Source organism: Mercenaria mercenaria, chromosome 16 (genome assembly GCF_021730395.1).
Source record: "Mercenaria mercenaria strain notata chromosome 16, MADL_Memer_1, whole genome shotgun sequence".
Classification (NCBI taxonomy): domain Eukaryota; kingdom Metazoa; phylum Mollusca; class Bivalvia; order Venerida; family Veneridae; genus Mercenaria; species Mercenaria mercenaria.
In genome coordinates this window covers 69688501-69832679 of record NC_069376.1, presented here as the reverse complement: position 1 = coordinate 69832679, position 144179 = coordinate 69688501, and the positions used below count along the sequence as shown (strand labels likewise).

Below are 144179 nucleotides of genomic sequence, written 5' to 3'. Positions count from 1 at the left end.
TTTAATTTAATTTGGTCATCCATCTGCAACAGATATAAGCTTGACCACTTCAGTTGTTTGTGTTTTCAATGTAAATGATTTGTTGTACTGATAAAGCAGTAACAAGTGCTATTTATACAAAGTACATATAATGCAAGAGTTACCAGGCAACTAAATAATTGCATGTCTAGGAATACCAGCTTAACAGATAAAGACATATTGAATTGGAATTTTGAGCGTCAATATTAACTTTTTTACAAGTTCTACAGTCAAAACAGTATGTGCAGAAAACCAAGGTGAACTTTGTCTACATAAACAATTACGGCAATACTGTATGTCTGATCTGTAAGGAAATGTTTATCACATCTATCAAACATTAAGAGCAATAACTTATGTCTATACTGATAGTGCAATTCGTGTTTGTTTGTTTGTTTTGGGTTTAACGTTGTATTTCAATTATGTATCAACTGGCAGTGAACTTAACCAGTGTTTCTGGATTTTGTACCAGTACAAAAAAAAAAAAAAAAAAAAAAAAAAAAAAAAAATATCAAACAGGGAATGCCACGCACCAAAAACGTAGCCTCCTCAAAACCAAACCAGTTTTCCTCAAGTAACTGCCAACTTCCCCTAATGGATTAGACAGAGGTGGACTAATGATTTCAGGCACAATGTCGTTTATCAAATTATCACGGAGAACATATGCCCTGCTTGAGGATCAAACTTAGGACCCTGCGATTCGTAGAGCAACGCTCTTGCCTACTGAGCTAATGAAGTGGACTGGCTGATAGTACAAGTCTAAGGAAATGTTTTTACCAATCATTTAGAGTAATAGGGAATGTCTATCAGGGTTGCCATTTAGTTAAGAAAAAGAAATCCATAGACTTTTCCTGGCTGAAAAACCTAACTTTTCACTGACAAATATCACCATATTTTTAGACTCTCCCTTCTCTTAAAGTTGTTCAATCCACCCGTTTGTATGTATTTTGTTTCTGATATAACAAACTTGCATTAGCAAACCAAAAATATAAGAGCGAAAATTTATGATGATGGTATTAGTCAGAAGCAATAACTGATTTGAGTTGCTCCAAATAGACTCCTGTCAATTTTTATACTGCTTAAAGATTAATTGCCATAGCCACTGAACATTTCAAACATCAGTCTGGAATTGCTTTTTGTACCCCCCGACAACAAAGTTGTAAGGGGGAGTATACTGGTTTAAGGTTGTCTGTCTGTCTGTCCGTCTGGTCGTCTGTCCGTAGACGCAATCTTGTGCGCACCATCTCTCCTTATCCCCTCGACAGAATTTAATGAAACTTCACACAAGTGATCAGTACCAACAGTAGTTGTGCATGGGGCATGTTAGGTTCTTTAAGAAAAAAAAATTGCAGAGTTATGGGACTTTGTTTTTTTGTTACTATACTATATACATAGACACAATCTTGTGCGCACCATCTCTCCTCATCCCCTTGACACAATTTAATGAAACTTCACACAAGTGATCAGTAACAACAGTAGTTGTGCATTGGGCATGTTAGGTTCTTTTAGAAAAAAAAAATTGCAGAGTTATGGGACTTTGTTTTTTTGTTACTATACTATATACATAGACACAATCTTGTGCGCACCATCTCTCCTCATCCCCTTGACACAATTTAATGAAACTTCACACAACTGATCAGTAACAACAGTAGTTGTGCATGGGGCATGTTAGGTTCTTTCAGAAAAAAATTTGCAGAGTTATGGGACTTTGTTTTTTTGTTACTATACTATATACATAGACACAATCTTGTGTGCACCATCTCTCCTCATCCCCTTGACACAATTTAATGAAACTTCACACAAGTGATCAGAAACAACAGTAGTTGTGCATGGGGCATGTTAGGTTCTTTCAGCGACAAAAATTGCAGAGTTATGGGACTTTGTTTCTTGTTAACATACTATGTACATACAGCCTGCATATGCAATCTTGTGCGTGCCTAATCTACCAAACCCTTGCACACAATTTAATGAAACTTCACACAAGTGATCAGTACCAACCCTAGTTGTGCATGGTGCATGTTACATTCTTTTAGATAAATATTCTGCATAGTTATGGGACTTTGTTTTTTGTTACTATACTGTATACATACAGTCCACATAATTATGCAGTCTTGTGTGTGTCAAATTCAATGTACTGTGTCAGTGCATGCGGGGGGGGGGGGGGGGGGGGGGGGGGTACATTCATCACCTTTAGTGATAGCTCTAGTTCTTTTTGACTGACTTTTCTAAAATTTCATTTTATAACTGACCATTAGCAAGATTCCCCTCTCAATTAACTAACCTTGAAGAAAAAGCATTTTTCTCGACATTTTCACAGTAAGTGGCAACCCAGTCTATACTGATAGTGCAAGTCTAAGGAAATGTTTCTTACATGTACCAAACATTTAGGGTAATAGGGTATGTGTCACATACCAAACTGACCTACTGACCTCAAAATCAATCGGGGTCATCTGCTGGTCATTCTTTCAATAGTTCAGCCAATAAAATTGGAAACAAGGACAGGTAGTTAAAAGGGTGATTCTGATACATCTCTACACACTATCTTGGCTGGGGTATAAAAAGAAACAATATTGGTATAACATCTCTCATAAGTCTATATACCATGTATAAAATCGTTGTACAATTAAAAGATAATATCATAAACCTTACAGACTAAATAGTTTGAAAGTAAATATATATACGCATGAGATTCTTCCATCACATTTTGCTAAAATGTACAGGTTCCTTAGACAGGTAACTCTACTCAAAGCAACATAACCTTGAACTTTCTGAAATAATGTACCACCGACAGCCACTGCAGCTTCATCAAGAGTAAGACCTTGAACTTTGTTCCAGTTGGTGCACACAAACATACTGGGTCAACACCACTGGCTGTAGATGTACACATACGTAGCCACTTAACAATACACAGTGTCAAGAAGCTCTTCCCCGTATCAGCACCACCAGTAACAAACAACAAAAACTATTTTGTATGAGTAGGTTCTCCAACTGTAAAATGAGACTCGACATATGCTAACACCCGTCTTTGATCATAGTTGAGGTTATCAATAGTTTTCCTTTAAGCACTAGCACTTTCTCCTAATATTAGAGACTGCCACTCAACATCAGCACTGTATCAGTCATCTGGAGAAACTGATTCTAAAGAATTGTTATTATTGCACATGTGATCCAGCACAGCTTGTATAAACATTATGACCTTGATTAACATCAGTTGCTTCATAATCAGAAACATTACCTAATGGAAAACAATCTAACTGTTGAAAAGATTCCATTTTTACAGCATTTAAGGTATTCTCAATACTAGGCGTCATATAGGTAGCAGCAAGGCCTAATTTATCAAAATGTCGTTCTTTTGATACAAATACTGTCCTTGCATCAGACCCATTCAGAAGATCATTCCAAGATATATGTCTACAAAATTGTTTCAAAATTCAAAATTTCATAAAGTGCATGTTTTCCAAAATGATCTCATTTTCAGCACAAGAGTTTCTGTCTACAATAGTTAAAATATTCACTTATTTTCTTTTTATTACATCTTCATATTAAACACATGTACATACACTATTTTTTATGAGAAATAACTTTATTCTGATGCGTTTTGATTGCCTAGATTGGTATGAGTAAAATCAGTGTTAGAAAATGGCAGTGATATTTATTATCCCCCGACGAAAGTCGGAGGGATATAGTTTTGGCGTTGTCCGACCGTCCGGAGCCATATCTAGGAAATTGTTGGAAATATTTATATATTACTTCATATACATGTTCACCACTTTGAGTTTTTGCGGCCCGCCAAGTTTCAGTCAGATTGCCCAAGTAACACCAGAGTTGTGGCCCTTAGAAGTTTCTAGTGTTAACTATATAGGGTACTGTAAATATGGCAATTTCTGCATCATAACTTTTGATATAATTGACCTAGAACTATGAAACTTAAAAACGGACTTTAGATCACCATAATGTTGTTGTGTACACACAATTTCGTTCAGATTTATTTTGTAAATTAAGAGTTATTGCCCTATAATTGTATAAAAATCCACATATTTGTACATGACAAACTTACCATTTGGTAGAATTTCATTAAATTTCTTTAATTCTTTTCCATGAACATTTATTGTAAACATGTGAAGTTGTGTACCCACACCTGGTCACCCCCTTACCTTGATCACACCCCCTCTCCCCCCCGATCCCCCCCCCCCCCCCCCCGCACACACACACACACCATAAAAAAATCCTTTTAGATTTTCAAACAGACGTCATATACATGTTCACCACTATGAGGGTATGGGGTCCATCAAGTTTCCGTCAGATTGCCCAAGTAACTCCAAAGTTATGGCCCTTAGAAGTTTCTAGTGTTAACTATATAGGGTACTATAAATATGGCAATTTCTTCATCGTAACTTTCGATATATTTGACCTAGAGCTATGAAACTTAAACAGAATTTAGAGCACTATAATATGGTTGTGCACACACAGTTCCGTAGGGATTTCTTTTGAGACCAGAGTTATTGCCCTTTAATTGTCTAAAAATCCACATATTTCTACATAACAAACTTACCGTTTGGCAGAATTTCATTAAATTTCTTTCATTTCTTTTCCCTGAACATTTATTATTAACATGTGAAGTTGTTCACCCACACGTGGTCACCAACTTGCCTTGGTCACACCCCCTCCCCACACTAAAAAAAAATTTCGTGCCTTATTTTAGATTTTTTTCAAACCTTCCATGAATACTTATCAACATGCAAGTTGTACCATTCCCCCACCTCGCATTTCAATTAACTGCATTTAATTTTAAAAGCTAAGCTTATTACGGTAAGCATATCCCATTCAAAATAAATTCTTTAGTCAGGATCAAAGTATCGTACATTTATTATGTACTCTTTAATTAAACATTTGTTTTCTGTTAAATTGATTTTGACTAATGAAATTATTTGCTTCTTATTAACATCCTTAACTTTTTGCCAGATATATTTTTTGCCATTCCTCACCACAGACCCTTTCGGCGGGGAATACCAGTTCATCGAATTTGCTTCTTGAAAATTATTTTTAAGAATTCTTCTTCTTTGTTGTTTAAATCTGTGCATGATAAAATGTAGCATTTTATAAATGTTGATAGCCAAAACAAAAGCTGATGAGAGAATATGGTCATTTGTTATGTGTCTTTAATTCTAAAGTCAAAAATGAAACTGTATTTTGTATTAGAATACCTTTTTATACGCCCGTTTGAAAAACGGGACGTATTATGGGAACGCCCCTGGCGGTGGGCGGGCGGGCGGCGTCCACAGACTTTGTCCGGAGCATATCTTCTTTATACATGGAGGGATTTTGATGAAACTTGGCACAGTTGTTCACCATCATGAGACAGAGTGTCATGTGCAAGAACCAGGTCCCTAGGTCTAAGGTCAAGTTCACACTTAGAGATTAAAGGCCAAATTCAAGAATGACTTTGTCCGGAGCACATCTTCTTCATGCATGGAGGGATTTTGATGAAACTTGGCACAATTGTTCACCACCATGAGACAGAGTGTCATGCGCAAGAACCAGGTCCCTGGGTCTAAGGTCGAGGTCCCACTTTGTGGTCAAAGTTCAAATTCAAGAATGAATTTGTCCGGAGCATATCTTCTTCATGCATGGAAGGATTTTGATGAAACTTGGCATAATTGTTCACCATCATGAGACAGAGTGTCATGCGCAAGAACCAGGTCCCTAGGTCAAAGGTCAAGGTCACACTTAGGGATCAAAGGTCAAATTCAAGAATGACTGTCCGGAGCATATCTTCTTCATGCATGGAGGGATTTTGATGTAACTTGGCACAATTGTTCACCATCATGAGACAGAGTGTCATGCGCAAGAACCAGGTTCCTAGGTCAAAGGTCAAGGTCACACTTAAGAGGTCAAAGGATACAAGAATGAAAACTTTATCCGGAGCATTTCTTCTTCATGCATGGAGGGATTTTGATATAACTGGGCACAAATGTTTACCACCACGAGATGTAGTGTCTTGCGCAAAAATCAGGTCCCTAGGTCTAAGGTCAAGGTCACACTTAGAGGCCAAATGTCAGATACAAGAATGACTTTGTCTGAAGCATTTCTTCTTCATGCATGGAGGGATTTTGAAGTAACTTGGCACAATTGTACACCATCATGAGACGAAGTGTCATGCCCAGGTCCCTTCTTTAGAAATACTTCCCTTTGTTTTTACTATAAATAGCTTGTATTGTAACTTTCTGTAGTACAACATGCATCTTACATCCAATTCTGAGGTGTATTTTGACTATCTCTACCTGGTTAAGATTTATTTTTTTTTTTGGGGGGGGGGGAGGATTTTTCTTTAAAAATTAACTTCCCTTAGTTGTTACTATAAATAACTTATATTGTAACTTTTTTTATAATTGATCGTAGGGAAAAACCAAGAACACTTTTCTGTGGTACAACATAGATGTTATTTTCAAATTTTAGGTGTATTTTAAGGTATCTCTACCTAGTAAGGTGTTTTTATGTGGATTTAGAAAAACAAAAGAATTACAATAATTACTACCACAAAATCAAAATTCCATTTGCAAATACAGGTGCTAGTGTAAAGAAATTTGCTGTGACGGGCGTATATTGTGACATTCTGGCACTCTTGTTTAAAATCCATCATTTCACAACTGATAAAATTTCAATTTTCACAGAATTATAGTCAATAAATATTATGGACTTGTACATGTAAATTTAAAGACAGAATCCAAATGCACCTCCTATTTTTAGCTCACCTGTCACATAGTGACAAGGTGAGCTTTTGTGATCACCCTTCGTCCGTCATCAGTCCTTGCGTCCGTCCGTCCGTGCGTGCATGCGTGCGTCAACAATTTCGTGTCTGCACGATAGTGGTTTCATTTATGATTTAATTTTAACCAAACTTGCACACAACTTGTATCACCATAAGATCTCGGTTCGTTACTTCAACTGGCTAGATCCCATTATGGGTTCTAGAGTTATGGCCCCTGAAAGGGCCAAAATTAGCTATTTTGACCTTGTCTGCACAATAGCAGCTTCATTTATGATTTGATTTTAACCAAACTTGCACACAACATGTATTACCACAAGATCTTGGTTCCTTCCTTGAACTGGCCAGATTCCATCATGTGTCCTAGACATATGGCCCCTTAAAGGTCCAAAATTGCCTATTTTGGGTTTTGCAGTCATATAGATACTTCATTTATGGTTTTATTTGATACAAACTTCCAAAATATCTTCAACAACAATAAATCTTGGATTCCATGACAAATCAGATCCAATCGTAGGTTCCAGAGTTATTTTATATCTGATTACCTCCCCTGATTGTAATCAAAATGGATTTATATCAGTAAGTACTTATAGGACTTATGTAAAATTTCATTATTGTCATTAGTTGGACTGAGCCAATCAGGGTAGATAACTATGGACTGATTTTATGTCAAATTACCTCCCTTTATTTCAAATTAAACGGGTATATCTTCGTAACTAATGAAGATACTGATCTGAAATTTCATTTATGTCAACAGATTTATTTGGCAGATCCTTCTTTTGTTCACTTACAATAATTTTTTTTATTTTTTAATTACCTCCCTTTTACGTTACTATAAATAGCTTATTTTAGTAACTTTTTTATTATTGCCCGTAGGGAAAAACCGAGACCACTTTTCTGTGATACAACATGGATGATACCTCCAATTTTTAGGTGTATTTTGACATATCTGTACCATGTCAGAATTTTTTTTTCTTTTTGGTTAAATTTCTTCCCTTTGTTGTTCCTGTCCTTTGGACTTAGATATTTTTTCTGAGGACCTTCTTGTCCACAAGTGCAATGATAACAGGTGAGCGATATAGGGCCATCATGGCCGTCTTGTTTTAGTCTTGGCAGACTTTTCTCAGAGCTCCAGATCAGCAGCATATTTACACAAATTTAAGTTGCAAAAAAAATTATAATAATTCATAGTTTACAGTGTGCACAACCAACTGCAATTCAGAAGAACACTCAAAATCTAAGAGAAAAAAGGACAGACAACGTACCTTGAACTTTGAAAACTGGGTTGCGTCATAGCATACCAGTCTTGCCACCTTTTCTCCATCGCTTACACACAAAGTCAAAGATTTTTTCAACGAGCCATCTTTGCCCGTGTACTGTCTGGGCTCAGCCTCCACTGCAACAGTTTTAACTTTCACCACCTCGCTGTAAGGCCCTGCACCTTTACTTGCTGCACTGGATGTAGACATCTGAAATGTACATGAAAAATAACTTTTCCAGAGCAAAAAAATACCATTTCCATTTTCCAATGGATGAAAGTTAAGATTTAAAACCATGAACAAAGATGTTCTCTGAACAGACTTGACATACTGGTTTTCTCTCAACCTTTCAAATAAAATTGCAAATGTGTCAGCAGTATTCACTTGATATTAGAGAACATGGAAAATGCACTTAAAGCCATAAGAAATACAATCAGAAGTAAAAAAAAAATCAGCATAATAGGGAAAGTACAGCATTACAGGAGTGAACAAATTCAAAATACAAATTAAAATAATTTGGATCTAAGACATACTAAATACGACATAACATGTGACTGCAACTACAGCATCTTACAAACTAACAGATAACTGGTGTTACATTCACTAACTATACTGTACAGTTAATTTCATGTATTTTATACATGTAGTTAATTGTATTTAATTAAATCTGTTTTTTACTTAACAGAAAACTAAGTCGTTATCTAATAGGCCTTTCACCAGTGCGAGGACATAGACTTTTCCGAGATTAAAAAAACACACAGTTCAGAGTTGATACTTGTGCAATGTAATAATCTGGCTTCAGCAAGTAACAAGCATCAGAGTACATTAACACAGAAACAGAATTTTTTATAGTTAGTAACACATTCAGAAGAGTCAATACTATTTGGTCGAGCTTATGGCAAACACAAAACAAAATGCAACAATCCACACAAAAACTTTCATCATCTCCAAAGTTAAAGCCCCTTCTGCAAACATTTTTTTTTCTGGTATGATCAACATAAACTTAATTTCCTTATGTCATGTATGCTGTTATCCAAAGGCTAAAGTTTAGAAACTGATTAACTACACTGATTGAAGTGCATTTTGCCCCCAGTTTTCAGCAAGCAAGTAATTGAGAAACTGAAAATGTTAAATACAACGTTTTGTGATCAGAGTAATATGACTCCAATGTTCCAAAGGAATTCAAGCATCTGTCAGGAATGTTTGTATAAATATGATCAGGGCACGAGTTGAAGTCTGTTGTAACAGAATTTACAAGCTGTCTAACACTAAGCACATCTGAAAATTGTTGTGAAAGAGACACATTTTCTGTAAACTCATAATTAAAATCCCCAGTCAATACAAGTTTCATCTGCCCAGAACTGCAAGGTACAATAGCAGACAAGAACTTGGAGTAATTAGCTAGGGTGGCACATTTTGGCGGACAGTAAACAGAACCAACAATAATGGAGTTGCTTAAGTACATTAGAGCACATTCAATACCGAAATACGTATTGAACGAAAATTTGTGAATATTTACAGTCTCTTTGTAATAAATTGCAATTCCATGTGTTGACTGGTCAGGGTTGGAACCCAAAACATTGAAGCCATCAATACTGTATTCAGATAAAATACCTTCAAGTCTTGTTTCTACAAAACCTATCAGATCATTACTGAGGATGTTATGCTCCTGTCTGATATGATCAATATGCTTCCTCAGGGTTCTACAATTCTGAAAACATACTTTGAAATTGTCAGGATCTGAATTTTCCAAGGTTGGCAAAAGTTCCCTCATCTGTCTTTGTAATCTAAGTCTTTCCATTTCTACCTCAACTTCTATAGACACACTTATCTTGTCTGAATTAAGTTCAAGAATATGAACTCAGAGAGATTGGTTACTCTGCTTTATCAACATAGTGTACATGGTCTTTCTTGTCCCAAAATGCAGTACAGCACTTTTAAGAGTTGATCCTTGAGCCTTGTGAATTGTTTAACAAGCAGACAAGTAAATTGGAAATTGACGTCAAACTATTAGGTATGTTTTATAATACTGAATGTAAACTTTCTACAAGTCTCCATAATTGGCGTCCAAGACCTACATATTTCCTTTTGATACAAATGTCTGTACTTGTCGCGCCAGCTCTTCCCATTGATTTGTCTTCAAACTCCACCCAAACAATACTACACCTGCTTGAGTTCATTACTCTAAAATGAAATTTCCGAACAAAAAATAAAGCACCGTTTGTTAGACCATCAGTGGTATCAACATTTAAACATTTAAACACAGCTCACATGCCATACCTATTCCAAGTACAAGTTTGTTTTGTAAGCCCATTGTTTTATTTGGATCTTGTGGGATCTTTGACAAAATCTTCTCATGTAATGATTCACTTAGATTACCAGACACACTATCAATGGCTTCTATTTCAGTTACATCTGACATAGGTATATCTGAAAGTACTGCTGAATTGTGAAGGTTTGCATCAACTCTTCTGCAGTACAGATGAGGAAAATGTTTAATGATGTCCCTGCTTACTTCAGAATTCCGAACAACTCTCTTATTCAGTATCTCGAGATCCTCATCTGTGTGTTTCCCTTCCCTCAATCTATTCAGCAGCATAGTAAATGCATGGTCATCTTTCTGCCTCATTACTTTTTGTAATTCAAAGAAATCAAACAAATCTACCCATAAATTCATGCCAATACTCTGAAGTTGTGGCGATTTGTACATCTGTGAATACACCCATGAATCTAGAACAGGCTTCAGCTGATATAGATCACCAACTGCCAGTATACTGACATCTCCAAATGGCTTAGTGCAACCCTTTGCTTCCTGCAACCTCAAGTTAATGAAATTAAACATTCGTCTACCCATCATAGATATTTCATCAATTATGACAACTTTCAAATCATGCAAACGTGCTCGCATTGTGTTCAACTGCTGCATATCAAGAGGTTTAAACTGAAAACCTTGACTTGCTGGAATGCAAAAGGCAGAGTGAATTGTGCTTCCCCCAACTTTATGGGCAGCTTTCCCAGTGGGGGCTCACAACAATAACTTTAGAGTTCCCGAGTCTTCATATGGCACATGGTTAAAATATTGCAAAAGTGCTTGATAGACCGCTCTTATAAGCACAGACTTTCCACAACCTGCACCTCCGGATAGGAAAGTATAAAATGGTAGGGATTTTGTCTTCACCTTGTGAAGAACATGGTAAAAGAAGCGTTTCTGCTCACGATTCAAATTTCTCACATTCCTCAAATATTGCTCATTGTTTATTTCTCGATAAGGTAAAATCTCATTGCAAACACGCCTTTTACTTACCCCAGATCATCTCCAAGGTCATAGTCTTCCTGTTCATTTGCACCTAAACCAGGATCAAAACATTCAAGCGCAGCTGATCTAGATGAACCGATCTAGATGCTCCTTGTGTTGTGCTTCTGGATGAATGGCCATCTCGATCTGTTCTTCAGTGAGTTCTGTTAAAATGCTTTCATAAAAATCTGCATTGTTTTTTTTTTTTTTTGTTTTTTTCATACTGAGTTATGTTTGAACAGATCTCACTTTCTTTCGCTAAATAACTTTCCTTAAAGGTAACGAATCCTTCAATCAAATCCTTTGTATCGTCCCGTCAATGAGTGTGCAGCATAATCTTTTCACGATAATGCTCTTCCCTGTCATGATTTATTGGTGTCACATGACTATAAATGACTTTTTGCTGGTAATTTACTAACGTAGGTATTGTATCATCTTTATAACATGTGACATATTTATCGACAAAGGCAGCAATTGAAGCATCAGAAGAAACTCTATGGACAGGCGCATCTTTAACCCATATTACCATATGGATGTGTGGAGACCCATGTTGCTGAAACTCGACACGATAGAAATAATCCAGTATCTCACCAGCTGGCTGAGAGTGGTGTTTCAGAACATGCTTAATAAAAATTTGAACGCGACGATCAAAGTACCGAGCACATGTCACAGGGTCAGATTTTATCAAGTGGCATTTGTCTAGCCAAGAAATATTGTTTATTTCATTTATCGACATTTCATGACCATGGACAAGTTTAGCAAGTGATTTTAACAAAGGTACCCACTTGGTTTCTACGGCTGAAAATGAACAAAACCATGTAGGGATTCCAAGCTGACAGATCATGGAAAATTCGTTTCGCAGATTCCCAGTATGGTGGTGAACCACGTAGTGTCCGAAGGACTTTATAACCACCATACTGCATAGTCAATTTGTCAACAAAACCAGGTGTAAGAATCTCACCACCATCTGCTTGATCTGAAGCCTTTTCAATTTAAAAAATATATTAGGCAGGCACATAGCAACACGTCTGTCAACACAGCATAATTCCCACTTGCAAATATCACTAATACAATGGAACAACACGTTCGGAATTTTCTACACGTCTCTGAACCCAAAACACCTCTCTGACCACAAAATACAGTTGGGAAAGAAAGATCCTCTGAGTGAAAGTCCTGGAAAAGGCCAATTGGTGAATTTTTCTCACCTGGCACAACAGATAATACCTGATTAAATTCTCGGAAATCAACATATTGTAAACAGTAATCAAGATTACCTGTAGGTCTGTCTAGAAAACTGTCACCTTCAGTCCAGTTATCACTTGAATTATTTATCCCCCGCCACAAGTGGTTGGGGGTTATAGAAATGGTCTCCGTCCGTCCCTCCGTCTGTCTGTCCGTAACACTTTCGTGTCCGCTCCGTATCTCCTAAACCCCTTAAAGGAATTTTCATAAAACTTGGGTCAAATGATCACCTCATCAAGACGATGTGCAGAACCTATGAGTCAGCCTTGTCGGCTCAAGGTCAAGGTCACAACTCAAGGTCAAAGGTTTGAGCCTGCCATTTTGTGTCCGCTCTATTTCTCCTAAACCCCTTGAAGGAATTTTATAAAATGGGTCAAATTATCACCTCATCAAGACGATGTGCAGAACCCATGAGCCAGCCATGCCGGCTCAAAGTCAAGGTCACAACTTAGGGTCAAAGGTTTTAGCCTTCCATTTTGTGTCCGCTCTATATCTCCTAAACCCCTTGAAGGATTTTCATGAAACTTTGGTCAAATGATCACCTCATCAAGACGATGTGCAGAACCAGTGAGTCAGCCTTGTCGGCTCAAGGTCAAGGTCACAACTCAGCGATTTTTTTTGCCATTTTGGGAAAGCGTCCGCGTCCGGACGATTTGGGAAAAATAGCGTCGTTTTCATCCTAATTGGGAATTTTGTGTAACATACAAAATTACAATAACCCCTTTCCTGGATCTAATTGAGTTACACTAGAGCTAGTGTTCTGATCATCACAACATGATACAGTGGCCTGACTCTGAGATAACAATGGTTGTTCTAAAGGCACACACTCTGGCACAAATTCAACCGGAGTTACACAAGAGTTCTCCTGACTCTGACATGAAAACGACACCGGTGTCGACGATTCAACGGACGTTTCCTCAGTCAGAACAGGCTGTGAAGATGCCCGTGAGAATCTGAACTCCACAAGGCATTTGCAGCCAGCAAGCTTGGATTTTGTTAGCCTTTGAACATTATATTTGCTGTTGTGACTCATTGTTCGCACAGTTTGTCACTGGTTCTACAGAAAAAGATCGTGGAAACCGATTACGAAAACAATACATGGTGCGATTGATTAAATTCGCGCTTGTGATGACAGAGAACATGTTCTGAATTTTAATCGGGTATTTGCCCTTTGGTCAAAATTAGCAAACACTCGATTAAAATTCGGAACATATTTTCTATAATCGGCGAATTTTACGATGTCGGGACAGCAGCCGTTTCAAAAATGTTTGTAGGTCATTTTTGGGAATAATTTGGTCTGAAATTGGGAAAAATGGTCATTATTTTCAATTGGGAAAGGGTCCGTTTTACGGACCCTATTAAAGAAGGAAAAAAATCGCTGCAACTCAAGGTCAAAGGTTTGACCCTTCTATTTCGTGTCCGCTCTATATCTCCTAAACCCCTTGAAGGAATTTTATAAAACTTGGGTCAAATGATCACCTCATCAAGACGATGTGCAGAACCCATGAGTCAGTCATGCTGGCTCTAGGTCAAGGTCACAACTTAGGGTCAAAGGTTTGAGCCTTTCATTTTGTGTCGGCTCTATATCTCCTAAACTCCTTGAAGGATTTTCATCAAACTTGGGTCAAATGATCACCTCATCAAGGCGATGTGCAGAACCCATGAGTCAGCCATGTCGGCTCAAGGCCAAGGTCACAACTGAAGGTCAAAGATTTGAGCCTTCCATTTCGTGTCTGCTCTATATCTCCTAAACCCCTTGAAGGAATTTTATAAAACTTGGGTCAAATGATTACCTCATCAAAACGATGTGCAGAAATTATGAGTCAACCATACCAGCTCAAGGTCAAGGTCACAACTAAGGGTCGAAGGTTTGAGCCTTCCATTTTGTGTCCACTCTGTATCTCCTAAACCCCTTGAAGGATTTTCATCAAACTTGGGTCAAATGATCACCTTATCAAGAATTCATGAGTCAGCCATTTCAACTCAAGGTCAAGGTCACAACTGAAGGTCAAAGGTTTCAGCTCTGTATCTCCTAAACCCCTTGAAGGATTTTCATGAAACTTGGGTCAAATGATCACCGCATCAAGACGTTGTGCAGAATTCATGAGTCAATTCAAGGTCAAGGTCACAGCTAAAATCAAAGGTTTACCCTTTCACTATCCATAGCAGTGGCAGGGGATTTAGCTGTCTTTCAGACTGCCTTGTTATCACCTGTATCATGTTCATCAATTATCTGATCTGAAATGCTTGGTACAACCTGCGGGTGTTGAAGCCATGTTTCATTTATAACAATTCCTTAATTTTTAAACAAGGAACTATTACATACCAACCATTTAGCTGCTTCAAAGACTTCGTTTGGTGTGTTATTTTCAAATGCAACATGGTGTTTATATGACAACTTGCGCTTTAATTTTAAAATTATTGTTTCATTTTCATCTATCATTCTTGGAAGTGATTTGATAGTCCCGTTTACATCTGCAGGAACATTAACAATATTGCCCTTTAGATTAATCTGCCCATCCCTGGGCATTTCTCGCAACTGCATAGAAGGTAATCTTGGGGAAACTAATCTTTCTTCAAGATTTGAAAGTTCAAGTTTTTTCGGTTTTGTTGGAAACTGAATTCCATTCTTTACCCAGAACTTTGGAATTTTCCCAAGATATGCAGATCCAAAACAAGTTTGGCATATTCATTTAATACAACAAACACTTTTCATACTAGTCAAAAAGTTTGACACTAAGGTTTTCTATATCTCAGTCTTTGAAGAAATGTTGATCGAAAATTCCACACAAACATAATATTCTAATTCTACATTAAGATTAAACAATGTAAAAACATCTGTCACTATCTTTGGCTTCAATTAAATCTACATGTTTCAGTTCTCATTTTTGCAAGTTTTTCATTTGTGAGTTAATATAATTATAATCTATCTTTTTTCAAAAATAGAAATTCTTGATAGAAATCTTTAATCTACACTGGAACATATTTAGTGTTTGAAATTATTGTTGGTCCAATGGCTTTGCAGTACTTTTCAAATTTTCAGGAAATTTATTTAAGTAAATCAGCACTAATTGATTAATCAGGTTATTCCTGTATATAGAAGGGACAGGTGGTGTGTTTGATTCGATTCGCTGTAACATCATCAAGAAACAAATTATAATTTTAAACACTAAATACGTTAGTGTTTATTAATGTGCATTTACAAAATAAATCTGCACTGCAGGCAGCTACGCTGCTTGTAGCTGATTAGCCTTAGTAAACACACATTAATAAACACTAACCTACACTTAAACATCTCATACAAAAATCATTTACAATCAATCACTAACAAGAAATGAATATTGTGTTGCATATTCAAAAGGTTATAGTTAGAAAGTGTACAAATACTTAGCAAATGACAGTTGTGGTAAATCATACAGAGATCATTAAAAAACATAGTAGGGACGGACCATACTTGGTTGGCACTTACATAACAAGAGCACGGCCTTGCAGGTGCAGATGCTCATCTGATTTCTTTGTCTCTGTACAATAGAAATATTTACATACCTATGATTTTCTAAGTCCAAAAGGGGCCATAATTCTTGTAAAAAAGCAATGTACAATTACTGTATTTGCTGTGCAGAGTCAACTTTTAATGGCAAATAACTGCTCAAAGTTTTAAAGGAATAGCTTTGACTGTTAAAGAGAAAAATTTACCTAAACAGAAAACTTAAACAAGAAATCTGAGATTTTCTAAGTTCAAAAGGGGCATAATTCTTACAAAAGCAGGATGAAGTTTTGCTTTTTTGCTGTACAGAGTCAGCTTTTGATGTCGAAAAAGTGTTGACAGTTTTAAAACAGTTTGACACATTTCTGTATAATTTAGTTTTTAGTTTCACTGATTCCTTCTGCTGCATTGACCTCTACCCCGAATGTAGTCTTTGCTCGTTTTTTTCCTACCACCTCCCTATCTCGTGCACCCCCGAGCCATTTTGTAATGCCTTCTTCCAAATTTTTCCTACAAGCTTGTCTTGGGTACGGATTCCTCTGCAGGCATCCTGTCAATGAATATATGTTGTTTCATTACTGCTGGTGAATTATAACATAAGCTGTCACAGGAGACAGTGTGGTCGACTATTTCGATGCTGGATAGTGAAACTGGGCACATCTTAGGACGCTGGAGCTGTCACTGGAGTGTTTAATGACTCCAATATGTATGAAGATATTTGACAATAGCTTAAATCTGTATCAAAAGTATTAAGTGATAAGAGATATAAAGTGTATAAAACATTAAATAAGGATAATTCTAAGCAAAATGGGGCATAATTTATAAAATATTGGTGCTAGAGTTACGGACCTTGTGTCATATGATGTGGGAAATGATGTTGAACAACCATTGTAAGTTTGAAACAAATCCATCAAGTAATTACAGAGATAAGGAGAAAAAGTGAAAGTCTAAAGAATTTAAACAAGGTTGGGACGCTATTATTTGAAGGAGGCTGACGCCGGGTTGAGTAGGCTAGTTCTCCATGTACTTCGTACAGTCAGGCTAAAAATGATATTTTTAAAAAACACAAGAAATCCATTTGGTTAGGGGCAATTGTTCTGCTTGAATGTTTACTGCTATTTAACATTATAAAAGATGTCTAAATAACAGATAAAGCCAGTTTAACTTCAGTCCCTCAGAGTTTTCATGAGGAGCAAAACAGCTCAAATGTATTTTTGTCTGCTGCTGTTACGAATCAAACTAATATACTTACTGAACTTAACAGTAAGGAGGCGGAGTTTGCCAAACGGCAACTTTCCCTTTTGTCCTTTCAAGTTGTATTTTAAAGCAAGGGTAGTGGTCAGAACTTCTGTTAACATTCTGTTAACACTATCTTTAACGTTTTGACCTCCAAATTCTGCTAAATACCTGACTTGTAAGATAAATTGAATATATATATATTAATTGACCATGTACATGTAGAATTATTTCTATAACAAAATCTAATTAGACTGGAAAGCAGCTTTAAGCTTAAATGGTAATCAGTTACAAACATGAAACAAATTCTTTAGCTAAATATGTTTCATACTTGGTTTTAATATCAAATGCTTATCTGTCGCAACAATTTAGGTAACTGTGTTTTTTTTTACAAAATCAACAACAGTTTTTTTCATTACCAATGAAGCCGCCACTTGCGAGTCTCCAAGCACCTCCTCCAAATTTTCCATGTCCTCGACTGACCGCAGTGGAAAATTAACATTTTCTGGCAGCTTATTTTCTTCTATCGTATCCATCCTTGACTTCGATAGAATTAATTTCAGGTCACGTTTATGGTCTTGCATCTCTTCTTTAAGCTTCTCCAATGCAGTGAATATTCTGATATCACGAGCTGCAAAAATATGCCATATATAAATGCTTAAAATTTTTGAAGGTATAAATTTAGGTCTTCCTTATAAACTGACTTGTTTGCTTTTCAAATACCAGCCTGACATACAGTTTTTTATTCAAACAACCTAATCTCTTTTATTAATGTTCCTCTACTACACCACAGCGATTTACTTTTAAAATCATGCAGATTGTCTGAATTTATTACCATTACAAAAAATTTCATTATTGTCATTGTAATACCATTGCATTGTCAGTGTATCATCAGTTTGTTACCAGTATAATGTCAGTCTATTGGCATATTATTGGATTGCTATTACCAGTTACTGATAACTGAAACCAGTGTATTACCCACTCAATGCAGAATCTGACAACAGAATGGTAATAATCCTTACACAGAGTAAAAATAATCTGATATTTATTTGAGGTCAAGCGCAACAGTATTTCATGGTGTGAGCTCTGTCAGAAAGGACTTTCCCATGGCACGAACCATCTTTCAACAGGAAATCCAACATCTGTGTGACTAAAGGATATGTCGGTAAATGGTAGCTTGGACTGCTAATGGGCCACACATCCGGAGGTCAGCTGTACTTCTTTTCCAATAGTTAGTTCCCTTACCTGAATTGGATGCTCTTTTGTCAATTTAACAAATTCATTGACAGCTGCCGCATAGGGTATTTTATCATCAGATACAAATACAAGGTGTTCAGTGTGACAATATCTTCACAACTCTCTTCTTGGCATCTGTTGTACGCTACTGTTAGTGTATAGTGACTTGATTCTGTGACCAATGTGCACTCTGAACTTCATGCTGTGCCACACAGGTATAATTTTTGGCGAAGTCCAAGTTGAATACTACCAATGACTTGAGGACATTCTTCTGAAGCAAGATGAATTGATTTATTTGCCGAACAGCAACAAAGAAATGCTCTGCAAGTTTTCCAAGCTCTTTTGTAAGCTTCACAATAGCCTCTGAATTCCTTCCTGTATTTGACACTGCGTGACTGTTGTGATCAGGTGACTTCTGTAGCTTTGTACAGTTTCTTCACATTATAATTCAAAAACAAATCCAGAAAAATCCAAAAATAAATTTAAAAAGTCACTGTAATTTCCATTTTCCTATTGTGTTAAAAAGGTCACTGCTGTAATTTTTATACGCCCGTCTCTGAAAGAGCGGGGCGTATTATGTAAACACCCGTGGCAGCGGGCGGGGGGTCAGCGTCCAAAAGCATGTCCGCTCTCTAAGGCAAAAAGTTTTCATCCAATCTTCATCAAACTTGGTGACAATGTTTGTGGACATAATATCTTGACCAAGTTCGATAACCAGCAAAATCCCCCCAAGCACTCTGAGTTATGGCCCTTGAATTACTTGATCTGCAAATATAGCCTAGTCCGCCCTCTAAGTCAAACAGTTTTCATCTGCTCTTCACCAAACTTGGTGACAATGTTTATGGGTATAATATCTCGGCCTAGTTCGATAACCAGCAAAATCACCACAGGCACTCTTATCTGGATTATGTAGAGATGGTACCTAAAAATTCAAATTGCATGTGATACTACTTTCTTTTGAAAACTTAATACCAGAGTACCTCAATTATACAATGGTTTAACTTTCATACTTCATTTTTCATGCTGAAAGACAATATTTAATCCGAAAAATTTGGTCCTACTTGGAAAAGTGAAGCCAGTGACAGATAACTCTTCTATGACTATTTAATTATCTGAATAAAGTATGCATAGATTCGGATATGTTTCCGAAAAATATAGTTTACTTCAAGATCTATGAACAATCCTTCAAACAAAAAAGTTGAGCATTATCTTTCATTTTCAAACAAACTAATTCAAAGACAATTTGTTTTAGGTATGGTATGATCATAAGAAAGAAAACATTATTCGTGAGAAAAAATATAAACAGACATTTACGACATCGAATTCCTCAACATTTTACAAAATTCGTTTTCCAAGAATAATCAAGGCCTCAGAATGTATGAGTTAAAACAGAGCGATATAAAAATGTATATTCTATCTAATGGTCACACCAAAACCATACCAAAAACTGTGCCGAAAGAAGTTATTTCACTTTTTATGACACGCACCTTGTGTTTACAAATGTACCTAATTTGCATATTGACCGAGGCGTGCGGAAATGCATTTACCTTGCTGAATCTACCGTTACAGAAACTTCTGTTAATATACTGCAGACGTTCTTTAGTATAAATAAAATGGTTATGCTAGTTAAAAAGACATGTCAATCGCCTTTCTTTAGCTTATTCACCAAAACAACAAAGCCGATGTCGCTGTCAAAAGTTCCTGTATTTATTGCAAGGTGCTATGTTAAAATATTGCTAGAGTGAGATAAGCGATATGCACTTCATTTTTGCTCTTGATTTGTTGTTGTCGTTGAATACGTAGCCTTAGGTACCATCTCTAGATAATGGCCCTTGAATTACTTGAAATGTTGTGAATTTAGCCTTGTCCGCTCTCTAAGTCAAACAATTTTCATCTGATCTTCCACAAACTTGCAGGCAATGTTTGTTGGCATAATATCTCAGCCAAGTTCGATAACCAGCCAAACCGACTCAGGCACTCGTGGATTATGGCCCTTAAATCACTCAAAATCTATGAAGTTAGTCTTGTTCGCTCTGTAAGTCGAACAGTTTTCATCCGATCGTCACCAAACTTGCTGACAATTATTTTTGGCAAAATATCTCGGCCAAGTTTGATAACCAGCCACTCTTGAATTATGGCCCTTAAATTAGGCCAAATTTGCTTCACCTGTTTTCTTGCACAACCATCCTCTCAGTACAAGCACTGTTCAGTTCAGAGTCATTTGGTTCTGGCAATTTGTTGGCCTTGCACTATGCTGTCACTAAGTCTAAATATAAAAGTAACAAGCATTGCACTAAATTCATGATACATACTGATATATAGAGGTTATTTGTTAGTTATGAGCAAATATGAAATATATATCACCAACTGGACAATTCTTATGTTTTTACAGATGTCACCGTCACAGTACTGCGAGACAAAATTGTTCCTCACTTGATGTGGTATTCCATTTTGTGACCAATTTTATTCCTTGCGCAGGAAACAGATGTGTATATACAAAAATGATGTCAAACATCTTGTGACATTAGAAGACACAAATATGTCTTAACTTTCCATTTTATAATTTGATATTTGCAAGCATACATATAAACAATATGAAATTCTACTCAGTGAGGATAAAATGAAGTAAGAGATTTCTTATTAACATTAAGTGGTGACTATTTTCATCCAGTTGTACACGAAAAATTTAAATTAATACACAATTTACAAGACTTATTAATTCGACAAATTGATTATCGCTTTACGTTTGTATCTCACTGATAAAGCACAGTATTTCATCAATTAGCATAAATGAAAATATTAAATATCAACATGTCAGTCTGTGTATTTACCAGGAAGTGGACTAGAGTCTTATTCAAATGAGCTTCAAGCTTAATTTTTTAACAACAAATCTAAAATAAATTTGGGTATAAACAAAAAACACGGTGACTTCGTTAGTCAGCCTTGTTTTTAGCTCACCTGAGCACGAAGTGCTCAAAGGTGAGCTTTTGTGATCGCCCTGTGTCCGTTGTCCGTCCGTCCGTCTGTCGTCCGATGTCAACAGTTTGACTGTTAACACTCTAGAGGTCACAATTTTGGCCCAATCTTGATGAAACTTGGTCAGAATGTTACTCGCAATAAAATCTTGGCCAGTTCGATATTGGGTAATCTGGGGTCAAAAATAAGGTCACCAGGTCAGATCAAAGGAAAAGCTGGTAACACTCTAGAGGTCACAATTTTGGCCCAATCTTAATGAAACTTGGTCAGAATGTTACCCGCAATGAAATCTTGTACGAGTTTAGTGAAACTTCGGCATAATGTTACCCCCAATGAAATCTTGGACGAGTACGATATTGGGTCATCTGGGGTCAAAAACTAGGTCACCAGGTCAAATCAAAGGAAAAAGCTTGCTAACACTGTAGAGGCCACATTTATGATGCATCTTCTTGAATCTTGGACATAATGTTAATCTTGATGGTCTCAAGGTCCAGTTTGAATCTAGGTCATGTAGGATCAAAAACTAGGTCACCAAGTCAAATCAAAGGAAAATCTAGTTAACACTGTAGAGAAGAGATGGTACCTAAAATATCAAATTGCATCTGATATCATTTTCTGTTGAAAACTTAATACCGTAGTATCTCAATTATATAATGGTTTAACTATCATACTTCATTTTTCATGCTGAAAGGCAATATTTAATCCAAAACATTTGGCCCTACTTTGAAAAGTGAAGCCTATGACAGATAACTCTTCTAGGACTATTTAGTTATGTGAACAAAGTACGCATAGATTCGGATGTGTTTCCCAAAAATATAGTTTATTTCAAGATCTATGAATAATCATTCAAACAAAAAAGTTGAGCATTTTCTTTCATTTTCGAAAGAAATTATTCAAAGACAATTATTTCTATTCGTTATTTTCGATAAGTTACAGGTACTGTATGATCATGGGAAAGAAAACATTATTCGTAAGAAAAAATATAAACATAATATACAAAAGGTATGAGTTAAAAACAGAGCGATATAAAAATGTATATTCTATCTGATGGTCACACCAAAACCATACCAAAAACTGTGCCGAAAGAAGTTATTTCACTTTTAATGACATGCACCATGTGTTTACAAATGTACCTAACTTGCATATTGACTGAGGCATGCGGAATCGCATTTACCTTGCGGAATTTACCGTTGCAGAAACTTGTGTTAATATAATACAGACGTTCTTTAGTATAAATGAAATGGTTGTGTTAGTTAAAAGGAAATGACAATCACCTTTCTTTAGCTAATCCATCAAAAGAACGAAGCTGGTTTCGCTGTCAAAAGTTCCTGTATTTACTGTAAGGTGCTATGTTAAAATATTGCTAGCGTGAGATAAGCGATATGCGCTTCAATTTTGCACTTGATTTGTCGTTGTCATTGAATACGTAGCCTTAGGTACCATCTCTATGTAGAGGCCACATTTATGACCATAGCTTAATGAAACTTGGTCAGAATGTTATTCTTGATGCTTTATATCAAATGAGATTGGTTTTAAATGTTATTTAAGTCTTCCAGGGTAAGGAATAGTCAAGTTAGTACAAAAATGCAGCATTTTAGCCTAGGACCCTCAAACTTGGTATGGAAATTGGCCTTGACTAGGTCAAAAGGGACTGTTACAAGACTGATGATATTTAATGTGTATGCCTACGTGCTCAATGTCAAAACTTGATCATATCATTTTGAGCAATGGTACTCAGGTGAGCGATATCGGACCATCATGGCCCTCTTGTTTAATTTACTAGTTCTTTTTTACTTTTTTAAATACATGCAGTTATTTCCAAATAAATGAATATGTATTGAGTACATTTTCAAAAATGAAATGACTTATTCTCCTATTGATATAATTCTCCTATTGATATTCTTAGAGTGAATCCGAACTAAAGCACAAAGGAAATGTATTTATAATGAATTATCCCGCCAAAACGCAAAAGCACAAGTAAAGTGTAAAAATCATGAAACACGTGAAATTTTCCCGCCTTATGAATACATGTATAATCATTTGAGGAGCAAAGAAATACAGTAAAACTTATTTAATATGAGGAGCAAATAGTATTGAAGAATGTTCTGAGAAGCAAAAGAATTACTTTTATAAACATTTAAGTATAGCTGTTATTAGTTTTCTGTTACTAAGATTCACATGTTTATTTTATCAAAATAATGTTTTCTTAAACAAATATACAATTACTGCCTTTTAGTGAGGTCGTTTGTGTGGATTTATCGACCTGATAAAAGTGATATCGACCGAGGGCGCAGCGCCCATGGTTGATATCGCTTTTATCAGGTCGATAAATCCTGATAAAAGTGATATCGACCGAGGGCGCAGCGCCCATGGTTGATATCGCTTTTATCAGATCGATAAATCCACATATCGACCGAACTTAAAAGGCAACAATTGTTTTATTATTCAAAATCCAGCCTAGTCATAAGTACGAACATTAAGACCAATTCTCTGTAAGAACCAAAAAATTAAAGAAGGGGTCGGAAACTTATAGTCTCAGAATTACTTCATACTTGCACCCTTTTTAGTATTCAAGCCATATATGAAGAATCAAGGGTGAAAAGATATGAATCAGCTCTGGTTACCATGGAAACGGGAACATTATACTTTTTGCGAAAAATAGCAATTTCTGAGAGTCAAATTTTACTAAAATGTTACAATTTTCTTTACACATAGTGGTCTCTATGTCTGTAATAGAGCACTAATTTTCATATTTGCCTGAAATACATACCTGAAGTAATTATTACAAACAAATATTGTCTTTCAACATTTTCACAGTTTTAGCAGCAACACTTTTATAAATACCCCCTTTTAAGATTTTACATTATCTTTAAAAATTGGTCTGCATGTATATTTTTCAACTTCTAATAGAAAAAAAAGTGCACGCATCTGAACATAATACTTGTATGGATTCAGCAGAGCTATGATACCCATTTCAATTTAAGGAGGGATTTTAGTGGGTCATTCATATTTGAGCTTTTTACAGAAATTTGAAAATTGACAAAAAATGAGTTTTCAGCAAACTCATTTATGCCTAAATTACAGAATAACCTGAAATAATATTACATTGCCAGATACAGAATTGTAGCAAAACATAAGTATTTCATGTAAAATCAGTTTACAAGGTTATACTCTCCAACACTTTGTCTAAAAATTAAGGAGAATGTTCCGTTACCATGGCAACGTACAAGAAAATTATAATTCAGACCTTTTTAAAGCACTTTCTGTCTGTTTGTATTCTATGAAACAAGAAAAGTTCATCTGCAAACTGTCAATGCATCTAACGCACCTGAAGCATATTCTGGGCAGAATTAAGAAGGATACAACCATAATCATGATCTATGAAACTTAAAGCATTGTCACAAGGTCAGTTCTCAACAACCTTGTATGCACTTTTCTTTCTTTTGGGTAAACTAATTTTGAATTTCAAAGCAGTTGGAAATACTCATAACCAACTGACACCGGCATTTAAGGTATTGTATGGTTACTAATCATGACTGTCCAATTTTTTTTCAAGTTGCCATGGTTACAGCATTCATTTTGCATTAAAAAACAGGGATCATCCTAGGTCAAAATTTTAGGGAGAAGTGACTTCTCCCTCCACAGAATTTAGGGAGAAATCGAGGAATTTAAGAAGAATCGGCATAAAAATATCTATGTGTGTTTGTGTAAAGACAGTGTCCTTTCACCTTTGGAAATCATTTTGTTGCCATTGAAACAAATAGTAGTAAAAGCAAAATCATGTCTACTTCGCCATTTGATTTAATGTATACATTTTAAATAAAATTCAAAAGTATGAACAAATAACAGTGTAATCCAAGACTGAAAAATATGATATTTAAAAATAATACAGTATGTTCATGTAATAACATTAGAGAGTTTGAGATTTCAAACTTCGCCTTCCCCTTCAACGTCTCTCATATATATTTTGGGTAAAACGTCACCGATACGCGTGTATTTTATTTATATCACACGTTGCTACTAAAGTTTTCCATGTAATATCACGTAAGCCTAAGACTTCCCTTAATTACTATGCGAAATAAAAAGCTTTGTTTCAGGATTTCTGCTTATTAAGTTATTTGATTATCCATATATATTATAGACTAAATTTGATGCGAAACACTATCAATAGGTATAAGAATAATGGAGTTTTGTATGGCTAATGAGTTTAACTAAATACATTGAATTGAACCTGGAAGTATGAAGTTATCAACTGATTTTGAGAAACTTTGAGATTTTGTTCAAACTTTAACTTCTACGGCATATTTGTGTCCCCAGGCGGTATCAATTATACCAGATGGGCCTTTTTGTCGTATGAAGTGAAGTTTTGAACGTCCGAAGATGTGATATCACGAAAGTAGAAACTTCATGCTTTTTACATCTACTGTGTCCACATACTCGGCATCAAAGACTGAAATCTGGATGGGGGCACATGGCATTTGAAAAATAAATAATTACGCGCGATTATCATTTGGTGGAACATTTTATTTTCACATCCAAATAAAATCAATCTGTTTCTGTCGGACACTTAATGCGACAATTGCGTTTTAATTATAAACATAAAATGGTACTAGTAAGACGGAAAATACTTCTGTAGTATCAGAAAATTTCAGATCTATGATATCATGATGAGAGACGTTTCCTGTTAGCCGTATTGGATAACTCTATTCTTTAAATGCATGGAACAAGAGCCTGGCAGAGGGACATTGTGGGTTAATTTCCCCCTTTGATTCTTACATTTTACAAAGAAAGTCGGTATTGAAACTCGGTGCGACCCTACCCTACCCCTACCCCCATCCCACCCCACCCCCCCCCCCCACCCCCGCTGAAATGGGTGACCCCCTCTTTAATGTTGGTGTCCCTCTAACCATAATTCCTGGATCCGCAGATGCTTTACTTATAAAATAGTATATTAAAATCATATTGTGCTGTCCGAGAGTTTGGCATTATACAGTGTCATACAGAGTGATATTATCACGTTGATATGATCTCATTATAGGTTATTAACTTTGCATATGGATATATGCACGAGTTCTACAGCGGTAATATTGCGCGACTTTAGGAGCGCAATATTGTCCGCGAAAGAACGAGTGCATATATCCACATACAAAGTTGATAACCTTTTTATTACATATCCACTATCAAACGATTAATTTATATCTAAATTATCGTTCTGTCACGAAAGACAGGAAAAAATACGGGAAAAAATTCTCCGAAAACGCAGTAAACAAATCAAACTGACGCGCATTTATATTTTCCGCGAAAATGACGTCAGCTTGTTGTCGCAACGTGCGCGTGGACGCCATGGACGTCATGCAATTCTTTCCATTACAACGTTAAGAAAACATTCCACGTCCTATATTAGTCCAACTCATGACGTAATTATAACTTTCAATTCATTTCTGTCAGATAAATTACTACGTGTCAGTATCTAATAGGTCAGATTAATCAAAGTGTTAAAGTAAACAAAATGTTGCATAAATTACAAATTAAACAAACACACAATAGCAACAAAAATCTAAAGAAATGAGATCCGCAATGGACAGACCGTCAGGAGAGGTAACTAGAGACACGGATTGGGACTAGTCCGATATGAAAGCGTTCAACGTCATGATATGGAAAAATATTGCACGATCGCGGTCCATTGAAACCCAATGGAAAATAATTTTAGGTATGTAATAATCATTTTTATTTCCTCTCATGTATGATTTACAACCGTGCATAGTATACTGACTATACTGACATAATTTCATATAAAACCTAAATGTTTAGAGCAACACTAACGAGTTTTTACATTGTTCACATTGTTTTATCGTTTTATTTATTTATTTATTTATTTTTTTTTTTTTTTTTTTTTTTTTTTTTTTTTTTTTTTTTGATAATCGCTCTAATATCCATGCGATGATTATTTTAATTGAAATAGTTTTTTTTATTTAATTTTCATTTTTAAAACCTTTTGTAAAATTCCTACCCTTTCGGACAATTGGTATCAAAATGCACGGAAAAAACGATCATAATTACGGATAAATTGAATGGGCGGATTAAAAGAAGTAAGGTTCATTCTAATGTTTGAAATCTCAAGGAATTTTAATCGAACTTCAACTTCATACCTTAACTTCGCAAGAGACGTTGAAGGGGAAGGTGAAGGTTGAAATCTCAAACTCTCTAATCATGATGCACATTCTTCCTTTAACAATCAAATTATCTGCAGAACAGTTTAGTCAATATTTTGCTAGATACAACTTTAAATGAGCCGTGCCATGAGAAAACCAACATAGTGCATTTGCGACCAGCATGGATCCATACCAGCCTGTGCATCAGTGCAGTCTAGTCAGGATCCATGCTGTTCACTAACAGTTTCTCCAATTGCAATATGCTTTGAAAGCGAACAGGATGGATCCTGACCAGACTGCGCGGCTGCTCTGGATCTATGCTGGTCGCAAAGCCATTATGTTGGTTTTCTCATGGCGCGGCTCAAATGTATTTAATTCTTTCAAACTATCAAGACAATGGCTAGACTTTTTACGGATAGCTATAGATAATGTAGATTTAAGTCTTTACTAAGTTTATTCAGAAAAACCCTGATAATGCACATTTCAGTGCCAGTAAATACTCAGTAAATACAAACTGCAGTTATAGACATATCTCCTAATGCTTTTCCAAAATTTATCAAAATACACAACTAAATCTACTTTATTTATTAAAGTAAATACGTGCTGGTAAAATAGGATGTTATATGCCTTGTATATCTTAGAATGAAACCTGTTTTACAGATGACAATTTTACTGGATTTCTGAAGATTAATAGATGTTGTTACATGAATGAGGTCTTAAATTAGTCAGAAAATCAGCTAGGAACTCAGATGTTCTCTTTAATCATTGACCAATTAGTATATATGGGCTTAAGTTATTACCTAACACAATATAGGTAACTTTACAAATGTATGAATTTTCATTAAAATCTGCATTGCAACATTCTTAAAAAATAAATTTCATCAGAAAATATGATTTTATGATACAGGCTTAAGAGGGAAAAAGAATTGTAATATTTCAACAGTCTCACAAAATCAAGTATACTAATTCAACCATTGTTTTGCTATATTTCTCAGTATTTTTTAAAGATTTAAAAAATCTATATGAAATAAAATTATCTATGGTAGAAAATATACAATTAGATCTGCATATGTTTGAGTAATAAGCCTTCATGTATAATTATGCTGTAAATTGGTAACCAAATCTGATGAGAACTGCAAAACATGTGCTTTTTTACAGATATTCAAAGACTGTCATGTGTTTATTCCATTTAGATATGTTCAAGTGCATCTTTTTCAAAATACATTAAATTTTATCAAATTTAAATATAACAAATTTAATGTTATACTTGCAAAAGTAATCAAACAGTATCAGATTTTTTTAATTATCCCCCGCCGATGAAATCGGGAGGGGGGTATTGAAATGGCGTTGTCCGTCCGTCAGTCCGTCCGTCAGTCCGTCCGTCCGTCCGTCCGCAGCCATTTCTCAGTAACTACATGGTAGAATTTCATGAAACTTGAAATAAACATGAACCAACATACTGCGATGATGCCCGTCAAGTTTTTTTTTTGATTGGTCAATTTCCCTCAGAGTTATTGCCCTTGATTTAATAAAAAATGTCCGTCTGCAGCTATTTCTCAGTAACTAACAGGTAGAATTTCATCAAATTTGAAGTAGACATGAACCAAGATACTGTGCTGATGCCCGTCAAGTTTTTTTTTTTTGATAGGTCAATTTCTGTCAGAGTTATTGCCCTTGATTTAATGAAAAATGTCCGTCTGCAGCCATTTCTCAGTAACTAGCAGGTAGAATTTCATCAAACTTGAAACAGACATGAACCAAGATACTGCGACGATGCCCTTCAAGGTTTTTTTCGATTGGTCAATTTTCCATATAGTTATTGCCCTTTAATTGTTTAAAAATCCACAGATCTGTACATAACAAACCAACCAATTGGAAGAATTTCATTAAACTTCTTTCATTCTTTTCCATGAACATTTATTATAAACATGTGATGTTGTGTACCTACACCTGGTCACCACCTTACCTTGGTCCCCCCCCCCACCCCCACCCACCCACCCCCCACCATTTTTTTAGCTCACCTGTCACAAAGTGACAAGGTGAGCTTTTGTGATCGCGCGTCGTCCGTCGTCCGTCGTCCGTCCGTCCGTGCGTGCGTGCGTCCGTAAACTTTTGCTTGTGACCACTCTAGAGGTCACATTTTTCATGGGATCTTTATGAAAATTGGTCAGAATGTTCACCTTGATGATATCTAGGTCAAGTTCGAAACTGGGTCACGTGCCATCAAAAACTAGGTCAGTAGGTCTAAAAATAGAAAAACCTTGTGACCTCTCTAGAGGCCATATATTTCACAAGATCTTCATGAAAATTGGTCAGGATGTTCACCTTGATGATATCTAGGTCAAGTTCGAAACTGGGTCACGTGGGGTCAAAAACTAGGTCAGTAGGTCTAAAAATAGAAAAACCTTGTGACCTCTCTAGAGGCCATATTTTTCATGAGATCTTCATGAATATTGGTCAGAATGTTCACCTTGATGATATCTAGGTAAAGTTCGAAACTGGGTCACGTGGGGTCAAAAACTAGGTCAGTAGGTCTAAAAATAGAAAAACCTTGTGACCTCTCTAGAGGCCATATTTTTCATGAGATCTTCATGAATATTGGTCAGAATGTTCACCTTGATGATATCTAGGTCAGGTTCGAAACTGGGTCACGTGGGGTCAAAAACTAGGTCACTAGGTCTAAAAATAGAAAAACCTTGTGACCTCTCTAGAGGCCATATTTCTCAATGGATCTTCATGAAAATTGGTCAGAATGTTCACCTTGATGATATCTAGGTCAAGTTCGAAACTGGGTCACGTGGGGGTAAAAACTAGGTCAGTAGATCTAAAAATAGAAAAACCTTGTGACCTCTCTAGAGGCCATATTTTTCATGAGATCTTCATGAAAATTGGTCAGAATGTTCACCTTGATGATATCTAGGTCAAGTTCGATACTGGGTCAAATGGGATCAGAAACTAGGTCAGTAGGTCTAAAAATAAAAAAACCTTGTGACCTCTCTAGAGGCCATATTTCTCAATGGATCTTCATGAAAATTGGTCAGAATGTTCACCTTGATGATATCTAGATCAAGTTCGAAACTGGGTCACGTGTGGTTAAAAACTAGGTCAGTAGATCTAAAAATAGAAAAACCTTGTGACCTCTCTAGAGGCCATATTTTTCATGAGATCTTCATGAATATTGGTCAGAAGGTTCATCTTGATGATTTCTAGGTCAGGTTCGAAACTGGGTCACGTGGGGTCAAAAACTAGGTCAGTAGGTCTAAAAATAGAAAAACCTTGTGACCTCTCTAGAGGCCATATTTTTCATGAGATCTTCATGAAAATTGGTGAGACTGTTCAGCTTGATGATATCTAGGTCAGGTTCGTAACTGGGTCATGTGCCGTCAAAAACTAGGTCAGTAGGTCGAAAAATAGAAAACCTTGTGACCTTTCTAGAGGCCATATTTTTCACGAGATCTTCATGAAAATTGGTGAGAATGTTCACCTTGATGATATCTAGGTCAAGTTTAAAAGTGGGTCACGTGGCTTCAAAAACTAGGTCATTAGGTCAAATAATAGAAAAACCTTGTGACCTCTCTAGAGGCCATATTTTTCAATGGATCTTCATGAAAATTGGTCAGAATTTTTTATCTTGATGATATCTAGGTCACATGTGCTGAAAAACTAGGTCACTTTGTCAAATGATAGAAATAACGACATCATAGTCAGTTCAACACTGGGTCATGTGGGGATAGGTGAGCGATTCAGGACCATCATGGTCCTCTTGTTTTTTTTTTTTTTTTTTTTTTTTTTTTTTTTTTTCATTTTTCATTTTCTATCAATATTTATAATCAACATGTAAACTGTTGTGTCCTCACCCCCCCCCCCCCCCCCCCCCCCCCCCCTCAGCCCCACCCAAACAAACCATTCATTTTCTTTTAATTTGATTTTGACTAATGAAATTATTTGCTTCTTGGTAACATTCTTAACTTTTTGCTGGATATATTTTTTTGCCGTTCCTCAACTCTGACCCTTTCGGCGGGGGATTCCAATTCATCGAATTTTCTTGTTTTAATATAAAGTCAAGAATAAAGATATTTTTCAGTTACAGGGCCTTTGGTTAAACAACTTTCAACATTTTTAAGAAATGACATTCTAATTTTTAATTTTTTTCCATAAATCCGAAAAAGAAACATTAGTGCAAACAACATAATTCCATCTTCAGAGTGTCCAGTGTGAGTTCTTCTATTTATGTCAAAGGCACCAATCATTATTTTTGGTCTGTGGCAATCCAAAAAAGGGACAGATCTTCACTATTCAGATGTCCGTAACTTATTCCAAAAACACTAATTGATGATTCCCCACTTTCAGTCTCTCTATTTGGAAAACACACACAATATTTTCATAAACATTTTGCCTTCACAATGACATATACATTTCAAACTTGTGTCCTCTACTATAGAGATGAAGTGTCATCTTGTCAACACTAAACTACCTGGATCAGACAGTTATGTCACAGACTGCACATTTGCAAGTTATAAAAAGTCTTTTTAGCAGTCCTTGTTATTTTTATTTGATACAGATCTTGAGAATGCTGGCTCTTCAGGTGATATCAGAGGTCTTTGACTGCATTTACTTTTACCATGACTGTAGCTGTCACTGAAAAATAGAGATGTGAGAGAATAACAATCTGAATGTCTTTCATTTGACTTTGGGTGGTGGTGGGATGGGGATGGGCTCTCCAGTTAAAATATTTGTGACATCATGTTACTGGGTAGAACTACTGATCTTCTACAATCCAGCTGGAGGGCTTCCTTTCACAAATTTGTAAATGAATAAAAATTACATACACTATTTCAATCATTTAATAAATTTTATATAAGTAAATGTATAATATATACATCTTTCCTTTATTCTTTTAATGAAAATAATTTATCACATAGATCTCCCCCTCCTTGAAATGATTTTGAAAGGAACAATTGTATGAAATACATTAAATACTTTTGACTTTGCTACACTTTGATTAAATTTAAGATACATGAAATTCTAAACAAAGTTCATAAATATTCTGTAAAAAAATAACATTCAATCAAGCATTTATAAAGATCTGAAATCAGACCTGATCAGACACTAAGACAAACTATAAATAAATTGTAGATACCTTCCTTCCTTTTATTCCAATATAAGGATGATGATGATCATTCATTCATTGAAGAATTAGTCTGGAATAAACAAAAATCAAACTAAAATGGTTGTTACTGTTGTTACATTTTGACAGATACAGGATTTCATCCTTTTCAACATAATATATGGACCACTTTAAAAGTAAAATCTGTTTCTCATACATGTGCAGAGGGTCCTTTTCTGAAAAAGGGTATATTTTAAAATTTCAAAAACTTATCAATATTTATAGTCACAATACAAATGTATGCCAATTTAAGTTATATGAAGTCCTACTAGCTATTCTTGTATCATAGATTGAGAGGTCAAGATTTCATACTTGTATGAATATGGACATGTGGGGGACTTTATTCTTTATTTAAATACATGTAGGCCTCTGATGTGTAAATATATATAAAAAAAGACATATTAACTTTGACACAAACCATTTACATTCAATATGTACTTGTAAAACAGGCATGTGCAGATTAAAACATGCTGACTTATGTGTAGCAATGGATGCAATTAAATGTTTTCATTTTTCAGCATTCAGTGAGTTTTTACTTCAGTAAGTCTATATTTCTACAGGTACTTTGGCAAACACATACACACACTGTTGCAAATGACTAAGTTATCATTACCTCTCTAGAGCATCCACTCACTTCATAGTTGTTTGAAACTTTATCATCAAGCAGTCATTTTCAAAAGAAACAACTCACAGCTGAAAAACAAAACAAATAAATTTACAAAAATATATACATTTTGAAGTGAAAATATGTCTTTATCCGCTTTTTACAAATAACATAAAAAGCATACTAATGGTCATTTACAACTAAAATCAGGGCTTTTTCCATTATAAATCTACCTCCAATAAAAGGAGGTAATCAAAAAGAAAACAGTATGTTTCTTCCCAAGTCTGAATATGAAATTCCCAAATGTGTTACCTTATATGGGTGTTTGATGTTTAAAAATGGTTTTGAAAATTTGTATATATCTATATTTAGGTTATTACAACAACATTTATAGTGTTGCTCAATTACTGAAATGTAATCTATTAATATTTTACACAAAAAATATCTTTACATAGATTTGGTAATTTGGAAATTTCCACATTAGACAATTTCTGAGAGCATTTTCTCAATTCACTGGTTTTGGTGCATGGTATTCCTAAAATGATGGAAAAATGCCTGAAAGTTTATCTTGGTAAAATAATAAAAAATGTCTGTCCAATATTTAAGAAAATAACCTCTGTATGGTCTTTGAATCTGTCGAAGGAAGTGAGCACATATCTTCCATAGCTTGAAATTTTTACATGTCATATTAAAACATAAAATATTATGAGACTCACCTGTTTTCATTGTAGTGTTATCCTTTAACACTGATCCTTCAGTCAGTTGATACAAAGTTCACTTATGGAAATAAACAGACAGATGTCAGACTCTGAGTGATGACTGATGTCTATCCACAGTTTAGACTCTTTTCTGCCAGAGTATTTTTCCCAAACAATGTCGCTATTCAGCAAATTTTAAACGTGGACTTGGTTTGAAGGGACACATCCAAGCATCACATGCCCATTTAGCATAAAATCTCTGATTGTCATTGTATCTATATACTAAAAATTTGCAAAATCCGAGTAGAAATCTAAATTCAGCATAATCCAGGAAGTAAACTTAGATAAGCTCTTTGTGATTTCCTAAATGAAGAGCATCAAGGGGAGGTAATAAAAATAGGAAAAATGCCCCAAATCATAAACTTTTGCCCAAATCTACAATAATGTGTCTGAATGACCCGCTACGATTTATGTTTCTTTTTGAAATATCATCTTCCCTTTATACAAACAAATATACTTTTCTGCTGAGACTTGGCACTTTTCAAGATGTAGAGCACAATATAAACATATGTTTTGCTCCATCAATATATTTTTTCTTGCAGATAAAAGTCTAGATCATACAAGAATCAAATAAATATTTGGGAATATTAGTTTGGTATGAAACCTTGTTCATTTGCCTTTAAAATTTGCAAGTACGAAAATAAAGGACACTTTCTAGTAGTTTCCAGATAACAAAATAGGCATGCACCCCTACTTTTTTGAAAATTCAGCAAGTTGGGGATTTGCATCCTCGTTTCCATGGTAACCGGGACATATATTGAAAAAATGAAAAACAGGATTTTCTTAATTTTGCACACTCTTCAAGAAAAAATCGGTTTAAAGGAAATCTGTGACTATGAGTTTCCAACTTTTTTTGGTTCTTACAGAGAATTGGTCTTAAATATAAATATCTTCAACCTTTGGTCATTTTTCGCGGGAAATTGTGTTCGACTTCGCATTGTTTTGATGTCGAACCGTGATGACGTCACAGCTAGCGGTCAATATGTATTGTTTTGCTACGCCTTCGAGTCAATACGACTTTTTAACATTGATCATGTGACTACATCTAGACCAATGGAAATGACTATAAATATAGATTTAATAATAAAGTAATTTATAAGCAATTTCACGTTAATGATAGCAAATATGATACTATTAAAAATCATTTATTTCAATACAATCCTTCCTTTCCATTCTTTTTCTTAGCAGCAGCTGATATTTTCTTTTAGCATTCCTGCTAACAAGAATGCCACTCAACTCCAGAAGTTTGACCTGAAAACATTGATTTTTTTTCTTAGCAGCAGCTAATATCTTTTTAGCATTTCTGCTAATAAAAGATAATAGGTTAGCGTAAATTTGTTCAGCATTTCTGCTAACAAGAATGCCACTCAACTCCAGAAGTTTGACCTGAGAACAGTGATTCTTTTTCTTAGCAGCAGCTAATATTTTTTTAGCGTTTCTGCTTCAACTCAGAAGTTTGACCTGAAAACACTGCACACTTTTATTTCATACACAACTAGTATTATACGGATAAGTAACACTATTCTTCACAATATGGTGATGTATTTGTGTCCATAGAGAAATACTGCATTTAGCTTTTAACACAGTGGTGTGGATTATGTGAATTATGGCCCTTGAAACTTGTTAACTCATCTGATTTTTATGCCCCCGAAGGGAGGGATATTAGTTTTCAACTGTCCGTCCGTTCGTCACACCAATGTCCGTTAGTTCGTCACACCAGTGTTAACTTTTTGCATGAAGGCACTTTACTCGCAAACCACTGCACCCAGAACCTTCAAACTTCACATGCTGATAGTACTTATTGAGTACACGACCCCTACTGACTTTGGGGTCGCCAGGTCAAAGGTCAAGGTCACAGTTGTCAATGTTAACTTTTTGCATGAAGGCTCTTTACTCGCGAACCACTGTACCCAGGGTCTTCAAACTTCACATTCTAGTAGTACTTATTGAGTATACGACCCCTACTGACTTTGGGGTCACCAGGTAAAAGGTCAAGGTCACAAGGGCCAGTGTTAACTTTTTGCATAAAGGCTCTTTACTCGCGAACCACTTCACCCAGGACCTTCAAACTTCACATGATGATAGTAGTTATTGAGTAAACGACCCCTATTGACTTTGGGGTCAAAGGGCAAGGTCAACAGGTCAAAGGTCAAGGCGCTGCGGGGACATTTATCACCATTAGTGACAGCTCTTGTTTGAAAAAAGAAAATGATGGCAGGCTGGTATATGTCTTAGTATGAGGCAGACTGGTATATGTTTGTGTCTGAGGCAGAGTGTTTGTCTGTGTCTGAGGCCAACTTATACGTGTATCAAGCTCGAGTGAACAGGCAATAGTCAGGCAATTTGTTAAATCTCCCCTTGAGAACTATGTTCTGCTGCTGTTCATGAGTGATACTAACTTCCTCTTACACCTTTATAGCTTTATAACTGTCCAGTTCCTTGCCAAAAAATTCTAAGGTTACATTTACTGGTGGACTGACCTTAAAATGTTTCACTGTACCTTCAGTTTCAATCTTTAGAGCAGCACTGTATGAGCAAGGTTGTGTGGGGGCCTCCGTGGCCGAGTGGTTAGAGTCGTTGACTTCAAACCATTTGCCCCTCATCGATGTGGGTTCGAAACCTCATTTGGGGCGTAGAATTCTTCACGTGAGGAAGCCGTCCAGCTGGCTTACGGAAGGTCGGTGGTTCTACCCAGGTGCCCGCTCGTGATGAAATATGCACGGAGGGGCACCTGGGGTCTTCCTCCACCATTAAAAAAGCTGGAAAGTCGCCAGATGACCTAAAAGTGTGTCGGTGCGACAATAAACCCAACAAAATAAAATAAAATAAAGCAAGGTTGTGTAATAGAAATGGCACACAACTCTTGTCCAACATTTATAAGCTGTCCATCCCTGTACCAGTAAAACACTGGATTTTCCACCAAGAATCAAATATGATAATATGTACCGGAATCGTTACCTCCAGCTGCTTCAAAGCCATGTACTAGTATATCATGTGGAGCATATATATATAACTACTTCATCTTACTTAGATAGAGAAAAATGGAAACTTCACAGGTCGCTCAACACGGCAAAAACGAAAATGTTGCAGGCTCGGTTTGATTCAGCCTGTTCATGGACGGTAGTGGAAATGCATGCTACCGTCCACGCCCTCTAGCCCCGGGTTGAGCAGAATTCAACATTTACACATGCTAAAAGTACAAAAAGCAATTTAGAGACATCTGCAGATGTATTCAAACGGCGGTGAACATGGAACCTTCAATGATACACGTGTTGAGGCGTGTAATTCCATGAAGAGCGGCGTTTGGTCCCCAGATAAAGTAAAGGGTTTGCCCCAAACGAGAAAACAATGGGCAGAACTAAACAAACTTGAATTTAGGAAGGGGATCTGAGGTTATGGAGGCTGCGGTTCACAGGAACTGTCAAAAAACAAAATTAAAAAGCAGGCACCATATCCAAGGGATGATTAAACAATACCCAAGGCTATGAAAGCGGGAGTATTGGAACCACCCAGGCCGAAATGGTCATGTTGAGAAACTAAACAGTACCAATAACACGACATAAAAGTCGTGCTGAACGATCTGAGAAGATCATAATATAACAGCCCTGATTGAATGTACGGGGAGACTTTTTACGGCCGCCACACGGCACAAACAACGCTGCTGTGATAATAAAATAGAGAAAAATGGAAACTTCACAGGTCGCTCAACACGGCAAAAACGAAAATGTTGCAGGCTCGGTTTGATTGAGCCTGTTCATTAGGTTCTGCATTTTGTGTGTTATCACTGGCATTTGTCTCCAGTACATTATGTATCGTTACTCTATCAACTGACATATTTGCCATCCGAAATCCATCCAGGAAGGAATAGTATTCTTCTATTTTATTCTTTGAAGTCGTTTAATAACATCCTTTCATTGAGTAGCAACTCAAATAGGATATGAAGCTGTCATACAATGACTGTTTTCTTCTGTGTAATGTTGTAATTTACTACCAAGCTAACTAAATGCTTGCAAGCTTTGTTCCTTATCTAAACTCATCCAATTTTAATTTAAAGAGGCACCACAAAATAACTGTATTCTTTTGTGTTTCTATGATGGTAATTATAAATGCTTTGCATGAAGTAAATGAGAAATAACAAGTATCTAGGTACAAATTGACAGTGACATATATTAGGCCAAGACAATGTTTGTAATTTCTTAACATTTTATGTGTGTAATGTCTTAACATTTTATTGAATAACTGTAGCAATATGTTCAGAAATCAGTGTATTTAGTGAAATTTCAATCACATTTTGTTTCTACAGTGTAAGATAGTTATTTATCTATGTTTTTGAAACTATGCTGAAAGGGATTGACTGAATACGTTTGCAGGTGAAGTTGTCAAAACACATTTATTCAGGAATGGCCTAAATTGTCCACCTGAAAACTTGTAGTATAACTGTATAGTTAACATAGTCATCAAACTTTACAGGCTTGTTACGATTTCTAACAGGTCTTGTTGGCAGTTCCGCAGTATTCTCAGTGTATTGCGCAGTTGTCTTTGGAAGCAAGAAGAGTATCTTGATTCTCTTCACATCATGTGTCAAGTGCGTAATACAAATGATTTCGAACATGTGCAGCCTTGTTTGCCAATTCAGGATACCATGGCTTACCAGCACTTTTTAGCTTACCTGAGCACGAAGTGCTCAAAGGTGAGCTTTTGTGATCGCCCTGTGTCCGTTGTCCGTCGTCGTCAACAATTTGACTGTTAACACTCTAGAGGTCACAATTTTGGCCTAATCTTAATGAGACTTGGTCAGAATGTTACCCCAAATACAATCCTGGACGGGTTCGATATTTGGTCATCTTGGGTCAAAATCTAGGTCACCAGGTCAAATCAAAGGAAAAGCTTGTTAACATTCTAGAGGTCACAATTTTGGCCCAATCTTACTGAAACATGGTCAGAATGTTACCCTCAATAAAACCTTGGACGAGTTCGATATTGGGTCATCTGGGGTCAAAAACTAGGTCACCAGGTCAAATCAAAGGAAAAACTTGTTAACACTAGAGGTCACAATTTTGGCCCAATCTTAATGAAACTTGGATGTGAGGAAGCCATCCAGCTGACTTACGGAAGGTCGGTGGTTCTACCCAGGTGCCCGCTGGTGATGAAATAATGCACGGAGGGGCACCTGGGGTCTTCTTCCACCATTAACTCATTCTGCCCTAAAGCGTTATCTCCACTTCTACCCTGCTGATATTTATCTTTCAGCCACCTAGGAGGCTGATAAGCCAATCTACCCTGAATACCGAGAGATGTTTTGAGAGATAACATAGATTTTGTAGCTTTTTGTTTGGGATAGTGTTGTTAATTAGTGACATATGACATCAAATATGTGCTAATGGATATGGAATTTGCACTCTTTGTAAGTAAATTAAGTAGCTACGCAACAAAGTTAATTTCATGCAGCTTTGTAGTACAATCATTTCAACAGACTGTTGAATTAAAGACGCAAAACAAATGACCGTACTCTCTCATCAGATTTTGTTTTGGCTAAACAACATTTATAAAATGCTAAATTTTATCATGCACATATTTAAACAACAAATATGAACAATTCTTAAAAGTAATTTTAAATACATATTATTGTCATTTTCTAACACTGATTTTACTCATTTATACGCATCCAGGCAATCAAACCGCATCCAAATAAAGTTATTTCTCATAAAAATAGCGTATGTGTTTAGTATGAAGATGTAATAAAATAAATATTTTAGCTATTTTAGACGGAAATTATTGTGCTGAAAATGAGATTATTTTGGGCTAATTTTCAGAAAACATGTACATGTACTTTATGAAAATTTGAATTTTGAAACAATTTTGCGGAGTTTTTAAAGTATCACAAACAAACTGTCGAAATAATTGAGTTATTATTAACACTTCATTCTATAGATCAAGAGGCAGTCTTGAAGTTTAACAACAAAATAAGTAGATGAATAAATAAATAAATAAATAGATACCAACGAAGATGGTTTTACTTTTTCATACACACCTGTGCATTGTTATATCGTACGTCTGTCTTTACTGACGTGTATTTTTATAACAATACCCGATCATTTATAATTCAATTTTTTTCCGCACTCAAATGTTTAGAACCGTACTTATAAAGAATATACTCAACACCTTTTCTAGCTCCATAGCTGGGATTTTATACTAATCTCTGCTAGATTTTGACAGATTTAAATAAAATTCTGGCACAATTTTAATGATGATTTTATTGTAATAAAACGTAAGATTGATAATAATGAGAAACTCATTTATCCGTAAAATTGTTTGATCCCGCAGATGGCATCATTTGCCGCATAGCGACGAGCGAAAAAGTATATACTTTTGGGTTGCATTATTTCAACTGTCATTTCTCAAAGAATATTTGTTGGTATCTATTTATTTATTCATTCATTTTTTAATGTTTCGATCATATAAAGAATCATCCGTAATTTCCAGGCTTCGAGAAATCACAAATTTTAACTCGAACGACGCTCGCTTTTACAGCTTTCTTCAACAAAAGCATTTATTTTTTCACAACAGCCGATTTTCTTTATGTTTAAAAAATGTTAGGCAACAAAACATTTGATTGTTCCAACTTGTTAGAAAAAACTAAAAGATTATGAAATGTGACGACTGAATGCGTCATGCGGAATTCAGAGCTGTTACTGTAAAGACGCATGTAAGCGGCGTGCGGTTTCCAGATGTAGATAACAAGACCGCCTAGAAGCGTCACGCGGTATTCAGATAACAATTGGCCGACGCATTAATGCGTCGTGCGGGCAGAATGAGTTAAAGCTGGAAAGTCGCCATATGACCTATCATGTGTCGGTGCGACGTTAAATCAGAAAAGAAAAAAAGAAAAAAAAAAGTGAAACTTGGTCAGAATGTTACCCTCAATAAAATCTTCGACAAGTTCGATATTGGGTCATCTGGGGTCAAAAACTAAGTCACCAGGTCAAATCAAAGGAAAAGATTGTCGACACTGTAGAGGCCACATTTATGATGTATCTTCATGAAACTTCGTCAGAATGTTAATCTTGATGATCTCAAGGTCCAGTTTGAATCTGATTAATGTAGGGCCAAAAACTAGGTCACCAGGTCAAATCAAAAGAAAAGCTAGTTAACACTCTAGAAGCCACATTTATGAATATATCTTAATGAAAAAAGGTCAGAATGTTAATCTTGATGATCTATAGGTCAGGTTCAAATCTGGGTCAGGTGGGGTAAAAAACTAGGTCACTAGGTCAAATCAAAGGAAAAGTTTTTAACACTCTAGAGGCCACATTTATGATGTATCTCCATGAAACTTAGTCAGAATGTTAATATTGATGATCTTTAGGTTAAAGTCGAATCTGGGTCATGTGGGATCAAAATCTAGGACACAGGGTCAGATCAAAGGAAAATCTAGTTAACACGTTAGAGGCCACATTTATGACCATATCTTAATGAAACTTGGTCAGAATGTTATTCTTGATGATTCCTAGTTCAGGTGAGCGAATCAGGGTCTTCATGGCTGTCTTGTTTTTTGCACATGAATAGATTTTTTTTCAGTCCATGTGACATGGTTTAATGGCATGCCACCTTTTGTGTGTGAATATACACACCTGCATCATTTCTTTCAAAATCTCTGTACATTTGTTTGCTCCCAACTGTTTCAAAGTTTTGAGTTTGTTGTTTTGTAATGTGTTGAATGTTGAGCACTATGTGTTTACTATCAAAGTGCAGCATGATCAGTGTGATAATAGAGAAATTGGTAGTCACTATACCGGGGTCAACACCCCTATTAGGGGCGTTTTGGGCTTCTAACGCTAACAGATAGATATCAGTACAATCCAGGGACCTTCGTGGTATCATGGTTAATGCTCAATTCAAATCACTTGCCCCTCACTGATGTGGGTTCGAGCTTCACTAGGTGCTTTGTTCATGTGAGGAAGCCATCCAGCTGGCTTACAGAAGGTCGGTGGTTCTACCCAGGTGCCCGCTTGTGATGAAAAAATACATGGAGGGGCACCTGGGGTCTTCCTCCGCCATTAATGACCTATAATTGTTTCGGTGCGATGTTAAACCCAACAAAAACAAAACAAACAATACAATTCAGGAACTTAATATCCAAGATGGCCTTGGATTTCAGTTGCAGATAATAAAAGCCACTACATTCAATTGAATGTGGCAGAGAAGAGAATATCCTCGTCAGTGATTTGTCCTCCTGGCCATGTGATGTGGATCTTCGCTATTTTTTCCCGTGACTTCTAACAGTGACCTCACTAACCTCTAACTGCATTCCCGCTACAATGATTTTGAGCATCTGCTATGATAGTAATACCTTTGTCACTTTTGTCCTTTGCAAGTTGCTCTTCGTCAAATAAGGCATATTGCACGGATTCTCGAGCTAACACACTTATGATAGCCTAAAATGCCAATGACTGTATTCTAAAATTGTTAGCCACCCATAATACACAAAATTGTTCATACTGAACAGTGGTCATTCCTGAACATCGCGTGGTAATTTATTGTGTAATGTTTTCCAAGTACAGAAGAAGAATTCCAGTCAATATGTAGCGGCTGCACGTTCCTATTTTAATACAGCTACATGTCCTGAAGGATGTTCATGTGTTATATGATTAGCTGAAACTTCATCAACTATGTCTAATAAGCTCAATTACTCTGACATGTATTTTGCAAAATTATGTCCCTTTTTGAACTTAAACTTCTGGTTAAAGGTTTGCATGCAAGTTACTATCTACAAAACTAATGCAGATAATGGATTTAAACTCTATAGATATTTTAACATTAAGTTAATCTTCCTGTTTCTTGGACAACAATTTGAATGGTCGAACATGGGTTGTCTTATGGACAGCTCTTTTTGAACGCAGCTACATATAAACGGGTTACATGTACAGGTAATCATATTAATTTAACTCAGAATACATTGTAGTCCTTTGTCTCATATAAAGCATGGGAACACATGAAGTGTTCACTGTTAAAAACTGTAGTTTATAATACTATAATTTGTTTAAGCTTGATTACTAACAAGTTCTATCAACTTACAGTATTTGCTCTTGCAACACCATTCATGGTCAAACCTGTCACCTATCAGAGAAAGGGCCAGCAATATTTCATTGCTGAATAAATCAGTTACAGCTAGCTGTACTGAGGTTAGTATGTATGTGTCATCAAGTGTCCCGCCCAGGGGCGGACCTCAAGTAGCTTAACCGGTCACTGAACCCGGGACCTCCAGGGTTCGGAGCACTGTCTTTTACCACTACACCACACAATACTGTTATTTTTGGTATTAAGTACTACTGCTACTACTTTAGACAAACAATTTTCTGTCTGTCTAATAACCTATTCCAAACAAATAATTAAGGAGAATCATTATTGTGTAGATCCATCTGTGCTATTATCATGTATGCTTGCTGGTTATAAAAAGTACAAACTCTGGTTTCAGCTTGTTTACAACAGAAATTCTCCTCTTGGAATCTTCGAGCCTCACTATGGGCGTTGAATTTGAAAATAAAATACTTGCCTACTGCTTTGTACTGTTGAAGCATTTTTAGTTTTAAATCATTTCTAAGGCTTTTTTCCTCACTCTGACTTGCTTTTCCCTGGGTAAAATCACACCAGTCATTAGTTCAACCGTCATGGCTCATCATATCAATAGACTTTTTTCTCTTTCACCATGTTTTAAGATGTCTTATGCTTCATTCACAGCATAAAGACACGTGAACGCTTCATAGCCACCAGCATTTGTTTGCTTTGTGGAATTCTTACATAAATTTCTGTTTGTATGCGCCATTGTCTTTGGTCGTCGGTTTCTCTGTTACACACAATACTTACTTGGTTTTGCCTACTGCCTTATACTGTTGAAGCATTCTTAGTTTTTCATTTCTAAGACTTTGTCCTCTTTCTGACTTGCTTTTCCCTGGGTAAAATCACGCTAGTCATCCTTTCAACCGTCATGGCTCGCCTTATCAATGGAATATTTTGTCTCCACATGTTTTGAGATGCCTTTTGCTTCGTTCACAACATTAAGACACATGAACAGTCCTCAGTCGTCAGCATTTTTGCTTAGTCACAGCAAGATAAGAGGGGGACCTCTGTTTCCCTGTGCTTAAGGTCAATTCTTTCATATGTAGAAGTCATTCAGCTGGATTATAGATGGTTTATAACCGGGCAGAAGCTAATGCCGTCAATAACGCCTGGATAAACACCATATATCTTCCTCCTCCACTAAATGGTGGAAAGTCACCATATGACTTATAATTGTGTCTTTGCAAACCCAAAAAGGAGCTGTATTGATTAATTTATTTCTTATTAATTTAAAACAGTTGTGTGTGCATAACATAACAGTTTGTGACTGTACTTCATTATATAATAAATGAATTTAAACTATTTTGGAAACGAGTGTTTAAAATGTTGTCTGTAATAACTATGATACTTTAGTCAATACACTTGTGGATTTTTCCATCTAATCCCCTAACATTGTGATGAGTTAGAACAATTCAGAAAATTCACAGACAAGTTCAAGTGTTAACTTCCCTTCCATTGCGTGAAAAATCACTACAATTTAATGAATTTAACAATAGTAAAATCAGACATACACAAGACCCAGTACGGTCAAAATAGCGAACTTTTGGTTAGAAATATATACATAATAAAACCTTGCTTTTAATAATGTTTTTGTGCCTGTTATAACCTCTTATGAAATTAAGTAATTTGTTTCTTTTTTGTAATATCATATAGATCTGTGGTCAGTGTCAATTCTCTTATTCAGTGTCATTTTGATTATGCCTCTTCAGTGTGTTTTTTTTTAATTACACAAGAGCTCAGAAACAAGTTGCAAATCTCTCAGAATAAACTCATACGATTTGTTTTAGATTTAGACTGTAGATCTCCTATTGACAAAGGACATTTTTCCTCTTTAGGGTGGCTATCGGTTGCCAACAGAGTTGTCTTTAAGACAAGTACCATGCTTTTAAAATTTTTCCCATGTGGCTCCTTTCTATATAGAAGAAAATTTTGTTTTGGCCAGTTCTGTTCATAATTAGATACAAGATTCCGAGTGAAAACTACAGAAAAACACTTAAACACTAATTTCAATTTTGCTGACAGTAGCAGATACTCTATTCCAAAGGTTAAGAGTTTTGGCATACGATCATTTGCATACAAAGGTTGTTCCTTATGGAATAATCTGCCACAGCATAATAAGGAATATTCAGTCCTACAATAAGTTCAGTCAGTATCAAAGAGCACCTTTTTGCTCAATGATATTAGCATTTTAACATAATTGCAATTATTTCAATTTAGTATTTTTATCCAATGTGATTTCATTTTAGACTACAAGTAAGATTAAAATTATTTTCAATAGTTTAATTAAGTGTATTTGCCTGATGTGATACTTTTTATGACATATGATACTATAAATTATAAGGCCCACAATGGAGATAAGAGACATTTTTGTCTCTTTTTTGTGTCATCCTTTGTGTATAATGTAGTTGACATGGCATATATTCAATTCATTTATGTTCTTTTACATGCATGTTTTGATATATATTTTACGATGTTTTGTATACATTTTATACAGAAATAAATCTATCTATCTAATGTCGATCCTTATAAGTAAGAAAGAATAAGGACAAAGTCTGATCGAATTGTCCTAGAAAGGAATGGTTTTAATGTGTCTTGTTATTCAAATATGTGAAGTTTGGAAAAAGATAAACATATTCAGAGCATGACTTTTTTATTTGTAAAGACATTATAATTTCAATTAAATTCATTAGATGGAAGCCATTCCTGCTTGGACCATCCTAATTGTGATATCTTATATTTATCATTCTAATTCTTCTAGCGTAAATATAATCACAGTATCTGATAAACTTGATGTTTCTTTTATTTCTGTTGTAGTCAGTGGGAAATCACATGATCAAAATAATCTCTAAACAAAAGTTATATTTTGAAGAACATGAATAGCCTACCTAGCTACCACGATAAGATATGAAATTTAAATATAACATATGGCTTATGAAAATTGTTAAATTATTATGTAGTTGATAATAATGATAGATATCTTGTTATTACAAACACTTCAGGAAAATAAGAAGTCTCAGTTGCTTGAAGGTGATTGTTATTGAAATTTATGTAGTTTTAAGAAACATCTATGTTACCATATGATAGGCAATAGTTTAGATTTACATCAAAAGTTACTACAGTATTATCCCATATTATTCATAAATTTAATTTGGTTTAGAGAGATTATTTTAGTCATGTGTTTCCCCACAGTGATAGTGACCACATGTGAAATAACTCATTTTGCATATGCAATCATTATATCATGTTTATTTACTGTTATTATAACTGCTTTGTAACAAAATCTCAAAATATCTCAATGGATTATTTAGTTACGAGAAAAAAAATATAGACTGGTGTAGTTGCAAAAGTATTATTGTAGAAGCTGTAATTATGCCGTTTACTGAATAAGAGATATGATTTGTATATTCATGTAGTTTTTAATTAGGATCTAGCTGTATCTTGTATTAGAAACGATTTTAAATGTGTGTATGGTGGCTTATTAATGCCACGATAAAGCTAGATAGCAAACGCGATACTAAAAACTTCAAATAATTATCTTGATATTTCAGATCTCTGAAGACATAAAGCTTCATGCGAATAAAAAAAGCATATATAGCGGATATAATTTATTGCAATAGTGTTTTCTGAAAAATGTGCAATTAAGCTTGAAAGTTTAGGAGATACAAAACATCTTGCGTCAGTTTCAAGCCAAACTTAGTGCTGACACATTTTCATGAAAAAAATAATGAAATATCTTGAAAACATTATTTAAGAAATAATATATCTCATGTAGTGATTTGTCGCTGAATATCATTGTTTGGAGTTCAGATGCGAATGAATTATATCATGAGGGCGCAGCCCGAGTGATATAATAATACGCATCTGAACGGCAAATAAAGTTTTAATCAAGAGCAAATCAGTAAATGAGATATATTATTTCAATTCTAACACGTTAGCTAGGACTTAAAGCACGTCCTTGACGGCATTCATTAAATATATGCCCGTTTTCAACTTTTCCAGTGCGCCGCTATGACGATATGATTGTAACATCAGAACAATGAATTGTTGTTTAATAATTCACTGTTTTCAGCCTTCTTTGTTTAACAGGAAAATTAATTGGATCGTGTTAGAATTATTGCTGAAATGTTTTCAAAAAAAATATTTAAATGCACACATTTCCTGGAAAATTTACAACTACCTATCTGTCTCATAGCAGAAATATGCCACAATGTGTATGCATTACACCATTTTTGATTCCTGTTCTAGTATAAAGCTTAAGACATAATGTTATATGTTAAAGTAGATTATTTTAGCTGTGTATATAGAAAAAAACCTCAATTATCATAAAAGGAGTTTTGAGATAGATAATGATTTGAAATGGTATAATGATTTTAAATGGTACTGTGAGAGTTTCTTATGGCATCAATTGACATGAACTGCTCTTTGTTAGTTACATACTGATAAGATATTTTTGTTCCATATTGTGTTAGTAATTATGTCTCCCCAATAGGTAGGGGAGTCCGAGACATATTGTTTTTGCCTTCGCCGTCTGTCTGTCCGTCCACATTAAGCTTGTCCGGCTTTCACAGGTTAAACTGCTGGCCAGATTTCGACGAAACTTCACATGAGTGATCAGTACCTAGTTGTGCATATCACCGGCATGTTCCACTTCGCTGCACAAAATTGCCGACAGAGCTAATGATCCGGCTTTCTGAATTTCGATGTGCATATTGTTGGCACGTTCAGCTTCGCTGCACAAAATGGCCACCAGAGCTATAAATAGAAACATCTTGTCTGGCTTTCACAGGTCCAAACTTCTACAGATTCCGACGAAACTTCACAGGAGTGATCATTACCAACCCCATTTGTGCATATCGCTACACAAAATAGCGGCCAGAGCTAAAAATAGAAAAAATTTGTCTGGCGTTTACAGGTCAATCTGCTGGACAGACCTTCATGTATTAAATCCGTTAAAACCCAACTGCAACTAATTTTTCGACTTTCGCCCTGCATACAAACAAACATGCCTCTCTTCCATCCTTAAAATACATAGGGGGGAGACATATGTTTCTGTGACAAAACACCTTCTAGTTCCATATCCTGTTAGTGATCTTGTTGCTTTTAAATGACAAATTAGCAAATACTGAAAGTCAAGGTAGTTGTAACATGGTTTGTTTATAACAGGAAGGTCTAATACGTATCAGTTGTTCCAGGTTTGTAACCAGACACAGAATATACGCTGCATTGGAATTTCATATTAGACTCGAACCTCGCCCTCACCAAATCACCAAATATAAGTTTTATAGGGCAGTTTATATCCTTTATCCGGTAACAAAAACACTGTGTCAAGAGCATCTTGTGTATTTGTAGAAAATAAATTCATTTGATACTTGTTTACACTTGTAACATACATTAGTTCTGTTTTGTTGAAATAAAAGTTGTAGAAATTACTTCTGTATGTTTATTTTTCTTGACCAGTGAACTATTAGGTTTGCTGGTCCTAAACCCCACTCCCTCTCCTCCACCTCTTGCCTGACGTTCCATGAAAACTAAATCCTGCAATAAATTGAACATAACAAAACTATGTATGGTGATAAAGGACCATGGGGATATTAGTTTTATTATGCTACCCGAAGGGCGAGCATGTAGTTGCCGCTTTGTCCGTCCGTCCGAGAGAATGAAAATGAAAGAGAGAGCCATCTAACAGTTAAGAGAACAAAAGAGAACAATAGCTTCAATCCGTTAACAGTAGATTATAGGACCAAGCCCCCTACTTAAACAAAAGAAAATAACAATAGAAATTGCCTCCTTCATTTCGGTGGGACGTCCGTCCGTCCGTCACACTTTAGTCCGGAGTATAATTTGAAAAGTAATGATTGCATTTGGTTGAAACTTAACATAATGATAGTCTGAGGCCATTAAGATAGAAGGCATATCAAAGAAGGCAAGTATCGTAACTCTAATTTACCTAGTTTTTTTTAATTATTTCCAATAAATTATACAAAATAAGGCTTTTCCGGAGCATTACTTGAAAAGCAGTAATGGCATTTAATCATTGAAACTTCACAAAATGATAGAGGTCATTGACGGAAAGTGCAGTGTCAAACAAAGAACCATAACTCTATCTAAACTAGTTTTTGAATTATCTCCCTTTATTCAATTTTCTTCTTTTTATTCTCACTTTTTTTTAAATATGTTAATCCCTATATTGGGACAAGCACATGCATCGGGGAGCATCATTCGGTTTTACTGATTCCTTGTTTCAACTTTTCCTGTGAATAGAAATAGTTAAGATATGACAAAAATATGGTTCTTTGATAACCTAGAATGTACTTGAGATTATTAAGAGTAAAATGGCTGTATAGATAGATACTCCGAATTCTATTGTCCTCGATTTACCTAAGTTTTTACGTCATGCTGAAATGGTTTCAATTTTCTTGATTAGACATAAATCAGTTTCATGGACAACCTCTTACATCTCCAACAAACATGTTCTTTAATATTTTTGATTACATCCTTCTTAAGTTTGCAATTAGGGGAAACCAGATTTGACCTTAATAGGGGAAAATCATTGGAATTTAGATATTCACAATGCTTGACAGCTTGATGGCTGCCCACGAAAATTTTATCAGAAGCAAGCTTTTGGTTTGTTTAAATGTTTCCAATAGAATCTATACTGACTAAGGTGCCTCTAAAGCTAAAAACAAAACAAAAATCCTTACATGATTGAGCTACATTTAACTAGGATTGAATTTTTATTTTTGGATAGACCATTTTCAGATGGTTCCGTTTGACTGCAATTATGGGTCCTAGTACATAAAAAGTGTTAACAACTTCCATTTTTCATCAAATCAAACATTTTGATGGACCGTTTTCACCATGTCTATATGTATGTCCCTCGTAATAAACAGTGTATACCGCTGTTACATGAATCAGCTAAACTTTTTTCAGAGTGAGCAATTAGCTGTGCAATCATCCGTCGTCAACATTTTAACTTAAACATCTTCTCTAAAACTACTGGTCAGAATTACACCAAATGTGATATGTAACCTCTCAAATTTGTTTCAACCCTTATAAGGGTCACAGAGCTAAAATTGAAAAACCTCAAACTAATTTATAAAAAACCACTTGAAGGATCTTCACCAAACATTGTCTGTAGCGTCCTTGCTAGGCCCTTGTTGTTAGTTTATATGGTTCCATTCCCATACCAGATCTCTTGGATTTTAGCTCACTTGAACACACCTTGTATCTGGCGTTGTCCATTGTCAACAGTTTTATTGGTAACACTCTGGAAATCACAATTTTGCCCAAACTAAGAAAACTTGGTCAGAATGTTACCCTCAATAAAATCACAGACCAGTTTGTTACTGGGTTATCTGGGTTCAAAAACTAGGTCAATAGTTCAGTTGATAGAAAAACCTTGTTAACATTATAGAGACCATATTTTCTACCTCATCTTTATGAAATCTAGGCTTAGTTTTAAACTATGTAACTGGTCACTAGGTCAAATCATAGAAAAATTGTTAACACCGTAGAGGCAACGCTCTCTACTTGATTATCTTAAATCTTTGTTTCTTTCCGTGAAAAATAGAATTATATATATATTTAATATTTAGAGTTTAGAATTGGATAACTTGAGGTCAAAACAATGTCACTAGGTAAACTCGTAGTGAAAGCTTGTTAACACTAAGAGACCATATTTTTACATGATCTTCATAAAACTTTTTTAGAATGTTTGTTTCTGTATACTCTAGGTTTTCTTAAAAACCTAGAGTATCTGAATGTAAAAACTAGGTCACTAGATCAAATCATAGAAAAAAAACTTGTTAACAAGCTAGAGACAATATTTTTCGTTTGATCATCATAAAAACCTTTCAGAATTTTTGTTTTCATGAAATATAGGTCTTAAAGTAGGTCACGATGTCAAATCATAGAAACACATTGTTTACACTCCAGAGGTTATAAACTCTACTTGATCTTCATAAAACTAGAATCTTTGTCTCTATGAAATTTAAGTAAAGTTCGATACTGGATTACTAGGTAAAAAACTAGGTCACTGGGTCAAATCATAGGAAGACATATTTAACACTCAAAAGGTTACATTTTCTACCTGATCATGAGACTTTGTTGGAATGTTTGTCTGTTTTAAATGTAGGATGAATTTGTAATAGGGTCACGTGGGCAAAACTTTGAGGCCAATTTTTAACTTGATTATCGTAAATCTTTGACAATATTTGAACTGCCACTAGGTCAAATTATTGAAAAACCTGGTTAATTATCCACCTGATTTACATAAAACATGGTCAAGCGTTTGTCTCTAAGAACTCTAGGCCAACTTCTATACTAGAATATCTGGATTTCGGAACTAGGTTTATTGAGCGATATAGGATCTTCAGGGCCCTCTTGTTTGCTTTGTAAAATCTAGGTCTTTAAGTCAAATTTGAGTCTTAAGTCATCTCTGCTCTATGGGTCAAGTCACGTCGTGTTAGTTAAGACTCTGCATGGCCAATGGTCTACCTAAGCAACAGAATGGTAATTGTTGATGAATGACTCGGTCAAATTCTGGAACAACTTAGTAAACACTGCAAATGCCACGTTTTGCGTATGGTCTTTATCAGACCTGGTCAAAATGTTTGTCCGCATGAAACCTGGGTCCAGTTTGTAAAGGTATGTCACTAGGTCATATCATATACAAAAACACTCCGAAGGCAAAATTTTCTACCAGATCTACATGAAGCCTGTTCAGAATGTTTTTTCTTTATGAAATCAATGTCCTATTTAAAACTGTTCATCAAGGACACAGAATATTAGGTTAATGATACAGGACATTTCGTGGACTTCTTGGTGTAAACTTTATCTCGATGCAAATATTGGACTGTTACTAAAATACTTCCAGAAAACCAGGTCTGTGTCTAGTTAATTTATTTTCTCATGGTAATGAAACATAACCACAAATATATTAAAAGTCAATTGACAAATCGTGTATTTACTGCAGCAGATTCTACTTGCCAACGACTACAGACTCTGTGTTTAACCTGAAAAAAGATGTATTTAAGACGAAATAAAAACATAGTAAATCTAAGTAAAGAAAACTGTATTTGTTTTCTTTGTTTCAAGTAAATTATCATCTTGGAAACATATCATAACATGCTTGCTGCAATCATATTCGTCATTTTACACTCATTTCAAAAGTAATCGTGCTTTCTGTTTATTGGATAATGAAAACAGCCTCAAAACCATTCGTTCCTGATTAAAAAAACCCTATTGCATGTATGGTAGTAAAGTTAGACAACACAGGATACTTTAATATGTATAGATGTTAAAATCAATAAGTTTCTAAAACATTTCATTTTCCTTATTTCTACATGCTAAAATCAATAAGTGGGTCCTAGTACATAAAAAGTGTTAACAACTTCCATTTTTTATCAAATAACCTTACATGCTTCTTTGGTCGAAAAACTGCTGGCTCTGACCTCCAACTCATACGACAACAAAAACTAAAGAGAAAATTTTCTAAGATATCAGAAAATGACTGCTCAGTTTGTTATGTCTGGTTAGCGACTAAATAATCTTTTAAATTTTTTAAGATAATTCTGTTATATATTCTGACCGATCTTACTTACCTCTGATTATCTAGTGTTTTGAGAAGAAAAGGGACATAATTATACAAAATTTTAATAGCCTCTGGGGTTATCTCATGTGAACAAAGGATCAGAACACAAACTACTTCTCGTTTTTTTAGCTCAAGGTGAGCTATTGTGACCGGTCATTCTCCGACGTACGTCGTCCGTCAACATTTGCCTTGTGAACACTTGAGGCCACAGTTGTGACCCAATCTTTATTAAACTTGGTCAGAATGTTTGTCTTGATGATCTATAGGTCAAGTTTGAAACTGGATCATGTGAGGTCAAAATCTAGGTCAGTAGGCCAGATCAAAGAAAAAACTTGTGAACACTCTAGATGCCACAGCTGTGACTCAATCTTTATGAAATTTGGTCAAAATGTTTGTCTTGATGAGGCAAGATGTGAGTATTAAATCGTCATGGAGAACGTTCGCCTAACTCTGGAATCGAAATCATAGAATATGATCCGTACATATGCACTCAGTCTATTGAACTAAGCGGTGTGGCAGACTGTTTACCAAATGAATCGTTTCTAGTTTCATGTATCTGAAACGTTTCTTTTTATGTAGTTCATTAGTTTCTACTTTTATGTATATGACTCATCTCTAATTACTAACTGTTTATAAGCCGACAGATCTTCTTTTGACGAGATAAATAACAACGAGCTCACCCTCTTTCGCAGATGGGCCTAAATTTATACGTGCACTCGTCATCTAACCAGTGATAGGCATATGGTGCGGAACTATAGATATTCGCACAATTAGCTCTACTCCCGAGATCGGGTTGCCCTGGATACCAGTCTGTATATTTCGCCACCTCATCTGTACTGTACCACTTCCATGTCCCTTCAATTATTTCGTCAGTTAGTCCTATCCAGTGTCGAATACCTGAAAAACAAAATTGCATCAGTCTTTTCAGGTCATTTGACAACACTTCCATTGTCAAAGTCTTAGTTCAAAATCTATTGGTAAAGACTTTGATTAAAATTTAAGAAATAAATCAAGAGGGCCAAGATGTCTCTAAGTCGCTCACCTGAGTAACACACCATAACAGTGTAAACATGTTTGACCTAGTGATTTCATGGAGACAAATATTTTGACCAATTTTCAATAAGACATGACCGAATATGTGACCTCTTGAGTGTAAACAAGTATTTTCTTTGATTTAACCTAGTGACCTAGATTTTGACCCCACATGACCCAGATTCGTTTTACTTATTCAAGATTGAATAAAAACAAACATTCTGACAAAGTTTCGGGAAGATTGATATAAAAACGTGGCCTATAGAATTTATGCAAGTTTTTCATTTGATTTGACCTAGTGACTTAGTTTTTGACCCCACGTGACCCAGATTCGAAATCATTCAAGGCGTTATGATAACAAACATTCTGACGATGTTAAGTTTTATGAAGATAGAATGAAAAAATGTGACCCCTAGAGTGTAAACAAGCTTATCCTTTTATTTGACCTGGTGGCCTACATCAAATGAAAAATGCAGCCCCTGTTGCATACACAAGTATTTTCTTTGATTTTAATAGGTGACCTAGTTTTTGACCCTAGTTTCATGAAGATATGGTCATAAATTCAAACTTAAATTCTGCTCTCTAGAGTGTTAACAAGCTTTTCCTTTGATCTGCCATAGTGATCTAGGTTTTGACACACATGACCCAGTTTCGAACTTGACCTAGAGAGCATCAAGACAAACATTCTGATCAACTTTCAAAAACGATTGAGTCTCAACTGTGGCCTCTAGAGTGCTTTTCTTTTGATTTGACCGGGTGACCTAGGTTTTGAGCCAGAAGGATTAAAATTCAAACTTGACCTAGAGATCATCAGGACAAACATTCTGACCATGTTTCATAAAGATTGAGTCACAACTATGGCCTCTAGTGTGTTCACATGCTTTTCCTTTGATCTTGCCTAGTAACCTAGTTTTTGACCCCAAATAACCCAGTTTCAAAGTTGACTTAGAGATTATCAAGACAAACATTCTAAGCAAGTTTCATAAAGATTTGGTCACAACTGTGGCCTCTAGAGTGTTCACAAGGCAATTGTTGACAGACGACGGAAGCCGGTCACAATAGCTCACCTTTAGCACTTCGTGCTCTGGTGAACTTACAGTCTGCACAAAGAAGACAATATAATAGGGCTTTCTTGTTTTGACCGAAGAATCTTCTCACCCCTTTCAAAAAACTTGATAACGAAGGAATAAACGGTTGATCGGAAAACTGACGTATGTCATATTAAATACATCAGGAGTTACTTTCCCTCTCAAAATCAAATATGGGAAACAACAAAACAGATCATGACATTCCATGACAGACTTAATGCATTTTTATTTGTTTGTTTATGTTGTTGTATTTTTTTTCAATGTTCTGAATTCGGTAGATGTATAAGGCGAATTCCTGAAAAGCTTCATTACGACCTTTGCTAAAGTACCAATAAAGGAGCATAAAGAAACGTTTTATTTTAAAGTCTACGACAGACCTTAAATATGAATGTTTCCAAAGCTTTCATTCTTGAGTGAAGCAAACAAAATAAGAACGGACTTTAGATATGAATATTTTTTAAATGAAGCAATCAAAGTCAGGAAGAGGTAAATACGTATACGTTAGTACTTCTAAAAATAGAAGACATTAAAACAAATTTGACATTGTCCAAAATGCAACAGCAAATCGTCACAACAGTGGTCGTGAAGTTGGAATTAATCACAGTAAAAATGGTCATGACGTCAGAATTAATCATCATCACAATGATATTTAATTATCGTATGAATGATCGTAAAGTCACATAATTACCGTAACAAGGTAAAAATTAATTACTAGCATGAAAGTGATCACGAAGACTAACTCATAATGATCGTAAAACTGGTCGTGAAGGAACAAACCGTAATCGAAACAATGGTTATTAAGTTACAAATACTAGTACAATCATCGTAATGTTAATGGTCGTGAAGTTTCAAGTAATCCTCCTAACAGCGATCGATCATCGAAACAATGGCTGTGACGTCGCAACTAATCATCGTTACAGTAATGGACTTGAAGTCAGAATTAATCACCGTGTCAATGATCTTTAAGTTACAGTGAATTGCCTTTACAACGGTAGTGAAGGTACAAATGTTGATTGTCATTCTTGTAAAGTTTTAACTAAACATCAGATCAAGGGACATGAATCTTTACAATTGTCGTGAAGTCAGAATTGATCATCGTTACAATGATCGTTAAGTTTGAATTAATCATCGAAACAATTTTCGTGAAGTTTAAACTTAATATCAGAACAATGGACATTATGTAACAAATATCTTACGATTTGCTCAGGCAAATACGTAGTATCATTATCTGAAGGAAACGAATTATTTTAAGTGCCCAGTCGAGCGGCGTCATCTGTATTTTCTAAGCTTGTATAGTATTGTCCGTAAGTATTGACCTGGCACTCATTAATCTTCGCCAATATTTTCGGGCATTTTCGTTATTTTACGCAATACAGTCAAACTCGCTTTATACGAACTCTTCGGGACCTGGGAAATATGCTCGTATCAAACGAAATTCGTATTAACGAATGTATGACTCCCGGATAATTTGCCCGTGCAAGTTGGGCAGTATCACCGGTATCCCCGGAGAATAGCTTCCGATAAATAAAAATACAGTAGTGAATAGATGTTCATTAGTAGTTTTAACTGATCAAGTGTGTGTATTCAGTTAACAGTGAAATAAGTCAACAAAATTCATACTTAAACACGTAAAAATGTATGACAAATAAATTTTAATGTACAAATGTATTGAATCATCAAGTGTTTGTAGCACATATAGATCTAGATCTACAATAGGACAATTTTCACAGGCATGCATTTAACAGTTTATGACAATTGATGGTTTAACCTTATATTCCTGCTATTGTGATATTTGTCAGTAATGCAATAGAATCAAACAAACATCGATTTTATTATCAAATAGGTATTGAACAAGTAAACACATTCACTTTTTACAGGTGATAATCACTTCGACTAAATATCAGCACTGTACTAATTCAAACTATTAAAAGATCAAGCGAAGCAAAAAAATGGCCGCCGACATCTAAAATTAGTTCGTATCAAAAAATGGACACTTGTAACATTTTAGACCATTGGGACTTCCAAAATGTGTTCGTATCTCCCGAAAATTCGTATGAAGCGAGTTCGCTATTACCGAAATAATTTTACAAAGAAATAGAAGGACTCAGCCGGGGAATCCGTGTTTTGTTCGTTATTGCCGAAAATTCGTATCAAGCGAGTTCGTATTAAGTGGACTCGACTGTATTTGTATCCTGAAAATATCTCTATTACTAAAGTAAAATATCCTGATTTATTTTTACATTGTTTTATGTATCATATTTCATAAATTTAATTGTTTCTTGGAGTATTTATTTTCTGGAACGCTGGCGACAGATAGTGTCTTTATCTAAGATACTTTTAAACAATTTTATTACACTTTTTACAACGGGTAAATATGAAAACTTTTAATAAATGAACCATAAATATCATGATACGTTCGATCAAATAAGTGGTAAGTATGCATATAAAATTTTTGGGGAAAAAAAGATGTGGTCAGACTTCGGACTCGAACCCACAATCCTGATAGTGGAAGCTAAACGCTTTGTCAGCACAGCTACCTGCCCATGCGATAGTATATCATTAAGAATTATATATGAAATAGTTATATCGCTATTTATGTTCGGACACCAAGAATTAATTTACGGAATATTCACGAGTGCCAGGTCAATACTTACAGACAATAAACGAAGCCCTTTATATAAAAAATATAGACATTAGGCCTACACAAGGTTAACAAATGACTTCCATTCAGCTAAATTTTGCTTGAAAGTTGAAATTATCAAAATATAAAAGGTGTTTTATAAAATAAAATCAAATACTCACTGTTTAGTTCTTCAAGAACGCTTGCAATGAATTTGTTTTCTACGTCATCTTCTATGATTACAAGATGAGCATTGTAATGTGTACAGAAACGCTGCAATATACAGACATGGTACAATATATAACATGTTTGGATCTCGAATGAAGTACGCTTATGAAATAGTTTTTACATGTGAACTGTAAATATCAAATGGTAAGGGTAGACTCTCTGGAGGCACTGAACACAGTGCACTCAACTTGAACAACACATCTCAAAGTAGGCCAACAACAAACAGAAACTTGAGAAGAATGATTTAGCATGCATGTCGCTTCAAATAATCATCAACAAGTACATTTTAGTTGTATGAATTATATCAAAACTGGGGATGGGGTAACAAGAAGAAGTAGAAATAGGGAAGGCTGAGTAAAATGGGGTGGGGGAGGAGGGGGTGGGGGACAGGGAGATACGGAAAATGTGGGAGGAGGGGGTATAAAGGGAAGAAACACTACCAGCATACTAGACAGTACACATAACATTTAAAACGAAAAGTACATGAGGCAAGTTGAAAATATGGAGACTACTTTGGAACGGTCATTAACCTGTATAAAAAGACGTTTTGGGTTTAAACGCGTTTGGGGCATACAAGCCTCACACTTGTCCTGTTTTCAAATAGACGGACAAGACGATGCAAATAAAAAAATCCCCCCTGAGATAAGCTGTAACCTAGACCTTATAAAGTGAACTATATAGAAAGTGCCAATCCCAGTTATCAGCACACCACTGTACTCCATAACTTGTCAGAAGTGAGAGCACCAAGCACTATAGCTTAAAGCCTTTAAGCACAGGTACTCTGCGATTACAGCCGCCGTAAATACTACCAATCGTTATTTTACCGTTGTTTATCCTTATTTGCCATAGTTAAAAAGAGTGACTGAGTGAGTTGGGGTTTACGGCGAACCAACACAAAATGGTCATATATCGCCGATAGTTAAAAAGAATATTGCTGACGACTCGCGGCGACGATAGTTATATCATATTAACAGTATATTAAGAATTAAATGCTATTTTTTGTGCGTTTATACGGGATTCTGATGATTTGCAAGAAATCCCAACGTGGTTTATACCCGTGTTAATGCACTTTCACAAGCAATGAGAACAGGTGGCTCAGTATTCAAACTATAAAAAAAAAACGATCATTTAAAAATATATATAAAGGTTAAGAAAACCATTATATATGTACTGAATGTCATTGCAAAATAGAGAAATGGGCTTGACGAAACAGGCCAGAAGACAAACTCCCAACTCATAGCAATGTTAACAAGGCGTCTGCAAAAACATGCTATTTCAAGCATGTTCACGAGATTACCTAGATAGAACCATGTATCCATGTAGCTTCCTAATAGAATTCTACATCCCACTGGATAATAAAACGAATTTAGGTAAGGAACAATGTGATTCTCATGGTACTGTGGGCAATATTAAGTGAAATCAAGGTGCAATGTAGACGTTATTTAACACAGAATACATGATGCATAATTTAAAGCGAACTACGATATTGAAACAACAATTCAACATAACAATTTATTTCTAGAGCATTCGTTTGACTCTCAATTTTCAACTAGAAAATGATAATCAGCTTAACTCACCGTGGATTCTAGGAAAGTCATGTCATGGTGTCCAAAGAAATAACAAGAATCATGAAAGCGAGTCCATCCATCTGGGCATTCTGCTAGAGTTGTGTGTAAACCTATTCATGTATTATACTGACCTTAAGTTGTATTACTGGTTTACTCATAATGTAATGTCGAATAAGCAACAACAAATAATACAAACGATGTCTTTAAAGCCGAGTTTTGGATATAAAATAGAGTGTATTCGCTAAGCATTTGATACATGTAAGATATATCCTCTTGAAATGTTGTTGTTGTTTTTTCTAAACTGGTTGCCGAACCAAGTAAGTGCTCCAAAGCATCACAACTATTTTATAAACATTCATTCGAGGAGATAAGATAGAACTTATTACATTTGTAAAAAAGAAATGTTTAAATAGATAGAACAGTTTGATAGAAATCAAAGACTTCACGACAAACTGTCGTAACTCATTAAAACTATTGAACAACTTAGGACAGCTTCCATTAAGGCGTAAAAAATTGTTTGTTTCCGATATCCCGACCTACCCTAATTTTTTGGCCCGACCCTAAATGCTTTTTATGGCCTTGAAGATTTTTTTTCAATTTTTTAATAAAAAGTTGCAAAACTGCACTTTTTTTGCTTTAAAGGCATAATCCCCTTATTTGTATTAATTTTTTGACACAAAAATAATTTCCGAAAAGTCTCACTTAATAAAAAAATATTCCAAAAAAATAAAATACGACCTACCTACCCTAATTTTTTTAGCATATTACCGGAAACAAATATTTTTTAGGCCTAAGCCTTCGAAATAGAAAACCCTACTGGTTGGGAACCATTTTCCGGATACATTTTCATATTTCGGCTCTTTTATTCCCTAAAAAAATATTTGACATAAATGAAGCTCACACTGCACAAACTTCAGCTCCTTCCACATCCGATGTTGTAATCAGCATCGCGCTGTGACGTAAAATATGGGTTCCATGGGGCCTCGAATGGGGTCACTAAAATGAGTTATTTTTCCCGTCAGGTAAACCAGTTTCCGGACAAATATTTTGACAGTGTTTTGTTGTTAATTTGATATAAAAATAAGTAATTAAACTATTTCTACACATTTCTTTATTACTCATCTCTTCAAAATTACGCACGAAACATAACCCGACTTTCAATAGCAACCACGAAAGCAAACCGAGGTTGACTATAAAAAACTCGAATTTCGTCTTATACGAATTCTTGATAATTCCAATAGATATAGAATGAAATTAGTGCAAAAATCGACAGCCCTGCATCTTACGTAACTTTTAGCGTTAAATTAAAAGTAGAGCATGTTATCAACAGACAATCATTATGTAGTTTGATTATTTCTTCCCCACTTGATAGCTCGGCATATGTGAACTACTGCGCTTGCGCAATGCTATCTTCATGCCCCGTTAAGACAGAAAGCTGTTTTGTAAACGCAGGTGAGTTATCATCAAAAACCCTAACATTATACAGCCTTATAAAATAGTGGTTTGCTGTAGACATGAAGAACAAACATCTAAATGATCTAGATGAAACAATTACATGAATAACAACGAAATAAAGCGGATATTACATGTGTCCGGAAACTAGTCCTGTCCGGAAAATGGGTCCCAACCAGTACAGTATCATAGGTTGACATTTCATTTTTTCTTAACCATATTACATAGAAATATAAAGATTCAAACAGAAGCCTCGTTTCCGCCTAAACAGTTACCCTCGTGCCGGATATACCCATCTTTACCCGCTGCCAGTGATTGATTCTTTTTCTTGCATGCCTTATTCTTCAATTTGTAGAAGATATAAAGAAAAACGCAGGTATTCATGAATTATAGCACGTGAGTCATCTTACAGATTTTTCTAGCACCGGAAAAGCACGGAAAAATCCTGTCCGGCATGCAAGAAAATATATTGCGCATATAAAACTAAAAACTGTTATTGCTAAAATGTGTATGATACTTTAAAAAGGGTTCAAATTCCATACCAGTACGGATTTAGAGAAAATTTAAACATCACTCTTAATGAAAGGTCAGCATTTAACTTTATCTGTACAAGTTCAAAATGTAGTCGTAAAACAAACATGTAGGTTTTGCGAATGGATGTCAGCAGAGTTATATAATGTTCCATATTTTTTAATGAGTTAAGACAGTTTTTCGTGAAGTCTTTCATTTCTATCAAACGGTTTATGCATTTAAATGTCTATGAGTCGTTTGACCCCAAAGGCGCAACAATGTTGCGTCGGTCAGGATTGTTTATGTACGTCACATTGTCACGTGACGCGTGATGCGGTCTGTTGAAAACGTGCGTCTGATTTGACGTTAGAACGTTTGCTATTCCAAACATGTTAGTTGACAATTGTGTCGGTTTAGATTTTTTTTTAAAATAAATAGGTCAATTGAAACATGTGAAAAAAGTGGAAATACAAAAGTCATTGTAAGATTTCGCTCGTGGTTAAAAACTATATCCATGTCGGAATGAAGTAAATGAATGCATTTAAAGTATGCTGAAGGTCTTCTGACTCAAAATAGCACCTATAGAACTCCGACATATTTCGTAATTGTACGGCTCTGAAATGTTACCGTCTGTGTTTTTATACGTGTTAAGTCTAAATGTGTAAAATATATTGTTAAAATTAAATATTTTCGCAGACAGTAAGGTATACAGAATGACTTACCTATTAACAAAATGCTTACAATTGCTATACAACACCAGTTTGATGATAACAACAGTCCTGACATTATGGCTCCCGAACGTTAGATATCTGTCAGAATTTTGTTTATACACATACATATATTTAATAGTTCTTATCTTCAGTTATTTAGAAGCAGATATCACAACGTTGTACTTACAGTTCACTTCGTACTACACCATTAAATACCATATGACAAATTTATCCGTAATAACAGCACCAGACTGTCACAATATACACCCGTCAAAGCAAAATACTTTCGACTTTTTATTAAAATACTTTACTTACTGAGCCGACTAGTCGTCAGTTTTCTCATTTTCTACTGATTAAATAGTCAAAACTCAAGAGCGACAAAGACTATTCGGATGGTAATCTAGTTTAGGCAGGATGATACCCCCACACTCATTATGTCTGCTTTGTGAGTAATTCAAGGAACATAACTAATGAGTGACTGGGACTCACTGGCTGGTTGTCAAACTTTACAGAGATATAAATTTTCTGACCAAGTTTGGTGAACAGTGATTGAAGGCTGCTCAAGTTAGTCAGCGGAAACTGTAATTTTTCTCAATTTTGAATGATTCTGATTCAGTGGTATAGCTCCAGTGAGATTTAGAAGATCCAGCTGATTGTTGAACTTGGTCGAGATATTGTGCTGATTTTGTGCTCATAAATATAGAGACACAGTCTTGTAAACATTGGATAAGAACTACTCAAGTTAGAATATGGACGCTGTCAGTTTTCGCATTTTTGAGTCATTTCAAGAGCAATAAGAGAGGCTAGGAGGACCTATCTGGTTAAGAATTTTACCGGCATAGTATGCCCATCCAGGGCAAGTTTGGTGAATACTGGATAAGAACTTTTCAACTTTAAAAGCGGACACCTTTAGTACTTGCCGCCGCAGATGAATTTATAATACGCTCTGTTTCACGGGTGTATAAAAGTCTGTCGGAACTGACATGCATTATTTCTTTTTGTTATTCGTACATTGATCATAGAGCATTGTCTTTTCAGGCAGGTTATCATTAAGTATTTGGCTGGCATAATAAAGAATTTAGTATCTCCCTTGTTTACACTGCCTTAATCGTAGGTTAATTGTCAAAGAATTATAATGGTTTTATTGTTTGCGTAAGTTTGATATTGTGTAAATACGTTTGTTTTACAGTACTTTATTTCATCAGGGATCGAATCCATGGTTTTAAACAGGCCCACAGATGGTAATGATTTCTATGGGCAATTCACATCACACTATCTGTGGAACGCCGTGACTACTCATCTCCTCGTTTTGAGCAATTAGAAACCGGACATGCTTCACCGTGTCTTGTCAGCCTATATTTAGTGCGCAACACGTCTGATCGTGATCATTATTTGAGCCGCGCCTTGAGATAACCAACATAGTGCGTTTGCGAATAGCATGGATCCAGACCAGCCTGCGCATCCGCGCTGTCTGGTCAGGATCAATGCTGTTCGTTAATGGTTTCTCTAATTTCAAAAGGCTATGAAAGAAAACAGCATGGGTCCTGACCAGACTGCGCAGGCTGGTCTGGATCCATGCTGGTTGGTTTTCTCATGGCGCGGCTCATTTATTTTGGATAAGCTGTGTTGTCTCATTCTTTCTCTAAAACTTTTGCGTGTGATCTTGACCTTTCAGTTATAAATATTACAGACGGGTTGCTTAAAAAATCTGACAAGTACAAATAAATGTATGCCAAATATAGACGGGGTGGGGGGGGGGGGGGAAGGGGTAAAGGGTAGAAAGGGGTTGGGGAGGAGGTTGAAGGGGAAAGTTGAACATGGATAAATATACAAATGGAATGCCACTTTCATTAATCACAGTTACACCATAACGTAAACCACAATAGCGCAGACACTCATGTATCAAAGATAAACCACAACCACACCCAACTAACTAACATAAAAAGGCAGACAAGTAAGATATAAGAACACTGCAGGGCACTGCTTTAGACACACAAGCACACAAACAAGCAGGATAAAACAATCGAGCACCGTCCCTGGACCCCGGCAGCCAAAATAAAGGTGGGGGCAGGAAAACCAACTCATAGTAAAGGGGGTGGGGGGACGCCAAAACGGGGGAGCGCAAATGCAAGGGGAAAGTAGGGGGCGACAGGGGGAGCAAGGAGAAGGAGGAAAAAAACAACGCTTACAACAAACAAGACAACATATGCAACAGAAAATACAAGACAGACAGAAAACCAGTCGAAAATAGGGGCACCGCCTTGAAACGGTCAGTAACCTATATATAGGAAACTAGGGGTTTAAACGCGTTTAGGGCAAGCCAATCTCGCACTTACCCTATTTTTTCAACAAATTAGAAGCACAATGTAATAAAATCCACGCTGTAGGAGAAAGGCTCTAACATTAGCAAAAAAATACCAAATTAATTAAGTAAAACATAAAATTAAGGTAATCTAAGGTATAATTATACCAATGTACTCAACAACTTGTCTGAAGTCAGAGCACCAAGAGCCTAACTTTTAAAGCCACGACTAAGAAAGCTGCAAGACAAAATTCAACTCCCTCCGTCCGTTGTATGTTGGATTTAGGAGAAAAGGATCATGGAGTCTTACACTTTATTAGTCATCGCACCATCAAATAGGAAAGCGTAGCGGTTAACTGTAGAGGGGTCAGTCACTAAACATGCACTGTGCTTCACGATTTTCGCATCGTATCTTCTTTTGATAAACTTTTTAACACATTTTACAAATATCTGATTAAAATAATGACTGTGTGTAATTTTCCAAATGATATAAACTACATCTCTGGGTGTGTAAGTCCAAGTTTTAAAAGAGTCTTTAGGTTAGTATTGTATGTTTCTAACAGTCCGGACGATCTGTAGTAAAATTTACTGAAAGCTTTCTGTAGCTTATGATAACGGTAACCCTGTTGTCATAATTTCTTGGTGATATGAAAATTTCTATAATTAAAATTCTCTATCTTTGAGCAAGCTCTTGCAAAACGAATAAGTTGTGAAACTTAGACACCATATGATGTTGCTCAAGGGACATCCCCATCAAGGTGGGGGAAGTTGACAATTTCAAAATTAAAATCGTCTCTTTTGTCATATGTTTTTGTTTCTAGATTATTATTCACAATTGTTGAATTTAAATCCAAAAATGACGCTTCTAAGTCTGAAGTATTAGCCTTGTTAAGCTGTAACTCTTTTGGGTAAATGTGTTTCACCATTTCTGAATAATATAGGTTGTCCATATTTAAATTATCAGCAAGATACCTTGAAGTTCCATTAAAAGCTTCAATAATTTCAAATTGTGTCTCAGTGGATAATCTAAGCATGAAATCTCGTTCAGAACAGTATAAGAATAAATCAGCAATGAGTGGCGCGCAGTTGGTTCCCATCGGGATACCAATTACTTGTCTGTAAGTTTTATTGCCAAATTTGATAAATATGTTATCTAGTAGAAACCTTAGAGCTTCACAAACCAGATCACAACTCCATAGGTTGTATCCCTTAAATGCACTGTTAGAAAAGAATGCTCTGGTTTCATTGCAAGCCAGATAATTAACGTTTTCTCTTGCAAAGGTTTTATCAATTTAAGCTACCAGTTTTTCCTTAATAACATTATGTGGTAAATTAGTACAGAGTAGAAAAGTCATAAGAACTTATACTCGAACATTCGAAGTGTTTGTTTTTTTAGCTTTTTTATAACATCTGCAGAGTTATTGATGGACCAAAACAGATTAACACCCGAGTTCTCATATACCTTGGAGCAATATTGCTGTACATGGTCTTTTATTGAAGTAAGACAAGTCAAAAGCAGAGAGATGTTTTTTGTAGTGCATAAGGTTGAATTTGCAATGAATCGAGCTTTATATGGAGTTTGTGAAGTTTAGGGATCCAGTAAAGAATAGGGAGCTTCATCTGACTGTCGTCAAGTGCGACATTAAAATTTATACATTGATTTACATGACCTTTTACAGTATCATTCTCATCTAGTAGTGATAACTGGTAAGTTTTTGTATATTTCATTTCATTTTGTAATATTTCTGTGTTGTAAATGCGTCATATAATAATATTATTATTTGAAGCTTCTCACCGCTCAAGTCTTAAACGAGGCTGTGCCGAGTTTAAGACTTTAGCGGTGCGCCCGAGGGTTGGGATTTCCGATCTTCACCGAACACCAATGATGGATTCTATTTCTCACTCACCACAACAGAAACAATAAAAACAAGCATGAAAATATGAAACTATTTAAAACGCGGGAAATTGACGCCCGTAAGCAGAAGTGACGTCATGACAGTTCAGAGACGCACAATAACAAAGTTCCGCTTTAGTTTTGTCGTTTGTAGCGTAACGGTATGTTCTTATCATAAAGTAATGAAATTTGAATCGAGAAATACACTATAAGGAACGGAGAGAAAAGATAAAGGTACCTGATTTTTAATTATTTTACATAAATAATACGTATATTCAGTGCATGAAGTAGTCCGTCACAGGAGTTTGGGATAACCCATGTGAGATAAGATTATCTCACTTATCGGACAGAAAAACCTCTATTTTTAGAAGTGCTGGAAAATCTTATCTCACATGGGTTATCCTTTATTTATGAAAGATAATTTTAGAAAGTTTCGTTTATGATCGGATTCAGAATCAATATAAGGTCTAAGAAAACGTTGCGTATAGCTTTGAATTAAAGAAGCAGTGTCGTAAAATGGATGTATACGCATATAAATATTATCAGCTTCTTGATCAATTTGCCTCAACGAAGAAACAGGTAAAGAGGTTAAACATGATAAAATAGCATGTCATTTCACGAATTGTCGCATTTTTATGAACAGGAACAACTCAAAGGCGATCAATTATACTATTTACGTTATTGCATGGCAATAAGAATGAGAGAAATGCACTACGTTCCCATCTTGGTTTGGAATCAGACAGTGTGAAATGCGAAAATGTAAATGGAAATATCGCATTACACGTGATGTCAGCACAATAAAAATGCAGATTTGACTTTGATGTATTAGCTCATCTTAATTTTGTTAGTATAAAGATGGACTGTCTGGAGCCCGTCATCCATCGTTCTGCGTGAACACTTAGGCCTATACTTAAACAGTTTCTCTGAAACTACTGGTCACAATTACACCTATATTGGTATATAGTATTCTGGCATGGACCTCCTTTAAGATTGTTCAAATGATGGAATTGGCCTCTTTCGGGGCCGCTGTACCGTAAAATAAAAGTAAACCTCCTTTTCGTTAAACGTTGATGTATTTTCTTCAAAAATGGCCGCAGCATCCTTAAGTTTGTTCAGATGGTTTGGCTTAATCCTTCTCCGGCCATCAGAGCTAAAAAAGGAGAGTAAACACCTTATTTTCATAAACACTCAATGGGTGTACATAAGACCTGGTCTGTAGCATGACTATATGGACCTGTCTCATCTTTCTGCAAATGGTTCTACCTAGCCCCTTTCAAGTACAATGTATACACTAGATCTACTGTAATACATTTTAGTATAGGTTTAAAAAGTGATAAACTATCAAAAGAATTCTGTAGCTTTTTTTTTTTTTTAAAAAGCAGAACTTGGTTCTGGCTAATCTACAACAATACTCACGTGTACTGTCCATAATTAAAAACACCATGTTATCTGTTCTATTGAACTCATTAAGTACTGAGAGATAAGTTGCGTTTGACATGCCTTATCTGCATAACATTATTAAATATGAGAAAGTGAAACGTCATTTAATGTAGATTTATTTGACGAAAATAAAAATGAATCAGGTAATTAATTTCTTTTGCTTTTTATTTAGGAAAATCCATCTACTTATGCAATTCCGTTTCGCAAACATTGCATTGTTGGTACAAATATTTTAGGAAGCTGTTAAAACCTATACGACACTTTGCCGCATAGCATTAGTTTAAACATATTTATTGCATGAATTTCACAAATAACAATAGTACAGTAACCATTTTGCATGCAAAGGATATTGACGAAAGCACATTGTACTTATAAGGTCAATCTTCTATTATAAGATATACACCAAAAACATGGCTTAAATTTACAAAACAGAAAAATATTTCTTGTGCAATACATCCAATTTTAGAAGAAAATATACGATAAGAGATGTTTCTTAAAATCGTAGACACTTAACATATAAGGCTGTATTCCTATAAATCCCAAGAACAAAACAAAATATTGACAGCCTGTTCGTACATATTTTAGAAGTCACAAATAAGTTAAGTGCTAGTAAGAAATTCGTAGTCACTTAACATCATACAAGGCTCTTTTATTCCTATAGTTACCAAGAAAAAGACAAAATATTATCAGCCTGTTCAGTCATATTTCAGAAGTCACAAATAAGTTAAGTGCTAGTAAGAGAAGTAAAGAATGTTAAATCGTGATAGTTATAAGAAAAAATATGTAGAAAGGAATAAATCAATAAGTGAAAATAAGTGAAAAATAATGAAAATAGAAATAATCCACCTGCAGATGAACAAGTTAAAACGTAAAGGATGTCAGGTGTTATCAAGATATTACAGCACATGTCACAATGAAAGTCAATGTTAATTATTAGTGAACCTTCCACTGTCAAGAATATACTTCTGGACAGCTGCAAATAGTTCTATGTTTCATAGCATTAGAAAGGTTTTGGTCAATTTTTGATAAAGGTCATTAATAAATATTAATTTAAACTATGTCGTAGGAACTTAGCGGTATGTGAACATAACCTAACAACTGCCTAAGTTGAGTACTGTCGAAACCTCTTTGAAATACATGAAAATTTCTTTTAATGTATTTCAAAAACTATAATAACGTTCATATTTTTCTTATACTTGCATTCTCTTTTATCTACAATGAAGACTTATGCAAATGATTGTTTTGCTTAATAACTGCATTGTGACCAGAACGTGCATTGTTAGATAATTAACACTTGCATTCAAAATTGAATGCTTTAAAGGCCAGTCTGGTGTAGGGCCTACACCCGATTTTGTAGGAGGGGCTTATCAGTTATAAATGAGGTTTTACAAGGTGAATAAGGGTCAGCGATTTGTAAACATCTGCAGAGAAGGTCAGTTTTACTACAGTATTTACTATCAGTTTATAACAGTTAGAAATATCAACAGGAAACTTCAGGTGGTTCTAACATTACTCTATAAATAAACAATCCTGTTATACAATTTTTGCATTTTGTGCAGATTTTATTTTACAAGAGGTTTACTAAATTTTAAGAGACATTAGAATTTACATGAAAAAAGTGTTAGCATTTTAAAGATTATAGAAATAAATGCAAAAATCAGTAAATTGTTTCATATTCACATTAAAGCATCTTTTTTAAGTGTTTCTTGTTTAGATTTTATCTAGAAATATTCATAAGTCATTAACAGAGATATAAATATTTTTGTGTATTTACATGTAATATGGTAAATTATCGCTGTCACTAGTTTTTCATTATACTTATCACTGTTAATATTTCATTGTACTGATCAATGTTTACTATTTCATTGTACTTATCATTGTTACTTTTTAATTGTACTTATCACGTTGCTATTTCATTCTACTAATCACTGTTACTATTTCATTGTACTTATCACTGTTACTATTTCACTGTACTTATCACTGTTACTATTTCACTGTACTTATCACTGTTACTATTTCACTGTACTTATCACTGTTACTATTTCATATGATTCTTATCACTAGTAATGTTTCAAGTTAAATAAAACAAATCCATAACTTTCTCCCATATAGCACTGACAAATATGTATGTTTTAGGTTTTAAATTTTTGTGTCCTGTACGTCTTCTTGGATTGCGTACATCCTCAAATAAAATTACAGATGAGCATTCTCTATCTACATTTTCATTCCAGTCCAAGACAGACATAAATGTTCTTCTTTTGTATTCTTTTTCTCCAAATGTTATTCTCTTATCATGGTATATTAAAGCTGCATTGTTGAATGATTCAACATAGTGAGTGTCAATGCAATTTATATAATCTTCCGGTGTTCTGTATATCTGCAACTTTCTTATCGTTTTGGTTAGTAAGTCAATAGCAATGGGGTCTTGAATGGTGCACTTGCTGCATTCATAGTTATCACCTTCCAGTTGGCATCTAGCATTTGTTGCACATTTTGTGTGATTGCCATTATAATGCTCTGGAATATTGTCCAGCAACTCTCGAAGCCTAGTTGGTGACCTTTCACAATTCTTCATTGCATAGTATGCTGCCGTTTTTATCACTGCACCCTTGTCGGACAATTGCTCATGCCAAGTTATTCCCATTTTCTTCTTTGGTCCAGATGTAATAGCTTTCAAAGCTTTTGCAATGCCTTTTGCAGCATGCCATGTATCGTTTGCATTTTTCACACCTTTCTGATCAGATGACAAATACTTATTAACAGAAGAATTTCTGTCATGGCCGTGGATCCTCACTTTCACATTTTTACTTTCAAATGTTTTATACATACGTTTTACACCAACAAGCTCATGTCGTTGGCTAATTTGCTCATCCTTCTTAGACACAGTTTCTGCAGAAAGCACCTTATGAGTGATGCCCCCTAAAGTTATTATGTCTGAAAATGCACTGTTTTTTCTAGTTCCGTGTCGTGCATCAGTTATTATGTCGATTCCTTCAAACTGTGATGGGTCTTCAACATTTGCCACAGATTGTCCTATTTCCTCATGGAGTGCATTCTGTATAGAGTTTTCAGCACATATTTTGGTTGCTTGACAATAGATATCATGAATATCACTGAACATGGTTTCTGAACATGTCCCAACACCAGCTGCATTGCAAAAGCGTTCATACTGAACATACCTCAGCCCTGATGCATTGACACCATGAATCATTCTCACATTAGCAAGAAATTTCCCCCCTTCTATGTGTGGGGATGTGTCGAATTTAATTTCATGTCCTTCTGAACACCTGAATGTAAATTTCCTCACATGTCCAAAGGACTGGGTCTCGTATTGCTGAAGACACTCTTTACATGTTGTATCATGTGACTGTATTCCTTGCACAATATTTTGTATTGCAGAATCTGTACAGAGTGACATTTGTTCGAATGTGTCTTCCCTTTGACAATGCAGATATTTGTTAAATATGTCTGTCTCTGTGTCATGGCTATGTCCTGGTTCCTGTTCTATGTTACTTGTAACTCCATTACTTTCAAGAAATTTGTCGAGAACATTGTTCAGAACTGTATAGTTGTTAACACTTGAAATTTTGTCACTCATGCACAGTTTTGCTCTGTCAAGTTTATTAAGAAATTTGATTTTTTCTTCATCATTCTCAACGTAGAATCTTATTGATCCTGGAACTAGCCGTTTTTCTTGTGATTTTCTCTTCTTATTTTTTTCTTTCATACTCTCCCCGGAATTACGCTTTAATTTTTCTCGTTTTAACGTTTGCCGCTCTTTGTCTTTCAAACGCACGACACTACTGTCATCTTGGTTACTTGCCATAGCAGTTTTAGCTTTAGAACTTCAAATGCGAGTAGATTAATTTTCTTTTATGCTGGTTTATGAATTATATCCAGAGTTTTGATTGTTTCGCAATATTCTTCAGTCATTAATTATCCAAATTATAATTGATATTTCTCTTATAAAAGTCACATTTCACTTCCAAATTAATGCTCTGATTTAAAACTTGAAAATACTATCAGGCTCTGTATCCTTCCAAGTTCTCTCTAAAATAAATGTAAACCACACCCACCAGCAAACAAATCTCATCTTACCAATCATTGTCTTTACACAATTATCCATAATAAATTGATAATTACTCCAATTTGTTTCTCAATAAGAATCCAAAATATATCAGAAGAAAGTAACACCTACTTGATATTTGTTTCATCTTGTTTCATCCTTTCATAGATACATTTGTTGAAGATTACAAACACATGTTTGATCACTAATGAGGACAACTTTATAACCCCATGAATTGAATACATTTTGACCTAGAAATTGCTTGTTATATGAGCCGCGTCATGAGAAAACCAACATAGTGGCTTTGCGAACCAGCATGGATCCAGGCCAGCCTGCGCATCCGCGCAGTCTGGTCAGGATCCATGCTGTTTGCTTTCAAAGCTTATTGCAATTAGAGAAACTGTAAGCAAACAGCATGGATCCTGACCAGACTGCACGAATGCGCAGGCTGGTCTGGATCCATGCTGCTTGCAAAGCCACTATGTTGGTTTTCTCATGGCGCGGCTCATATCATTGATCTGTTGTGGTCAAGAATTACCCGCCAATTTCTAATTTTCTGGAGCTTCTACTTTATTGGACTTACATGAAGTATGGCAGAGAATAAGCAGTGTTTTACATTTAATCTAACAGAATTGCAGTACAATACAATAAAAGCTTTATTTGGACATTATGAATGGGACTTTGAAGATTGTATTGTTGGAGATAATAAAATATTTGTGACAGAACCTGTGGACATAAATGTACAGGCATCAGCCTCTGGCATTCCAGAAAACAACACCTCTAGTGGAGATGGAAATAATGGGAATAATCAGGACAATAATGACAATTTTAGTGGAAGCAGTGACAGTGAGCAGGATAATATGTGTGAATTTTGCTTTTGTAGCCCATGTGTTACATCAGTACAACACTTATGGTTAGGTAATCCAGTTCCTCCACATCAAAGAAATTCAGCATTACGAAAAGAAAAATATAAAAAATTTTGGAAAATGATGGACAGAAGAGGGGCTTGGACTCATCCAAGGTATTTGAGGAAAAAACAAAATCTCTTACATGCAAATGAAGGAGAAGATGTGTGGACACTGAGAGAAATAATGCCACAATGTATCCTGAATAAAGTCAGAAATGCATACCCGAATCCGGTTGGTCAGCCTTACATGGGACATAAATGGTGGTGATATATAGTCTGATAGAACTTGAACAAGTATGTTTGACTGAGGTTTTACTACTGGAAAGAAAATCAAATTTACAGTAATATTATATAGAGTAAATCAAACTGACCAGAAAGTATTTTTACAACTAGTCATAAACAGTGCATTCCATAAAGTGTGTGCAATTCTACTGCTAGCTTATCATCCTAGATTTATTGCTGATTACATAAACACTGATGCTACCATCTGTGAGAGCTACCTGTGTTTATCAGTTCTTGACCTGAGATAAACTTTTGTGTTTACATTTTCCACTGACTGCATGGATTTTATACATGACCAAGTTCAAAGTTAAATTTCAAATTTTAACTGTCATTTTCAGTGTTTCCTTTATTTTTGGCTTCAAATAACTTTTTAGCAAGATCATGTTTATACACAATTTATGGATGTAATAAAAGAGTGTTTAAGTTTCTTCATGTGGTGTTAAAATAAAATTAGTTCATTCAGTATATTTTTAGTTATTTTGAAAAAAATACACAAAAAATCTCTGTTGTCTGCACTGTGTTTGAATATGCCACCATTGACATTTTGGAGGCGGAGTCTGCCCTTTTATACTGAGCCCTAGGGTTTAAGGCAAAATGTAACTGGGAAAAAATCTAGTTGTAGGCACAATCTGGCCGTAATTTTTGGCGTGAAAATGTCAAAACATGTTCTTGTATTTGAATAGTGTCCGGTTCATTTTGAACTAGTTGTATGTATGTTTTCTTTCTTTACGGCCATTTCAAATGCTATATTACTACGGTGTTCCGTTGGTGCCATCGAAGTTTCGCGTTGTCGTCATAAGGGCGAAATCGCGAAAACACGATATTTTTACACGAAAACGCGATATTTTGACGCGAAAGCACGATGCTTTACGCGAGAACACGAAGCAAAAGGTATTGCGTTTTCGCGTTATTAATATCGTGTATTCGCGCTTTCGCCCTCGATCTGCCATCGTCTTTTCGTGTTTTCGCCTTCGTGACAACTCGGGCGAAAACGCGAAAACACGATGTTGATAGCGCGAAAACGCGATATTTTTGTATCGTGTTTTCGCGTTTTCGCCATCTCAACTGCAAAGGCAAAAGCGCGAAAACACGATGTTTTAATATCGAAATTTCGGTTGGACTTGCGCAAACGGTTACAAGACATTTCGAGAGACCGTACATTCGACCCCGATACATTTCAACCCCAACTCCTTGGACATTTCGACCCTTCTTTGGACATTTCAACCCGAATCTAATCCTTTTTTCGAACCCTATTCTTTGATATGCATGGAGGTTAAAATATGTAGCAGTGTAGTTATTAATCCATTTAGAGTTTACTGATAAAGATAATATGTATAACATGTAATAGGTTGATGAAATCGGGGTTGAGTTTTGAAGGTGATTTAGCTTTTGTTTTTTTTTTTAATATTAAGATAACTGTTATTCAATATTATCCGTGTATATGCCTTCTCGCCTGTCTACCTTTACATCAGTAAAATAAGGTAGAACTTGCTAAGACTTTATTGAATGTGTTTTTACATGAAATCTGTTTTATAATTATTAGGCAGTCTGAAGGATATATTTACGTACCAGTTTACAAGTATTTTATTTAGAGCAAGGAAATGTCTCTAAATGTATTCCTCTTTTTGTAAGTGAATATATATAAATACTGTGTGAATCTAGGCGATGCTCTTGACGAAAAACACGCACTAAGTGTATAAAACGGCAATGTTTAGCCGCATCTGCACTTAGAAAATGGTAATATACTAACGGAATAACAAATCAAATTATCAACTTAAAGATGTCATCGTCAATATCTCAGCCCCCCCCCCCCCACCCAAAAAAAAAAAAAAAAAACAAATACAACAAACAAACAAACAAAAAATAACATTCATTTGGATTGGCGAGAAACACAATAGCACACTTTTACATTGTTGTAAATTAAAGTCATACCGCTTCTCAAATAGCTACAAGGTCGGAAAAAGAAACTGGTAAAGTTCTGCATGCCGGGTGTCAGTTATAGCTTCCATATGGCGCTATATAAAGTCAGAGAAATGCTTGCATTCAGATTTACAACAATATAAAAATAGTGAATGTTTTGCTATTATGCGAAATAAAACTTGTTTCTTTAACATTTTCACATCACTGGTAGAAATAGAATAACCACCCAAATCGCATCAATACTTTATTTGCAAAAAAAAAATGTAAATCGCACGTCGGCTTGAGTTTCGTGGTCAGTTGAGAATAAATCCAGTGTCATAAAATGCTCTCTCTATATTTTATCCATATATTGTGTGTCGTTTTGTCTGTCGTTTTGTCTGTCAGTCTGTCTGTCTGTCTGTATATATATATGTACGTTTATATGTCATTTACTACAGATGGAATCTGCGATAGATTGTCCTTGAAATGAAAAAATATCCTGTGACAACTAGCGGGAGCTAAAAGAAGCAATTTCAGACTGGGGCAGATGTTGTTTATTATATGCATGACGATATACCATGTACAAGTCTTTAACAAAATTCTGTCGAGCATTATTTAAAGGTTTGGACCAAAGAAGTTCTATATAAGAAAAGTTAAAAAAAAAAAACAACAACATCATTTTCAAATTTAAAATGTATTTGTGTGTATATAATTAGAGAGTATCCAAACGTTCTGAAAAAAAATGGTAAAAACTGTAAAATATGTATATATCTTTGTATATTTTATGTGATTACTTTTTCAGTAAAAACACATTTGAAATAGGACTAATTGTTTTATTGTTCCTGTTTTATTGGTAAAACATTCTTCTCGGCCTTTTCGTTATTTATTTGATTGTTGTTTGCGTAGTCCTAGCTAGTTCAATCTATTGCTAATCAATCAGAAGTGCAGCAAAATTTGAATTTTGAGACATATTTTCAATTCCAAGACAATGCCTGTGTACCGTTGTAAAATTGCATTGTTTTATAAATAAGTGACTTTAATTCAGTTAAAAGTCCAGATCTTATATGGAAAGATGTCGGGGTACTGGCAGAGTTATCTTGTTTTTGTAATGTTTGAATGAAATTATAACATTTGAATATGCAAATGAAATTTTAAGCATGGTTCTACATAAACTAGTTCTGCACAATTTTATAAACCGAAAGTTATGAAGTAACGTCATTGTTCTGGATAACATAAAATATAGCCTAGACTCGTCACACAGTATGATCGAAAATCTATGTATGAATTATTGGTGTTCATGCGTATAATAAATGAAATTGTCTTAAAATGTAATTGTTAAAATGTTGACAACTGAAATAATTCCAATAATAATGGCAGAATTTTTACACATATATCATAATATCTAACAAAGCACATAGAAATATTCATTTTAGTTGGCTATATATTCCAATTTATATGTACTCGTATATAATTCCAAACGGTGATGAGAAGTTTTAATAAAATCTGCAAAGTGGAAAGTTTTCTGTTTGCAAAAATGTTATCGAATATCTTGTGTTTTACTTTGTATACATGCTTCATGTTACAATTTTCTCTGAAAAGGTCACATGTCCTACTGAACAGAACATCTTTGAAAATACTTCATCTATGTTAAAATAGTTTGGCTATAAATGTATATGCGCATTTTAATACCAAATAAATAATATGTTATGTTACATTTGTGACTGGAAAAGTGTATCTATTGCCGATGATACGAAAAAGAAAACTCCAAATATCCTAAGATCGCGTCTCTCGAATTTACGGTCTCTCGAAATGTCTTGCAAGCGTTTGAAGGCGAAATTACGTTATTAAAACATCGTGTTTTCGCGGTTTCGCCTTTGCAGTTGAGAGCGCGAAAACGTGAAAACACGATAGAAGATCGCAAAAACACGATACAAAAATATCGCGTTTTCCCGCTATCAATATCGTGCTTTCGCGTTTTCGCCCTACTTGTCACGAAGGCGAAAACACGAAAAGACGATGGCAGATCGAGGACGAAATCGCGAAAACACGATATTAACAGCGCGAAAACGCGATATTTTTTGCATCGTGTTTTTGCGTTGTAGCATCGTGTTTTCGCGTAAAAGTATTGTGTTTTCGCGATTTCGCCCTTAGGACAACAACGCGAAACTGCGATGGCCCCAAAGGAACACCGTACTATACAAATAGAATTACTATATGTAGATTTCGACGGGCACTTTTGAATAAAACAGAGATAAGGTTCCAAGACACCTACGTGTTCATCTATCTAAACTGGTATCTTGGACGCTTATTGGAATAAAAATGTACCAGTTTAAATATTATAAATGTGACAACGACACAGAGCGATTCATACATTAAGAGTTAATATGCGAATGGAAAACAATCGACTAGATACAGGATAGTAAAAAAAACAATGAACATAAAAAGCATATGAATATCAAGATAAATAATGACTGTGGGCTCATATTTTAAGCTTATATCAAGAATTATGTATGTAGAGTTTTGACAAAATGTATTCAACCATCCACATCATTTTTAACCTTTATCATGCTGGACACGATTGATTCTGCCTTTGACACCAGTGTAGATCATGATCAGCCTGCACATCCGTGCAGTCTGATCATGATCTGCACTGTTCGCCATTGAGTCAGTATCTTTTTGGTAAGCACATTTTTTAATAGTTAACGGTACTGTCCAAATTAAAAGTATAGTAATTCAGAGTGGCAGGGTTAAAAATAAATAGTATGTACGAGTAAATGTACTGCTATGACTTGTTTTTGGACATGTGATAAGAAAAGAAACTATTGCCCGATCTTAGCCATAAAACATTATACATGTCCTGTCTTATCACTGTTACATAATATTCATCTAGTGCCTTGTCTCTATCCTTCAGACATTTCGTAAATATAGCTTATCTGATAGACCAAAGGAAAAAAAAGATTTTTGTATTTATATTATATTATAATAGCTTCAGTTTGACGCATTTATCATTTCTTCAATATTTCCTTGATACGCATTTTTGTTGTTTCAGAATGTACTGGTTGCAATTTTAGTGTCACTGTGTTTTGTTGATTCAGCGCGTGTGGGTAAGAATTTCGTAATCTTGACTTACGTACACTTACCAAACTAGTGTCCATTCCACAGCTGAAATTATGAAGCCCAAAAAGTGACACTTGACACTAGATATTACATTCTTTTTCTGTTTCGTATAAAACGAAGTGATATTCATAAATACGAAACATTTTGCCGTATAAGCTGAATGATAGATCGTTTTTATGAAAAACTGTTTTGTTTTTCCGAAATAATATTTTTACGAAATAAAAAGGAAAGTAACATTTTAATGTGTCAAAATCACTTTAGGGGCTCCTTACCTAACGCTTCATGATTTGATAGTTTACACTTAATTTCTTGGTTTGATCAGGTTATCAAATAGCTACATTCGTCTTTAATAATATTAATGCACTGTTCTCGCATAATTAACATTTCTCGTTTTCTTAGAGATTGTCTTAAGTGAATGCAGAATTAGAATAAACTTGCTAAACAATATCTGTTTAAGAAACAAATGTCTTTGTTCCTTAAATGTATTTGACATTTAGTTACTGCACGTAATTTCTCATAACTATTACAGACACAACAGGAACTGAGTTTCTTATAGCTCTACTACAACAGACAGCGCCAAACCATCCCTCGGTTCAAATTTCAAGCAATGTTACTACGAGCGTTACACTCGAAGCACCTTTTGTTGGTTTATCCAGAACATATAAAGTTACACCAGGAGTCACTGAAATCAGACTTGACCCCACCCTTAGAGAAACTAGTACTGCCATATCGTTCAAAGGCATCCACGCTAAAGCCGATGACCCTGTCGCAATACACGTAGTTGACGCATCGGTTCCAAACATGGGCGGCTTCAGTGTTTTGCCAATCCGAGCTCTTTCGTCCGAGTACATGGTAATGTCTTACAAAAGAACAACAAGCAGTGAATTTCTGATCACAAGTGCTTCCGATAGAAACAAGGTATCAGTTACACTGAAGACAAAGGGAAATGTTACACATATTGGTCTTGATTACACTAACGGAGAAGTTATTCACGAAATACTTGATACATTCCAAACATGGCAGATAAAGAGCGATTATGACTTGACAGGTACTTTCGTAAAAGCAGAGGGTAAAGTGGCAGTTTTTAGCGGAAGCCAGTGTACTGAAATACCGATAAACAGCGGACATTGTGACTTTACTGAGGAACAAGTAACTACAATCAATGCATGGGAAACGTCATTTATTGTTCCACTCGTTGACACATGCGCAAACGTAATTAGAATATTAGGGCGCGATGATGGTACAGACATTAAGATCAAGCACGGACAAAGCGTGTCAACAATACATTTAGACTCGACAGAATATAAGGACCAAAGTTACACTGTTGAAGGTAACAGAGACCCCGTTGTAGTTATAGAATCGTCCCGCCCGGTGCTTGTAGCACACTTCACAGGAACCAATTCAACGAATTCAAACTGCGGACCTTCCATGACTCTTGTACCGGCAATTAATCAGTTTGCAGACAAATACAGCTTCATGGGCAAAAGCGAGTTAGATGTATCATTCGTGAAAGTGATAATCCGTGCTGACAGATTAGGCTTTTTGCGATTTAACAATCAAACGGTTAATCCACAGAAAAGATATGACGTTTTAATCGGAAGATTTAAGGACAGCATTGCAGTTTTTGAGCTTGAAATCCCTAAAGCAAACAATGACACACCTGTGAGCATATATCACGAGACAGGGGTAGACTTTGGTGCAATATTCTACGGCTTTAAGCAACACCAGGCACTGTCATTTCCCCTAGGAATGAATATGGATCTTTCGAAAGGTATATCATTTAATACTCATTTTTGTCGCGTGTACATATCATGAAAATGCATGTATTTCTTTGGCAATTCATTTAACAAGAGTGTATCTTTCATTTAATTACTTTAGCATTCAAATGCTCTAAGTAAACAACTTATAACTTGCACTTAAGCACGATTTCAAAGTTCAACTTTTCGGCGTGCTCCCAATAACGATGTTAGACATATCTTGCAGAGTTTACTAATCAATAACTATGCAGCGAAGTAATGTGAACTGTATTTTAAAGGTGTGCGTGTGGTAGGAAAAACACGCGCCCATATATAATGGTTATAAGGCTGGATATATTATGCCACTACCCACGCTTCGGGTGGAGAGATGGTGGAGTGGTACCACCGTCCTACTAAATCTGCGTTGCACATTGTTTCAATAACTGACCTGCTATCACAATTTTTTGTAAGAACACACCACCTGTGAAAGGGTATACCTGTGTATGTGTTTAAAGATTTCTCAGTAACAGAAGAGTTATGACCCTTGAATTGGTAATATCAAAGTTATGTCGCATGCTTCTCAGAAAGTATATGGCCCAGAGACATGAACGTTGCAGAAATATTTAGAACCATATGCTGGGCTCTTAGCAAGAATGCTACTGATTCCTTTTTCCGCGTGTTTGGTATGACGCGGTCGGAATCGAAGCCACACATTTTTAATGAAATTTGGTATTTGAATAGAAGGAGTGGATATTGATGTAACATAAAAAGAAGATTTTTCTAGGGAAAGAGAGAGGGTGAGAGAGGGGACGGGGAATGCATGTATACTAAAACCGGTCCGATTACCACCGTTCTAGGCGACCATAGTATAGTCAAATTAAGTTTAGATGAGCCTTAAAAATATATAGCGTCCCCTCACACCCGCCTTCGTCATAACTTGCTACTAATTTATAATAGGTAAAGAGCTATATTAGTTCAGAGCATTTCCTCGGGACATTTGTATTGCCATACATATTCAATACATTCTAACCGAAAATGAACTTTTGCTTTATAGCGAATGATTTAGTTCGACTTATAAATGGAAGCTCACCGGCATCTGGACGCGTGGAGGTGTTTCACCAAGGCAACTGGGGTACTGTGTGTGACGTGAACTTTGATGATAGAGAGGCCAATGTTATCTGCCGAATTCTTGGCTATTTTTTCGGATCACCGTATGTTTACAATGATTCCTTTGTACTTGATACCTCCTTACCATTTCACTTTATTATATTTATTACACCAAGAATAAATATGACATTTCTTTACACTGCTATGGGCCTCAGTGGACGAGTGATAAAGGTAGCTGATTTTGAATTAATTACTTTATGCCGCTGTGGGCCTCAGTGGACGAGTGATAAAGGTAGCTGATTTTGAATTAATTACTTTATGCCGCTGTGGGCCTCAGTGGACGAATGATAAAGGTAGCTGATTTTGAATCAATAACCTTATGCCGCTGTGGGTTCGAACCCTCCCTTGCGGTGTAGATTTTTTTCTTGTGAGGAAGCAGTTCATCAGGCAGCTTCTACACAGTTGTCCGTTCATGCCTACAATAATCCCCCGAAGGGACACTTGGGGTTTTCTTCCACCATCTAAAGCTTTTTAGTCCCAATCTGCATATATGTGTCGATGTGATATTAAACCTAGCAAAAACACATACAACGTGCTTGTATTTAATAAACATATCCAAATAAGTCTTTTACCTTTTCTTTTTAACACCTCAACATAAGTTGTTGTCATATGTCAAGGTAAATATCTGTTTGAAGTACCAAAATTAACTACATCAAAAATCCGCGTATTTAGCCTATATCACATTTTCTTTTACATTTACATTTGTACACATGCTTACTTTTTTTCGAAAACAAGGTAATATATATTATAATATATACCTTGGTATATATGTATTGATTAAACGGACTTATTCTAGAAATGCGGTTGTTCACCCTGGCGGTTATTATGGTCAAGGTAGTGGGGCAGTTATGATCGAGAATCTACAATGTGATGGTACAGAGCCTGATCTCCACAGTTGCCGGTCTAGTACTTGGGAGCATTCTCAGTGTCCACATAGTCAGGATGTTGGCGTCGATTGCAGTAAGTTCTATAAATGTGTTGTTTGATATTTTTGCCGATCTTAGCAATTCGTATATCATTTTCCAATAGAATATCATAGACAGCCTAATAAATTTGACGTATTTTACATAACCTATTTGGCACTTAGTATCTGGCAATTAGCATGGCGTACCGGCCTTCCATATATAGAGTCATCTTACCGATGTTATATATGCAATAAATATATAAACTAGGTACATTCTGAAAGGAACACAAACACATCACACATACTACTGTAACTTAATGTAAAAATCTTGTTTATATCGTAAATATGTTTATTATATCAATAAATGATGGAAACAGTAAATAAAACAATGATATGTTTTGGACTTTACACATGTATCTTCCTTTAACAAGACGGTTGTTTCCTCAAACAGACTCTCGTATAAGACTAGCCGGGACGTCAGATCCTAGGGAAGGTCGCCTCGAAATTTTCTACAACGATAAATGGGGCTCAGTCTGCGATGACGAGTTTGATCGAAAAGCGGCATCTATCGTCTGCTCATCTCTTGGATACGGAAATGCGTAATATTGACTTTTCTGATTATCATTACGATATAAAATTACTTTAATTTCCTTATATTGCGATAGTCGACGAGTGTCTTATTTAACAGACTTGCTTAGCTATTGTATGATTCGTGGGTATTTAGTAGGAATCAGTAGTCTCTTTGAATCTGCTTTATTTGATCAATATATTTAATTACACGTTTTGAATACGTTGTTATTGCTGTCGGCACACAATATATGTCACAAGAAATGCTCGCTACACTAATGGTATTATTAATTATTTGGTTTGTTTGTGATTTTCTATGGAAATATGAGGGGTTTAACGAGTTAAATTTCAGTCTTATTTGACTATAATCATTGTAAAATTTGGCTGATATAGAACTAGAAATAGGTATATGTGTATAATAAAAGGGCCATTAAAGCAGTGCCTTGATATGCAATAATGTATTCGGCTCTCGTGGATTTTTCCAAACCGGTTTAGTCTCCTGGGATCCGGGCCTGGCGAAGCATACAACATTGAGGTACTGTTCTAAAAACTGTTTTAAAAAGAGGATGCTTGTTGATGTGAGTTACAAGTTTTGCTTTGTATTTCTAATTGTCTATCAGTGGATATATCTACACCGGAGGAAAAGGTGACACAGGTGTGCAATGGATAGATGATGTGCAATGTACAGGCGATGAGGTGGATATTGCACAGTGTATGGTGAAACCATGGGGTAGAACGGACTGTTCACTTGATGAGGATGTTTGGGTTGCATGTTGTAAGTATTGTTTCAAGAAAAATATCGGCACAGGTAAAAACAACCTTCACTGTTATTGTCAGATAAAATTGCTTCCAGTTGTCGATGCTAAACATCTCAAGTTTAAAAGCCTTCTTAAGAAATATAGCAATACTTTCCTGATATCTTAAAAAAAATTTCTGTGTTGTACAATATGGAGAAAAGTTCCTTTAATAAATACAATGTAGAAAGAATGATATATTCGTTTGGCTTTTCCGCTGAAACATAAAAATTTTGAATTTCATTTTACCTGTTATAGATAAAGTCGGCCTGTTATTATACTAATTTAATATCAAAATTATCGTATGGTCTCAGTTCCATTCCACAACGTCAGACATGTGATAACTGTGTTTTACCTCATAACAGAACTACGGCAAACACAGTGTTTACAGTATTATGGTTATAAAATATAATTTTTTATCGTAATAGACATATTCTTAATGTCATTTTTTTTTGCAATATAAATAATGTATTTCAAAGATCCACAGACAAAAATTCGCTTGACGTCTGGTATTTCCCCAGCAGAAGGTAGGCTCGAGGTTTTTGCCCAAGGACACTGGCATTCTGTTTGTGATAGCAAATTTGATGTTCAAGATGCTACTGTCGTCTGCTCCATGTTAGGATACAAAAGAGAGGGAACGTATGTATGAGCATTGTTTCTTTCACATTTACTTTTACTGAATGTGTTTACTTCTGGTTTAAGTTGATATCGACAGTGGCTCTGTTTTTCAAACTTTCTTTGAATTTTACCGACTGGTATTGTAGGACTGATTGTGGTGTCCCTTTATATCTTAACATTGTAAAGTTTTGTCATTATGAAATGCATGAAGCAAATACTGCCATATAGTAAAAACAGTACTAAACGTTATTTAAGCAGAAAACAATAGCGGATATGTTTTCTTCACTTGGAAAGAAAACAGCTGGATCAAGATTGTTCGGATGGATAAGTAGAATGAAATGCTTCTGTTAAGCATGTGCATCTATACATAACATATAACTCACCATTTGTTTTCAGAATTGTCAATGTTGTAAATGGGACTTCTACCTATGGTACTGGCTCAGGAAAAGTTATTATTGATGAATTAGAATGCACAGGAAATGAGAATGATATCGCAGATTGTAAGTCCAGACCTTGGTTCATCAATTCTTGCACACACCTGCATGATGTTGGAGTAAAATGCGGTACCTATTTCAGTATAGTTATTATAGTATTTTGCTATCTTCATGCAGTTCTAATTGACAATTAGCGACCTCAGTGCAACATTATAACGTTTTACTTTAATTGTTGCTGAAATATTGTTTAGCAAGTAGCGTTCTGTTGCAACATGAACGCCATTAATGCATTCTATTTTTTTTCCTTCCCTGAAACCTTCATGAAACTTAACGTGGTTCATATATTTTCAAAACGGTAACGAAAAGAAATCGTTATAAATACTGTTTTGAAACTAGTTGAGTTTGAGACAACATACTGATTTGCTTAGATGTCTGACTTGATCTAATTCAGCTCGGCCTTCCAGTGTCTCAATTTTCATACCAGGTGGCTGCCTGGCTATTCTTCTTTACTCGGTATTAATCTAGATTTTATACAGATTTTCCTTTATATACAAACATCATCACTGGATAAGTTATGCAGACACTGTGAATTAATAAGGAACACTGTCTCTGAAAAAGTTTGATCACGCTTATTTACAGCGTTATAACTAATGGGAAGAAAATAATAACATATACTGTAAAAACCTGGTCACTAAAACGCTACGTGAAGACTTTAATTTATTTTAACTGCTCAAAGTACAGTACAACTTACATTAAGAGACCACCTATGGTAAAGACAAAAAGTGGTCTCTTGATGCAACTGGTCTCTCGATAGACACGGCCACTCGAGCATGCGTGGCTGTAGTTGTAGATGTCACCTATGTTTCCTTTTTGTTTTATTTCAGGAAGTTCAGTTCGGTTAGTCAATGGTCCTACACCAAATTCTGGCCGCCTCGAAGTGTTCTATAAAGGTCATTGGGGGACGGTTTGTGATTCTACATTTGATAACAATAATGCAATGGTAGCATGTAGACAACTTGGGTTTCCATACGGTATAGGGTACGTTTATTATGTACTCAAACATTTTTGATGTGCTTCTTTGTATAATATGTACACATATAACTTCTTTGATTCGGATCGGGGGTGGGGAGTGGGTGTGGGATGTGCATACAGGCGAACATTAATTACTTTAACATGAAGTCCAATATCATCCAAAAAGAATTATTTCCGTTTTATTCTCTAGCAAGTTGTATCATAAATGACGGTCTAAATGTATCGTGTTCTTTCATGGCAACTCGAGAACTTCGTGCACTCGATCCCAAATATGCCCACAGATACCCTTTTCTTGTACATGTATGATAATGCTCTAGTTATGTTAAACGAAGAGAGCTTTTATGCTATATTATTTTATGCTACATCTTTTATTTCTATATCATGTATGAAAAAAAATCTATGGTGTTCTGGAATACATGATTTTGTACAAAGGTGGCCCGTTACGTTCTTTTATCACTCAACGCATAATTTAATGGTGTATTCAAAGCAAGTCAAGACCATGGTTGGTATATTACATGATTTTCCATAATTTCTGATATATGTACGTTCGAGTTCGAATCAGCTGTTATTACAGGTGTATAATTTTAGAATTGAGCCGCGTCACGAGAAAACCAGCATAGTGCGTTTGCGACCAGCATGGGTCCAGACCAGCCTGCGCATCCACGCAGTCTGGTCAGGATCCATGCTATTCGATAACAGTTTATCTAATTGCAATTGCAAATGGATCCATGCTGGTCGCAAACGCACTATGTTGGTTTTCTCAAGGCGCGGCCAACTTATATTTGTCTGGTCTAAAATTATATTTGTCCGGTCTGTAGGGGACAGAATTTAAATACGTCAAAAAGGTGTAATAGGAGTTCCTTAAAAACCTCATTTTTTTGGAAAGGTGGAATACCAATACCAGAAAAAAAAAAAAAAAAAAAAAAAAAAAAAAAAAAAAAAAATATATATATATATATATATATATATATATATATATAAAAGAAAAACATCCAATGGGTTTCCTCTATCTGTATTTCTGTCTACCTACCGGTTTCATGTCATAATCATCAGGGCAGACATATAAATATATTTTTTATGTGTCTGCCCTGATGATTATGACATGAAACCGGTAGGTAGACAGAAATACAGATAGAGGAAACCCATTGGATGTTTTTCTTTTTTATTTATTATATACTTGTCCAGGAGTAACTTTTAATATTTTCTATTATATATATATATATATATATATATATATATATATATATATATATATATATATATATATATATATAAAGTATGTCCTTAGATAGTGTGCAATAACCCTGTCTTATTATGTGTAAATAGTTAGAATTTATATACTGGAAATACAGAACTACGAAATAGTATCACATATTATAGATCTCCCTTGTTTTTCTGTGTACATTATACTGATACCAGCACGAATGCTTTAGGATCGTTACTTTTACATTGTTTCAGAGTGGATCCAGTAAAACGCAATGCTACTTATGGCTCTGGTACAGGGAGGGTTGTTATAGATAAACTCGAATGTGTCGGTAGTGAGACTGACATAGTTCAGTGCAAGTCAAGACCATGGTTGGACAGTCATTGTGTGCATGATGAAGATGTTGGCATAGATTGTGGTTCGTACTATATCATCAGAACATTTTATGAATTGATATGAATGTACATAATAATTTGAAATAGTTCCAAATGTATTGTAACAATATAACTTTTGCTAGAAATATTAACTGACCGATAAGGTTTTTTTTATCATGTCTCTTGTTGTTAATTTGGTATAATGTCATGATAGAATATTTCTGTCTGTGATTGTTTATTTACGAAAGTTTTGTATTAGCAAATGGACATGAAATATCAAATTCACAATCAAAAGAAGTTGCAAAATTTACTTTTTGTTCTTTATCTAGGACCCGAATCAGACGAAGATTGTTTAAATGTTAAAAAATAAAGTAGAACGAACTAGAGGTTCCCCCTGTAGGTCTCATGTTACCTGTTGAATAAAAGTTGGTCTCACGAAACTGTAACATTTAGTTCCTTTGAAAGTGGCACCCTTCTCTATTCATAAAGCGAAACAGCAATGAAGTAAATATATCTAATTGAATGTAGGATCATCTGTAAGACTGATAGGAGGATCGTCACCGACCGAAGGAAGGGTAGAGGTGTTCTATCAAGGTCGTTGGGGAACCGTTTGTTCTGACAAGTTTGACGTTAAAAGTGCCGACGTAATATGTAATCAACTCGGGTATAAATTTGGAACACCAAGGTAAGACTTGCAGCCCGAAAAAGTGTGTTCTCAATCATTTAGAATAAAAGCTTTTCAATTAATTAGAGTCAGTTATGTGAAACCTCTAATGAAAAAGTTTTCGTTTATTTTTTTTTTTTTTCGTTTACAAACTAAGTTTTATAACAAGAGGTCTCGGATATATTGCAGATCCCCGATCATCAATATATTTGAAAAAAAAAAAACAAAAAACAACACAACATTAATCATCAGATAATTATAAGTAAATGTTCATTAACATAACATTTCGAATTTTAGGTAAAAATGACTATTCTGAGGGGTCGCAAATAATTTTATTTGAAGTCGTAGAGATCGATTTGAGAAAATATTTAGAACATAATGTGAAGATATTGTTTTCAGAATTCAAAAGAATGATAAAAAATATATTAAATTTTCTTAACGTTACGGCCGGAATATGTTTGCATATTCTTTAATATTCTCCGGCCTACTTGTAACAAGTTAACTGTAGTGTAAAGGAACTGAGCGAGATGTATAATTTAAACAATGTTGTTATAAAAACAAAACTATGTTTAAAGGAAAGTTTATGCTGGTGCACACTATGGACAAGGAACCGGTCCAATTGTGATAGACGAGCTCCAGTGCTCCGGCACTGAAACAGACGTGCAATTTTGTATATCAAGTCCTTGGTTGACCCATGACTGCACGCATGCGCAAGACGTCGGTATTGACTGTGGTGCGTTTTACTAATAGACTATTTTTATACAAGGTCTTTTTGCATGCTTATAGAATATTAAGCTGTTCTACCATAAATCATGTCTTCACTTCTGTAAATACTCTTAAGAACTATATTGTTTATTTTTCAAATCGAGAGATAATGTACGTACGTTTACTTTCGACATTCGAGGTACTCTTTCTTTACACTTTTACATACATCTTTCTAGCTTTTCTTTCGGGTAGAAAATGTCATTTAAAACTTTGTATTAATAAGCATATAACGATTACAGCTTGAGTCGATGACAGAGATCGATAGAATCGAAATAAGCCTTTGTAACGCAAGTTAATTAAAACAAATGGGTGAAAATATAGACAGTATAGAAGATATGTACAGAAAGCAGAGAGTGAAATAATAAAAACATTCTTTCTATGGAGTAAAGTTTCTCTTAAAGGTCTCCGGCTACCAGATGCCATAAATGCTACGTGTCAACCCAGCGGATGGGGCATACAGATCGACATGCACCGTCTAGAGCGTGTGTTTCCAAACTCTATAACCTCGGACATAATTCTCGGAACTGCCGATTGCTTTGGTTCTCTTAACGGACATGTCTTAAAATTTAACTGTGACATGCGTAGCTGCGGAACAAAAGAAACAGTAATATAGATATAATAATTGACGCCTGTCGATATAAGTGTCATTACTTTTTCTGACAGTACAATACGTTATTATTACAGAGAGCCGAATACAGCGTCACAAACTTAGCTTCTGTTATAATGGCCCTCATATTAAATACCTTTATCTTTTTGTCGTTCTTTAGATTTTTAAACGAAAACATAAAGGTTTATCGATATTAAGATAGAACTAAATTAGGTTTTATGTATTATTTATAGAACTGTATAAGGTCCTGAATATAGATTAATGAAAATAGTCCGGCAACATAAACAAGACGGAATTTCTTTTCTACCTGTTCGTATTTTCATGGTCATATAAGTACATAATAACATATTTTATAAACTAATAATTGTATAAGATTACGAATTATTGTTATATTATTTTCAATCGTAATAGTGAACATATTGAACTATAAATATATAATTTCAGACACTTCCTTCTACAAATGTATACACAAATCACGTGATCTACGCGTATCACGATCCTGTGCATCCACATATAATTCGAAACTACAACTGGACGGTAACTTTGATCTGTCAAATGATGCGGAATGGTTCAATCATTGTCGATCTCAACCCTTCACAGCACAACGGCGACATTTCAATCGATAACTCGACAACTTACACTGTTCAGCAGGCTTTCTACTCTGATGCTGGTAATCTGAAATATAATTTAACCCTTACCCTGCTAAATTCCTGTAATGAACTTGTTCAATTTGGACATTGGAATTAACTGTTAAAAGGGGTGTTTACCAAAATGATACTGACTGAATTGCGAACAGTACAGATCTTGATCAGATAGACGTGCAGGTTGATCATGATCTACACTGGTCGCAAAGACAGAGTCAGTCGTGTCAAGCATGATAAGGGTTAATATTCTTGAAATAACTAATGTACTTAAGTCAATAAACAGATTCATATGCTTACGTAATTTTTGAACCCAAGTAAGGTACGAGTTCGATTCTACCATGAATCTTTGATAAACAATAGTAAGTTGTCTTTTACCTAACCTAGGGTAAATACCCTACTGCTTTCTGTCCAATTCCTGAAATGTTATACGAGTATTGTAAATGTTCCATGATTGTCTGAATAAAAATATGTTTAAACTAAACACCCTACTGTAATATTTCACGCACAAGACGTCGTTAAACTAGCATATCTATGATACCATAGACAGCAACAAAGTTCCGTTTTACAGAGTCTGTTCATGAGAGGTAATGAAATGTGCAACATCCCGTCACGCCGCTTAGCACTGGCAGAAGCAGACCAGGCTTAAGGAAGGTTGGTGGTTCTGTCCAAATGCCAACCTATGCCTGAAATAATGCTCGGTCGGCATTATATCTCCCGCATTGAATGTACACTATTAAATTTACCTACGTTAAACCTACCCCTAACGTCTAAACAGTATACAATACACTCAATACGTGCGTACATCCAATAGGGGCGATTTAATGTTGGAGAATAAGGCTCATGGAGGATCTGGATTCTTCCTAAATAATACTTGAAAGTCACTATATGGCTTGCATTGTGTCGATGTGAGGTAAAAAAAAAACCATAAAAATAACAGAAACCGTATGTATTGGTATGTCAAGGCTTTATATAAGTTGGGCAGAAGATTTTGAAATCTCTTTACTTTCAGGATATACCCATCAGCTGGCCAGTCACCCGTTACAACTAAGTGTTAACACAGAGACCTACGTCAAAGTGTACACATCTGACGCGGGCTCCTACAACAAGATGGTCGTTCAGTCCTGTTTTGCAACTCCGACGCAAGACGCAAACGTCGGACCAAAACTCCCACTGATAACAAATGGGTAATACACATATTGTCAACTCAACTACATATCCCAGTTCCTACTTTGAACAAATTTAGTATCCGCCATATGTGTGAAAACTAAGTCGACTTATAAAAACATTGCTTTTGGTTCTCCTAATGATAGATACTTAGCATTTCTTTTATTTGTCTGCACACTGAATAAAGCCAAGCCATAGTACATGCATTTCCATTTTCCAAATTTCTTCAGTTTAAGTAAAATGCTCAGACGATACAAAAACATGAACAAAAAAAAAAAAAAGATAAAAATTATACCCCTGCGGTGGCTAAATGAATAAGGCACATGACCCGCAATCGGAAGGTCGAAAGTTCGAGCCCTGTCAGAGGCGGGTCTTGTTACTAAAGATAGACCGATTGGTGACGCGCCAACTAGTTAAATAATTGTTACTTTTTGCCAACGTGTCTTGTGCCTGGCATTTAGAAATCGGAATCATGACGTAATGTTGTACAATGTATGAACGTATTTTATAAGCCAATATCACTGACCCTTTCAGTAGGGTGGCACTATAATAAAGAAACACTTTGCTTTACTTTTTCTATCATCTTTGCATTACATTCTTAGGCAATTGCGTTGTACAGGGTATCATTATTTACTATTACTTAAAGGCTAACATTGAGCTAAGTTACATTACTCCCTTCTACCTGACAACGCTCAATGTTTCTTTTCTATGATTTACATCTCCAGTGAAAGTATCAAAATCTAGATTATATATATAATTATGTATATTTATATTCTGTTACAGTTGTGAAGCGGACCCCAGTGTTCATATTCTAGCGTTGACCAACCACGAAACCAAGTTCAAGTTTCGAGTGTTTGCCTTCGACAACAACAACCAGGGTCTTTTCATTCACTGTAACACTAAATTGTGTCCAACATCCGATTTCTCTTGTAAACAAGGATGTCTGCCCTAAATGTTTGTATCTATCATATTAAAAGAATTCGTTTTAGTCAACCGCCTTCATTTTATTTCCACAATACCGTTATATTTCATAGGTAGGTAACTACCAAAATGTTTTCCTGAACTGGAGCCCTATCACTTGATATTTGAGATGAAGTTTATGTCGATTTTGGCGGTGACCTGGTTTGATGTTTTTAGATATTAATGTACGAATATTACAACTACTGTATTAAGTTTGTGCCATATGAGACTTTAAAGGAATTTATTTCAGCAAAACATCGACGATTTCTTCAGTTTTTGTTATTTCTTCGGGTTTTTTTTACGCTAAAAATGTTACAGCAGTAAATACACAACATGCACAACCACAGTATCAGCTGAAATTGTCTAGCCATGAATACTATCAAGACTGATGTAACGAATCAGAAGTCAGGTACTAGTCTTTATAACACTATAAAACAAAACGATATACCTTGCAAGTTAAAGCCCTGTTCCGCGGCAATTCAAATTCTATTGTGTGCAACCTATGATTACAATAGGTAACAGTTAACACTTTAGCACGCAAAACCACAGGTATTTTGTATAGAATTTCATATAAATTAGACACTATTTTGACACGCTCATTGTTCATAGTCAGGATTTTCATGCTTTTTCAGTGCCAATTTAAGATTAAAAGGTAGGACTGGGGCAGGTCTTTAAGGATTCGCAATTAACACACTTAACTTCCGCGTAACAAGTTCTGTATGAGAAATAAATGTACGTTGAAAATTTGCAAACCTTGTAAATATTTTCAATTACTATGCAAATAAAATAAGATAAAGCAAAAAATGAGGTCATAGGTCGTATTTAATTTGTAAGGCATTACACCTACATACACACTACTTTCACTGGCAATCAATTTGACATATTTCATACGTTATACTTGAAAAATAGTACAGACCCAGTATACACTGTGGTTACCAAGGGTTAGCATCTTAAACGTGTGAACAAATTAACAAATTCGAAAATAACTACACAATTTAATAGGGTTACTATAACAGTATCTCGATCTTCAATGTTGTATTCGGCTCACGTAGATTTGTTAAGCCTGAACTCCCCGAGGCGTCCAGTGTGATTTGGCCTGGCATATCGTTACAGATCAAGGTACTGTTTCAACATATACATATACATCTCACTAGGGTTACATGAGTCAAAATTAAATGACTTGCAGTTCAGATAAGTAAGACTGAAAACTCGTTTGAAACGGTGAATATTTTGCGTGTAACGCTGAGATACCATCATTACGTCATTTCCGATTAAACATTTTTCTGTGTCCGGTGTAAATTGAATGTAGGGTTTTGTATTCGTAATGAAATCAGTAACTTGGTGTTCATTGGTAATTGCTTTTTTCAAAATATCAGTCCAGGTATTGCGAAATGAAAACAACAATAAAAGCACTGTGATCTATGTCTGTCCAAATTAGGTCAGAGCGTGTCATATATTAATTAAAAGCTATCCCAACTTCTGAGGTAGTGCACGTCGCGATCAAATTACATCAACAAAGGTGAGTGTCATCATATTTTTTGCATTTTTATAAGCAGTGTATCGAATATCAAAAATCGGGGAATGATAGGCGATGTAGATATATGATTTAACTTTAACGTTATGATTCATTCCTAATTTGTGGCCGTGATGATGTTTACCAACAAGCTGATTTAGCAGTAAATTTGGCCATTTCGTCATGAAAGCACTTTCATTGTCAAATATTTACATTTTAACTAATATTAAGAAGCAAACCGAGTACGCGTGAGATAGCTGTAAAATATACAATGCATTTGGAAAATAAAATATGTACCGAAAATGGTTGGGGAGTAAAATTATTCACTTTTTATTGTGAGAGATAGCTCTGTCGTGAAGGAGATAGTCATGTCGCTAAGGAGATAGCTCTGTATTGCATTAAGGTTTGAGTGTTGAATGTATCCGGATAGTAGTTATGTCCACTTACGAGATAAAATTCAATTATCTCATTTTATATTTATACATCATTTGTAGAATACATATTGAATAACTCTGGGCGTTGAATTCTTCATGTGAGGAAGCCATCCAGCTGGCTTACGGAAGGTCGGTGGTTCTACCCAGGTGCCCGCTCGTGATGAAATAATGCACGGAGGGGCACCTGGGGTCTTCCTCCACCATTAAAACTGGAAAGTCGCCATATGACCTATCATGTGTCGGTGTGACGTTAAATAAAAAAAAAAAAAAAAAAAAAACATATTGAATATTTTCTTATATTTATTTTGCTTGTTTTTTTATTTAGTGCCGTTTTAACAAGTACTTCTGGATTTAGCACCAGTACTAACTTGTTCTCAGCAACTAACTGTCAAGTCGTCATACAGACACATTGTAAAATAGTCAGGGGGTTCAAACTCAAAACCCATGATCAATAGATCTGCACTTTCACTATTGATCTAAGCGAGCGGGCTATATTTTCTTACAATCGGCATGTGCTACTTTTTCTATAAAAAAGGTAAATTCAGTTAGAGAAAAAATTGATGCCTGAAATTATCTTGCGAAAAGCAAGGGTTACCTGTAACTTTAGTGGAAGTGGCTCGGATACTTGTTTACACTACCTATTACACTATTGGCCAGTTTTTCAACTATTAAGTAAAGACTTAAGCTCCGACTTAAGCCGTGTCGGATATATTTACAGCGCTTAAGTCAGCACGTGAATAACAGGGCTCGACAAAAGTTAAACCTTCGATTGGATTTTTCTACTTTGAGTGGTGTCAGCAATGGCTTATCTAATGGCCATATATTATGTAAAAGAGAAAGGCCGAAAACTGTCCATTATGTGAAAGAGATTGTCCATTCTTTCACATAATGGATAGTTTGAGGCTTTTCTCTAACTTTAAACACGGTCCTCACGAAAACATCAAGATTGTTGTGATATTATATAATGTCTATAATATTGTCCTCTTTGAGGCAAAGACAATTCCTTGATTTGTGTCTCTGTGCTAAGCAAAATACCAAGTCAAATAGAGTTTAAATTAGATTGCATAAAAATATTTATTGGAATGAAGTGTTTTTTTAACACTAATGATATTCAGTGCTGATTCTTAGGAAAGTTTCGAATATATCTCGTTTTGTCATATTTATGAATGATTTGAAGTATCTTTACAAAAAGTAAAATTTAACTTGGCCGTATGATGTATGTATCAATGATTGCCCATGCTTTGTTCGTGCTGAGTTTGCAGTTTTATATAGATGACAGGTCCAGGTGAAGACATTCTAAAATGTATGTATATGTATTTTATATCATTTTTACAAAACAATCGTTCTTTACGAGATATTCTATCAATTTTATTTGAAGAAAATTAAACGTATTATATGAGATCTTTACTAGAAATGACTCGTATGTCGGTCGTTTTTACGAGAAAATATTTCGTTATTACAATAATCAACATAGTAATTGCAAAAAAATAAATGTATTGTTAAATTAAGATCATAACGGCCAATTTTCAGGTAATACCGAAACATTCAGTAAAACCTTAGGGAATTTGAAGCTTTTTTTTTGTCTTTGTAGTAGAAATGTGAAATTGCACATTTCTGAATGTAAGTTATGGCAAATAAATTAACCAGTTTTACACGACCAATGCATGAGAAAGATAGATCTGCAGCATTTGAAAAACAAAGGAAAATTATGTTTTTTAGCTCGACTATTCAAATAATAGGTAGAGCTATTGGAATCCAGTTTGTTTAATTCTGCCAATTGTTTTCTCGTTTAGGGCCCAACCATTATTTTATCCGCTTTTCATGGAATTGCACTTTGTGCATCATTGAAGGTTCCATGTGCACCGCCGTATTAACACATCTCCGGATGTCTCTAAATTACATTCTAGTACTTATAACATGTGTAAATGTTGAGTTTTGCTCAACTCGGGGCAATAGGGCGTGGACGGTAGCTTGCAGTTACACTACCGTCCATGAACAGATTCAATCAAACCGAGCCAGCAACATTTTCGTTTATGCCGTGTTGGGCGACCAATGGTTTTCCACTTTTTTATTTCATATAATTATGAGTCTGCTTGGTTAAGATTCATCAAAAGTGTTTGGAGACCATCCCTCAGGTAAATATTAATTTTGGAAATTCATTTCTCATTGACCATTACCATTATAATAAATATACTGAAATATTCAGAATAAGTACTAAATACGTTTCAAAGGTAAGATTGTTTGGGAATGTGTATTTTGTTTAATATCACATGCACTTCGTCTGTCAACGTTCTATTTTGTAGAAAATATCAAACTTCTTTTACAAACGTATTTTCAAAGTTTCTTTTGGATGTGTGTGCAACATATTTATCTGGGTACTCCCAGTAATGAAATATGGTTAACTTACATATTTTTTTTTGAGCATAGCAGTATTCTGACAGCTCTACTTTCACTTTCACTTTGCAATTTTTGCAGCGTTTTGAAATGTACAAGTTTTTAACATTTTCAACACTGGTAGTACCTGGAGAAATATGTTAGGCACATAATAAGTACAGACATAATGTCAAAATATATTTTAAAAGAAAGTTTGATATTTTCTACAAAACAGAATGTGGGCGAGCAAAGTACATGTGATATAAAAGAAAATTTATTATTCCAAACATAACACTTCTCTTGAAAGACACTCCTACTTATTCTGAACAGTTTGGTATACATTTTATGAAAAACAAAGGCCTATGATGCCATAAAAACAAAATAAAATCACCTGAGGGGCAGTTTCAAAACACTTTACATGAACCTTATTCACTGTGATAAATTGGCTTACACTGCACAGGTTCATAACTCTATTTTGCTTTTGTATAAAACTGCGCCCCTTTTACGACTTAGAAATTTTTGATAAAGCTTTTATATGTAAGCTGGTATTTCAGTACCTACTAACTGAAATGGATTGAAACGCACACACTTCTCCACTGTAATGATCTGATATGCAGTGCTCAGGTGTCATAACTCCACTTTGCATTTTTACAAAATTGTGCTATTTTTTTGACTAAAAATGTGTTGGTTAAATTTTTGTATGTAAGCTGGTATCTCTTTTATTTCTATATCAAGTATGAAAAAAATCTATGGTGTTCTGGAATACATGATTTTGTACAAAGGTGACCCATTACGTTCTTTTATCACCCGACGCACAATTTAATGGTTGTCTCCCTTTGAACATGAATACCATTTGTAAGGAAATAAAGGTAAACAATTGCTGAAAACTGTGTCCCGTCTTGTTATGCGAAATTTCACCACTCGCATCTATTGCAGATGCATCAAAACGAACATGTGTATCTTCTTTGAAAATGGTGAGTTTTTAAAGGCGTTTAACTGTCCGGAAGTGAAGCTCCTTTAGGCAGTCCTTTTCCGGAATTCAATATTTATATCAGTATACTGACACTTGTTTCGTAAAGTAATTTATTACATGTTTGACGTCGCGGGAGTGTAATAAAGCCATTAAATAAAAATGATAATACACTAGTGTAATAAAGCTTTGACGTCGACGTCATTTATAATATAGGCGACGTCGGTCAAATTGTCTTGTTTATATAGTAAAAGAAAGTCGAATTTTTGATGTTTCGACAAAAAAGGCTAACATGTGATAAAAAGAATATTACATTTGTGACTTTCACATTGAATTTATTAAACTCGTTGAATAAAATTGATAAAATGCTCGGCAGAGCCTCGCATTTTATTATTTTATTCAACTCGTTTAATAAATTCAGTATGAAAAGACACTCATGTAATATACTCTATATAAATGTTTTACATGCGTCAAACAACTCTTTCTTTCTATGATTTCGTGTTGTTTGATTTTTGTTTCTCAAGGCGTTCTTCGAAACCTTAAGATCTGTATTGTTTATTTTTCAGATCGAGAGATAATGTACGTACGTTTACTTTTGACATTCGAGCTACTCTTTCTTTACACTTTTACATACATCTTTCTAGCTTTTCTTTCGGGTAGAAGTTGTCATTTAAAACTTTGTGTTAATAAGCATATAACGATTACAGCTTGGGTCGATGAGCCTTTGTAACGTAAGTTAATTAAAACAAATGAGTGTAAAATATAGACTGTATAGAAGATAAGTACAGAAAGCAGAGAGTGAAATAATAAAAACATTCAGTCTATGGAGTAAAGTTTCTCTTAAAGGTCTCCGGCTACCAGATGCCATAAATGCTACGTGTCAACCCAGCGGATGGGGCATACAGATCGACATGCACCGTCTAGAGCGTGTGTTTCCAAACTCTATAACCTCGGACATAATTCTCGGAACTGCCGATTGCTTTGGTTCTCTTAACGGACATGTCTTAGAATTTAACTATGACATGCGTAGCTGCGGAACAAAAGAAACAGTAATATAGATATAATAATTGACCCCTGTCGATATACGAACTGTCATTAATTTTCCTGACAGTACAATACGTTATTATTACAGAGAGCCGAATACAGCATCCCAAACTTAGCTTCTGTTATAATGGCCCTCATATTAAATACCTTTATCTTTTCGTCGTTCTTAAGTTTATTTTTTTTAACGAAGTCTTCAAGGTTTATCGATATTAAGATAGAACTAAATTAGGTTTTATGTATTATTTATAGAACTGTATCAGGTCATGAGTATAGATTAATGAAAGTAGTCCGGCAACATGAACAATACGGAATTTCTTTTCTACCTGTTCGTATTTACATGGTACAGAATTCATGTAAATACTAAACAACATATTTTATAAACTAATAATTGTATAAAATTACGAATTATTTTTATATTATTTTCAGTAATAGAGAACATATTGAGCTATAAGATGTATAATTTCAGACACTTGATTTCACAAATGTATACACAAATCATGTGATCTACGCGTATCACGATCCTGTGCATCCACATATAATTCGAAACTACAACTGGACGGTGACTTTGATCTGTGAAATCATGCGGAATGGTTCTACTATTCTCGATTTCAACCCTTCACATCCCAACAACACTGGTCCTGGCATCGATAACTTGGCAAACTACACTGTTATCAGGCTTTCTACTCTGACGCTGGTAATCTGAAATATCATTTAACCCTTACCCTAAATACTCTAAATTTCTATTATGAAATTATCCATCTTTCAGTTTTGACAGTAACATTATCTGTTAGAAAGGGTGTTTACTAAAATTATTCTGACTCAAGGGTTAATGCTTGAAATTACTACAGTAGTAAAATCAATTAACGGATTCATTTGTTTACGTAATTTTTGAACCTAAGCCAGTAATTTATGAGTAAGATTCTACCATAGATCTTCGATAAAAAAAGAGTAAGTAAGTCTTTAACCTAACCTTTGGTAAATATCCTACTGCTTTCTGTCCAATTCGGGAAATGTTATATTGTAAATGTTTCACGACTTTCTGAATAAAATATGTTAAAACTAAACACGTCCTTAAACTAGCATATCTATGATGCTACATAGTGATATAATGTTGAAAGCACATGCCATCATACTCACGTTAAAAAATAAAAATATTGTGTTATGATTAAGTAAAACACTCCATCTATGATATGTTTCAATAAAAGTCATAATAGTATAAACTCGTTCCCGCTATGAATAATGTACTCGGTGCTTTCTTGTGTTTATTTACAACAATAGTCGCTTCAATACAGACTGTTTCATTGCGCGTTTCTTATTGTCGAGTCCGTTTGCGGTGAGCTCGATATAGTCGCCACTTTTTGTGTTTGTGCGTGCGTGCGTCCGTCCGATTTTGTCCGGACCATAACGTTGACATGCGTGGACCCATCTTGTTTATATTTGGCATGAATATTTACCTCAATGAGAAGGCGTGTTATGCACAAACCCCATATTCTCATATCAAAGATCAAGGTCACAGTTGGAGATCGAAGATCAATTTTAGGTTTGTCCGGAGCATTTATTCTTCATCCATTGTGGGATATTGATGTAACTTGTAACAAATGTTCACCATGATGAGACGGAGTGTCCTGCGCAAGAACCAGGTCCCTAGGTCCAAGGTCAAGGTCACATTTGACAGCTGACAGGCCCGACATTCTGCCCGTGGGCATACTTTTCTTCCATAAAACAATGATTATATTCTGTAATAAAATCTTTGAAAAGATCCCTAGCAACCATAGACAGCAACCAAGCTTCGGTTTAACTGAGTCTGTTCATGAGAGGTAATGAAATGTGCAAAATCCCGTCACGCTACTTAGCACTGGCAGAAGCAGAACAGGTTTACGGAAGGTTGGTGGTTCTGTACAGATGCCAACCGATGCCTGACATAATGCTCGGTTGGCATTAAATCTTCTGCAATGAATGTACACTATTGATTACCTATGTTAAACCTAACCCTAACCTCTAGTCAGTATATAGTACACTCATCGTACGTACATCCAATAGGGGCGATTGAATGTTGGAGGATAAGGCTCATGGAGCATCTGGATTCTTCCTTAATTGAACTTGAAAGTCACTAACGGCTTGCATTGCGTCGATATGAGGTAAAGCAAACAAAATAGCCATAAAAATAAAGGAAACCATATGTATTGCCATGTCAAGGCTTTATATAATTTGGGCAGAAATGTTTGAAATCTTTTATTTTCAGGATTTACCCATCAGTTGCCCAGTCATCCGTTACAACTAAGTGTTAACACAGAGACCTACTTCAAAGTGTATACATCTGAAGCGGGCTCAGGCAACAAGATGGTCGTCCAGTCCTGTTTTGCAACGCCGACGCAAGACTCAATCGTTGGACCAAAATTCCCACTGATAACAAATGGGTAATGCACATATTTTGTACGGACAATCAACTCAACTAAATATCCCAGTTCCTATTTTGAACAAATTTAACATCCGCCATATTTGTGAAAACTTAGTCGACTTATTAAAACTTGCTTTTGGTTCTCCTTATGATAGATATTTAGCATATCTTTTATTTGTCTACACATTGTATAAAGGCAAGCCATAGTACATGCATTTCCATTTACCAAAATTCTTAAATTTATGTAAAAAGCTCAAAACGTACAAAAAACATGAACTAAAAACAAGATAAAATTACCCTTGCGGTGGTCAAATGAATAAGGCACATGACCCGCAAACGGGAGGTCGAAGGTTCGAGCTCAGTCATAGGCGGCTCTGTGTGGTGGCCGTAAAAAGTCGCCCCAACTTCATCTCAGTGTTGTTATATTTTCTGGTCCTTCGGGATCATTGATTTCAACTGATTTAGATTTGAGGATTGAATTCTGCTTAAGCCGGTGCTAGGGGGCGTGGGCAGTTTTACATTTTCCATTACTGCTCATGAACAGACTCAATCAAACCGAGAGCAATTTTCACGGTTTGCCTTGTTCTCGGTGCTTCCGGGGGATCTACTTTCCAGACTTTATTTATTTTTTCTTTCTAAAGAGAGACCGGTAAGTGCGCCGCAAACTAGTTAAATAACGGTTACTGATTGCCTACTTGCATAGTGCCTGGCATCACACAAAAGGTATAAGTCGGATGTTCAATGTATGAAGGTGTCTCATAAACCTATAACACTACTTCGCTTGACTTTTTCTATCATCTTTTTATTACATTCTTAAGCAATTACGTTCTACACGGTATCATTATTATAATTACATAAAGGCTAAACATGAGCTTAAATACATGTCTTTCTTCTATTTAACAAAGCTCAATGCTTCCTTTCTACTGTAAATGCATCATAATTTAAATAATACATATATGCTTTTATTTTGTTACAGTTGCGAAGCGGACCCCAGTGTTCATATTTTAGCCTTCGAAAACGTTGAAACCAGGTTCAAGTTTCGAGTGTTTGCCTTCGACAACAATAACCGAGGTCTTTTCATTCACTGCAGCACTAAATTGTGCCCACTTCTCGATTTCTCAGTTGGTTGTGCGCAATGTCGGCACTAAACGTATATATATCAAAATGAATTCGGTTAACAGCTAGCCTTCAATTTTATTTACACAACCCGGTATTCCATGTGTAGGTCAATAACAAAATGTCTTCCTGAACTTGAGCCTGTCACTTGATATTTGAGTTGACATTTACCTCAATTTTGGCCGTGAATGTGAAATTAAAGCCTAGTTTGATGTTTAAAAACTAAATATTTCTGACCCGATAGTAGTCGATAAAAGATACAATACTTTGATTTTAAACATCTGCAAAGATCACCATCATTTCCATTATTCAGTTTCCTCTTTCAAATATTAAAAATTAAAACTACATGTCGCTCTTACAAAACTGGGGTTTTCAATTCGAACGTGTAGTATCCGCAAGGTAATGCAAACTTTCCCTTCGGTTTCTGAAACCTCGTCAATAATCTTATGACGTCACATTTAAAGTAGCAGACGGCATTTTCTGTCCATTATACAGCGTTTGTGAGCTACTTTAATTACCGAAGAATGACGAAAATACAAACGAGAATAATTAATCAGATAGAAATTGTTGATAGGCTTTCACTACCTTAATACAAAATTATCATCATTCGATTAAATGATTTTTTTATACATAATCTAGTATCAAGTCTTTTCTAAGGATCAGTAGAAGACAAAATACATGTACATGTATCTACTCTTCAAATTTTAAATGTAGAACTTTTTCTCTTCGCAGATTATTAATTCAATTAGCCTAATTGAGCTGATTAATTATTTTAAAGAACTAATTAATACTAATGTACGAATATTACAATTGCTGCATTGAGTTTGTGCCTTACGAGAGTTTAAATGATTTTGTTTCAGCTAAGCATCGATGGTTTCTACAGTTCTTTTGTTTTTACCGTATAACGTTACAGCAGTGAATGCTCAACATGAAATTGTCTAGCCATTACTTCTGTCAAGAATGATGTAACGAAACAGAAGTACACGTACTAGTCTTAAAACATTAAAAAAAGCGATATACCTTACAAGTTACAAACAAACTGGAAAAGATTTACAGTTAACACATTTAACGTCAGTATGAGAAATACATGTACGTTGACAATTTGAAAGCCTTGTAAATATTATCAGTTACTGTGCAAATAAGAAATTGAATTCATAGGTCGTATTTCATTTGTAAGTCATCACACACACACGCGCGCGCGCGCGCGCGCGCACACACACACAAACACACACTATTTTTACTGACAATTCATATGACATATATCATACCTTATACATAAAATATGGTACAGACTCAGTATACACTCGGGTTACCAAGGGTTAACATCTTAAGCATGTGAATAAATTAACAAATTTAAAAATAACTACACAATATAACAGGGTTATTTTTACAGTATCTCAATCTTCAGTGTTGTATTCGGCTCACGTAGATTTGTTAAGCATGAACTCCACGAGTCGTCCGGTGTGATTTGGTCTGGAAAATCCACGTAAGATAAATGAATCGTTGCAGATCAAGGTACTGTTTTATCATATACATTTCACTAGTGTTACATGTGTCAAAATTAAATGACTTTCATCTCAGATAAGTAAGCCTGAAAGCTCGTTTAAAACGGCTTTTTTTCACAATATCAGTCCAGGTATTTACGAAATGACGACAACAATAAGGGCACTGTGATCTATGTCTGCCAAAATTAGGTCAGAGCGTGTCATATATTAAACCAAAGCTATCCACTTTATGTAAATAAACTGTCATTTTATATTACTTGTATTGATATGCAACAATATGTCAGTTACAGAATATTGCCTGTAGTTTAGCGTTAAGCGGTAGCGATTTGCCAAAAACATCTTTTTGAATATAGGCTGAGAACTTCAGGGATGCAAGTCTGAAGTAAACATTATTTAACACGATTTTCTACTCACTTCCATTCGCGAAAAAGAAAGCAAAGCAGCTGGAGTCACAGAATAATTATACATTCAATAGTTTATCTGAAATAATAGTTACTCTGTTGGTACTGTTAGAGCCATTAGAATATTGGATTTCTGGTCAGTTGTATGTTTTCCGTGTAAAATTTACCTATTTGAACATCATTTTTGCTGAAATGATTATTGATATATAATATAATTAACGAAGCGAAACAATTATCGCCGTACGTCATCCGAGATATCGTTAAACATCGTTATGAAAATTACGGGTTGAATCATGGACCATTAACGATATATTCCAATTCGGCTTAGCTGTATTGATACATAATGTTTGTGCTTGTCCTTATATTATTTTCGGTTTTAGTTACTGCAGCAGAGTTATTCCCTGCTGTTACATTTCATTACTGTTAGGAATATGAGAGGAAGGGCAATTTTAACCAGATAACTAATCACAAAACACCATTTATCAATAGCATGACTTAATTCCTGCCACGTGACATTGTAAATTATAGGTTCTTCAAATGACGCGTTATGCATTCTTTCGCTTCCTTCAGTATCTTCCTCGTTCTTTTCAACATTTTCCATTTCAATACACTTTTGTCTTTCATCTGTCGTATTTTTTTCTGTACCTTTTTCATTCCTTTGACACACAAGTTTCCTTGTAAGCAGAATGAATTTACAGAATGCCATTGGAACTGGTTTTCTCGAAGTTGTAAGATTGAGTTTTGTGTTGATGATAACAACTAAGACAATAAAAGCGTCAAAAACATACCAGCTGAATATCATTATTGGCATTAGAGGCACTGGATTAGAATTCTCTGGCAAATGTTCACTTACTATAGTCATATATACAGAAATGGCTAGTAACATAGCCACTGAATACCCTACCCGTTCTCCAGATTTCTTTGGTAAAAGGAAAACAATAGGTGTGAGTAAAGCCAATATAAAAAGGGGCAGAATGATATTCAATAGAATGAATAATGGCCGTCTTTTAAATTTAAGTTCGATAAAAAAGGAACCGCCTTTAGATGAAATATTCATGCTGATCAGATCCCAAGAACCATGGTCAGCGTTTTTAAGAGCAAATCCTTCGTATAGCGCCACATGAAGTTTTAAAGGAAACTTGCTTGCTTCAATAAGTGTCATTTTTATGTCGCATATTTGTGTGTCAAATGGATAATACGACATATCCATCTCACAGGACGTTCTTGTAGTCATCAATTCCGTATAGTAAGCCCATCCTTCATTATCAAAGAAAACAGTCTCCTGAAACAAAGAAGTAAATATAAATACATGTTTAAGTTTGAAATGTACTTGTCTTTTCCGTTGTTCTTTAATTGCTGAAATCAAAACTTGTAATTTGTTATTTAATACAATGAAATTAGTGAAACGTTTCCCTAATCCAGCCTCGATAGTCTAGTGGTAGAGTGTCCACTTCGAGTGCGGGAGGTCGTGGGTTCGATCTCCGGCCGCGTCATACCAAAGACGTGAAAATGGTACCAGTAGCTCCCTTGCTTGGCGCTCAGAAATAAACGGGAAACTGGCCTTTTCTCTCATACCCTCATGGCGATGGATTCCATCAGGAGTGAGGTGTCGAGAGTGATTTATATAGGTTGTAGAACTTCCCTCACAATCGACCTAAAATAAATTATGTGTAAACTAAATGGCATTGTTCACCACCTCTTCTACCAAAAATACAGGTGTGTGTATACATTAAAAGTTTTTATTTTTTCATGTGATCTTTCTGGCGTCTGAAGTGTTTTAAACATTTACATGCGTTTACCACGGTGTACTCTCAAACATTTTAACTCATTGCTTATTCCAGGACTTCATTTCTAATTAGAGGAAACGAAATAATAAAAACTCCCTGTATACTTCTTACACCGGCTTCTACCCTTTCTTATGGATGGGGATCATGACTGCCTCTTTCCATATCTGTGGAAGCAGTCCTTGTGTCCAGCTGTAGTTGTAAATTTCCAGGAGTTTGCAAATTGCTGAAGTACCTACTTGGGTCAGCATTTCATTTGTGACTCCATCTTGTCCAGGGGACTTCTTTGTCTTCAACTGCCTAAAAGCTGTCTGTAGCTCATGCAGTTTAAGACTCTGCTTCATGCATTCTGGTGTTACTTGGCTTCTCTGCCTTTCCCTTTTTTCTCTTCGGGTTTCCCTTTGCCGTTCCCTGTTGATTGGGATGTTGGAAACATCTTTGTAGTTAGAGGTAAAAGTGTTTGCCGCTTGTTCACCATTCTCTTCCAAAGTTACTGAGCCTCTTCCTGTTTCTTCATCGTTCAGCTGTCTCGTCAATCTCCACAGCTTCTGGCCATCTCGCTCTAGGTTGAGCGAGGCTGTTTTGTTTCTCCAGCTCTTCCTCTGTGCTTCCCGTTTGTGCCTTAGGAATTTGGCCTTGGCTTGCTGTAGAGAGAGGTTACTTTCTTGTGAGGGATTGTTTTCTGCTTCCTCCCTCGCTCCTGATAACTTTGCCTGTAGATTTTCCAACTCATCACTCCAGTAGGGCTTATAGTCCTTTCTTGCTCCTCTTGGAATGGCGCTGTAAGCAGCCTTAAGTATACTGGCGTTGAAGTTTTTGACAACCCGGTTGATGTCTCTACCTTCCAAATCAAAGCAAAATCAGGGGTTGATGTTGTTCGCCAGCTTCTGGAGTAAAAAGTTGGGGGATCATCTGGCTTGTTGATGAGGTTTAGCTTGTTATCATCTTGCCAGGTCTACACTTCCTCTCCACGTTTATCCAGGTGGTCATATCCCCAGCTAAGTGAGTGACTGTTAAAGTCTCCTAAAATGATGAACCTGGCTTCATCAGTTGTAACTTTGTCAAGGGACAGAGCTTTGTTACTTGGAGAGTATATATTCACAAGTTTCAAATTGCACTCGTTCTTTCTGAGGCTCAGAACTTGGAACTCAGAGTCATCCATATGCGTGTTGGTCTGGACAGCGCTGATGTTGTTCCTGACCAATGTCATGATGCCTCCTTTCCGTCTGCCAATTCTGTCACAGCGAAAACACTGATATCCTCTGACTTTGAAGGATTTCTCTGGCTGTAGGTGAGTTTCCTGAATGCAACAGACATTGATGTCTTTCTCATGGAGGATATGCTCAAGTTCAGCTTTCTTGTCGAAGGCACCCTCCGCATTCCAATGCATCAGCCTGAAAGGTTGATGCGGATTGGTTCTTGTTCCTCCTTCTTCTCTTTGCATGTTGTGGATTGAAGGAGGGACCCCAGGTAGCTGTGGATGAACTCTGTCGAGGCTCAGAGCCCGGCACTGAATCCCCCTGGAGGGACCTCAGAGATTCAGCACCACATTGTTGAATACCGGATAGCTGTGTAGTCATAGGGATATTGCATGGTGCTGTGGTTCGTTAAGAGAGTGCCAATGGCCCAGCACCTCTGTCTTCAACTCTCTAGGTTTCTTTCGAGGTTACCTCATCCTTAGTTCCGAGTTAAAACCCTATCCTGGGAACACAGGAGCTATTTGTCCCATAGCTGGGGGTCTGTTCATAGGCGTCAGGGCGTGTCCACACACCGGCGGGCCTGGCATGCCACATGTCTGGGGACAGACCTCCTGCAGTTCTGCTTGAAGCCGCAAGGTGCTCAGTTACCGTGTGGCGCCAACTGGTAGGCACTGCAAAAGGGCTTGTCTGCAGAGAGGCTATGTACTGGCAGGGAAGATTTACGCACTCGGCTCCTTTTTCACCAGAAGGCTAGCCAGCGGTGGAGACTGAAAGCGGAAGGTGACAAGCACACAACACACAGCACACTACACTTGACGCATCAGCAGACCAATGCCACACGTTTGAGGTCAGTGGATTGAATAACAAAGTCACAGGAAATATTAGTATAAAAGCCGTTTCCGCTCAATAAATTTAGAACCCAATGACTCAAAATTCCCTGGCCTGGCTTCCGCTCATTAAGAATATGTTCACGGGTGGTAAACGCGCAATCCAACTCCCACTGGGAAATTCGCTTAAAATGGGGCGCGCGACGTCCGGTGCTGGTGTTACGCGTTATTATATACAAAATTGAGGTAGGTGGGTTTTTGTTTTTGTAATTAATGACACATTTACGAATGTTTTCGAAATACACAAAATGCTATTCGACACAAAAATGAATAAAGATATATGTCTATTAATTTAAGAATCAGCCTTGTTATCACGAAAACTCTGCTGGCTCGAACTGTCAAAAAAAAAAAATAAAATCATGAAAAATGCAAATTGTCTAACTCTTGTGCCTTCTTTCTGGAAAGTGACGCTTCTAATGATCAAACATGTGTAAAACAGTCATGGATATTACATACACTTGAATGAAATGTTGCTTTTGGGGGAAAGATTGGCAAAAAATAATCGGGAATAGGGTTGCGCCCCGGGAATGGAACTGCACGTATACATTATGATGTATACGAGCAACTCAATTCCCTGTGCGCAACCCCATTCCTGATGATGTTTTGTCAATTATGTCCCCGTAAGCAGGATTTAAAGCAAATAGTTTTGATATCCGTTACTTAATAACAGTTGAGTTATCATAAAAAGCTTAAGATGTCCTCGGATTAGGCATATGAAGTCGGAAACCTTCGTGTCACCAGAGTTTTTATGATAATAGAGCCGAACCATATATTACAAACCAGCCATTTTACATAAATGATATATCATCGTATTTGTGTCAGATAGCATTTTGATTTTTCGAGAAAAAATACTCTTGTCTCATACAAAGCAAAATAATAACTTCACATACCTCAATTTTTTCTTTTTGTACGCGCAACACCAGCACAGGACGTTGCGCAACCCATTTTAAGCGTATTCCCAGTGGGAATTGGATTTGCGCGTTTAACACCCGTGATGTTGACCTGTGATCCTTAAACGTGAAGTGTAGTTATTATACCTATGGATTTTTTGAAATCAATGTTGCAGAGGCTGTTACTACAGAACATTTTCGATTAATACCTTCAAAACCCTTTGACCTACGACCTTTTAACTTTGTGGGCATATTGCAAGTGGGCAATGAATTCCTACACATGTTTTAGGGAAGTGGGTCAACTTTCAATATCACAGTGACTATTCGTACAAAAACCGTTTACTTTTAGTGTCTTGATATAAAATCCGCAAACTTGCCAAGCGAATTGCTCTTGAGTAGTGCATTAATTTGATTAATATTGAGATAAGTGGGTCAGAGGTCAATATTCCATGAATTTCTTTGATTCTTTTATTCTCGGTTAATATTTTTATACACTTCTATTCTATCTCCATTATTACTAAACACATTTGTCTCGGGCTTATAATACTTCTAAAATCATCCTCTACATTAAATTAAACACTCCAGTGACGGCTCAAAGTTTTCCATATGTGCTCTGTTTCACTATTCAGCAATGATATAGGTTAACGTCTCTTGTAACAGCTCTTGTTTTATTTGCTTTGTTTTAATGTTGATTGTAAATCGGTGTTACCATTTTATATTGGTTTCACGGCCATGTCTCAAAATTAATGCCGAACAAACGTGTATATTGGTATATAGATCCGCTTTTATCAGTATTACTCCTCTTACGATACAAAATGTCGATTTGTATGCCATTTCTTTTCGGTGACAATAACAGACAATAATATACGAACAAGCACTAAAACTTAACATAAACACTTACATATGAACGATCACGATACTGTGTATTCGAAGAGTCCGTCTGAGGGTTGATCACTCGTACTACCGGCTTCCATACATCTGACCAGGCAAGTGTTATAAAGCTGACATTCGTATCAGCTAGACTCCAGTGTATACTTTCATCTTTCCACTGAAAATATATTTTACATACCTGTTAACACTTTACTGCAACGACCATTGGGTGATAAACATCTCACAGAAAGAATAGTTGCAAAGAGGGCGTCTTTATTAACATCTGTCCTCCTCTTTTGGTACATGTTTTTCTCCGCTTTCTGAACTACCACACTAGCCTAATGGGTCTTCCATGTTCAAGTATGTGACAGGGTTATCAATGGAATATAGCTCTCAGAAAGTGAATAGAACGTTTGAAAATGTACAGTCATGTGAGGGGCGTGAAATACAAAAGAATGTAAACTACATCTTACAAATACCGTCCATCGACGGTCCGTAATGTTAATATAAATACGGTTATTTTCTCATGAGGAGCTCTCATAATCAATGACAGTATGTGCAAAATTATGATAGGTGCTTACCTCATACTCAAGATACAACACTGTGGACAGTTTTTCTTCTATCTCATCTATATTGCCGACTGCTTCAAGATTCACATATATAGCTAAGTTGAATGGATCGTGGCGGTTCTCCGATGGTAAAATGTATTTGCTATAATTATCCATCAGCTTATCTGATAAAGCTTTTATATCCTTTATTTTAGGCTCTTGTGCCGCATTCACAATGCAGAATAAACACATCAGTGCAAAAATCTTACACTGATCTTCCAGGTTTCCTAAAATGAAAATAAAAGTTTGTTTTCAACAACATTGTGAAATACGATTGTCTAAAATAAATTTATATCCTTCTATGAATATGTACATGAATATATAATTATACATGTACGTAACAGCACATAAAAGGATTATATCATATAGACAACGAGGACAGAAACCCACACATATAATAAAAACTGTGTAAAATATTTCAGATGTTCCTCATAGTCCCGAGGCGAACCATCGTTTATTTTGAGAACATGCGAACCGTACTTCCATCTCCGAGAGCATCATCATCCGGTCGAAGTGTTCCTACATATTCGACCCATAGGAATTTTTAAAAAAAGAAACTTTTAAATAACCTTGGTAACCTAGTTGTTAGGGTCGCTGACGTCGAATCATTTCTTTCATGTGAAGAAGTGATCCATCCAGCTTACGGAAAGTTGTTGGTTCTTCCCAGGTGCCCGCCCATGCCTGATGAAATTCCCGGAGGAGCACCAAGGATCGTCACTTACCATGAAAAACTGGAATTTCGACATTTGACCTATGATTTTGTTGATAAGGCGTATAAAAGAAAGAGGATGGATGTCCTTCTTAACGGTTTGGCTTGTTGAAGAAATAGAGTTCAGAGGAGGCAACTGTTTCAGGCCAATTAGTGTTCGGTAGTAAGGTGCTTGAAATTTACATATACACACACGATATTCTGAAAATACATATGATATTGTCTTTTTCTGGTGAATATCACACCATATTCAATGGCTCAAGAGTCATCAATTGTTCTATCGTATCGCAGTTTCCTTTATAAGGCTAAATGGTTGGAACCAAATTAAAAGTTGACAGACAAAAAACTTTTAATTCGGAAACTTAGCATAATTAATAAGTATCAGTAAGCAATGATATGTAGATCTAGACCACTTTAAACATGAAACATTCGACAAATTAAACATTTAACGTTAATAAATTAATACTTTAATTAAAGAATCACATATATGCGTCTTTGAAATTATTTCATGGGTTGTGGACGGTTGCACATATTCATCAATCAAACCTTTCTCTGTCAATTACAGCCGCAGCACTCTCACAGAATGTTCAGTCGCTTGCCTCCCTTTTCTATTATAATTTTACTCTTCTCTACCCTTGATAAAGAAGCAAATCTCATTGTGTGTGCGCGTGCGTGTGTGTTACTGTCGCCTGTTTTGATATTCATTTTAATAACACAAGTCGGCGAACACCTTCAGGAAGCACTGTGACCATTGATAGTCAACTGGAAATAAGCTGGCGAACAGTAAAAAAGTAGATGATAAACAGAAAGTTGTATTTCGTTTAAAGGCTCATAATGTTGCAAACACTGAAGACGAAACAAAAGATACAAAATACTGCTATAAATAAAAACTACTCTTCAAATCGGATATTTGGAAACTTATCTTGAGAAATAAAAATTTTCGTTGTATTTAATGTGACGTCGATACTGAAAAGGATGCGACCACGCTTGTGACTGGCGAAAACAAGTGACACCATAGGACAATCTGACTAAAGTACATCTCCTATTACGCTACGCATAGGATCTGACAACGAGCTATTGATGGCCTCGTTCTGACAACCCTTCCGCTAGCCAATCAAAAGTTAACTTACAACATTCTGCAAGCTTTAAAAAGCCTTGGTATTTGATATCAACAATTTTTATGTCGAAAGATGTCAGATAGCCGGTTAGGTCAGTCGGTAGCGCACTTGCTCTGTAAGCGAGAGGTCCCCGGGTTCGAGCCCTGGATAACTGCAATTTTTTCTTACTCCTTGACATTCGAACAAGTTGTCTGATTGGTTCAAACAAAAATAGATTTGCGAAAATAAAAATAGCAATCTTGGAAATCCAAAATATACAGAAGACGAATGTGAATGGGTCGTTCTCAGATCTTCGTTTAGAAGATCAAGTACTTTAAACAAGTGACACCATAGGAGACTTTAGCAATTTCAATAGATTTGATAATGAAAGTAATATCTCGTGTTTCAGACGTAACAATTTACAACGCTACTTCTAAGAAATAGGGATTGGAACATGCAGTTTCAAAGGATATACAAGAAAGCATTGATGTTAACATCAAAGGGCGCCATGTAGTTAAAGGTACCAAATAAAGACAAATGAAAATACATAAATCTTAAAAAAGACTACGCATTTTGAAATATACTACTAAACATTACGAAAGCTGTGCATTTTTTTCTTCAAGTCAAAACATGTGTAGAGAAACGAATGAATGTTTTTGTACTTTCTTAGACTGACATGGGTGGTCATTTCGTCCTACTTTCATGTGTATCGCTTTTCCGTAATCGATCGGAAATTCTTCGGGATCACGTGATTTTAAAATTAATTCAAACGAATATCCGTTTAAAGAGGCACAACAAAACAACTGTATTCTTTTGTATTTCCATGATGGTAATAATGCATGCTTTGCATGAAGAAAATGAGAAATAACAAGTAGTTACAAATTGACAGTGACATATATTAGGCCAAGACAATGTGTGTAATGTCTTAACATTTTATTGAATTACTGTAGCAATATGTACAGAGATCGGTTTATTTAGTTAAATTTCGATCACATTTTGTTTCTGCAGTGTAAGATAGTTTTTTCGTCTATATTTTTGAAACTATGCTGAAAAGAGATTGACTGAATAAGTTTGCAGATGAAGTTGTCAAACACACATTTATTCAGGAAAGGCCTAAATTGTCTACCTGAAAACTTGTAGTATAGCTGTATTTTAAGAATGATTTTCATGAAATTTTTGCGGGTGAAAAAAGTAGGTCACTAGGTCGTGGTGGGTCTTTAAAGATGCGTTATAAAATAACTGTATTTTTTTGTATTTCCATGATAGTAATTATACATGATTTGCATGAAAAATAGGAGATATACAAGATTTTAGTTTCAAATTGACAGTGACATAATATATGCTCAGTATATCTAGAAACGCAACGTTTTACCCTCGATCTTTTTATACATTCCTTTATAACTTCCTTGAACAAGCACACAGTTAATAACATGTAAAACCACCATTTGCATTTACCTATGCAAGGCATCGTCGGTTAAAATGTATTGACTTAAACCAAGTGTTGCGTTTCTAGAACTACTCAGTATATTAGGCCAAGAAAATATGTTAAATGTCTAAAATTTGTTAAATTGATGTTGCAGTATTGGCCAGTTTTTCAACTCTAGCACTAAGAAAGGCTTAAGCTAGTATTAGTTAAGTCATCGCTCAACCTTGTTTTCTAACGGATTTTTACTAATACTCGGCGGGTATATTTGCGATGTATTAGCAAAGCCTTGGTCATACACTTTGAACATGTAGATACAGTCATCGGACCGTTTCGCTGTATTTTTACATATCTAAAACGTGATACTTTTTGGTGATTTGCTACTTTCGAAAAAGAAATTCTCATAGAAATCATAGAAAAATACAAAGACACATTAAAACACAAAAGCACTAGCGCCCGCCTAATGAACGATAAAAAATGTTTGCAGGGAAAAGGTGACAAATGAATTTAATTCAAAGTAAGCTACAAGCATTCCTATGTTTGCTCATTATATAGGCATTTACCTAGAGCATTTTATTTTCAAGGGAAATAATTGTGGTCTGACTGTATTATTTTGAAAATCACAGTTGAGATTTTTTTATGTGTGCACCGGTACAGTTTTGCGGGGAAGCGAAAGTTGCCATGGAATTTTGTCTTCTTCTAAAAACAAGGTAAGTTGACAGTTTTTGTTGAAATATATATCTGATAGCTGACACATAGGAGAATGTTTTGGTTTATATCCATCTTACAGATTTTTTTGAAAATGAAGAGAAACAGGGGGAATTCTGTAAATTTCTTCTTATATGCAAATGAGCTGAAAATGTATTGAAATGACTAGATCAGAAGTTTATGCCTTTCCAGTAAGTTTTTCCCTACCATTGACGATAGTTATTAAAAAGTATAGATATCAACCTCTTTGCTGATATTAGTACCTAAAATTTTCAGCCTGTGAATAGCTGTGGAAATTCGGGACTTCCTTTTTTTGAAGATATAAATAGATCTAAGCTATATTTAGACTAAAGTTTTTTTCAGTATAACAGCATGTAGAGAACCCTTACATACAGTCAAATATTTCTGATATTGCAAAGAAATATAATGCATTTTTAAAGTGCTTGCTGTTCCTTATGTTGTGCATACTTGATATAGGTCATTGTCAATGTCAACTATCATTATACTGACATTTGAAGTTTTTTTTTTCTAAATTACCTCCCTTATATATGCATTTTTCTTCATTCATTTTATTGATAATTACTTCCCTTTATGTTTAGCAAAAATTCTCAGATTGCATTTAATTAACTCCCTTTATTTAACATGAAAGATTCTCTTGTGTAATGATTATTTGTATATTTTACTTACAGTGTCTGATACATGTAGTTGCAGTCTGTCTTTGGAAGCTGTAGAAATAACAAGAAAGAGGCTGACATAGTGGTATAGTTTGTTATATATGAAGTTTATTGATGGCATTCATGTCATGATGATATCATTAAAGTACAACATACATTGATTTTCTGACAGTCATGTGTTATTACATTTGAACTGAGACTGTTTTATAATCAGGTTCATGATACTTTTTTTAATATACATTGTATACAATAGTTGCATTTTTTTCAATATTAATTGCAGCTTTATAAATTAGAACACTTCAGGTTCATGTTTGATATAGTTTATTAATGATTATAATTTTAATCATACAATGAGTTATGAGATATTTTATTAATTTTAATATATTTAGATTAATAAATGTAAAAAGTCTGTATTAAATGCATAGGTCATCTTTTGTACAAAAATAAAGGAAAAAAAATGTTGTATAATTTTCATTTTCAGTTTTGGTAGGGAAAAGTTTGAGTATGTACATGTACAGTTGTTTGACCTGTCTTACCCTGTGGCAGTCCACCAAGAAGATGCTACCATTATGAAAAATGCAGGAGGTATTATGCTTTTATATGTTAAACAAATGTCTCAAAGCATTTATATGCTGTATGGCTACATTCTTGCTCCTGAAATAACTGTACAAGACAGCTATAAGACTGACATTCCTGACAAGATGTGAACCTTCTGGACTTTATGTCAGTCTGGCATAAACATTTCTTTCCTGTAGCTTTGTGTATCTCTCAATTTACTAAGTACATATCTCCATTAAAATAATGATAATAGATATGGTTTAGTAATAAATGTGTGATAGCTTTGTAATGTTAACATTTCAAAAATAGAATGAACATGTACTTTGATAATAAATATTGAAATACAAATTTCAGTATATTGTATCAGTCAGCAAAAACATGAAGTACATTTGTATCTTTGTATTAAGATAATTAAAACAATTATATTCAAATGCTTTGACACTGATTTTATGTTGATTTCCTAGAATGTGTGTGAATTAATGTTTTACAATATTTCAGAACTTGAAGACAATGGTTAGTGCAGAAGGGACATATATAAATAAGGTAAACTATTGTGATAAAAAGACATGGCCAGTGCTGCACATCACAAAGGCAATATTTGAATTTAATTTTTTGTCACTTATGAGTTCTGTAAAGCTGATTTTGCAATATATATAAAATGATTAGGATTAAATTTTTTTACTGTGATCTTTTTTTCACATGATTTTGTCAACACTGACAATTTGTTCATTGGAATAAGATAGTTAAAGGCGGCATTGTGTCACATAAAAATATGTCTGCATAGTTGCCTAACATTAAATGTCAAATTGTAAACAAGAAAATTCTAAATTTGGAAAATCCTTTGTTGTTTTCCTTCATTTAGCTCAGTTGAAGGAGATGAAGTTTGAAGCAATTTTCACAGTACAACCTCTCGAGAGTAGCTCACTCTGAAGCAAAAACCTCTCTATAACAACATCATGAGAATTTCCCTAAGCTGAAATTTAACTATCAAATTTACTTCTCCAGAACAACAACCTCAAAATAACTAAAATATTTGTATATCCCACAGGGTATTGCTCTACAGAGGTTGCATTGTACTTATAATATCTATGATTTCAAATGCTTTAAGAAAAACAACGCTTTCAACAAGGGGAAAAGTGAACATATATTACTCATTAGGTGAAGTTTTGGCAGTTCTCAAGTTCATTGTTTTTGCATGCTATATAAAAACACTTTAGGTAGTTTATCATTATTACATCATATACTAGTTAGAGGTTGTAGGTTGTTGTTGGAGCTTTTAGGTGAGATCATAGGTGAACATCATCAGATTTATCTGTTTATTTTTTCACCATTTCATTGAATATGTACATTGAATGTTATAAAATATGCAATCTTTTCAGACAGTCCTATTAAATAACTTGTCATTTAGTGGATCTAAGTATATGTAAAATTTAAATAAAGCAGCAAGCCAAGTAGCAACACAATCTTGCTGCTTAAAACAGGTAATTCCTTAGACAAGTTGAAATTAGACAAACTGTCAATTTGTAGAGTGACTTGCTGCTTGATAATATATTTCTAAGATTAGAATATCTGCAAATGTCTAAAATGATGTTATAATTGTTTTAAAAACTATCATGTTTTATTCTCTTTATGTAATAAAGTTTTACATTTGTATTTCCAGAAGTGCTACAAGTGTGTTGTCATGTGAAATGGAATTTACCCCAACTGTGCAAGATGTATATTCAAGTGCAAGACAGCCATGCACCAGCTGTAAACTGAGATGGACCCATATAATAAATATGTTGACTTTTCTATGTATTATCATCTGTACAGAATGTGTTCATGACAAGACTGTATACATATATTGTTAAATCATTTTTTATTTCCATTATTGCATGCATGTAAGAAGCAAGCATTTAACAATTGCATTCATAGAAGTGTTAAAATGTGATCAATCTAATTTAAAGAAACACATTTAATTGGACTTTTTAAGTTTCATAGTATTTGTGGTGGAGACTGACCCAGTCATTCAGCAACTTATACTGTCTGTGTGTCATTTCTTGTATGTTATAGTTTTCTTAATAATACTCTAAATGTCAAAGTTATGGGAAGATGAACTCATTTATCACTTGTAGATTAATGTTAAAGCAGTTCAACATTTTACCATAAGTTAACTAATATTCTATTTAACCAGAGTTGTCACATATTTTCATATAAATATTTGTATAATACAGTCTAATCTAATCTACATATGATGTTCCACAATTTTTTAGTTATATTTTATGTTGATATTTTATGTTGTTTTCATGTCTCAACATATAATTACTAACATCAAAGAAACTTAAGTATTTTACAATTTGGTTGGTATAAATGGTTGTTTTGTTTATATATTTTATTTTTTTCCACCCAGGAGAATAAAGAAATATACATTTCAAAATATCTCATCATTCCAGATAAGTACACTACATAATCAAGGTAAAAGAAATAAGAACAAAATATGTTGGTGGAATTTTATTTTCAAAAATTTGATATACAGTCTTTGTAGTATTTACTTCTTTAGATATGTTGGACTGAAATAGGAATAACAACATACTTTAAATTTTTGTAGTCATACGTTAATATGGGAATTATTAACTTAACTTAAAAATATTTTATCTCACTGTTATGACATTTGAGCTTTAATATTTTTTAAACATTGTCATTGGCAACATGGCTCAAAATTATTTGTTGTGTATACCTTGCATTCATGTGTGATAAATGCTTTTATAGTATTCTTTAATATAATTTATGCTTTTCATCTTACCATGGATTAAAAAAATATAAATTTATTTGTCTGAAAATTAAGGTAAAAATACTGACTGATTAAATTGCAATATAAGAAAGCTTATTTGAGATAAAGGGAGGTAATTCCATAAAAAGATATGTAGAATGTAGATGATAAATGTAATGAAGGGAGGTAATAAAATATTGTGAAGTTATTAGTCTTCATTTCTTTGATGAGCTAATTAATTGTTTTACATTTTGGTTTATTAACTACAAGTATGACCTAACATGTGTACCTGGCCTGAAGGAAAATAAGATAGGTTGTTTGATGTCCTTGTACTGTTAAGTTGTTCCTGTATTTGTTTACATTCCATGTCTAAATGAAATGAAGACAACAGACTTTAATGAGGGTATCCCGGGAAAATACCTAAGTTTATTTTTATATCAGCAAATTTGATGAGAAAGTCATTCAGGAGTTGTCTATCCTATTTCCAAAAAAGCTATGGGGACTAAATTTTTTGGAGTAAATATCTCTTTTAAAAAATAACAGACAGCATTTTAATATTGTATATATATATTATCTGATGCACTTAGCAATATATATTCGGAGTCAAAATGTTAAAAATTCCGGTTTTAATTTTTTAGTTACAATGTCTACATTATAGTCCTAAATATTCCACCTTTCACGTACAAAACACGTGCAATATGCACTTGTAATTAGGAATGCATTTGTAAATTTAAATTAATAGTATAGATACTCAAATTGCACTTGCAAATGCATGAATTTCAAAATCCGTTGAAATGTAACGTTTATATACAGACGTGCGTATCCATATATATATTCACCTGCATAGTTGTGCGTTACATGTAATCATAATTAATTACATGCACTTATATATTTATGCTTGTACGTATATTTTGAAACGTGTTCATTTATTTATTCATTTATTTTGTTGGGTTTAACGTCGCACCGACACAATTTTAGGTCATATGGCGACTTTCCAGCTTTAATGGTGGAGGAAGAACCCAGGTGCCCCTCCGTGCATAATTTCATCACGAGCGGGCACCTGGGTAGAACCACCGACCTTCCGCAAGCCAGCTGGAGAAACGTGTTCAAACGCAGCGAATTTATTAAAGTTAAATTTAAGAGTTGAATCTGTTACATATGTAGCTAGACTTTTGGAATAAAAAATAGAGCTGTTGCACTCGCCCAAGCGTCGGCGTCGGCGTCGCCGTTGGTTTATTTTTTTTATAAAGTGAAACATCTCTAATAGTTAGCTTTACTGAGACGAAATCTATCCAAAAGTCCAAATCGTCGTATATAACGAAAGGGTTTGCTCAGTCCCGTATCATTCCCTCCCTCCTCAACATTTCTGCTTTAACTTCATGCTGGAAATTTAAATCCATGTCTAAATATTCCGCCTTCATCTTTTCTTTAACCACCTATGCCCCAGGTTTAAAATAACAATAGAAAGATAAGCCATTGCTGACACTGCTCAAAGTAGAAAAATCCAATCGAATGTTTTACTTTTATGGAGCCCCGTTATACACGTGCTGACTTAAGCGTTGTAAATATATCCGACATGGGTTAAGTCGGAGCTGAAGTCATTACTTAGTAGTTGAAAAACTGGCCATATGTACATAAGTCAGTGTCTTTAGGTAAATTTCAATCACATTTTGTTTCTACAGTGTTACTAGTAGGTAGTTATTCATCTATATTCTTAAAACTTTGCTGAAAAGAGATTTACTGCATACGTTTGCAGATCAAGTTATGAAAGATAATAGGTAAGGGTAGATTTCTCGGAAGCACAGAGCACTAAAATCACAGCCCAGAGCCACGCATTTGCATAGTAGGCCCACAACAAAAAGAAGCTGTAATGAAAAATATTTCAGACGGGTTGCTTCAAACAACCAACAAAAACATATTAATTTATGCTAAATATAGATGGAGTGGAAGGAAATGGTAAGGGGCAAAATCGGGCCGGGGTGGGGGTGGGGGTGGGAGGAACCCGAAAGGGAAAGTTGTACCAGAGATAAACACACAACCACGATCAACACAATAACATAGACAAACGAACAAGCAACACATAAGAAAACAGTAGGGCACCGTTATAGACTCACAAGCATACAAACGCACCCACACAAGTAGGAAAAAAACAATCGTGTACCGTCTTAGTATTCCCGCTGCCAAAACAAAGGGGAGCCACGAAAACTTACTCAGAGTAAAGGGGGAGGGGATGCAAAAATGTAGCGTAAATGCAAGGGAAAGGAGGGGGCAATAGGGAAGGAGTGAGGAGGAGGAAAAACGCTTACAACAAACAAGAAAACATACGCAACAGACAATACAAGACATACAAAACAACCAGTTGAAAATAGGGGCACCGCATTGGAAAGGTCAGTAACCTATATGAAGGAAACTGGGGGTTTAAACGCGTTTAGGGTACGCAAACCTCGCACTTACCCTTTTTTCAACAGGTTAGACAACACAATGTAAATAAAAGCCCCGCTGAGAAAGGCTCTAACATTGGTGCAAAAATAACAAAAAATAAAGCAAAACATAAAATTAAGGTAAATCTAAGGTATAATTACACCAAACATTTATTCAGGAAGGGCCTTATTGTCCGCCCGAAAACTTGAAGTATAGCTGTATATTACCTGTATTATAAAGATGATTTTCATGAAGTTTTTGTGAGTTATAAAAATGTTGAATTCCCTATGCTATGTTTGTAAGTTAATATCACGTTATCTTTGGATCTATTTATAAATTATGGCCTCGTTTCGGAGCATTTTTTCCGAAAAAAATCCGAAGATGCACGACAGGTTCGTAGGCCTAAAAAAAACATACTTTCTTTTTGAAATGGGCAAAAGGTTTTTGTTTATTTGTTGTTTATTCTTGAACATACCCACGACTATTTGGTCAGATCCGATGCAGTGGGTCATATTTTCAGTAAATATGAAGTCCCAGCTACAAAATCTGGTTTTTATGTAATACTCGTTCGGGTTTTAGTAGTGGACCTTTAAAGGAGAAACAAGTTAAGTTTCTTTTTTTTCGGCGTTAGCTGAATAACATGGATTTTGACCTAGATTCTGTAGTAATAGGGACACGGAACAGGTGCGCTCTGAGATAAAAGATAAACCATTTATTAAGTCTTAAATGGCATTGACTATCAGAAGGCACATATTTAGTAGTTTTGTTACCCTAAACTAAAATAATTTATTCTAATTTACAGTTTTTAGTAATTTATCACCGCTAGAGAAATCGAAAGTAAACATCTTCCCTCTGTTGCGTACCCCGCTTATGGATGAATGAGTGGTGGCTGGTTGTAACTGTAGTGTCAGTGTACCCGGTGTCGGACTGTACGCGGTTTCGCACACATGGCAAATTCATGCTCTTCGTGAAAATAAAGCAGAAAATGTAACAATTCTTTGTTATTATTTTACGAAATCGAGTTATTCCCTACATAATTTGACACCAGGAGTCTTTCCCCACTGGAGCCTCGCTCTGGCATGTGCAGAATAAAACAATAATAAAACACCAATGGAGGCCAGTAGGTCAGCTGAATTTGTTTTTAAATATCGTGAAAATAATGACTATGCAAACAACATCAATGTGCAAATTAAATTTAAAAATCACTATTTCATCATATATTATGTAAGTATTTACCTATTACTTTACCCAAATAAAAATATTTCAACATTTATTGAAGGTATTCCAATCTGCAAATGTTTGATTTTTTGCTTTAAGTTTTTTTTAAAAAACTGAGAACTTAATCAAGTAATTACAGTTATGAGGGTCACAAGTGATTTATAAGCTAAGGTTTTATTTTCATATCAACTGCTTTAGCCTTTTCCAGTCAACAAATTGTACGCTGGTCGACATATTGTGCTAGTATGTTACTTATGGGGGATTCTGACCCAACACGAAATTATTTCAGAATCAGCCCAGGACGTCAAATCATTTTGACCTTCTATCACTGAAAGGGTACCTCTTGATCATTTAAATATGCTTAGTTGAAATATTTGCAAATGATTAATGTGTTTGTGTATGCATATCCAAATATTTTCTGTTTGTACATTCTGAATTTTTCATGCGCCAAACATTAAATTACATCTACGCCGTTTGTCTTTTAAAAGACATTTCTCGTTTTTTGATAACAACAATAAGAAAGTCACAAAATATGTATTAAAGTAACGCTAAAACAAAAAAAAACAGAGAAGAGCACTGTAAGGAAATCTAATATTATGCAGTTTTAAAGAAATGTGAAAATTTCAAAATTTGTTTTTAAGTTTACTGTGACTAAGAAAAATGTTGTTATGAAAGATAATTGAAGGTGAAAGTGAAAACAAAGTTTTACCTTTAATAACGTAACAACACTTAAAAATGAATGAATATTTATTTGAAAGACTTAATATATTAATAAAATGAACCGTATCGTCCTTAAAACATAACCATCTATCAGTTCAACATGAAATAGAAAGACTCTCCCAAGACACGCTTTACAAACTACAGATTAAATTGAAAACACAATCTTTAATGACAAACAGTAATATAATAATAACACTGCCTGATAAATACTACGCGCTAAAAATAGATCAAGTGTACGCAGTTATTTTTGCGATAGATAATTTCATTTTACGAAAACAGGTAATACTCCTTTTTACGACGCAATACCGAACAGGTTAGTCGTTTTACTTACGGTTTGCAAAGTAATGACAAAATATTAGCTTATGGTACATTGTAATCGTTCAGTATGGTGGAAATGAAAATATTAATGCTTACAGTCTAGTCTGAACATTCATCCAAGTTACTACTTTCTCCTGAGATATAGACCATTCTCACCGAAGGGACAAGTCGTTTATCATTTCTAAATAATGCATAACATCATCAAAACTGCGACACAGGAACAATATTTTAGCAGCTATAATAAATACGTAAATTTTCATTTCTTAAACAGCCTTTCGAATGAGCTTTTATTAGTACATGTATACTAACGAAAATTTTTTCGAAAAACAACATATGTAAAATGACCGCTCCTCCCTGTAGCAAAACAATTCCCAACTCCATTAAAGACGCCAGCCGCGCCAATACCATAACAAGTCGAAAGATTTCTTGCGGCCAAAAGTTATACAGACCAGAAATTGTTATTGATGTATGTGTGACCACTCAGCCTAAAAAGTAACTTTAGGATGAATAACGTGTTTGTCTTTTTATCATACCATTACGCTTTAATGTAGGAAATATTACTTATATCTACATGTTTCACAAGTAGATCTATGAAATATGTATTTTTTAATTTTGAAATGTATTGTTTTGAGCAAAAATAACTTTATTTCACTTTCATGTATGAAATATCTTTTAGCCCTATAGGCCTCTTGCTAAAATCTCTGAGAGTGAGGTCATGACCTGACCAGCTGACCGAGGTTGGTACAAATACTGCTGTGGGATTATTTATTACCTGTAGAAACTTTGTTGAGTGAATGTAAACACACATGGGTTAATTATTGAATGAATATAATAAAAAGCACATTTTTGAGGAAAATGGTTACGAAACGATGTCAATGGGGACAGTGTAACTCTGACACTAGATATAAACACAAGGAACACATTAAAGATGTTTTTCATACCCTTTCCTAAGCCTAACAAGGAAATGGCAAAGTGTTTGGAATGGATAAGAAAATGTAGCCGGCCTCACTTACAACTGAATATAGAGAAAATCGACAAATACAAATATGTATGTTCAAAGGTATGTATAGTTTGTTATCAAAAACTTTGGCATTGTATTTTATTGAATAGTTATATATGACAAAGAAGAATGAATGAATGAATGAGCTGGGTTTTACGGCGAATCGACACAAAAAGGTCATATATCGCCGAGAAAACGTTAAATGGATTACGTTAATTGCAAAGCATCAATAAAACTATTAAAGTAAAAGCGCAAATACATAAATAGTGTAAAAAATCAAATGCAAACATTAAAAAGTATAAAAGTGGTTAATAAAAATCAAATAAGGTTCAGATTTATGAAATATACCTATTTCTTTTAAAAACTGCAAAATTTTGTCGGCTGAAATTTGCTCGTACAGCTCTTTTAGAGATTCGACATTATAGTATGAGTTGCGCTGTGGATCGAAGTCGCTTAAAATATGTTTAATTGTAAGTGGTGTTTGACATGGTATACATTCAGGTTGATCTTCATTGTTCAGCAAATACGAATGAGTCAACCGAGTATGACCTATTCGACAACGAGAAAGAACAACTTCCTCCGTGCGAACAGATCTATTTCCTTGGTGCCATTCACCTAAAGTAGGTTTAATTTCACGAAGTTTATTGAACGAATCATTGTTCCATGAGGACTGCCATTTAGTTAAAATGTATTTGTTGATATTTGATCTAAAATCAGTATATGGTAATTTCAATTTAGATTGATTTAATGAAAGTGATTTCTTTGCTGCAGTATCAGCATCTTCATTTCCATAAATACCAACATGACTAGGAATCCAACAGAATATGATGGACTTTTTAAAAGATAGTTCATGAACCCTGAGAAGAATGTTTTGAATGAGAGGATTTTCTGTATTACGGTTGTGTATTGATTGTAATACAGAAAGTGAGTCGGAAAAGATGATAAACTTTTCTTCATTATATTCTGAAATAAAATTAAGGGCCAAATCAATTGCTTTTGCTTCTGCTGAAAAAATTGTAGCGTTATTTGGTAAACGTAATTTTTGATTGATGCAGATGGCTAACGCGGCACATCCAACCTTTGAATCATCTTTTGAACCATCTGTATAAATAGGAAAATGATCTTTGTAAGCCGACTTGATTTCGTTATATTTGGACTTGAATATTTCAGGGTTTGTTTCAGCCTTTTCCAATGCGGTTTTCATATCAAAAAGAACTGTTGGAGAATTAAGAATCCATGATGGTGTATTCAGTACTAAATTATCTTTTACATCATCAAATTCAAAATCTGTTTCCTTCATAGAATTATCAATGCGAAATCCAAAAGGTTTAATTTGTTTTGGTTTTCTGTCATACGAATCGTGGTATTTGGGTTTAAATATGATTTTATGAGCAGGGTTGGATTTGTTGGCAGCTACCCTCCAAGGCATTTGCAATGACGATTTTTCACGTCTCGTGTAAAGGGGGGTTCGTTTGCTTCAACCATACAAGCTTCAACCGGCGATGTTCTAAATGCGCCAAGAGCAATACGAAGACCTTGATTATGAATAGTATCCAGCATCTGTAAATACGATTTTCTGGCTGAAACATAAACAACACAACCGTAATCTAGCTTGGATCGAATCAAAGCTCTATACAGTCTTAACAAAACCTTGCGATCTGCTCCCCAATCAATATTTGAAATTACCTTTAAAAGATTCAACGATTTCAAACATTTGGCTTTCAGGTATTTTATGTGTGGTATAAAAGAAAGCTTTTTATCAAAAATAACACCAAGAAATTTTGCTTCGTCAACAACGGGTATTTTTGTACCATTTAGAAAAAGCTCAGGGTCACAATGTTGTTTCCGTAATTGACAAAAGTGAACACACTGAGTTTTTGATTGGGAAAATTTAAAACCATTTTCCATGGCCCAAGTTTGAACTTAGTTCAAACACTGCTGTGATTGGCGTTCAATCGTACGCATATTTTTTGAACGATAACATATTAGAAAGTCATCTAACATATAATGAACAATCTGTCCCTGGTGACAACATTTCACAATATTATTAATTTTGATGCTAAAAGTGTGACAGATAAAATAGAACCTTGTGGACTCCCTGTTCTTGCTCAAAAGAGTCAGAAAGGGTAGAACCAACACGTACTTAAAATTGCGATCAGATAAAAATTGCGATATAAATGTTGGAAGACGACCTTTTAAACCTAAGTCGTTAAGATCATTCATAATACCATATTTCCATGTAGTGTCATAGGCTTTTTCTAAATCGAAAAAGACAGACACTAAATGCTCTTTTTTAACAAATGCATCACGAATAAAATTTTCCAGCCGAACAAAATGATCAGTTGTGCTGGCGCTGCTTGCGAAAACCGCTTGAAAGTTTGTAATAGGCCTTGAGATTCAAAAATACCAAACTAGTCTAGAATTGATCATACGTTCTAGCGTTTTACATAAACAACTGGTAAGTGCAATCGGTCTATAATTACTGGGTTAGTGCTATCTTTCCCGGGTTTTGGTATTTGGAATAACTATAGCTTCTCTCCAGGAATCTGGAAAAATGCCAGTTTTCCATGTAATATTATAAATTTCAAGTAGGAGTCTAATGATTCTTGTGGTAAATGTTTTAAAAGTTGATAATGAATTTGGTCCGGACCAGCTGCGGTATCGTGACATTTATCTAAAGCGTCAAGCAATTCTGTGAGTGAAAAAGGTTTATTATAATCTTCATCATTATTTAATCAAAATTTAAAGGTTTACTTTCTTTAGTCGATTTTTATGTTTTGAAACCTTTTATCATAATTGTTTGATGAAGAGTTTTTTGAAAAAGTTTTAACAAGTGTATTGGCAATGTCCTCCTTGCAGATGCAATAGACTGGTCTGACTTTGTAAGATGGGAAACATTTGAAGATTTTCCTTTTCCACTTATTTTGCGAATCATTTCCCAGACTTTTTTAACCGATGACCTAGAATTAAGTTTTGAAACGTATGAATGCCATGATTTTTTCTTTGCTTGTTTTATAGTTCTGCGAGCATTTGCTCTCAGAATCTTAACTGATTGTAGCATTTCTTTCGTCGGCCGTATATTGAACTTTTTAATGGCCGCTCTACGTTTTCGAACAGCAGTCTTACAATCATCATTATACCAAGGCTTATTTTTATGTTTACCATTTCTTGAAGCTTTAGGAATGGACTTGTCAGCAATATCGGACAGAAGAACTGAAAACCGATCAATAGGATCATAAAAATTAGTAAAATTCTCCAAAGTCAAATCATTTTTACATAGCGTTTCAAATTGCTTCCAGTCAGCTTTATTAAATTTGAAATATGAAGGGTGATCTGATGGCAGATTAGAAGTATTTGAAATAATAATTGGAAAATGGTCACTACCATGCAAATCATCCAGTACTTTCCATTCAAAATCAAGAAAGATGTTCGGCTGACAAATTGTCAAATCAAGCGAAGAAAAGTTACCTGTTGCAGGATGAAGATAAGTTTTGGATTTATCATTTAATAAACAGAGGGCATTTCTTTCAATAAAAGTTTCAATAATTTGACCTCTAGTGTTGCTGTCAGAACAGCCCCAGAATTCATGATGACCATTAAAATCTCCCATAAGCAAAAATGGTTGTGGTAATTGTTTTATAAGATCATCAAGATCGTCAAGATTTAGTTTAAATTTGGGAGGTATGTAAATCGAACAGATAGTAATCGGTCGATGTAATGTTACGTTTATTGTAACTGATTGGATACTTGTATTTAGAACAATTTGTCTGTGCGGACATGCATTATTAATAATAATAGATGTACCACCAAACGCTCTATCAGTGTTAGTGTTTATGAAGTTATACACTGAATAATTTTTGAAAGCTATTTTGTCCGTTTCCTTTAAAAATGTTTCACTAAGGCACATAAGTGAATGATTATATTTTGATAAGAGAAGGAGAATTTCATTATAATTTGCTTTAAGTCCACGGCAATTCCACTGGATAATTTTACTTTCCATTTACAATGGCAAATAAAAATTAAACGACTGGAAAATTAAATTATTAGTGTTGCATTGACTCAGGAAGGAACCTTTGATTTCCCCTCCTTTGTGCTGGTTAAACTGGGCGGGGCAGATAATGGCGGATCGTCATCATCCTCCCCTGTTAACCGGTTCATATCATGAGGGAACCGGTTATGGGTTTGTATGGGATCATTTGATCCCTATCCAAACCCATCAGTTCTCAAGTCAATTTTTTGTTTGGGTGTTTGACTCACCCCACGTTGATTAGTGTTTGATGAAACGTTTTATCGTCACGACGGCGTACCTGAATACATGTACTTAGGAACATTTTGTATAGCTGGTGGCAGTGTTGGTTTAGCAGCTGCCCTTTGAAGTTGAGATGCCTCTGAAGGTTTTGCTGGTACTTTAGGCTTTTCATTTGGTACAGAAGTTTGAGTTGGATTTTGTTGAGCAGTCACTGAATCTGTTTGAGTACAGGCATCAATGCACTGTGTTGATTTGCTAGAGACAGATTTAGTTATTGATGAATAAGTTTGTGCGAGTGTTGGAGATGTAAATTTGGCATTGGCAATTTGTCTTGCTTCTGGAAATCCAAATGCCCTGTGTGAATTTGACATGAAGAACCTCCTTTCGATTTTCCATGTCTTGCAATCACGAGACTTGGCTGAATAGTGGCTCGTTGCAGTTCACACAACGCAATGGACGACTACAAGTGTCGTGGTAATGAAAGGTCCATCCTGTCCGCATTTAGGCAAGTGTAATCGCCTTTGCAGTTTTCTCATTGTGCCCAAACTTAAAGCAATAATAGCATTGAAGAGGATTAGGAATATATGTTGTACTTTTGTAATGAGGTATCCAACTTTACGACTGAAGGAAGAAACGGAGTGCCAAATGTAAGAATAATAGTATTTGTGTGAATTTCTTTTCCTAATCGCTTGATTTTTATACGTCTAGCAGCAGTGACATGTTGATCTGAAGGCCTTGCACAATCTCCGTCTCCGAAACCCCTGCAAGGTCAGGACAACGAATGACCCCCCTTGAGGTGTTCAAAGTACGGTGTGCAATGCACTACATGGCCGGTTGTAAAATGAAGTTAAGGAAAGTAAATTTCGTGAATGTGAGGCTTTCTCAACTTCAACAAGCAGATCACCAGTTCGCAGTTTTTTTGACTGATTTCGTACACCAGCAATACCTTCGATGGTTTTTTCAATTATAAATGGCGAGAGGCTTGACATTTTGAATGTTTCGTCTGTTGACTGATTAAAGGAATCGTGGAAATGCCATGTTGGAAGTGTATGTCGGTGAGGATTCTCACCTTCCGTGCCGTCAGAATAGCGGTCGTTTTTTATTTTGGTTTTCCATATTAAATGTTTATAATTCGTCACCTCGCAGCCCCACCCGCCGCGAAGTCCTAACAAGGGACAAAAACAGAGCGATATCCAGCTCATACATGTTAGGAATACTGTAGTGATATACTCGGCCAGGTATTTTTCAATCTTGTTTATATCACCAGATTCAAAGGATTGTTACTCACTACCCAACCGATTTGGCCCTAAGCCACCGCCTTCTAGGAAACATAGATTGAATACCTATGAAAATTATTGTTAAATACATTTGTGGAACGTAATATGAAGTTTATATGAGCGCAGTAAAATGTGACAATACAGCAGAGTAAAGACAGGTTTTGTGTAACGTAATTATGTTCCAAAGTTGTGTTTGTGAAAAATAAAAATTATCACATAAAGATGCAGTTTAAATAAGCAATAAAAAATGTAAACGTAAAGGTGAGTTTCCTAGGGCTTTTGGCATGACTACCGAATTGATCGTATCGGCCAATACGACCGCCAGAACGTCTACACCGAATTAGAGGCCAAAGATGTGTATTGCACCCACATCCCGGGAAGAAGATGCGCACATGTAAACAAGTACGCAATCATCTCCCGGGATGCCATGGGGCACCTCAACATCCAGGACCCTCCTCTCCGGCTTACGGGCCGCCACCCACGGCAAACAGGTGGCTCCATTTTCGGGGGAGTCGTACCCCTCTGCATGGAGATACAGCCAGCATTTTCTATCCCCCCGCCGGCAAGGGGCTGACAAAGAAGTAATACGCAGAATTTTTATTGCCATTTACTGCTAGACAGTGACAGTCATATTTGAAATAGTTTGACTATATATTTTTCAGCACTTTGTTGGAGGCCATGGTCCTACAGAACAGTTTACTGATCTGCTAACAGCTGACCCATATAACAGTAAAAAACCTAGAAAAAGACCAGCAAAAAGGGAAGAAGTATTGCCTAAGCCCAAGATCAGCAGAATATCAGCAGCACACACATTATTATGCTTGTCGGGGGAAACGAGTAAAGATTCATTTCCATCATCTTCAAGTGTGAATGAACCAATGTTTACGGCTACACGTTTGGAAGAAAGTTACTCTACAAATACATATGTAGAAGCACAAAATACTCAAAATGGATCTGCAGAACGTTTGTGTGAAAACTGTAGAGCAAGTGTTACTAAAAACATTAAAAACATTAAAAGTGGACAAAGACAATCATTTATAAATGAAGTGATGACAACTGACAGCAAATGTTTTTATTACACTGGATTACCAAGAGTATCTTGCCTACTAGATCTTTTCTGGTGGGTTGAACCTGCTGCAAAAAGTATGAAGTTACGGGGTGGCATGACACCACTACGTAAACAAGGGAGAAAAAGGAAACTGTTGTCATTGTTTGAGGAATTTTTATTAACATTGGTCCGAATCAAACGTTGTTTTGGTTTAACTCATATGGCATACCTTTTTGGTGTGTCAGAAAGCCATATTACAGGATCTTTACAACATTGGTTAACTTCTTATCAAAGTGTTTGGGACAACTAATAAAATGGCCCTCAAAACAAGTGGTGAAAGAAAATTTGCCAAGATCATTTAAGCATTTTTCAAATACACGATGTATTATTGACTGCACTGACCTATTTGTAGAAAAACCTTTCCGTCCAACAGCCCAAAGAATAACATGGTCAACATACAAACACTCAAATACTTTCAAATTCCTTGTTGGCATTATGCCCACTGGTACCATAGCATTCATTTCTAAAGTATACAGTGGCTCTATTTCTGATCAGTCCATTGTTGAAAAAAGTAAAGTTGTTGATTTAGTAGAAGGTGGCGATGATATGATGGCAGACAGAGGATTTAACATAAGGCACATGTTGTTACTTAAAAAGGCAACTCTTAATATACCAGCATTCTCGCATGGTAAGAACCTGTCCGCAAATGCTATAAAAATTCAAGAAAGATAGCCAGTGTTAGAATTCACGTTAAACGGGCAATTAGACGTATTAAAATTTTTAAAATTCTAAATGGAATAATTCCATTGAAATTGCGATACCTATTAAATCAGATACTGAAAATAATAGTTGTACTCTGTAATCTGCAGGGCAGGTTGGTCAAGGATTGATATTGTTTATTTACCTGTCCAGTGCAACTGATAAGATGGCAACAGATCAAAGATGATAATGCACAAGTGCTATATGATTATTTATTCACTGTCCTACATTTACTGTTATGTATTTACAACTTGTTCTCGGAAACCTGTTATTTCAACACCGAATAAAAGTCATTGATGTATATCGAATGTATTGAGTTTTTGTTCATTCACCTGGCAAAAGTCTGAATCAAAGGGTAAGTTTGATCAAATCATGTTTTCTGGTATTTGCTGTAATAACTCTCCTGTCTTTAAAAAAATCCTGTAAATCTTTTACTTTCCAAGAATTAAAGTTATGACCCATTTTCAATACACAGTGTTGATATTTCTCCATGTAATGCAAGTTCAGTGAGCGGTCAAGATAGCAATGTTTGTACCAACTCACGTGATCACACTGGCTGGTTGCCATGGTTATCAGATTTTGACAAGTCCACTATTGGTCACATTCCTTGACTACTGAAATACTTAACTAGAGCTATCACAAATGTGGTCCATGCCTTCACCAGGACTTCCTTGACATATAAAGCAAGACAACACAGGACCATAATCCAGAAAATTAAAGAGGAATTCAAAATAAATCCCTTGCACAACTAGGTATCAATATTTATTTTTGCTGAAAGTTTGAATAAATAATATGAAATAATGAATGAGGAAGTCAGGTGATTAATATTTCTCTATATAGAGAATAATTGATTATAAATATGAAATAAAGAAGGAACTGAATTGGTCGACTGTAACCATGAAAAGCATTTTTTGAAAGAAAAAAACCCTAAACATTGATTGAAATATTAGTTTAGTTCTTCAACTTTTACTCTGCTAAATTGCACTGAAATTGTCATTTTCTATCATAATCTGGCAAAACTGGCCTATTTACAGCCACATCTAAACAAGTTTCAATTTTTATCCCTGCTCAACTATAGAGTGCCAGCTATATTGCAAATACGGCGTAAGCCAATCAAAATGTCACTTGAAATTACACAGTACTCATTTACTACATTATTTGTTGCTTTCTAATTTACAGGCCGCAGGTCATAACAAAATGACTTTTATATGTCTTCAGCGTATATTCAGCGTATATAATTTAGAGGAAGTAATAATTTTTATGGCATATTAATCTTATTCATATCTTTACACGGTAGATTGATTTTTGCATTTTTTCCTTCTTTGCATCAATGATCAAGGCGTCCGTTACCGGTTTTTTTTTTCATGACGGCAGGAACCAGGTTCGTATATTTTGCAAGACTTTCTGTATGAAAAGAGCCTCTTTTGGCTTTTATTTGTGAAGATTATATTTGTAAGAATTCCTGCAAACGCGTTACTTTTATGTCAACTTAATGAATGCATGATTCGAATTTGCCGGCTGGTGGTAAAACACTTGTCCAGTAAAAATTGAATACGTTCAACATTGAATGTATATTCAGCTCAAAGGAAGAAAAAAAAAAAAAAAAAAAAAAAAAACGGTTATGAGACACTTTTTTCACTAACACTTCTTTCGTCTTGCCTTATACAGTAAAAAATTCCAGCTTATGATCAGTCATTTGCGAGCAATATAGGTCAGGTTTTAAAAGTTGGACATTTGTTTGTCTCTAAAATCTATATTAAATCTATTTTTCATATACAGAACTGGATGATCGGGCTCAAATTGACATATGTATATACGTAAGACATGGAATCTACTTTCGTTGAACTTAACTGTTCAAATAAAACGAACAGTAACTCAGACAGAAATTTCCAGAGTGGATCTCGTGGACGTGGGAGATCTCGTGGACATACCGGTAATCGTGGAAGGCACCTTAGTCGTGAGACGCCTTCAGTCGGAACCTGCCGTAACTGTGGTGGCAACCAACGCCATGCAACTTGTCCTGCTCAGGGGAAAGAGTGCCATAAATGCAAAAAGAAAAACCATTTTGCTAAAGAGTGTAGGTCAACCATGAAATCCAAAAACACTAACTTTGGTGTAATCTGGCATGTGCTGAACAAAAAGCTGAAAATAACAGTTCTAGTGATGAATCAGTTTTCAATATAAACACTGCTAGTTGTAAGCTCCCATTAGTGAACATTACACTCCTCAACAAAAATGTAGAATTTTTGATTGACACAGGTGCAAGTGTTAATATTATTTGTGAAAATGTTTACAATCAGTTCATGCATCTTAAGCCTAGACTACAAAAACCTACCCCTTTGATATATGCCTATGGCTCTTCAAATCCTTTAAATATTAAGGGTTATTTTCATTCACATGTAGCATACAAAGAGAGGCGAATAGAAGCAGACTTCTATGTGGTGGAGAATTCCAACTCCAGATGTCTTCTTGGAGCAATGACAGCCCAGTCTCTTGGCATTGTCCATTTTGCTTATTCATCCATGCCCTTCTCCCATACTCCTAGCTCTAGTTCTATTTCAGACAGATATGCACCCTTGTTTGACGGAAAAATGGGAAAGGTCAAAGGTGTGAAGGTCAAACTTCATATCAACCCTGACATACAGCCTGTGACACAGAGACACAGACGAATCCCTTTTCATGTGCGGAAAGATGTTGAAGCCGAGCTCACACGCATTGAAGAGCTTGATGTGATTGAACATGTTAGTGGTCCCACACCCTGGGTAAGCCCTGTAGTAGTATTGCCCAAGAAATCCTCAGGTGTGAGAATTTGTATTGATATGAGAGCTGCTAATAAGGGTATTAGTAGGGAAAAGCACCCAATGCCTACTGTAGATGACCTTTTATCCGACTTGAATTCTTCTACTGTGTTCAGTAAGCTTGACTTATTAAAAGTTTACCATCAGCTTGAACTCGAAAAGTCTTGTCGCTGCATAACTACTTTCAGTACCCATGTAGGTCTTAGACGGTACAAATGCATTTTGTTTGGGGTAAGCGCTACAAGTGAAATCTTCCAGAAAGTAATTGCCGATTTGCTAGCGGACATACCCGGCGCTAGAAATCTTTCTGATGACATAATTATCCATGGTCGCACCCAGACAGATCATGATCAAGCATTCAGTGCAACTTTAGACAGGCTCATGAACAGTGACGTAAAACTGAATCGTGATAAATGCATTTTCTCTGTAAACAAAATTTCTTTCTTTGGCCATGTTTTCAGTGATGTTTGCATTTCTGCAGATCCAGAGAAGATCAAGGCAATTGTTAGACGAGCCGCACCTAAGAACTCTACTGAAGTGAGGTCTTTTCTTGGAATGACCCAGTATGTCTCCAGGTACATACCACATTATGCTACTATAACAGAACCCCTTAGACGTCTTACACGTCAAGACACCCCTTGGTCCTGGTCAGAAAACGAACAAAATGCTTTTGACAATCTCAAGACTGCTCTTACTAGTGCACAAGTTATGGCCTACTTTGACCCAAAGAGTTCTACCGAGGTCACAGTTGATGCATCCCCAGTTGGTGTTGCAGCAATGTTGATACAGGAAAATAAGGTTATCTCCTATGCCAGCCGTGCGCTGACAGATGTTGAGCAGAGATACTCGCAAACGGACCGCGAAATGCTTGCAGTTGTGTATGGGTAGAACATTTTCATTTGTATTGCTTCTCGCTTTACAGTGGTCACAGACCACAAGCTACATCTTGGTATTGTCAACAGCCAGAAACCTGCTTCGGCGCGTATGGAGCGTTGGCGTTTACGTCTAATGCAATATGAGTTCACGCTGGAATACCGCCCAGGCAAAGACGAGTTAAATCCAGCTGACTATATAAGCATGCACCCGTGCACCCAACCCAAGAAGGACAATGCTGCCGAAGCGTACATTTCCTTCATTAGCCAGCATGCCGTCCCTAAGGCCATGACTCTGGATGAAGTCCGTTCTGCTACCCAAAAAAGTCCCACTCTTCAGAAAGTTATGATTGCCATCCAGACTGGAAAATGGTAGGGTGATCCAGATTTGACTCCTTTTGTTCGATTCAAAGATGAATTTTCAATCTATGATGGTGTTATTTTGAGAGACCATCGATTAGTCATTCCTTCTACATTGCAGGAAAGAGTAGTAGCCATTGCCCATCACACTCACCAAGGCATAGTTAAGACTAAGGAACTCATGTGAGAAAAGGTCTGGTTCCCTGGTATTGACCAAATGGTAGAGCAAACTGTAAAAGCATGTATCCCATGCCAAGCTTCTTACCCTGGACCTAAGAAGAGAGAACCTATATGTCCAAAACCTTTACCCTCTGGACCCTGGTCTGAGATAGCATTAGACTTTGCTTGACCTTTTCCTTCAGGACAATACCTACTTGTAGCTATAGATGAATACAGTCGTTTCCCAGAGGTTGAGATTGTGTTTTCTACCTCTGCCAAAACTGTTATTCCACGCCTCAGTTCCATATTTGCACGCCATGGTTTCCCCAGTATTGTAAAGACAGATAATGGTCCCCCTTTTCAGGGTCAAGAGTTTGCTGATTTTGCTGCAGTGTGTAGATTTACACATAGGAGAATTACACCATTGTGGTCCGAGGCTAATGGTGGTGTTGAGCGTTTTATGGGTGTTCTGAACAAATTTGGCCGAGCTTCTGTTGCAGGTAACCGAGACTGGAAGGTTGAACTTAGTACTTTTCTGATGCACTATAGAGCTACTCCTCACAGTGCCACACAAGTGTCTCCATCTGAGGCCCTCACAGGTCGGAAGATGAACATTGGACTTCCCGATATTCCAAAATCCGACCCAGTTTCTATTTCAGACCGTGTAACACAGAATGACACAAAATCTAAAGGTAAAATGAAAGAATATGCCGACAAGAAACGCCATACCGTGCAATCCTCAATTGCCCCTACACAGTTGTACAAAAGCATGGTAGTATTGTCACAGCCGAGCGCAATGGCCATTTTCTTACGCGCAACTCTTCATATTTCAGGCCTGTAAAAGTAGAAACTTTGCCGGAAGAAGAGGAAGAGCAGGGACTGGACTCAAGCCAGGCTCCTGAATCAAACAGTCTTATGTCTTCACACAGCCCAGTTTCTGGTTCTCGCCCAGTTTTTAGTCCGATGCAGACGCAGAGTGAAGAAAGCAAAACTCCCACTTTGCAACAAACCCCAAGTTCCCGTTCTGTTTCAGAATCAGAGACTCCATCACCAGTTAACAGTCCAAGCCCTGAGGTGCCAGCTCCGTGAAGGAACCCGCCACGGTCTGCTGCAATGCCTCAAAAGTACAAAGACTATGTTTTAAAGAGGTAAATTTTAATGTAACTTTTGGATCAAAAGAATTAGAATTTTCCTTTGAAAGACTGGCATTTTAAGGATTGATTATTTTTATATATGTTAGGTGTATTTGTATTTTCCATTCAGTATAAAGGCTTAATTTTAGTTTCTAGTCATTCTATCTAGTCACTTGTAATTCAGATTTGTTTGTTTGTTGTTTTTTTTTTTTTTTTGGTCAAGAAGCTAAGTCTTTAAGTTTAGGTATTATTATGGAATTTGCACTGGATTTTCATTTTAGATTGGTACAGTTTTCTTAGTACATATTAATGGTTTCTAAACATGTGAGTGTATTTTGTATTTGTTTTTTTTTTGTGTGTGAAAAACTAAGCATACATATATATATCCATTAAAAAATTTAAGTACTAGCTCCATTGATTTTACTAATATAAATACAAATGTTTATAACTGTGTTTAGGACATTTTAATGACACATGTTTGTTACTCTGTTGTGAAGATTTCATTCAAGGTAGAGAGGAGTGTAGTGTCTAGGGTAGTCAAGGACTATTGATTTAGTTGTTCTATGCCTATTATCTTTTAGTTGTCGTATATCTAACAATAGTGTTTCATACAATAGACTGATATAATGATACCGATAGTTTTGGAGCCAAAATGAGAAATTGTTAAAATAAACGTAAATAAACATCTGAAGCAAATCTCACGAGCTGTTATTTGTCTTCATAACAGCCTTAGATATAATATTAACGCACCCACTTACGCCTATTTTGTTGCGGAATATTCAATATTACTTTCTTTTGTCAAATATATTTGCCGTGTAAACATACATTATTTAATAGAGACTCCCTTCTACACAAGTAAATCTATAGTTGTGCATTTACAAACTCTACCCGTTTACGCTCGAATAATTACAAGCAGATAAAAAAGCGTTAATACTTATGAGTACAAATTCTATTTAAATTATTTTCATACCTGACATGCTTTCTAAGTTCCAAAATTCACATGCGGTGCAATATATTATTGCTTATATTCACATGTCTAACTAAAATACTATGCATAACACATGCCTCACTTGTTGCATAAAATAGTAGTGTTATGTCACCCACAGCAAAATCAATAGGCAAGACATCAATTAATACGCTTGATGAGTTTGAAAACAGTTATCATATTGCACATTAGCATATAGATGAAATTACGCAAGTGTCAGAAAGGAATTAGTCTGTACAAAACATGTCGTGTAATTTAATAAATTGGCTGCACAAAATGAGTCAGCCAAATGAATAAATCAACTGTACAACACATGACAGACAAGCAAATAGGTCGTGTCAGGCAAGTAAATAAGCTGTACAAAACATGTCAGACAAGAAAACACTGTCGGCTGCACTAAACATGTCAGGCAAGTAAACAAATTATCTGTACAAAAAATTCAGGTAAGTAAACAAGTCAGCTGTACAAAAAATGTCAGGCAAGTAAGCAAGTCAGTTGTACCAAACATGTCAGGCAAGCAAACAAGTCAGCTGTACAAAACATGTCAGACAAGTAAGCAAGTCAGCTGAACAAACATGTCAGGCAAGTCAGCTGTACAAAACATGTCAGGCAAGAAAACAAGTTGTCCATATTAATGATGTCGTGGGCATATCAGCTGTAAAGAAATGGTGAGCAAGTAAGCAAGTCAGCTGTACAAAACATGTCAAGCAAGTTAGCAGTACAAAACATGTCAGGCAATTAAGCAAGTCAGTTGTACGAAACATATCAAGCAAGAAAGCAAATCAGCTATACAAATGTATTCGAAAGCATGTCATCTGTACAAAACAGGCAAGTAAGCAAGTCAGCTGTATAAAAATGTCCCGCAAGTAAATAACTGTACAATACTTGTCAGGCAAGTAAGCAAGTCAGCTGTACAAATCATGTCAGACAAGTAAATAATTCAGGTGAACAAAACTTTAAATACGCGCCACAAAGTATTTCCATGATGGTTATTACACATGCTCTGCATGATAAATTTGACAAATAACAAGTATCTAGTTACAAACTGACAGTGACATAAATATGGCCAAGACAGTGTGTTTAATGTCTAAATATATTATCGAATTAATGGAGTAGTATGCACAGTACTTGATATACTGTCACCTATCATCTTGCAGAATAGCTGTATTGTACCAGTATTATCAGAATATTTGCGCAAAAATAATGAGAGGAAAAGTAGGCCACCAGGTTGTGGTGGGTCTTTCAAGACGCGCTACAAAATAATGGAATTCTTTTGTATGTCCACGATGGTATTTATACAAGATTTGCATGAAAAAAAGAGAAAAATACACGTATATACTAACAAATTGACTGTAATATATATTAGGCCATAATCCTAGAGATAAAACCTGACATAACATTTTTTTGACATTTTGACGTCTATGGGTTATGTCAGGTCTTATCGGATCCCCATGTGTAGCATGTTATACCGCGCGAACCAATTATTGGTCGCCTTACTTTACAAATTATGAACAATCTAGCAAATGAAAAAAAGCAAAGAAAAAAAAAGAAAATAAAAAATAAAAAAAAAAAAAACACTGCTTACAAAGAAATAAATAATTTCTTCAACTAATGATATAATTACAAATTATCTTTGTTGATAACTCCGTTGTTTCTTTGTATGGTCGAGCAACATCGCCGGTCTATCAATATTAGACGAAAAACATTCGCATCGACTCAGTAACTTCGAGCGAACGAGGCAATCCTCATTCGCAAGCACGAGTCAGATTATATAGTTATATAAATGTAGGCATGTAATCAAGTCATCTAAGCTTGCACATGTCCCTCGTTGAAAAAAAGTGAGTGAGCGAAGCAATCCTCATTCACAAACATAAAACCGAACGTTGAGCAATGTAAGCGCAAACACAACTCCCCTACACTGAAAGAATATCTGAAGGAATGAGTGAGCGAGGCAGTTCTCATACACATACATGAATGTGAGAGTAAAGAAGTTATATAAGCGTATAGTACCTAGCAATATAATGTAATAAGCGAATGAGTGAGACAATCCTCATTCACAAAATCGATTTCAATGTATGCGTCAATTTACAAATGTTCTCAAGTAAGGCAATTATCTAATTATCCTGATTATTGTATCCAGTGCTTTCTCAACAGTGTGCGTAAGTACACATTGATTTGGAGTTCTGTTTGACTACTTTGACTATAATCTCGTTTGTCCCCAGTATTCAGTAGATCAGTATGTGCTATTATTTTGCTTGGATGCGTTCTAGGCGTCCTCAATATTTTTTGTACACAGTATTTGTGCATGTGTATGCATTTCCACGAGTAGCGAGTAAGATATGGAAAAAAAAAATGGCTAAGATGTTTCCGTTAGTGAAGAAAGCACCAAATTTTAAATGAAATTACTTTAAGGTATCCCAAATCCTACAAGAGGAGGAGACACGCCATATCTGCCCTAGAACCTCTTTTTAAATCAATTTAAAAAGGGGGTAAAATGTCTTGGAAAAAAACTTTTCCCTTTAAATTGAAATTTATCTAATATGATCTAAACATGGATAACATATCACTAGCATAGACAAACAACCATTTGGTTTTTATTGCAAAATACTCTTATTTCTCAAAATACATACTAAAAAAGGAGATAATTTTTATTAGGCTTAAATAGACCAAAATATGAGGCCCCAAAGGGGAAATACCTTTTATTTATTACAATAAAATATATCTAGAACAATTTTAAAAATGTTAATTCATTATAACCTTTGACACAAAATTCATTAAATTACATGTTATAAACATTCAATATACAAGGCTCAGGAAACATAATATGAGATCCTTAAAGGGGAAATTGTAAAAAAAATCAGATTTTAAGGCAAATTAATTTATTACAATCGTTAAATTAAAAAAAAAATATCATATTACTGAACTTAACGTAAGTAAAGGAACAGAATTCATGGATCTTATGTATAACATATCAAAAAAGAAAAACATATTCACATGTTTAGGTCCACGAGATTACCTTTATCTCGATAATTATTAGGGCAATAGATTTATATAAAAAAGAGAGACCCTTCAATAGATCATTTTTGTATGTTATATCTATGTGACGTGATCATGTTTTCAAATCAAATGAATCATCCAAAGACCCATAAAATAAACGGAACTAAATATACACCCTTTTAATATAAATCTAGGAATTGTAATAGGTTTCCCAGCACTTCTCTTATACGTTTGTTTGACAAATTTATATTTCTTATACATGACTGTGTTATTGCACTGGCATTTAATTGGTTCTATGAAGTGTAAATAGTAATGAGAGTCAAGTGTCATTACTGTTCAATCCAGATTCAACAGAATTAAGCAATTTAAGGGTCACAATTAAGGTATACAGACACTAAACTGGCGCGGAAAAAGTCAATGTAGTCGCAAAATGGCGCATTCAGAGTCCTCCTTCTTTGCTCTGTAAAGCATTTTTCCTTCTTTTTTTACCTTTTTGTTTTGCTGAAATCACATAACATATCTATTCTTGGCATATAGGAAGCATTTTCGCATTAATATGATAGCATGACAGATCTATAAATTGAAATGTAGGTCATACAATTTGGGGTATCATTTTTACTTGATATTGTAGTTGGTTTATTTGACTGAAGTACATTACCCGCAATTTCCCTTTGATGTTTTTATTCAGCACTGACAATATTCTTAAAGAAAATGTAAAAATGTAAGCTACAGACATTAAAAATGGGTCCTGCTCTGTGCTTTAGCCATTTGAAATTTGTCAGTTTTATATAGTATAAAGAAGGCCAGCTATTTAGTATGTTCATACCTTAATGTCTCTCCCCAAACATTGCTTCATATGTAAATATTAAAAATGTCAACTTGAGGTAATTTAGATGTCTTCATGCTGTCAATTTCCTTTAGGAACTAGAATATTATTTGGCACAATTTACTGACTTACAGCTTTATACGTTTGTTTATAACATGACCATGTTGTATTGTTCCAAAAGTTTGAAATTACGACATGTGGTGCACTAACTTGTATGCGACATGGTACACATTTGTTTGCTGCAGATGCATAAAAACAAAACCAGAAAGGGATAGCAACCAACACTTATACACACTGTTATTTTCTATAGTATGACAGTTTGCTAGTTGTTAGCTACAGCTTCTATTGTTCCAAACAGTCCTGGTACATGCTGACTAATACCGTAGTAAGCCGTCTTTTTGGCGTAAAAACAAGGACAAAAATCCAACAGGAAAAGACACATGAAAGAACGTAGACCTAAAGCTAACATTCTTTATAATGCATTATCTGGTTGTGATACTGTCTAAATACGTTTGCAAGACATGACAAACCGGGAGGATAGGTTGTGCAAAGAAATATCAAAATGAAGCCAGAGAATATATTTTCTTAAGCAATTAGACATATTGAAACAACCCCGTAAGAGGTATTCACGTATGTTGCAAATAACATTGTATCAAGCAGGTTGTAAACAGGCATTTATAGCATACCGAGATGCAAAGTATACTCAACTCTGACCCACATATACAATGTTCTGAATGATCATTTCTTTATCAGCTACATGATATCATTATATAGGCCGATTTGAAACCTAAGACAGAAAATACACTATTTCGTTATTTGTCAAAAGGCTTAACATGCAAGAGACCGTCTAGTGGTAAAGGTGTTGTCTGATCAATAGGAAGGTCGTTGGTTTAAACCGTACAAAGGATAATCTATCATACAATAAAAGTGCTCTTTTCAAGAAAGCGGAATTTAGACTGACTTGAAATCTTCGTCAAATTCAACTAAATTAGTATCATTAAATATAGTATGAATTAGCAATAAGAAAAACGACAATGTATTTAGTTCACATTCCATTTTCTTTCGTTGTAAAGAAAGCATTAGATTAGGATGATCGTATGCTTTAGCTTGAAGTCATTAATAATTTGTCTTGAAAAACATATAAATTATGTTTTGTTTAATACGTTATACATGACTGCATTTAAATTAGATATTGAAATTCAAGAAAGACACAAAATAACCCATACGTTAGCTGCTCTTTAGAATGCTTAATAATAATATTCATAGGGAAATCGAACTATCGGTACCCCATGTACAGGATAAGTATTGTAAAATCGATTATATGAATTACATTATGTACGTATATGTGAACTTGTTTTATAAAGTACCCTTAATGAACCTCAAAATGTAAAGAATGTTTAAATAATATTTTGATATAACTAAATACTAAATTTAGTTTTGTTAAACTTTACCTCAGTGATATAGCTCTAATATTCACACTTAAAAATAAAGTCATCCTGTAATTGATATTTTTAAACAAGTCCACCCCCCACCATACCCCTGTTAGGGCCTCATCTATGTCATTTGTCAGTGTCCTATATATTAAATGTGTATGAAATGAAAAGTCGACTTATTAAAAACATTGCTTTTGGTTCTCCTAATGATAGATATTTAGCATTTCTTTTATTTGTCTGCACATTGTATAAAGCCAAGCCATAGTACACGAATTTCCATTTTCCAAATTTCTTCAATTGAAGTAAAACGCTCAAAAGAGGTAATAAAACCATGAAAAAAAAAAGATAAAAATCTACCCTCGTGTTGGCTTAATGATTAAGACACATGAACCGCAATCGAGAGGTCGACTGTTCGAGCCCTGTCAGAGGCGGGTCTTGTCAGCAGCGTTGTTTGTGCCGTGTGGCGGCCGTAAAAAGTCTCTAAATTGTTTTTTTGTACTTTTAACATGTGTAAATGTTGAGTTCTGCTCAACCCGGGGCTAGAGGGCGTGGACGGTAACATGCATTTCCACTACCGTCCATGAACAGGCTCAATCAAACCGAGCCTGCAATATTTTCGTTTTTGTTGTGTTGAGCGACCTGTGGAGTTTCCACTTTTTCTATTTATTATCACAGCAGCGTTGTTTTGCCGTGTGGCGGCCGTAAAAAGTCTCCCCGTACATTCAATCAGGGCTGTTATATTTCGATCTTCTCAGATCGTTCAGCACGACTTTTATGTCGTGTTATTGGTACTGTTTAGTTTCTTAACATGAGCATTTCGGTCTTGGTGGTTCCAATACTCCCGCTTTTATAGCTTTGGGTATTGTATAATCACCCCTTGTCACCCCTTGGATATGGCGCCTGCTTTTTAATTTTGTCTTTTGGCAGTTTCTTTGATATGCAGGCTCCATACCCTCAGATCCTCTTTCTAAATTCCAGTTTGTTTAGTTCTGCTCATTGTTTTCTCGTTTAGGGCAAACCCCTTATTTTAACTGGGGACCATACGCCGCTTTTCATGGAATTACACACTAGTGTAGCATTGAAGGTTCCATGTGCACCGCCGTATGAACACATCTGGGGATGTCTCTAAATTGTTTTTTGTACTTTTAACATGTGTAAATGTTGAGTTCTGCTCAACCCGGGGCTAGAGGGCGTGGACGGTAACATGCATTTCCACTACCGTCCATGAACAGGCTCAATCAAACCGAGCCTGCAACATTTTCGTTTTTGTTGTGTTGAGCGACCTGTGGAGTTTCCACTTTTTCTATTTGTTACCAAAGAGAGACAGGTTGGTGAGCCGCCAACTAGTTAAATAATAGTTACCGATTGCCTACTTGCCTGGTGCCTGGCATCACATCAAAAAGAATGAGTCGGGATGTTATTAAATGTATGAAGGTGTCTCATAAGCCTATATCGCTGGGTAACACTATAATAAACAAACACAACGCTTTACTTTTTCTATCATCTTTTTATTACATTCTTAGGCAATTACGTTCTACGTTAATTATAATTACTTAAAGACTAAAATTGAGCTTAAATAAATGTCTATTTCTATTTAACAACGCTCAATGCTTCTTTTCTGCTGTAAAGGTATCATAATTTAAATAATACATATATGTTTTTGTTTTGTTACAGTTGCGTAGCGGACCCCAGTGTTCATATTTTAGTCTTCGACAACGATGAAACCAGGTCCATGTTTCGAGTGTTTGCCTTCGACAACAAATACCGAGGCCTTTTCATTCACTGCAAGACTAAACTGTGCCCACTTCTCGATTTCGGTTAACAGCTAGCCTTCATTTTATTTACACAAACCCGTTATATTCCGTGGGTAGGTAATTAACAAAATGTCTTTCTGAACTTGAACCTGTCACTTGATATTTGCTTTGACATTTACATCAATTTTGGCGGTGAATGTCACATTAAAGCCATGTTTGATGTTTAAAAGCTAAATATTTCTGACCAGATGGTAGTCAATAAAAGATAAATACTTTGGTTTTAAACATCAG

At 35.4% G+C, this 144179-nt stretch overlaps 4 protein-coding genes and 2 long non-coding RNA genes across 7 annotated transcripts; 3 read left to right on the top strand and 3 right to left on the bottom strand.

Annotated features, from left to right (window-relative positions):
* Positions 1-31928: 31928 nt before the first annotated feature.
* LOC128549240 (uncharacterized) lies at positions 31929-34410 on the bottom strand. The gene is made up of 4 exons (XR_008367535.1): positions 34152-34410; positions 33445-33524; positions 32805-32865; positions 31929-32302 (listed from the first exon to the last, which is right to left on the bottom strand). It is a non-coding gene; the product is annotated as an uncharacterized LOC128549240 (long non-coding RNA).
* Positions 34411-52194: 17784 nt separating this feature from the next.
* LOC123541371 (C-type lectin domain family 10 member A-like) lies at positions 52195-62260 on the bottom strand. The gene is made up of 5 exons (XM_045326824.2): positions 62123-62260; positions 59448-59548; positions 57825-57915; positions 53583-53799; positions 52195-52324 (listed from the first exon to the last, which is right to left on the bottom strand). The coding sequence occupies exons 1-5, from the start codon at positions 62184-62186 to the stop codon at positions 52291-52293; spliced, it is 507 nt and encodes a 168-aa protein (XP_045182759.1). The 5' UTR covers positions 62187-62260; the 3' UTR covers positions 52195-52290.
* A 5519-nt stretch (positions 62261-67779) lies between these two features.
* On the top strand, positions 67780-91684 carry LOC123540159 (deleted in malignant brain tumors 1 protein-like). The gene is made up of 17 exons (XM_053527344.1): positions 67780-67889; positions 77950-78004; positions 78547-79788; positions 80808-80964; positions 81717-81880; positions 82276-82423; positions 83012-83166; positions 83665-83824; positions 84200-84366; positions 85122-85275; positions 86728-86891; positions 87376-87532; positions 88087-88244; positions 88678-88880; positions 89328-89553; positions 90537-90711; positions 91475-91684. The coding sequence occupies exons 1-17, from the start codon at positions 67881-67883 to the stop codon at positions 91641-91643; spliced, it is 3663 nt and encodes a 1220-aa protein (XP_053383319.1). The 5' UTR covers positions 67780-67880; the 3' UTR covers positions 91644-91684.
* Positions 91685-91962: 278 nt separating this feature from the next.
* On the bottom strand, positions 91963-136998 carry LOC123540162 (acetylcholine receptor subunit delta-like). Of its 2 annotated transcripts, XR_008367940.1 has the most exons (5): positions 136864-136998; positions 109617-109870; positions 109067-109213; positions 102428-104687; positions 91963-92004 (listed from the first exon to the last, which is right to left on the bottom strand). XR_008367940.1 is itself a non-coding variant. In XM_045324970.2 (4 exons), exons 1-4 carry the CDS (start codon positions 136868-136870, stop codon positions 103800-103802), a joined length of 1296 nt encoding a protein of 431 aa, XP_045180905.2. In that variant the 5' UTR covers positions 136871-136998; the 3' UTR covers positions 101511-103799. The 2 variants fall into 2 exon arrangements, 1 of the variants encoding a protein (XP_045180905.2); XM_045324970.2 differs by lacking the exon at positions 91963-92004 and having other exon boundaries at positions 101511-104687.
* On the top strand, positions 97791-101486 carry LOC128549778 (uncharacterized). Its single transcript, XM_053527343.1, has 4 exons — positions 97791-97990; positions 98452-98679; positions 100228-100402; positions 101360-101486. Exons 1-3 carry the CDS (start codon positions 97853-97855, stop codon positions 100264-100266), a joined length of 405 nt encoding a protein of 134 aa, XP_053383318.1. The 5' UTR covers positions 97791-97852; the 3' UTR covers positions 100267-100402; positions 101360-101486.
* Positions 113416-117447, top strand: LOC123540172 (uncharacterized). Its single transcript, XR_006684116.2, has 5 exons — positions 113416-113582; positions 114270-114339; positions 114736-114839; positions 115311-115355; positions 116476-117447. It is a non-coding gene; the product is annotated as an uncharacterized LOC123540172 (long non-coding RNA).
* Positions 136999-144179: the final 7181 nt, after the last annotated feature.

Bases quoted from the DNA above. Each gene is read 5' to 3' on its own strand.
- LOC123541371 (XM_045326824.2), bottom strand. From the start codon at position 62,186: ATGTCAGGACTGTTGTTATCATCAAACTGGTGTTGTATAGCAATTGTA. The intron at 57,916-59,447 runs GTGAGTTAAGCT...TGTATATTGCAG, and splicing joins TGACTTTCCTAGAATCCACG to CGTTTCTGTACACATTACAA. The intron at 53,800-57,824 runs GTGAGTATTTGA...TTTGTTTTTCAG, and splicing joins CGTTCTTGAAGAACTAAACA to GTATTCGACACTGGATAGGA.
- LOC123540159 (XM_053527344.1), top strand. The intron at 84,367-85,121 runs GTACCTATTTCA...GTTTTATTTCAG, and splicing joins TGATGTTGGAGTAAAATGCG to GAAGTTCAGTTCGGTTAGTC. The intron at 87,533-88,086 runs GTAAGACTTGCA...CTATGTTTAAAG, and splicing joins TATAAATTTGGAACACCAAG to GAAAGTTTATGCTGGTGCAC.
- LOC128549778 (XM_053527343.1), top strand. From the start codon at position 97,853: ATGCACCGTCTAGAGCGTGTGTTTCCAAACTCTATAACCTCGGACATA. The intron at 97,991-98,451 runs GTAATATAGATA...GTATAATTTCAG, and splicing joins GCTGCGGAACAAAAGAAACA to ACACTTGATTTCACAAATGT. The intron at 98,680-100,227 runs GTAATCTGAAAT...TTTTATTTTCAG, and splicing joins GGCTTTCTACTCTGACGCTG to GATTTACCCATCAGTTGCCC.
- LOC123540162 (XM_045324970.2), bottom strand. The intron at 109,214-109,616 runs GTAAGCACCTAT...ATATATTTTCAG, and splicing joins TGTTGTATCTTGAGTATGAG to TGGAAAGATGAAAGTATACA. The intron at 104,688-109,066 runs GTAAGTGTTTAT...TCTTTGTTTCAG, and splicing joins AGTATCGTGATCGTTCATAT to GAGACTGTTTTCTTTGATAA.